Below are 144,179 nucleotides of genomic sequence, written 5' to 3' on the forward strand. Positions count from 1 at the left end.
TTTGTTGAGTGGAGTGTTGGAGGCTATTTTGTAAATGACATCGCCGAAGTCAAGAATCGGTTGGATGGTCGGTTTTACGAGGGTATGTTTCGCAGCATGAGTGAAGGATGCTTTGTTGTGAAACAGGAAGCCAATTCTAGATTTAATTTTGGATTGGAGATGCTTGATGTGAGTCTGGAGGGAGAGTTTACAGTCTAATCAGACACCTAGATACTTGTAGTTGTCCACATATTCTAAGTCAGAACCGTCCAGAGTAGTGATGCTGGACGGGCGGGCAGGCGCGGGCAGCGATCGGTTGGTGAGCATGCATTTAGTTTTACTTGCATTTAAGAGCAGTTGGAGGCCACGGAAGGAGAGTTGTATGGCATTGAAGCTCGTCTGGAGGTTAGTTAACACAGTGTCCAAAGGAGGGCCAGAGGCATACAGAATGGTGTCGTCTGCATCGAGGTGGATCAGAGAATCACCAGCAGCAAGAGCGACTGTCACGACTTCCACTGAAGTCGTTTCCTCTCCTTGTCCTGAAGTCGTTTCCTCTCCTCGTCAAGAAACCAGACAAGCTATGGATATGCATTGATCCTAAACACCTCAATCGGGCTCTGCGACGTTCACATTACATTATGCCCACGTTGGAGGATGTTTTTTACAAGCTCCTGAAGGCCAGAGTCTTCACGCTCGTGGACGCCAGAGATGCCTTCCTGCAGTGCAAGCTCGACGAGCCCAGCAGCTACATGACCACCTTTTGGACAGCCTGGGGCAGGAAGAGGTGGTTGAAGCTCCCGTTTGGTGTCGCCGTGGCTCCAGAGGTGTATCAGCGGAAACAGCACGAGCTGTTGGTGGGACTCAGTGGTGTGGAACCCATAGCAGATGACATCCTCGTAGTGGGCTGTGGGGACAGTGATGAGGAGGCAAAATGTGACCATGACGCCAAGCTGCTGGCCCTGATGGAACAGACAGGTCAAGCTAAGGCTAAGCATAAAAAAGCTTCCGTTTAAAGTGCCAGAGGTCCGCTTTCATGGGCACATCTTGTCCTCCACCGGATTGAAGGCGGATCCTGAAAAAGTGAAGGCTGTCTTGGAACTGCAGAGTGAAATCAAAGACTATGTCAGTAAATGCACAACCTGCAATGAATATGCCATTGAGCAACAGAGAGAGACAATGATGTCCCACGAGCTACCGATGCGCCCCTGGCAGATAGTAAGTCTGGATCTCTTATAGCACAGTGGCAAAGACTTTCTGCTGGTAGTCAATCATTACTCAGACTTCTGGGAGTATGACCTCCTCCCCGACCTCTCAGCAGAGACAACGATCAAACGCTGCAAGGCTCAGTTTGCCCGCTGTGGCCAGCCAGATAGGGTAATTTCAGATAATGGACCCCAATTCTCTGGATTTGAGTTCCAAAAATTTGCTGCAGAATGGGAATTAGAGCACGTCACCGCATCACCATGACACCCAAAAAGCTAATGGGAAGACGGAGTCGGCAGTCAAAATTGCAAAGAAAAAGCTCTGCGAGAGGGCAAAGATGCCTGGAAAGCAATCCTGCAGTGGCGCAATACCCCGACAGAAGGCATGGATAGCAGCACGGCCCAGCGCCTCATGGCACGGCGCTTAAAATCAGCTCTGCCAGTAGCAAGCACTCTCCTGGAGCCATGTGTGGTGACAGACGTGCTGGTGAAGCTATGTCACAGAAGACAGGTCTCCAAGTTCATCTACGACAAATCAGCAAAAGACTTACCCGAGCTCAGGGTGGGTGAAACGGTGCGAATGAAACCACTACCAGTGGACCGGACAGGCCTCTGGAGACTCGGATCCTGTCTACAGAAAGTGGCACCACGCTCCTACTTGGTCGAAGTGAATGGATCACTGTACCGTCGTAACAGGTTTGACCTTCGGATTGCTGAGCCAGCACCTACTCAGAACCCTGATGGTCATAGGGGTCGCATGACAAAAGACGGAACCCCAGAAATTCACATGGGGCCTGGAGCACTGGGCGAAGAGCCAGGCGATCATAGGTCGGCCGCTCCCTCGCCCATCAATACTCCCCTTAGACAGTCAGGTGACACGCCTGTGCGGGAACCCACAGTCCTCACAGACAAGCCCCCTGTCTTTTCACGCTCCAGCCACCAAAAATACTTAATCTGTAGGTTTCCCATTAGGGATTGTTGAGAGAGATAAAAGTGAAGAGAGTATCAAAATGTGTTAAGTTGTCACCTTAAATGTTCATGTTGGAAATTATTACTAGGTTTGATTTGTTAGTGAATTGACAGCTCCTGTTCTATTTTATAAAAGGGAAGATGTTATGGGTGTAAGAGGGCACAGTGGTGCCATCTGTTGGTAATTGTTAATTAGTGCAACTCCAGTGTTTTTACCGGTGTGCTTGAGATACCCGGATGTTTTGCAATGTACTGAACAAGACTGGTTACTCGCATCAATGCCTCTGTCTCGTCATTTAACATTCAAACAACCACGACCAGTGAAAGTTTCTCATCAACGCAGGGATAGTAAAACGCTACATGTTGAAAAGGTGGACTTCGTATTATTTATTGCATTGGCCATAAACTGTACCACACAAGCGGAGAAGTCTAAGAAAATTGGAATCATTGTGTACGCCGCTGAATGTTTTGTGGGTCTTCGTGAGTAATTCTTTTAAGTTGACATTTTATTTTGTATGATGTCGTTTTCCCCCTTTCCTGGAACAGTTTTTTAAAGTTTCTTATTGAATACCCCGACCAGCTGGTGGCGGTAATGGACCATTAACATTGGATGCCAACCCCGTTAAACCTCATCGAAGAAGTGTTCTGGGCTTGAACTTGAGCGGAGAAAGTCTCTGTGGGGATCGGGCCCCTATGCAAGTGGCCATGTGTTGTGTGATCGCACTAAACCAGTGTCTGGGGGGGAGAAGTCTTACTGGTGTAACAGTGTTGCTTCCGTCCCTCTCCTCGCCCCTACCTGGGCTCGAACCAGGGATCCTCTGCACATCATCGTTGATACAAAACACATCTAGGAACTGTGTCTCCGCCAAGTAATGGATGTGATTTTTCCTGTATTCTTTCAGTTTGATGGCGTTTGCTGTCTCAACTAAATACTGTAAAGTAACTTCAGTTTGATGACTTGATGGTGTGTTTGCAGGTGAGGCTGACAGGGTCATCTTCCTCTCAGTAATGGCAGGACTGCTCCTGCTGGCTCTGCTCGGCTTTCTGCTGTGGATGGTAACACAATGTGGAATACATCATCAAATCAAATGTATTTATAAAGCTCTTCTGACATCAGCTGATATCTCAAAGTGCTGTACAGAAACCCAGCCTAAAACCCCAAACAGCAAGCAATGCAGGTGTAGAAGCACGGTGGCTAGGAAAAACTCCCTAGAAAGGCCAGAACCTAGGAAGAAACCTAGAGAGGAACCAGGCTATGAGGGGTGGCCAGTCCTCTTCTGGCTGTGCCGGGTGGAGATTATAACAGAACATGGCCAAGATGTTCAAATGTTCATAGATGACCAACAGGGTCAAATAATAATAATCTCAGTGGTTGTCGAGGGTACAACAGGTCAGCACCCCAGGAGTAAATGTCAGTTGGCTTTTCATAGCTGATCATTCAGTATGTCTACCGCTCCTGCTGTCTCTAGAGTTGAAAACAGCAGGTCTGGGACAGGTACATGTCCGGTCAACAGGTCAGGGTTCCATAGCCGCAGGCAGAACAGTTGAAACTGGAGCAGCAGCACGGCCAGGTGGACTGGGGACAGCAAGGAGTCATCAGGCCAGGTAGTCCTGAGGCATGGTCCTAGGGCTCAGGTCCTCCAGAGAGAGAGAGAGAGAGAGAGCGAGAGAGAGAGAGAGAGAGAGAGACAGAGAGAGAGAGAGAGAGAAAGAAAGAAAGAATTTGAGAGAGCATACTTAAATTCACACAGGACACCGGATAAGACAGGAGAAATACTCCATATATAACAGACTGACCCCCCGACACAACCTACTGCAGCATAAATACTGGAGGCTGAGACAGGAGGGGTCAGGAGACACTGTGGCCCCATCCGACGATACCCCCGGACAGGGCCAAACAGGCAGGATATAACCCCACCCACTTTGCCAAAGCACAGCCCCACATCACTAGAGGGATATCTTCAACCACCACCAAGGCCGAGTATAGCCCACAAAGATCTCCGCCACGGCACAACCCAAGGAGGGGCGCCAACCCAGACAGGAAGACCACATCAGTGACTCAACCCACTCAAGTGACACACTCCTCGTAGGGATGGCATGGAAGAGCACCAGTAAGCCAGTGACTCAGCCCCTGTAATAGGGTTCGAGGCAGAGAATCCTAGTGGAGAGAGGGGAACCGGCCAGGCAGAGACAGCAAGGGCGGTTCGTTGCTCCAGTGCCTTTTCGTTCACCTTCACACTCCTGGGCCAGACTACACTCAATCATAAGACCAACTGAAGAGATGAGTCTTCAATAAAGACTTAAAGGTTGAGACCGAATCTTCGTCTCTCACATGGATAGGCAGACCATTCCATAAAAATGGAGCTCTGTAGGAGAAAGCCCTGCCTCCAGCTGTTTGCTTAGAAATTCTAGGGACAGTAAGGAAGCCTGCGTCTTGTGACCGTAGCGTACGTGTAGGTATGTACGGCAGGACCAAATCGGAAAGATAGGTAGGAGTAAGCCCATGTAATGCTTTGTAGGTTAGCAGTAAAACCTTGAAATCAGCCCTTGCCTTAACAGGAAGCTAGCACACTAATAGAAAGGCTAGCACTGGAGTAATATGATCACATTTTTTGGTTCTAGTCAAGATTCCAGCAGCCGTGTTTAGCACTAACTGAAGTTTATTTGGTGCTTTATCCGGGTAGCCGGAAAGTAGAGCATTGCAGTAGTCTAACCTAGAAGTGACAAAAGCATGGATACATTTTTCTGCATCATTTTTGTAGAGAAAGTTTCTGATTTATGCAATGTTATGTGATGGAAAAAAGCTGTCCTTGAAACAGTCTTGATATGTTCTTCAAAAGAGAGATCAGGGTCCAGAGTAACGCCGAGGTCCTTCACAGTTTTATTTGAGACGACTGTACAACCATCAAGATTAATTGTCAGATTTAACAGAAGATCTCTTTGTTTCTTGGGACCTAGGACAAGCATCTCTGTTTTGTTCGAGTTTAAAAGTAGAATATTTGCAGCCATCCACTTCCTTATGTCTGAAACACAGGCTTCCAGTGAGGGCAATTTTGGGGCTTCACCATGTTTCATCGAAATGTACAGCTGTGTGTCATCCGCATAGCAGTGAAAGTTAACATTATGTTTCCGAATGACATCACCAAGAGGTAAAATATATAGTGAAAACAATAGTGGTCCTAAAACGGAACCTTGAGGAACACCAAACTTTACAGTTGATTTGTCAGAGGACAAACCATCCACAGAGACAAACTGATATCTTTCCGACAGATAAGATCTAAACCAGGCCAGAACTTGTCCGTGTAGACCAAATTGGGTTTCCAATCTCTTCAAAAGAATGTGGTAATCGATGGTATCAAAAGCATAACTAAAGTCTAGGAGCACGAGGACAGATGCCGAGCCTCGGTCTGACGCCATTAAAAGTTAATTTACCACCTTCACAAGTGCAGTCTCAGTGCTATGATGGGGTCTAAAACCAGACTGAAGAGTTTCGTATACATTGTTTGTCTTCAGGAAGGCAGAGAGTTGCTGCGCAACAGCTTTTTCAAAAAATTTTGAGAGGAATCGGAGATTCGATATAGGCCGATAGTTTTTTATATTTTCTGGGTCAAGGTTTGGCTTTTTCAAGAGAGGCTTTTTTACTGCCACTTTTTGTGAGCTTGGTATACATCCGGTGGATAGAGAACCGTTTGTTATGTTCAACATAGGAGGGCCAAGCACAGGAAGCAGCTCTTTCAGTAGTTTAGTTGGAATAGGGTCCAGTATGCAGCTTGAAGGTTTAGAGGCCATGATTATTTTCATCATTGTGTCAAGAGATATAGTACTAAAACACTTGAGTGTCTCCCTTGATCCTAGGTCCTGGCAGAGTTGTGCAGACTCAGGACAACTGTGGAAGCCAGAGGAGGTTGGTGGGAGGAGCTATAGGACTGGCTCCTTGAATGTATTAATGGAACACAAACGCTTCAAACATGGAAAACACGTTTGACTCCGTTCAATTGAGTCCAAGCCATTATTCCATTACAATGAGCCCATCCTGCTGTAGCTCCTCCCACCAGCCTCTGGTGGAAGCTGAATATTGAAATGTCTTATCTTTTGTTTTGTGTTTACCCCAGCTACAAATAAAGTTGTCTATTTTATCCTGTTGTAGTGCAGATGCATCAAGTACCCTGTGGCTAAGACATACCACATCATGCATAAGAGCACAAAGGAACATCACCCCATTAGAGAAGACATATCTTTGGGTCCAACTGCATAGGCACAGGGACTTTAATACACTTCAATAAAATTAATTTAACAAAATAGTGAAAAAGCTAATTTTAAGATTTGTGTACGTACACAATGTTTACAAGCTTAACAACTCTTTTGAAGAGCACCCCACCCCCCAAAAATACATAATTCCATGGTTTTCAGTGGTTTTCCCTTTTTAGTTTTTTAAATGGTTGCATTGATATCATACTGTACCTCTGAATCTGTCTGACTGCCATGTTGATATTAATACAAATATGAACACTAACATTAGCCCCACTAGCAGCAAGAATAAAGTTACCAGAAGAGACTTGAATTCAGAAAACGTTAAAAATGGATTTACAGACACAATATTTTCTTGACAGTTTAATGAAACGGACTAATCTATTTCCCAAAATTGTTACATATTAAAGTTGTACTATCCTTTTACAGTAATGGAATGTGGTATCTTATATGGGAGTGTTGATATGAGGTCATAGTGATTCCACTAACAGACTAGAAACCAAAAGTTTGAATAAAACAATCGCCATCCAGTGACCACTCATTCATTTGAATTGTGCACTTTGATAGTCAAAAGCATCTATCATCGTTGAATTTAATAATGATGCTTCATTAAATAAACAGACAAAATCCATATTTAGACCTGGCATACATCACCACTCCCACACAGACTTACTATCCTAACGTACAAGGTTAAGAACCTTAGGAAACATACAATCCCCTCAAACAAGGGATCCTGCAATTGGTCATTAAAAAAAAGAAAAAAAGTAGTGTGCTTGAATGTTCTCAATACATTATTGTATTAACCATCTTTCCATTTCTATTACACTTCTCTCTTTTTACAAACTTTCATTACCTTTTCAACCTCTTGTCTTGAATCAAGTTGATCTGTCTCTACTTTGTAGAGCTTTTTCTATTAAGTTATGATTTAATACTTGCTGTAAGTGTTTGCTCTATGCTTGGTGGAGACTTGAATGTCGTTGGCTACTTTTTCTCATCTTTAACCAGTCTTGTGTCATATCAGTTTTATTGAAGTTCCCAGTCAAACATTCACCCTCGCTGTTGTGTTAGTAAATGAGACATTTAGGAAAGAATTGTCTGAGGTACATTTATGGTGGCTTTTCTTTAGGGTTGACACTCACCACACCTCCATTATACACATTTATCAATCACACATTTCTTTAACAGTCAGAGCTCATTCAACCAAGCGGCCATTGGGATTTTTGTTGGTTTTTAGAAAAGTTCATACAAAAGTTTAGACTAAGAGCACCATTTTGTAACATCTATCAACACCCCATTCCTTCTTTTTTTACTAAGCCTTACTCAAACGATACAAAACCACACACACACATGCTGCTCCCAACCTATCATGAGTCTCAGGTACAATCTCTCCACGGAAGATCTCATGGGAAAATTTGGACGAAGGCTAGTCCAGTGGCTCTCAAATATCCCTGGTTAATATCTCGCCTTCAAACAAAGACACATGAAATGCATGTCCAGCTGTGTGGTGAGGAGAAATTCAGTAAAAATGCTATTCTACTTTTTCAATTGTTTCAAGGACACGTTATTGTAAGCTTTCTAACAGACAGTGCAACACAATCCTCTCCTTAATGCACTGCTCCCATAAAAAAAAACATTGACTTGCTTTTAGTGTTATTTACGCATCAGTTTGTCTGGTTTGAAGGAGACCTAAGCTTGTGATAAGCAACTGATCCCACAATGAAGTGGCGATTGATGAACAATGAAATGGACATTAACTTCACAACATGCCAATGTTACAAGGAAGCTGTCATCTGAGATGCACATTCCATAGAAACCAGCACATATAGGGGACCTCCAGGACCAGGATTTGGGGGAAATACTGCCCCTAACACTTCCAATCAATTCCTGCATCGAAATAAAACAACACTTATATCAATAAATAAAAAAATTACAAATAAACAGAATAAATTAGCAATCACTTCAGGGCAGGCTCCACAAAATGGTGGCATGCTCTAAGCACATTCCTAATAAGACCCTGACCTTACCGTTTATCTTTTCATTCACTATAAGTTCTGTTATACCTTCCACATCTGACTAAAGTATGTGGAGGCTTTAACATTAAGTTATAATTTTATTGCTGAGTGGACAGTGCTCTTGTCTATTTCTATGGGCACAAGCACTGTCCATGACACAAACTGTTCACACCCCTCTAGTTGGCAAAGAACATTTTTGCTATTTTAAAGCTAATTTCCTGTTATTCTACACATTTTGCCACGGGGTGGAGAAAATGTTGCAGTTTTAAAGCTAATTACCTGCAATTCTACACATTTTGTTCATGTAATACCTGAGGGACTCAAACATTACAACAAATTCAATGGGCTAAAAAACGTTAGCTGACAAGGGTTAGTTCAGGGCTGCCCAACCCTCTTCCTTGAGATCTACCCTCCTGTGGGTTTTCAGTCCAACCCTAATTTAACACACATTATTCAACTAATTAGCTGCTCAACAAGACCTTAACTAGCTTAATCAGATATGAAAAATTAGGGTTGGACTGAAAACCTACAGGACAATAGATCTCCAGGAAGAGGGTTGGGCAGCCCTGGGTTAGTTGATCTGCAACTTGCACCACACAGTTTGGGATCCATTGGGATAGCCAATCACAGGAAATGTAACTTCCCTTGTGCTTGAATACATTTTCCACAAGGAGATTATTTTGTGCTGGATTCATGCACATTTTAGATTCAACTCCTCTCTTTCTTCTCTAGAATAAGCAAACGTATCTGTCTGATGATTAAATAGGCACACTACACCCCTCCTCAACCCAACCTCAGCTGGGTCATATTCAATAGGCACCAAACAGAAGAAACTGCCTGAAACAAGATGGGATTGACTGGATTTATCCAATAAGAAATGCTTATTTTCATTTTGTGTTGTTTCAAAAGGTTTTTTTCATTATTTGCCATAATGAACACAACCCTGAGCTTCAGGCTGTAGTAACTGGCTATCTCCACATGGGGGCGACAGTGACCATAACTGATAACCAAAACAAAACCGCCAGCGAGAAGAAGGCTGGCCGGCTGACAGCTGAGATGGACCGTCCCTTGCTCCTGTTCCACTTTGATCCGGTTCGGTCTCTGACCCGAGGGGGCTTGATGGGTGTCTGGGGGTTAAGTGGGGGCTTACTGTAGGGAGGGGAGTAGGGCCTGTAGCCAGGCCAATCATCACTGTACCTCTCCCCTCCGCCGCCTGATCCACTGCCCTCTTCGACCTCACCTTCAGGGAGAGACATGATAACAGACAGACAGAGCGACAGACAGAGCGACAGACAGAGCGACAGACAGAGCGACAGACAGAGCGACAGACAGAGCGACAGACAGAGCGACAGACAGAGCGACAGACAGAGCGACAGACAGAGCGACAGACAGAGCGACAGACAAAGGGCAGTTAAAGAGTGCAAATGTTGGGGGGACAGTAGTAATAGGATTAGAACAGGATGACGAACCAGTCATAATATTTCTGTTTGGTGGGTGGTTGGGGGGGACTTACTGTCCATGAAGTCAGTGTCCTGTCCAGCCTGTGCATGTTTCAGTCTGTTGGTGGCTACTCTGAGCTCCATGATGAGCTGTCTGGTCCTCACGTCTGGCCTGGCCATGTCCACCTCTACCTCTGGGTTATTGATCTGACCCATTAGCCCATCGCCTGTCACGTCAGGGAGGTACCTGATACACACACATCAAAATGACATAGCTACACCACTGAAACTAATATCAATATGATAACAAAAACACTAAATATCAGTTTGATACATTCTTAGTTACCTGCTCGCACGCACAAATCTCCATCTTCTCTGTCCCTTGGACTAACATCCTCCTCCAGATCTGTCTCTTATCGAACACCCACCACCCCCTGGTCCACACCCACCTCCCCCTGGTCTGTCCATTCCAGCCTCACACCCACCTCCCCCTGGTCTGTCCATTCCAGCCTCACACCCACCTCCCCCGGTCTGTGCATTCCAGCCTCACACCCACCTCCCCCTGGTCTGTCCATTCCAGCCTCACACCCACCTCCCCCTGGTCTGTCCATTCCAGCCTCACACCCACCTCCCCCTGGTCTGTCCATTCCAGCAGCGGTCCTCGTTGGTGACGTCGGCAGCCATGTTCTTGTCGTTACAGATGGTGTGTGGGAGAGACACCCAGAAGCCCCGCATGGGCCGCAGTCGCTCCTTCAGCTCTGACACCTGGAGGCGGGCGGACGGAAACTGGTTGATGCAGGCTGTAAAGTAAACCCTTATATAGCTGTTGAACATATGGAGGTGGGAAGCTCATTTTAGCCACGTCGTCGTCATCAAACAAACTAGAATTTACTGTATATAAATGGCTGTTGTTGAACATATGGACAGAGAGAGCTAACATGGGCATAAACTACAAAAAATAATTGGCTTGAATATTAATTGCAGGTAAGAATTAATCTTTGCCTCTCCATCTCCTCCCCCCTTCTCTTCCCCCTCCCCTCTCTTTCCTCTCACACCTCACTCTCCTTTTTCCTCCTCTCCTTTCCTGATCTTCCCTCTCCCCTCCTACCAGTCGGTCCAGGTTGGTGCCTGCAGCAGTGGTGGGCTTCTCCTCAGGGCTGAACGTACGAAAGGGTCTCCTGTTGCCCCCTGACTCCTTGGGGGAGCGCCGAGAACGGCCCGGGGCCAGTCTGGGACTCCCACAGCCCTGGAACACCTAGTGCCAAACCACAGAGATAAAGCTATGTATCTATATGGATGTATCTCTGCAGCAATAAGGGTGAAACATGGATCTAAGAAAAAAATTGCATCCCAATATTATCACGTACGTTAATAATGGTAGACAGTGGATACTTAAATTAAGAACAATATATGAAGAATAATATGATAACTAGTAAAATTGCACTATGCAGTTTTTACAGGTACTTCCACAATTCGATCAAGCAAAACAAAGGGGTTTTGGACCCAAAATGGTCTTCCATGGGCAGTAATACAACTGTTAAACGTTAAGTCTTGTTTCAACCTAGGATGACAGCCGATGTGCATCTTATCAGCCATTCTATTATCTATATTCTATGATGTACATTCTATGATCTAGATTCTATTGCACTGTGGATGTATAGCACATTCTTATAATATCCCTCAATCCCCTCCTCCTCCCTCCATCCCCTCCTCCTCCCTCCATCCCTGCCTTAGTGGAGGTGGCGATGCTGTTCTCCTGCATGTGCATGATGGCCTCGGACACTTTAACAGAGATGGAGTCTGCAGCCAGCTCCATGTTAAAGGGCCCCTCCAGCTTCTCAGATACTTGATACAGAGCATCTGACAGAGTAGAGAGTGAGAGATGAAAGATGGAGCATTGAATAAAAGTGTGAAAACAGAAGGATGAAGGTAGGAAAGGGAAGAGATCTAATAAGAAAGATATACATTTTGTTTTTTATGATGGGTGCAATGTTCAAAACTTTAGATAGAAATGCAACGTATAGAATAGGCATGACTCATTTATTCTGTAGAATAGAAATGCGAGTAGGTTCTATACAGTACATTTCTACATGCATCAGGTTTAACATCCCACTCTACCGAATCAGCCCAACAAAAGCCACCCACCCCCCCTAATGCCCACCTCCAATCTCCACTCACCAATGAAATTGTTCCACTCAGTGTCCAGATCGGCTGTATTGGCCAGGCAGCCCTTCAACACGTTAAGGCAGAGGGCATGGCAGGGGCGCAGGGAGGGCATGCCTCGACACAATGGGCAGTACCACTGACGCATCAGGGCACGCACACACCCCGCACCAGCACTCAACTGGAGGAGGAGACGAAGAGCAGAAGATGTAGGATGTTAGGGAGATCAACGGAACCACTAAAAGCAGACCAATAGAAGAGAGTATTCTTCTTAATATAAGTGCACGGCCACATACACACAGTGTACCTTTGCTGCCTTGTTGACAATGTCACGGCCTGTGGCCAAGCCTTGAACCAGTGCTCTGGCTGCAATGAATGCCCTGGACACCTGAATGAAAGAGATCAGCTAATAACTTCTGATACAAATCTACTCTACTGTATATCAATGCACTCAGCTCATTGTTTTCAAATAGTTCTCTCTAATACGATCGCCTATGTGCTACTGTAACGTTATCGTTGAGTTTCAGTGGTAATTTGAATTACTTATCACACCGGCTTCTTTTGTTAATTATGGTGACAAACATTACAAATCGGACCAACTTAGAGGGATAATTCAATCAAATTACAAAATACATATTGGTTTTCTTACCCTGTAAGCAGTCTATGGACAACGTAATACCAGTCTATGCTTTGGTTTTGTTAACCCAAATTCCAAAATGACATATTGGTAAACTATGCCTTTAATATTATTAAATATGAATGATGTTAGTTTTCAGTTGATATACCAACCAAGTCTGCCTGACCTGTAAGCCTAGTTTCCGGGGCAGGTCCCCAAAGGGCTGCAGCTGCTCTGCATGTTTGTTGACACACTCCAGGTACTCGTCACTGAACTGGTACTGGGGGTTGACCAGAGAGAAGACCCGCTCCACCAGTCTGGACCAGAACTCTGATAGCACCTCTGTCAGGCTCACACTGCCCCCTGTAGACAAAAGAGGGAAAACACTTAGCAAAATAAATGGAAAATTTGCATTTCTTGTTGGATAAGTCCAAGTACTCATTCCCTGTTTCAGTCAGTTTGGTGCCTAATGAAAATGGCCCTAGGTTAGGTCAGTCTGTTACTACTTGTTCAGACAATTTGTTGTTGTCTTGTAGACAAAAGAGGGAAAACACTTAGCAAAATAAATGGAAAATTTGCATTTCTTGTTGGATAAGTCCAAGTACTCATTCCCTGTTTCAGTCAGTTTGGTGCCTAATGAAAATGGCCCTAGGTTAGGTCAGTCTGTTACTACTTGTTCAGACAATTTGTTGTTGTCTTGTCAAACAAGGCAAAGATGTAGCATTGTCGAACTGATGAGACGGTGAGGGAAATGTACCATAGTGACACAAGTACACAAATGCAAAGTCCAACACGAGAAAGAGAGAGAGACCCCATTAACCTGAGTAGTATCGACGGAGCTCCACAAACAGCTCCTGGAAGACATTGGCATTCTGGGTGAAGAGGCGCCCGTATGTCTTAGTAAACATCTGATTCATGGACTTTTCCGACAAGTCTATGAGCTCCCTGAAGAACTCTGAGAGAAGAGAGGAAGGAATGAGACGGTCAAAAGCACGATACGGGGTAGACAAGTTCGTAGTCCGACACCACTGGGATTCAATACCACATTCTCACCAGTTCTCCACACCCCAAAGAAGAATTCAGTACCACTAAACCACAAGTTGTTGTGATTCAGTGGTTGCACTGGCAGTTACTCAGGTCTCAAGAACCATTGTCAAGAATAAGCTAGCTATGACTAGCTGATCCCCACTATAGGATATTAGTCTAGCAATAAAGGTACTTTTAGCCCTCTCAATAGAACATTTTACATACCACTCCTCAATGTTGTTGTCATTTTACATCACACTATTTATAGTGTTCCCTTATGCATCCTTATTATGATTGGATTTGCATTCCAGCTCACCGTCAAACTTGTGGTGCCTCTGTGTGAAAGTGGTGAGAAGGAACTGGCTGGTGTCGTCGATGGCCGACAGGAAGTCCGTCTCACTTTGGTGGGCCAGCGTTTCCTCCATCTGACTGGAGCAGCAGGTGTAGTCCTGGGGACACAGACGCAGATGCTCGCCTGGACCAATAGAAAAACAGACAGGGTCAGATGCGAGCCAATGACAGACGTGGACAAGAGGTGTGTGGGCATATTGAGGTGTTAATCTGAACCAATGGTAAAACAAGACGGGATCAGATATGAGCCAATCAGAGACTGGGACAAGAGGCTTGTGTGGGCATATTGAGGTGTTCACCTGAACCAACGGTAAAACAAGACGGGATCAGATACGAGCCAATCAGAGACAAGAGGTGTGGGAAGATGCACTAATGGTGAAGGCCAAAGGATACAGCAGCGCTTGCTTTGACGTCATCAGCACTGTGAAGTCAACTTATGGTTATGGTTTAGGGGAGACATTTAGGCTACCTCAAATAAATCAGTATTTTTACCTCCTTTAGAGATGAAATGAGAGGGGGAGACGTAGAAAGAAGGGCTGATTCGCACCCACACTGACGGTGATGCATATGTGCTTGATGCGACCGCGTTACCTGCTAGACCAGCCTCAAACAGGTTTCTTCCCAAAATGACTTACCACCACTGCATATAAATGAGCAATGTATTAGGGCTTTGGTGATAACAGTATCACAATATTTTTTTACATGGATTTTTTTTCTTTACATGAAGAAGACCAAACTCTTTGGTCCTTTAAAAACCTGCTCCATGTAAATATTGCGTGCTATATCTTGGAAAGTAAATAAATGTGGATGACAACATAATGTTGGTTTCCAACATTAGTTTCCAACATTAGGGCTGTTTTCCTAAAGAAGTTAAGTCCACTTTGTGTTTTGTTTCCTTGCCAAGATACTAACAAGTATCCCCCAGCTCTACAATGTATCATATGAGAAACACCGCATAATCAAGAACTGATCATTCTACCCTGATTCTACCTTTATTGGAAAATGTCAATTACCCTTCGTTGTGTCATGCTACCATGATTTTTCAAATGCTTTCATTCAATATAATAGCTCACAAAGTAGGCCTACTGTGTTCATTCATTGAATGTGTATCAGTTTAGAACACACACCAACTCTACCAATGTGGCAGTGGTTCTTCTGATCAGGCAGATATCCTTCTTCGTAATCTGTCTGTCATTAATAGAGCCTTATTAAACATAAGGTAGTAATTGAAAATGGGCATTTATAAACATGAATTATTAAAACACAATCCATGGTTGCATCCCAAATGGCTCACTATCCCCTATATAGTGCACTACTTTCGACCAGGACACATAGGGAAATAGTTAAAAGTAGTGCACTAGATATGGAATAGGGAGCCATTTGGGACGTAACCCGTGTCTTTGTTCACCAATGGCCAGGTTGGACTTATAACATGACCGGCGGTAATGATATGCAAACATTAACAACCAGTAACAAGTCGGCAATCTCCAATGTCTCAACGTGGGTGGAAAAAACATCTTATTGAGGCAAACATAATATTACTCCATGATACCGACACCTGATTATTTTTCCTCCGAAAAACTTGGAGTGAGGATCCCAACTCCAACCTTTTATTTTTGGCTCTAGCTTTAATTTCTCCTCTGTCGCTCATTACCAGCCCTCTCTCATTCCTCCAATTCTACTCTCCCTCTGATCATCCCTCCTTCTCTCGGCCATCTGCTCCCCTGGCCCACGGGACAAGAAGAGCCAAGACCCAGACAGAGAAAACCAGACACACAGACACAATCAATATTGCAGTTCTCACATTCAGCAATCACATATAGCCTACAGTCAAACCACTCAAACAAACCCTCATACATACGAAGGCGTGCAAAGCAGTACAACAAAAATCAACATTTGACACTCAAATGTCACTTTAAAAAGGGGCAATCAGCAGTTGCTACATACATTTTTGGACTTACAAATGAATTATATATACCCATTGATTCTTGAAAAATATAACTTAAAAATGCCTCATGAGCTTTGTTCAACTGTCATACCCCATCAGAACCAAAAATACACTACATGAACAAAAGTATGTGGACACTGGCTTGTCGAACATCTCATTCCAAAATCATGGGCATTAATATGGAGTTGGTCCCCCTTTGCTGCTATAACAGCCCACTCTTCCGGGAAGGCTTTCCACTAGATGTTGGAACATTGCTGCGGGGACTTGCTTCCATTCAGCCACAAGAGCATTAGTGAGGTCGGGCACTGATGTTGGGCGATTAGGCCTGGCTCGCAGTCAGCGTTCCAATTCATCCCAAAGGTGTTCGATGGGGTTGAGGTCAGGGCTCTGTGCAGGCCTGTCAAGTTCTTCTACACTGATCTCGACAAACCATTTCTGTATGGACCTCGCTTTGTGCACGGGGGCATTGTCATGCTGAAACAGCAAAGGGCCTTACCCAAACTGTTGCCACAAAGTTGGAAGCACAGAATCGTCTAGAATGTCATTGTATGCTGTAGCGTTAAGATTTCTCTTCACTAGAACTAAGCGGCCTAGCCCAAACCATGAAAAACAGCCCCAGACCATTATTCATCCTCCACCAAACTTTACATTTGGCACTACGCATTCAGGCAGGTAATGTTCTCCTGGCATCCCGGATTTGTCAGTCGGACTGCCAGAAGGTGAAGCGTGACTCATCACTCCAGAGAACTGCTCCAGAGTCCAATGGCGGCGAGCTTTACACCACTCCAGGTGACGCTTGGCATTGCACATGGTGATCTTAAGCTTAGGTTGTTAGGCCATGGAAACCCATTTCATGAATCTCCTGGCAAACAGTTCTTGTGCTGACGTTGCTTCCAGAGGCAGTTTGGAACTCGGTGGCGAGTGTCGCAACCAAGGACTGATGATTTTTACGCGATCCAGCACTCGGCTGTCCCGTTCTGTGAGCTTGTGTGACCTACTACATCACAGCTGAGCCGTTGTTGCTCCTAGACGTTTCTACTTCACAATAACAGCACTTACAGTTGACCGGGACAGCTCTAGCAGGGCAGAAATTTGACAAACTTACTGGTTGGAATTATATCCACGTTGATAGTCACTGAGCTATTCAGGAAGGCCATTCTACTGCCAATGTCTGTTTATGGAGATTGCATGGCTGTGTGCTCAATTTCATACACCTGTCAGCAACGGGTGTGGCTGAAATAGCCAAATCTACTAATTAGAAGGGGTGTCCACATACTTTTGTGTGTGTGTAATTTTATATAAAAGCTTCTTTTACTCCAACTTTTGTAAACAAATAAAATGTAAACAAAGACTATACAGCCTCAAAACATGGATAAAACTATAATTTCGATATCATGGATGGTTAGTCCTTGCATCCATAGTTCTGTCTATGAATTTGGGAGTGATTACATTTCTCCAGCCCCTTCCCTCAGCTTTTTACGGAAACAGGGGCAGGGACCCTGTTTTGTTATTGTTTCCTAATGCACAATTGCCGCTTTAAATATCCACAGCTCACTATCTTTGTCTGTCTGCTCTGTCTCTTGAGCTCTCACACACACCCCTTGACAATGTCCCATGATAACGCAACAACTAACAACAGTTCTCAAGTGTCACATGCACAACACATTAATTATAATAAATGAAGTCTTCAAAAAAATAAAGGTTGATAATGATTATTTTCTTTCAGTCATTCCCAGATCAGTCTAAAACAGCCATACTAATTAGGGGCGAGGCTCTTTGTTACACACCGGTGTTAGCAATTTACTCATCCCATAAATAAGCCTTCCTGACAGACAAACCTGTTCATTCTCAATTTCGCTTTGTTCAGCAGTTTCTATCACATGGCATATTATCCAGTAAGGCTATACCAAGCGGTCTCTCAAACCCTTCATGTTGCGTAAAATAACATATAGCCTACGTTTGATTATTTTTTAACAATAAACACCAGTTTACTTTGAATAGCCCGTCTTACCGGAGATTTGAGTCAGCGGGGCAGTGTTCGTACTGTAGCCCTTCTCTGCGTACACATGCCGTGTCTCGGAGCAACTCCTACTCGCTGTTACCGGGCCCCAAGTCCATGACAGGGCAGCCAGCGTGCAGAGCAACACCGGGGGGTACTTCTGAGCGTATAGCCGGGAAACCATCTTCCACTGTGACAGTGTCACTCACGGTAAATAGGCGAATTAATGGTTGACAAAAGATTGGCGACCAGGCAGCTCAAAAATGACAAAAGTAACGAGAAACTAAGACTCTAAGGCAAATAAATCCCTCGAAAAATCTATGGAATTATCTCCAGTTCCCCATTTTGTCTGTGAAAAGAAACACCCCAACAACTTCCAAAGATCAACTAGTCTATATTTTTCCAGAAGAAAAATAAATAAATTGACAATTGGTCTGGGTGCCGTGAATAAATGAGCGCCTGGTTTGTCGGGTGCTCAGGTCCCACCTGGTGATTTCTCCATCCCTTGTCTAGCTATCTGTTTCAGAACAATGAGCGGTGCAGCACGAGGAGGGCCGAAAGGGGTGAGGTGCGGCCATAGGGGGGCTGTTATAGCAGAGCCACCGCAAGGTCCTAAATTCGCAACCGCCAGACTGAACTATTATTGCCACTACAACCCCATGCGAAAAATGAATCACCCTTTTCTACATAAAAAAAATCTATTTGCAGGCACACAATTTAAATAGACTCAAATCAAAATCTCGCTGTTCTAAGATTTTTATACGTTTATTGACTTGCATACCTGAAGAATAATTAATCCCATATTTGTGTTTCTGAAGGTCACATGCAAAATGTTGTCCAGCCACCAGACAGTTTTGCAAATTGGGTATGTCATACAAGATGCAACCGTTTCCATGGCCAGCAAGTAGGTCAAATTTACAGAAAAATTCATGAAATCCATTGGCTAATGCAAACAGGCTTTTCCATTGAATTATTTTTTTAAATTATTATTAATTGCTTGACTACAGTAACAAACCAATGCAAATGTGATCAGCAGTCCAGTACTAACACTGGCCCATTAAATGTAAATTGAGAGCTATATTACCTCTTTCATGATAATTTGAGCCCCTATGGGCCCCCAGAATCCAGATGTAGCCTATTGTGAGAAAGACATAATAGCCAAAGATGATTCCATCTTCAACATGAACATTCTGCAGTCATAGTGTTGTACATGAAATGTTATAATCAAAGTAGCTAACACATGATCATACAGTGGGGGAAAAAAGTATTTGATCCCCTGCTGATTTTGTACATTTGCCCACTTACAAAGAAATGATCAGTCTATAATTTTAATAGTAGGTTTATTTGAACCGTGAGAGACAGAATAGCAACAAAAAAATCCAGAAAAACACGTCAAAAATGTTATAAAATGATTTGCATTTTAATGAAGGAAATAAGTATTTGACCCCTCTGCAAAACATGACAGTACTTGGTGGCAAAACCCTTGTTGGCAATCACAGAGGTCAGACGTTTCTTGTAGTTGGTCACCAGGTTTGCACACATCTCAGGAGGGATTTTGTCCCACTCCTCGTTGCAGATCTTCTCCAAGTCATTAAGGTTTCGAGGCTGACATTTGGCAACTCGAACCTTCAGCTCCCTCCACAGATTTTCTATGGGATTAAGGTCTGGAGACTGGCTAGGCCACTCCAGGACCTTAATGTGCTTCTTCTTGAGCCACTCCTTTGTTGCCTTGGCCGTGTGTTTTGGGTCATTGTCATGCTGGAATCCCCGGCTGAGGGAAGGAGGTTCTCACCCAAGATTTGACGGTACATGGCCCCGTCCATCGTTTGATGCTGTGAAGTTGTCCTGTCCCCTTAGCAGAAAAACACCCCCAAAGCATAATGTTTCCACCTCCATGTTTGACGGTGGAGATGGTGTTCTTGGGGTTATAGGCAGCATTCCTCCTCCTCCAAACACGGCGAGTTGAGTTGATGTCAAAGAGCTCCATTTTGGTCTCATCTGACCACAACACTTTCACCAGTTGTCCTCTGAGTCATTCAGATGTTCATTGGCAGACTTCAGATGGGCCTGTATATGTATTCTTGAGCAGGGGGACCTTGCAGGCGCTGCAGGATTTCAGTCCTTCACAGCGTAGTGAGTTACCAATTGTTTTCTTGGTGACTATGGTCCCAGCTGCCTTGAGAGCATTGACAAGATCCTCCCGTGTAGTTCTGGGCTGATTCCTCACCGTTCTCATGATCATTGCAACTCCACAAGGTGAGATCTTGCATAGATCTTGAATAATTGCACCAAATGTTGTCACCTTCTCACCAAGCTGCTTGGCGATGGTCTTGTAGCTCATTCCAGGCTTGTGTAGGTCTACAATCTTGTCCCTGACATCCTTGGAGAGCTCTTTGGTCTTGGCCATGGTGGAGAGTTTGGAATCTGATTGATTGATTGCTTCTGTGGACAGGCGTCTTTTTTACAGGTAACAAGCTGCGGTTAGGAGCACTCCCTTTAAGAGTGTGCTCCTAATCTCAGCTCGTTACCTGTATAAAAGACACCTGGGAGCCAGAAATCTTTCTGATTGAGAGGGGGTCAAATACTTATTTCCCTCATTAAAATGCAAATCAATTTATAACATTTTTGACATGAGTTTTTCTGGATATTTTTGTTGTTATTCTGTCTCTCACTGTTAAAATAAACCTACCATTAAAATTATAGACTGATCCTTTCTTTGTCAGTGGGCAAATGTAGAAAATCAGCAGGGGATCAAATACTTTTTCCCCACCACTGTACGCCTACAATCCAGTCTACCACAGTGTTGAGTTGGCCTGGGCCTTAGTACACTTGCTTGAATGGAGGAAAACATATTTTTAGGTCTGGTGAAGACCTGCAAAAGGGGGTACACTTGTGTGTGTTTTCCTGCCAGCACTGCCTGTGAAACAGATGTTACTTTTCAACCACCCCCAGGCATTCTTTGCCTTATTCCGTTATTGATCAGTATTGGTGAATAGGCTATATGGATGTAGGCAGTGGATAATTTAAAGCAGTAATAATTTTAAGTCATTTAGCAGACACTCTTATTGAGAGCAACGTACAGTAGTGAGTTCATACATTGTTGTACTGGTCCCCCATTGGAATCAAACTCACAACCCTGTTGTTGCAAGCACCATGCTCTACCAACTGAGCTACACAGGGCATAATATATGAGACTGTAATATACAGTATCAAAAGATTATCCTATCAGAATTACAATCATTTCTTTATCCTATTAAAAGATATGCAGACTCTAAAAGTATGTTGAAAATAGCACAACACAACCAGTATATTTTTCCTTTTGTAGTTGGATGTGAGAGTTTGTGTTATAGACATAGCCTATGTTGAGAATTAATGGGGTCCTATGGTAACACAATCAATGCCTATATAATTCCAAATCGGCTTTTCAAAAGTGTTAGGTTGTACTTTTTTAACGGAACGTCCCTTTTATATATCATTAGCGCTGACATATGGTCAGTATTCCTTCTGTATCTTGCTATAAATACAATTATTAAGGGTGTAAAGCCTGATCTTAGGTCGGTTGTCTTTAGGGCCAATCCGTTCACAATTTTTCGTTACCGTGCGAAAATATGTGCTAACAACCAATCATATGAACCAGATCACAAATTGTCAGCCAATCGCTGAACTCCACTGAGAGTTGTGTGATTTTCGCGCCGGCGCGTAGTGTGTATTTTTTTCCAGTGATCGTCTGTCATCGGATCTGAGGGAAACTGTTCTATCCCAAATAGTTAGCTAGCTACCAAGTTATTACTTCAGATTAACACTACACTATTATCTAGGTAGGTAGCTAGAGACAATTTTGTATTATTTAACACATGTTTGTTGTAGTTAAAAATGTTAGCTTGCTAGTTTGAATTTCGCACTGTTGACTAACTTTTACGGCTAACGTTAAACAGCTAAGTTAACTGTAACAGTAGCTAGCTAGCCAGCTGTAATGTTAGCTAGCATGTTAGCTCTTGTCGGTTTTGCTTTTGCCAAGGCAGAATTGTAATATCCCGAACTCAATATGCTTGATCATATCCTTAAACTGTTGTTTCTTCTAATCGCCAACCTACTTAGCCAAGGTTTCTGAATCCAACCGTCATCTACATTTGTGAAGGGAACACTACAGTAACATTAACATTACCGCCTCACCAGAAAATGGAAGTGCAACACTCTGATGAATCAAGCCATGACAGGTAAATTAGGCTAGCTACCGGTAGCTAAACATGACAGTCATAGGTATCACAAATATAGAAAGAACCAGCTAGCTAGATAATTATGCAGACTTATTGCATTAACTAGATTAGCTAGATAGTGTGATTATTTATGACTTGTGTTGGCTTTGTTCATTAGTACTTTTCTTTGCAGTCTTGAGGAGATCGAGGACATCTCAGACTCTGGCAGTGACTTTGAAGTCCAGCTGAAGGCCATGAAGCGGAGAAAACAGACCACGGCACTACTAGGACCTCGGGTCTGTAATGTTTTTTTTCTCACACACACACACACACACACACACACACACACACACACACCACCACACCACAGGAGGTTGGTGGCACCTTAATTACAGGCTTGTGGTAATGGCTGTAGGGGAATGGTATCAAATTAGGGATGGGTGTGGCTAATCAAGTTCTGGAATTGACTTAAAAAATCGATCTTTAACCAGAGATCACATTTAGTTCAAATACTGTAAAACTATTTGGTCGAAATGTTGTCTTCAAGACAAAGTTAATGTGCTTTGACTATTGTTCAATTTGTACATGTGCATTTGCGGGACACAACACAAAAGAAACCAAGCCAAGCATCACAAAATTCTGCTCCCTAAAGGTCCTTTCCCCTTCATGTCTCACTCACTCAATTGCGTTTCCACCGCTCCCTCTACACGCGAGTGCTGAGTGCACCTACAGAAATAAATTACCATAAAAATGTATCTAACTGATGGGATACACAAGCTACATTCCTTGCCAAATGACTTCTGTTTTATCACATATTCAAAATGGACTGGTTAACTGAAGTGGGGAAATATGTGTTCCAACAAAGTTTTGGAATAATTGCGTAATTCTCGTTTAGGCTACTGTAAACGATGTGAAATGGCTAGCTAGTTTGCGGGGTGCTTGCTAATAGCGTTTCAATCGGTGACGTCACTCGCTCTGAGACCTTGAAGTAGTTGTTCCCCTTGCTCTGCAAGGGCCGCGGCTTTTGTGGCGCGATGGGTAACGATGCTTCGAGGATAGCTGTGGTTGATGTGTGCAGAGGGTCCCTGGTTCGAGCCCAGGTAGAGGCGAAGAGAGGGACGGAAGCTATACTGTTACACTACTTTCCGGATGTCACTAGCAACACAGCCACAAAGTCAACATTGGCTATTAGAGGTCGACCGATTATGATTTTTCAACACCGATACCGATTATTGGAGGGCCCAAAAAAAAGCCGATACCGATTTAATTGTCCGATCTATTTATTTATTTATTTGTAATAATGACAATTACAACAATACTGAATGAACACTTTTATTTTAACTTAATATAATACATCAATAAAATCAATTTAGCCTCAAATAAATAATGAAACATGTTCAATTTGGTTTAAATAATGCAAAAACAAAGTGTTGGAGAAGAAGGTCAAAGTGCAATATGTGCCATGTAAAAAAGCTAACGTTTAAGTTCCTTGCTCAGAACATGAGAACATATGAAAGCTGGTGGTTCCTTTTAACATGAGTCTTCATTATTCCCAGGTAAGAAGTTTTAGGTTGTAGTTATTGTAGGACTATTTCTCTCTATACCATTTGTATTTCATATACCTTTGACTATTGGATGTTCTTATAGGCACTTTAGTATTGCATGTGTAACAGAATAGCTTCCGTCCCTCTACTCGCCCCTACCTGGGCTCGAACCAGGAACACATCAACAAGGGAGAGCAGAGCAAGGGGAACAACTACTTCAAGGTCTCAGAGCGAGTGACGTCACCGATTGAAACGCTATTAGCGCGCACTTTAGTATTGCATGTGTAACAGTATAGCTTCCGTCCCTCTACTCGCCCCTACCTGGGCTCGAACCAGGAACACATCAACAAGGGAGAGCAGAGCAAGGGGAACAACTACTTCAAGGTCTCAGAGCGAGTGACGTCACCGATTGAAACGCTATTAGCGCGCACCACGCTAACTAGCTAGCCATTTCACATCGGTTACACCAGCCTAATCTCGAGAGTTGATAGGCTTGAAGTCATAAACAGCTTGAAGCACAGCGAAGAGCTGCTGGCTAATGCACGAAAGTGCTGTTTGAATGAATGCTTACGAGCCTGCTGCTGCCTACCACCACTCAGTCAGACTGCTCTATCAAATATCAAATCATAGACTTAATTATAACATAATAACGCACAGAAATACGAGCCTTAGGTCATTAATATGGTCAAATCCAGAAACTAACTCATTTAGAAAACAAAACGTTTATTCTTTCAGTGAAATACGGAACCGTTCCGTATTTTATCTAACGGGTGGTTTCCCTAAGTCTAAATATTGCTGTTACATTGCACAACCTTCAATGTTATGTCATAATTATGTACAATTCTGGCAAATTAATTACGGTCTTCGTTAGCAATAAATGGTCTTCACACAGTTCACAACGAGCCAGGTGGCCCAAACTGCTGCATATACCCTGACTGCTTGCACGGAACACAAGAGAAGTGACACAATTTCCCTAGTTAAAAGAAATTCATGTTAGCAGGCAATATTAACTAAATATGCAGGTTTAAAAATATACTTGTGTATTGATTTTAAAGAAAGCCATTGATGTTTATGGTTAGGTACACATTGGAGCAACGACAGTGCATTTTTCGCGAATGCGCTTGTTAAATCATCACCCATTTGGCGAAGTAGGCTGTTATTCGGAGCTATATTATTATATACTAATATTATTATTATTATTATTATTATTATTATATACTATATTATATTATTCCGGAGTTAGCCAGCTGAATAGTTTCATCAGCCACTCCTGGTCTATTCCGGAGCTAGCCAGCTGAAGAGTTCCATCAGCCTCTCCTGGGCTACAATCACCTATCCGGACCCGTTTTACTGCCGATGCGGAGCCCCATCGGGCCTTCACGACTGGACCACCGACGTTATCTGCCCGAGGGAATTATCCAACTGGCCCCTCCGTCGCGACGTAACCCGAATGCCCATCTGCGGCCCACTAATCGTTAGCTGTCTTATCGGCTGCTATCTGAATAGGTCTATCGGACAATTTTCTTGGGCCACTATAACAAACTATTTTGCCAATTGGACTGGTCCCCCCTACCACACGGAACCCCACTAATCTACAGACGGAATCGCACGAGGTGGCTAAAAACAGACCTCCATCTTCTACCAGCTTGCTACCTATGGCTCGGCTAGCTATCTAACTCTCACTGGACCCTTTGATCACTCGGCTAAGCATGCCTCTCCTTTATGTCAATATGCCTTGCCCATTGCTGTTCTGGTTAGTGTTTATTGGCTTATTTCACTGTAGAGCCTCTAGCCCTGCTCATTATACCTCATCCAACCTCTCAGTTCCTCCACCCACACATGCTATGACATCTTCTGGTTTCAATGATGTTTCTAGAGACAATATCGCTCTCATCATCACTAAATGCCTAGGTTTACCTCCACTGTACTCACATCCTACCATACCTTTGTCTGTACATTATTCCATGAAGATATTTTATCGCCCCCAGAAACCTGCTCCTTTTTCTCTCTATTTCGGACGTCACAGACGACCAATTCTTATAGCTTTTAGCCGTACCCTTATCCTCATACTTCTCTGTACCTCTGGTGATGTAGAGGTGAATCCAGGCCCTGCAGTGCCTAGCTCCACTCCTACTCCCCAGGCGCTCTCTTTTGATGACTTCTGTAACCGTAATAGCCTTGGTTTCATGCATGTTAACATTAGAAGCCTCCTCCCTAAGTTTGTTTTATTCACTGCTTTAGCACACTCTGCCTGAATCCTGGCTTAGGAAGTCCACCAAAAACTCTGAAATCTTCATCCCTAACTACAACGTTTTCAGACAAGATAGAACGGCCAAAGGGGGCGGTGTTGCAATCTACTGCAGAGATAGCCTGCAGAGTTCTGTCCTACTATCCAGGTCTGTACCCAAACAATTTGAACTTCTACTTTTAAAAATCCATCTCTCTAAAAACAAGTCTCTCACCGTTGCCGCCTGCTATAGACCACCCTCGGCCCCCAGCTGTGCTCTGGACACCATATGTGTTATACTGATTGCCCCCCATCTATCTTCAGAGCTCGTGCTACTAGGTGACCTAAACTGGGACATGCTTAACACCCCAGCCATCCTACAATCCAAGCTTGACGCCCTCAATCTCACACAAATTATTAATGAACCCACCAGGTACCACCCCAAAGCCATAAACACTGGCACCCTCATAGATATCATCCTAACCAATTTGCCCTCTAAATACACCTCTGCTGTTTTCAACCAAGATCTCAGCGATCACAGCCTTATTGCTTGCATCCGTAATGGGTCTACGGTCAAACGACCTCCACTCATCACTGTCAAACGCTCCCTGAAACATTTCAGCGAGCAAGCCTTTCTAATCGACCTGGCCCTGGTATCCTGGAAGGATATTGACCTCATCCCGTCAGTAGAGGATGCCTGGTTATTTTTTTTAAATGTCTTCCTCACCATCTTAAATAAGCATGCCCCATTCAAGAAATGTAGAACCAGGAACAGATATAGCCCTTGGTTCTCCCCAGACCTGACTGCCCTTAACCAACACAAAAACATCCTATGGCGTTCTGCATTAGCATCAAACAGCCCCCGTGATATGCAACTTTTCAGGGAAGTTAGAAACCAATACACACAGGCAGTTAGAAAAGATAAGGCTAGCTTTTTCAAGCAGAAATATGCATCCTGTAGCACAAATTCAAAAAAGTTCTGGGACATTGTAAAGTCCATGGAGAATAAGAATACCTCCTCCCAACTGCCCACTGCACTGAGGATAGGAAACTCTGTCACCACCAATAAACCCACTATAATTGAGAATTTCAATAACCATTTTTCTACGGCTGGCCATGCTTTCCACCTGGCTACCCCTACTGCAGTCAACAGCACTGCACCCCCCACAGCTACTCGCCCAAGCCTTCCCCATTTCTCCTTCTCCCAAATCCATTCAGCTGATGTTCTGAAAGAGCTGCAAAATCTGGACCCCTACAAATCAGCCGGGCTAGACAATCTGGACCCTTTCTTTCTAAAATGATCTGCCGAAATTATTGCAAACCCTATTACTAGCCTGTTCAACCTCTCTTTCGTGTCGTCTGAGATTCCCAAAGATTGGAAAGCAGCTGCTGTCATCCCCCTCTTCAAAGGAGGGGACACTCTTGACCCAAATTGCTATAGACCTATATCCATCCTACCCTGCCTTTCTAAAGTCTTCGAAAGCCAAGTCAACAAACAGATTACCGACCATTTCGAATCCCACCGCACCTTCTCCGCTATGCAATCTGGTTTCAGAGCTGGTCATGGGTGCACCTCAGCCTCCAGACAAGCTTCAATGCCATACAACTCTCCTTCCGTGGCCTCCAAGTGCTCCTAAATACAAGTAAAACTAAATGCATGCTCTTCAACCGATCGCTGCCTGCACCTGCCCGCCTGTCCTGCATCACTACTCTGGACGGTTCTGACTTAGAATATGTGGACAACTACAAATACCTAGGTGTCTGGTTAGACTGTAAACTCTCTTTCCAGACTCACATCAAACATCTCCAATCCAAAATGAAATCTAGAATCGGCTTCCTATTTCACAACATAGCATCCTTCACTCATGCTGCCAAACATACCCTCGTAAAACTGACCATCCTACCGATCCTCGACTTTGGCGATGTCATTTACAAAATAGCCTCCAATACCCTACTCAACAAACTGGATGCAGTCTATCACAGTGCCATCCGTTTTGTCACCAAAGCCCCATATACTACCCATCACTGCGACCTGTACGCTCTCGTTGGCTGGCCTTCGCTTCATAATCGTCGCCAAACCCACTGGCTCCAGGTCATCTACAAGACCCTGCTAGGTAAAGTCCCCCCTTATCTCCGCTCACTGGTCACCATAGCAGCACCCACCTGTAGCACGCGCTCCAGCAGGTATATCTCTCTGGTCACCCCCAAAGCCAATTCCTCCTTTGGCCGTCTCTCTTTCCAGTTCTCTGCTGCCAATGACTGGAACGAACTACAAAAATCTCTGAAACTGGAAACACTTATCTCCCTCACTAGCTTTAAGCACCAGCTGCCAGAGCAGCTCACAGATCACTGTACCTGTACATAGCCCATCTATAATTTAGCCCAAACAACTACCTCTTCCCCTACTGCATTTATTTATTTTATTTATTTTATTTTGGTCCTTTGCACCCCATTATCTCTATTTCTACTTTGCACTATCTTCTACTACAAATCTGTGCTTTTTGGTACATTTTTGTTTTCAAAAAGCAGCGTGGTTAATGTTAGGATTAGGTTTCAAATCAGATTTTAAGAAGTAAAATTGTAGAAACAGGCAGGATTTATGACTTTGTGGCTGTGCTAACTAACTTAAGTGACAACCCTACTTTGTGAACTGCTAGTGGAATTTAGAATTGGTTAGCCTAGGCCAGGTTTCGAGGCTGCATCACATCAGGCCGTGATTGGGAGTCCCATAGGGCGGCGCACAATTGGCCCAGAGTCGTCCGAATTTGGCCGGGGTAGGCCGTCATTGTAAATAAGAATTTGTTCTTAACTGACTTCAAGTCAAATTTTATTGGTCACATGTGCCGAATACAACAGGTGTAGACCTTACATTGAAATGCTTACTTACAAGCCCCTAACCCACAATGCAGTTTAAAAAAAATATGGATAAGAATAAGAGAATAAAGTAACAAGTAATTAAATAGCAGCAGTAAAATAGCAGTAGCGTGACTATTGGAAAGGCATAAAATTAGGGATGGGCATGATTAGGGATGGGCTTGCCTAGTTAAATAAAGGTGAAATGAAATTAAAAGAATAAAAAACATTCCCCAACTGGCAGGCCGAATTTGGCCCGCAGGTGGTTTTAGTTGGCCCAAGTTTTCTCTGCAAAAAGATTTAAATACACAATTTGGGGTGGAATTTTCATTGTTGGACATAATATCAAATCAAACTTTATTTGTCACGTGCGCGGAATACAACAGGTGTAGACCTTACAGTGAAATGCTTACTTACAGGCTCTAACCAATAGTGCAAAAAAAGGTGTTAGGTGAACAATAGGTAAGTAAAGAAATAAAACAACAGTAAAAATACAGGCTATATACAGTAGCGAGGCTACATACAGACACCGGTTAGTCAGGCTGATTGAGGTAGTATGTACATATGGTTAAAGTGACTATGCATATATGATGAACAGAGAGTAGCAGTAGCGTAAAAGAGGGGTTGGCGGGTGGTGGGTGGCGGGACACAATGCAGATAGCCCGGTTAGCCAATGTGCGGGAGCACCGGTTGGTCGGCCCAATTCAGGTAGTATGTACATGAATGTATAGTTAAAGTGACTATGCATATACCGTAATTTCCGGACTATAAGCCGCAACTTTTTTAGATTAAATCGAGCGCTCTCAAACTTCCCATCATTCAGATTACGGTAGTCATTTTGTCACCCTGATTCCTGGGGGTACAACAAAGTATTTGCAGCCACTCGACATCAGTGTAAATCGTGCATTTAAGGTGGCGCTCCGTGTTCAGCGGGAGGCTTGGATGACAAGTGGGGAGAAATCCTTCACTAAAACGGGCCGCATGCGAAGAGCAACTTATGGTCAAGTCTGCCAGTGGGTCCTGACAGCGTGGAGCATTGTCAAAAAATCCACTATCATCAACGGGTTTCGAAAGGCTGGACTGATGCATGTTGAAGAGGGCTCAGCGGGGGATTTGTCTCCGGATGAAAGTGACGAGAGCGACAATGAAAACGATCCAATATCGGATGAAGCAATTCTGAGGCTATTCAACTCTGACACCGAAGGAGATGGTTTCAGTGCACAGGAGGAGGAAGATGGTGACCACTGACTTTCTTGGTAGGCTACTGTTTACTGCAAATTTTTTGTTACAAGCCGTGTTTCGTTAAAGCCTATTTATTTTTGTTACAAGCCGTGTTTCGTTAAAGCCTATTTATTTTTGTTACAAGCCGTGTTTCGTTAAAGCCTGTGTAAAGTTAATTTGTTTCAATGTACCGGTAGGCACCTGCGGCTTATAGACATGTGCGGCTTATTTATGTTCAAAATAATACTTTTTAAAAAATTCAGTGGATGCGGATTATATTCAGGTGCGCTTAATAGTCTGGAAATTACGGTATGATAAACACAGAGTAGCAGCAGCGTAAAAAGAGGGTTGGGGGGACACACCAATGCAAGTAGTCCGGGTAGCCATTTGATTACCTGTTCAGGAGTCTTATGGCTTGGGGGTAAAAACTGTTGAGAAGCCTTTTTGTCCTAGACTTGGCACTCCGGTACCGCTTGCCATGCGGTAGTAGAGAGAACAGTCTATGACTGGGGTGGCTGGGGTCTTTGACAATTTTTAGGGCCTTCCTCTGACACCGCCTGGTGTAGAGGTCCTGGATGGCAGGCAGCTTAGCCCCAGTGATGCAACCAGTCAGGATGCTCTCGATGTTGCAGCTGTAGAACCTATTGAGGATCTCAGGACCCATGCAAAATCTTTTAAGTTTCCTGAGGGGGAATAGGCTTTGTCGTGCCCTCTTCACGACTGTCTTGGTGTGTTTGGACCATTCTAGTTTGTTGTTAATGTGGACACCAAGGAACTTCAAGCTCTCAACCTGCTCCACTACAGCCCCGTCGATGAGAATGGGGGCGTGCTCGGTCCTTCTTTTTCTGTATTCCACAATAATCTCCTTAGTCTTGGTTACGTTGAGGGATAGGTTGTTATTCTGGCACCACCCGGCCACGTCTCTGACTTCCTCCCAATAGGCTGTCTCGTCGTTGTCGGTGATCAGGCCTACCACTGTTGTGTCGTCTGAAAACTTAATGATGGTGTTGGAGTCGTGCCTGGCCATGCGGTCGTGGGTGAACAGGGAGTACAGGAGGGGACTGAGCATGCACCCCTGGGGAGCTCCAGTGTTGAGGATCAGGTTGGCAGATGTGTTGCTACCTACCCTCACCACCTGGAGCGGCCCATCAGGATGTCCAGGATCCAGTTGCAGAGGGAGGTGTTTAGTCCCAGGATCCTAAGCTTAGTGATGAGCTTTGAGGGTACTATGTTGTTGAACGCTGACATGTAGTCAATGAATGTCAATGATGACACATGCCAGTTGGTCAGCACATGCCCGGAGCATACGTCCTGGTAATCCGTCTGGCCCCGCAGCCTTGTGAATGTTGACCTGTTTAAAGGTCTTACTCACGTCGGCTACGGAGAGCGTGATCACACAGTGGTCCGGAACAGCTGATGCTCTCATGCATGCCTCAGTGTTGCTTGCCTTGAAGCGAGCATAGAAGTGATTTAGCTCCTCTGGTAGGCTCGTGTCACTGGGCAGCTCGCGGCTTTGCTTCCCTTTGTAGTCTGTAGTAGTTTGCAAGCCCTGCCACATAAGACGAGCGTCGGAGCCGGTGTAGTATGATTCAATCTTAGCCCTGTATTGACGCTTTGCCTGTTTGATGGTTCGTCGCAGGGCATAGCAGGATTTCTTGTAAGCTTCCGCGTTAGAGTCCCGCACCTTGAAAGCGGCAGCTCTACCCTTTAGCTTAGTGCGAATGTTGCCTGTAATCCATAGCTTTTGGTTGTGGTATGTACGTGCAGTCACTGTGGGGACGACGTCCTCGATGCACTTATTGATAAAGCCAGTGACTGATGTGGTGTACTCCTCAATGCCATCGGAAGAATCCCGGAACATGTTCCAGTCTGTGCTAGCAAAACAGTCCTGTAGTTTAGCATCTGCTTCATCTGACCACTTTTTTATAGACCGAGTCACTGGTGCTTCCTGCTTTAATTTATGCTTGTAACCAGGAATCAGGAGGATAGAGTTGTGGTCGGCTTTACCAAATGGAGGGCGAGAGAGAGCTTTGTACGCCTCTCTGTGTGTGGAGTACACAGTATAATTTTTTTCCCTCTGGTTGCACATTTAACATGTTGATCGAAATTTGGTAGACCTGATTTAAGTTTCCTTGCATTAAAGTCTCCGGCCACAAGGAGCGCTGCCTCTGGGTGAGTGGTTTCCTGTTTGCTTATTGCCTTATACAGCTGACTGAGTGCGGTCTTACTGCAAGCATCTGTCTGTGGTGGTAAATAAACAGCCACGAAAAGTATAGCTGAAAACTCTCTAGGCAAGTAGTTTGGCCTGCAATTTATCACAATATACAGTCGAGGCCAAAAGTTTTAGGTATGACAAATATTAATTTTCGGAAAGTCTGCTGCCTAGTGTCTTTAGATATTTTGGTCAAATGTTACTATGGAATATTGAAGTATAATTACAAGCATTTCATAAGTGTCAAAGGCTTTTATTGACAATTACATGAAGTTGATGCAAAGAGTCAATATTTGCAGTGTTGACCATTCTTTTTCAAGACCTCTGCAATCCGCCCTGGCATACTGTCAATTAACTTCTGGGCCACATCCTGACTGATGGCAGCCCATTCTTGCATAATCAATGCTTGGAGTTTGTCATAATTTGTTCCCCGAGCCATTTAGTTATCACTTTTGCCTTATGGCAAGGTGCTCCATCATGCTGGAAAAGGCATTGTTCGTCACCAAACTGTTCCTGGATGGTTGGGAGAAGTTGCTCTCGGAGGATGTGTTGGTACCATTCTTTATTCATGGCTGTGTTCTTAGGCAAAATTGTGAGTGAGCCCACTCCCTTGGCTGAGAAGCAACCCCACACATGAATTGTCTCAGGATGCTTTACTGTTGGCATGACACAGGACTGATGGTAGCGCTCACCTTCTCCGGACAGGATTTTTTACGAATGCCCCAAACAATCGGAAAGTGGATTCATTCACTTTACCCCAGTCCTCAGCAGTCCAATCCCTGTACCTTTTGCAGAATATAGCCTGTCCCTGATGTTTTTCCTGGAGAGAAGTGGCTTCTTTGCTGCCCTTCTTGACACCAGGCCATCCTCCAAAAGTCTTTGCCTCACTGTGCGTGCAGATGCACTCATACCTGCCTGCTGCCATTCCTGAGCAAGCGCTGTACTGGTGGTGCCCCGATCCCGCAGCTGAATCAACTTTAGGAGACGGTCCTGGCGCTTGCTGGACTTTCTTGGGCGCTCTGAAGCCTTCTTCACAACAATTGAACCACTCTCCTTGAAGTTCTTGAAGATCTGATAAAGTGTTGATTTAGTTGCAATCTTACTATATCATAAGGTGAATGCACCAATTTGTAAGTCGCTCTGGATAAGAGCGTCTGCTAAATGACTTAAATGTAAATGTACTAGCAGCAATATCCTTGCCTTTGAAGCCCTTTTTGTGCAAAGCAATGATGACGGCACGTGTTTCTTTGCAGGTAACCATGATTGACAGAGGAAGAACAATGATTCCAAGCACCATCCTCCTTTTGAAGCTTCCAGTCTGTTATTCGAACTCAATCAGCATGACAGAGTGATCTCGAGCATTTTCCTCGTCAACACTCACACTTGTGTTAACGAGAGAATCACTGACATGATGTCAGCTGGTCCTTTTGTGGCAGGGCTGAAATGCAGTGGAAATGTTTTTGGGGGATTCAGTTCATTTGCATGGCAAAGAGGGACTTTGCAATTAATTGCAATTCATCTGATCACTCTTCATAACATTCTGGGGTATATGCAAATTGCCATCATACAAACTGAGGCAGCAGACTTTGTGAAAATTAATATTAGTGTCATTCTCAAAACTTTTGGCCATGACTGTACTCTACTTCAGGCGAGCAAAATCTAGAGACTTCCTTAGAATTTGTGCACCAGCTGTTGTTTACAAATATGCAGAGACCCCCCCCCCCCCCTCGTCTTACCGGAGTGTGCTGTTCTATCTTTCCGGTGCAGTGTATATCCCGCTAGCTGAATATCTATGTCGTCATATTGACTATAAATACACCAGGAAATCAGCTCCAAGTGATTTTAATTTATGAAATCTGTTACCAAGTATTCCCACATTTAATAGAGAGACGTGTTTGTATAGAAATGTAAGCAAGGTTTGAAATGATTATGTTTTAGTCAAACATTATATCTGTTTGGGCTCCTTGCGTCAATTTGCAGTCTACACATTTTCCGTTGTCATGTTATCCCCCCGACCAAAAAATCGTCCCGTGGTTGAATCTAGTTGATGATCCCTGGCCTAGGCTATTACCCCTAAACATAGACATTTTCCACACTGAAAATATGCAAAAACATTAGTTTGATAAAGACAAAGAGCTTATTTTCATCAGAATCATTAAGCCTAGGCCTACTCACCAAATAGATTGTCTTGGCCATAATTCATCCCCATGCAGTGTTCAATTTAGAATTGTTAATCCATTTACAAAATTCCAAGGAACAGGCATAATAAACTCAATCAAAACGTCTGTCTGTCGAAAATAAGGGGGGGGGGCTTTGGATCACTTCTGGGTGTAAGCGAACGAGTGATGTGCGTTGGGAACAATTCTGGCTGTATCCAAGGCACAGCCAATCGTTCACATAACAACAGAATGCAGCACACGACTGAGGAGAGAAGAGACAACCAATTTGTTAGTTACAGAATCAGTGTGCGCTCTGGAAAGACAGCAGAGAGTGCAAAGGCAGTTTGCCAGTTACAGCATTGCGTCCCCTGAACGATAATGAAGAGGTAGGTGAGAAGCCTGACCACGGAGACGGGGGGTGAGAAGGTGATGAAGTGTACTTCATGAGCTGTAACCGAAAAACAACTGGCATTTGTAAAGTTTGAGGTGAGGGAGAAAGTGTGGTGGAACAAGTATTATTAGCATTGCTAAGTATCTTGCTAGCTGGATCGAATTCTCCTTTAGCTAGCCAGAGAAATGTAGATAAATGTACAAATATTTTTTTTCGGGCCCTTTTTCTCCCCAATTGGTAGTTACGGTCTTGTCCCATTGCTGCAACTCCCATACGGACTCGGGATAGGCGAAGGTCGAGAATCCTCAGAAACACGACCCTGCCAAGCCGCACTGTTTCTTGACACACTGCTCGCTTAACCCGGAAGCCAGCCGCACCAATGTGTCGAAGGAAACACTGTACAACTGCCGACCGTGTCAGCGTCCATGCGCCGGCTCACCACAAGAGTCGCTAGAGTACGATGTGACAAGGACATCCCGGCCGGCCAAACCCTCCCTTAACACGAACAATGCTGGGCCAATTGTGCACCGCCTCATGGATCTCCCGGTCGTGGCCGTCTGCAACACAGCCCGGGATCGAACCCAGGTCTGTAGTGACGCCTCAAGCACTGCAATGCAGTGCCTTAGACCGCTGCACCACTCGGGAGGCCCTTAAAAGTAGCTTTTTATAGCTTCCTTTTTTTTTCTTTGAGTAGAGTACTCTGGGGAAACAAATCAAAAATCATGTGAGTACTCGAACAGTCAAAAAAGGTAAAATGCCCATCCCTATATAAAATACATCAAACACATGGGTTCCATTCCATTCGCTCCTTTTCCAGCCATTATTATGAGCCGTCCTCCCCTCAGCAGCCTACACTGACACACACAGATTCAGACATAGCCACCACTATGAAAGTTAAGCAGGTGCCATCATTTTTTCCCAACGAAGACATAGCTAACCCACTCACTGTAACATCTGTTTGTTTAGATATTATAGAGCTACATAAACTGTTTTGGGGGGAGCACCAACACTAACTACACTATTCATAGAATTACATTAATTCACTCACAATAGCCTTTTGAACCCTTTGTTTTTTCTCTTTTATCCCCAGCCACCCAAGAGACCTAGGCGTAAAGCTGCATCCCAGGCCAGCCCAAATCCCAGCACCACCTCCACCCCACCAGCCCGTTCCCCTCAGCCACCGCAGCCTTCCCTGGGGAGAACCAGGCAGCTCGGCTCCCCCAGGCGAGAGCGAGAGAGGAGGGGGAACCAGGGCATGAGCGCTGGGGATATGTATGAGGCTGTGAGGTCTGGAAAGAGTGCTATGGTGGTGAGAGAGGGAGTGAGGTATTGGTGTGGGGGGAGAAAAAAAGACAATAGGTAGTGGGAGGGATGACGGGGAAATGAAGCCTTTACAGCCCAGAATGGGGGTGATTATCATGCACTGTCGGTAGCTGACAGATCTGACCCTACTAAGGCCCTTTGATGTAGAGAGGTAGGAGAGCCTTTGGGTCACATAGTCAATGATTGACAGCTCATGGTCAATGAAGGCTTCTCATGGAGTCACTTAGAAATGTCCTTGTTTTTTAAAGGAAAGCACATTTTTTTGTCCATTTAAAATAACATCAAATTGGTCAGAAATACAGTGTAGACATTAATGTTGTAAATGACTATTGTAGCTGGAAACGGCAGATATGTTATGGAATATCTACATAGGCGTACAGAGGCCCATTATCAGCAACCGTCACTCCTGTGTTCCAATGGCTCGTTGTGTTAGCTAATTAAGCCAAGTTTATCATTTTAAAAGGCTAATTGATCATTAGCAATTATGTCAGCACAGGCGAAAACTGTTGTCCTGATTAAAGAAGCAATACATCTGGCCTTTAGACTAGTTGAGTATGTGGAGCATCAGCATTTGTGGGTTTGATTACAGGCTCAAAATGGCCAGAAACAAAGAACTTTCTTCTGAAACTCGTCAGTCTATCCTTGTTCTGAGAAATGAAGGCTATTCCAGACGAGAAATAGCCAAGAAACGGAAAATCTCATACAACGTGGTGTACTACTCCCTTCACAGAACAACGCAAACTGACTAACTAGAATAGAAAGAGGTGTGGGAGGCCCCGATGCACAACTGAGCAAAAGGAGAAGTACATTAGTGTCAGCAACGTTTTTATTTGTTGGCTTTATGTAGGCAATTTTTACATAGTTGACAATGGCAATAGAAGTTACTTTTTAGGTTTGTATCATTTAGATTTGGATAGAATTTTTATTAACCACATGACAATGATTTTGAGATATGAAGACGTTATAATAAGTTAAATGAAACTGTCACGAAAATGTGCATATGAAAAACATAACTGGCACACAGATCGGTAGAACTGGTAAGATAAATTGTCATTCAACATGAAAAAGGTTGCCGACTCCTCGTGTAGCCTATTACCGGCAACTTCAGGAGAGTAATGGCAGAATCTGCAAAAGCCAGCAGGAGAGAGAGGAGAATAGTTGGGTCAGGTTAAACTTTTTTTCTTCTGGTTATCAAGATCTCTTGCGCCCTCTTGAGGCATTTGTCTTATTTCATCAAACCATAAGCTTAATGCATACAGTTGATCTTATTCAAACACATAGGCTGTATGTGGAAAAATACACTTTTAAAAGAACAGACGACTTTCGGTCGACTAAGATTTTTTTTTAGTCAGGTACAGCCCTTCTCTGCTTATACTCTGCTGTCCTAGGGAGTTGGAGAGACTGCGCGGGAGAAGATGACAGACAGAAAATATGGTTAGAGGTTAAAGGGGAAAGGGATGACAGTGTATATACCCATTTCGGTTTAGGGAATGATAATTAAAAAGGAAGGGAGGAGGGCGTTAACTGGTAAGAAAGGAGTAACTGTAATCGCCACATAATGATGACAGTTTGGACTTTGTACGCTGCTCTCCCCTCATTGGCTGTGGCCTCCCTGTCAATCTCCAGGCGGTGGTGGACGAGTGGCTAGACGGCTACAAGCAGGACCGGGAGGCAGGCCTACTGGAGCTCATCAACTTCATCGTTCAGTGCTGTGGCTGCAAAGGTCAGGGGTTGCAAGGGTGTCTGAGAGACGGAGAGGGCAGGGGGTGATTGGGGTCTGGGGTCACTGGATTTTCTTTTAACCTGATCCCCAGAAAAGCCATTGATTAGCACTCTGTCTATTGATTTCTGGGCCGGCTAACAATGCAAGGACCAGCGTCAAGCGGCCTGTCATTTCAGTGTATACTTACACTGGTCTATGGATGGATGAAAGACTGATGAAGAAAGTTATGGGGGAATGGAGGTTTAAAACACATCATGTATTTAGCACTGGGTTTCACATCCAATTTTTTGTTCATTAACAAATATTAGTTTGTGTTAGCGTTTCATGTTTAGAGAAAATGAACTGCTTGTATGCTAGGGCCAGGTGATGTCAGCTTTGATTCTCCTCACCAGGGTTGTGTTATTAGGATGCAATGGAAAACGTTTAAAAATGTTTTGCAACACAAAATGAAAATGAGCTTTTCTTAACGGATAAGTCCAGGTAGTCGCTTTCGTCCGTTTCTTGTCTAATGAACACAACCCTCCTCCTTAGGTGTGGTGAGCAGAGAGATGTTTGACGGCATGCAGAACGCTGAGATCATCAGCACACTGACCAAAGAGTTCAATGAGGTGAGAGAGCAGGAACACCTTTTGGGACCAAGTCAGAGTTGAACTTTAGAGTTTTTTTTATTGTGTTTTACACTTATCTCTTTGCGGCTCAAGTAAAGTGCCCTGGGTTTGAGAAAAGCTTTATATGAATGATATCATTATTATTTCTTTGGAACAATGTTATTCAATTATATTTCCCACAGCTAATTTACACAACATTGAGCCCAAAACTAAGGAGATATTTTTATCCCTCATATCTCCTACTCTCCTCCCCAACACAGGACTCTGTGAACTACCCCCTGTGCTCCCCTGGCCCCCAGTGGCGTAAGTTCCGGGCTGGCGTGTGTGAGTTTGTGCAGGTGCTGGTGCGCTCCTGCCAGAACAGCCTTCTCTACGACGAGTACCTCTTCTCCGCCCTGCTGGCCCTGCTCACCGGCCTGTCTGACTCCCAGGTCAGGGCCTTCAGACACACCAGCACCCTCATCGGTGAGACACGGGACAGCCACCGCATATTGACCACAGTAGTGTTTTTGTTGAGTCCCAGCACACACTCATTGGTTCAATGTATTTACCAGCTCGGTGGGTCGGTCGGTGGGTCGGTCGGTCGGTCGGTCGGTGGGTCTGTCTGTCTGTCTGTCTGTCTGTGTGCATGACCATATTTTGGGGCATATGTCTGGCCCTGTGTGTCCATTCCTGTATGTAACTGTGTCCCCTCCCCCTAGCGATGAAGCTGATGACTGGTATAGTGGAGGTAGCAGTGACGGTGTTTGCCCAGATTAAGACCACCCAGAGACGGTACGACGTGGAGAGGAGCAAGAGTGCCGAACACAGAGCCTCAGAGAGGCTGGAGGAACTACAGGCCACCATCAGCGAGGTAGCACAGCACACACACACACACACCCTGATTCGGCTCATCTTCAGCACATCCCTACACATTCTGTTCATTCTCTCTTGTGTGTGTGTGTGTGTGTGTGTGTGTGTGTGTGTGTGTGTGTGTGTGTGTGTGTGTGTGTGTGTGTGTGTGTGTGTGTGTGTGTGTGTGTGTGTGTGTGTGTGTGTGTGTGTGTGTGTGTGTGTGTGTGTGTAGCTGCGGGAGCACCAGGAGGAGCTGTCCTCCATGATGAATGCTACGTTTCGGGGTGTGTTTGTGCACCGCTACCGGGACCGTGTAGCTGAGATCAGGGCCGTATGTATCGAGGAGATGGGCGTGTGGCTCCGCGAAAACCCCGGAGACTTCCTCAACGACGGATATCTCAAGTACCTGGGCTGGACCCTGCACGACAAGGTGGGCAGGCAGACAGACGCCCAACTAGTGTTGTCACGATAGCAACATTTTACTAATGATACAATAACAGGCCAAGTATCACGATACCGAGGAGTAAAAAAAAAAACAGTGGCCTAGCGTGCTGTTCACCCTGTCCCCCAGACGCTTGTTCCCATTTTCAAAACGTTAAGCGCATGTGCTACACAAAAAACCTGCCACTGATATTCACACTAATACCCAATACAACACGTTGAAAATAACTTCAAACTTTTCACTTTATAATAGAATACTGCATAGAATCGCTAATTTGCTGATATTTGCAAAGGCCTAGCTGTAATTTGGCTGGAGGAATGGGAGGAAGGAATATACATGCATAATGATCTGCATGTCATTGTGTCAGTAAGGGGAAAACATTGCATGAAACCTCTACTCTCTCATTAAACACACTACCTCCCTCACACACTCTTTCTGTCTCCCTTTCTCTCATAAACACACACAACTTTCTCCCAACAAACATACACACTGCAAATAGAATGTAAGTAGCACCAGAAAGAGATATATTTTTGATATAGTTAGCCTTATACGACTATAGTTAGCCTTGTTTTTATGGGTCAATTGTGCGCCGCCCTATGGGACTCCCAATCACGGCCGCTTGTGATACAGCCTGGAATCGAACCAGGGATGTCTGTAGTGACGCCTCAAGCACCGAGGTACAGTGCCTTAGACCGTTGCGCCACTCGGGAGCCCTTATCTGACTATAGTGAGTTCTATATGAATATAGTTAATCCCTAAATGACTATAGTTAGCCCCTATATGACTATAGTTAGCCCCTATATGACTATAGTTAGCCCCTATATGACTAGAGTTAGCCCCTATATGACTAGAGTTAGCCCCTATATGACTAGAGTTAGCCCCTATATGACTAGAGTTAGCCCCTATATGACTAGAGTTAGCCCCTATATGACTAGAGTTAGCCCCTATATGACTAGAGTTAGCCCCTATATGACTAGAGTTAGCCCTATATGACTAGAGTTAGCCCTATATGAATCCTACCTTTCAACAACATCTCATGAGTAGCAGACCCTTCTTCTTTCTTGCTGTGCCAAGCTGCAAGCATGCCTGTCGCAAATCTGTTTTTCCTTTCTGGCACTGCTGCGTGACAGTGAACTTGCAACGCCTATCAGACTGGCCTGTGCTCTTGGTTATGCCAGGGAATAAATTATATACAATGTATCAACTGCTAGCTCTGCTTGCTGCTCCAATGTATCAAATGTTACAACAGAAGACTGACCAGGGTCTACATCCCCCATCGCCACCACGGCTAAAATTATATTTTAAAAACTGATGGAAGAATAGATGCACAACAAGTGGACAGAGAAAAGCAGGTGAGTGATGGCTGGAAGGGGAAGCAGGTGAGTGATGGCTGGAAGGGAGAAGCAGGTGAGTGGTGGCTGGAAGGGGAAGCAGGTGAGTGATGGCTGGAAGGGGAGGCAGGTGAGTGATGGCTGGAAGGGGAAGCAGGTGGTGATGGCTGGAAGGGTAAACAGGTGGTGATGGCTGGAAGGGGAGGCAGGTGAGTGATGGCTGGAAGATGAAGCAGGTGAGTGATGGCTGGAAGGGGAGGCAGGTAAGTGATGGCTGGAAGGGGAAGCAGGTGTGTGATGGCTGGAAGGGGAAATAGGTGGTGATGGCTGGAAGGGGAGGCAGGTGAGTGATGGCTGGAAGGGGAAGCAGGTGGTGATGGCTGGAAGGGGAGGCAGGTGAGTGATGTCTGGAAGATGAAGCAGGTAGCAGGTGCCTGGAAGGGGAGGTAGGTGAGTGATGGCTGGAAGGGGAAGCAGGTGGTGATGGCTGGAAGGGGAGGCATGTGAGTGATGGCTGGAAGATGAAGCAGGTGAGTGATGGCTGGAAGGGGATGCGGCTGGCTGATAACAGCTGCCGCACGTGAGATGTGCATGAAAGTAAAGTGGATATTATTAGACAGGTGCATACAAGAGACTAGTTGCTCGTTGCTTAAAATAATTTAAGTTGAACGTATAAACAATTGACTTTATAAGCATTTTATAACAGGCGCCAGCGGGTTCTATAGATCGGTAGGGCCGAAAAAGTTGGTAGTATATGAAACGATACTACGGTATTCTAAAATGTTGGTATCATGAAGTTTTGGTAAGCGATAATACCGCGGCACACTACACGCAACACAGGCACACTCGGGGTGATATTTTCCCTGTCTAAATGGTCTATTAGCCACAAACATTCTATCTAGTGGAATATCTTACAAATTTGCTTTGAAAGATGACAATGATATGGTGTCTATTTATCCAGATTGAAAGTAAACAGTGCAAGAATGTGTTGCATGTGGTGTGAGAGTGTGCTCTTCCCCCACAGCAAGGCTCAGTGCGTCTGCAGTGTGTGCGGGCCCTGCAGGGCCTCTACAAAGAGAAGGACTTAATTGGACGCCTAGAGCTTTTCACCAGCAGGTTTAAGGTAGGTCTCCCTCTGCATCTCTTTATCTGGTCTCTCCATCTTGCTCTATCTCTTTCTGTTTCTTTATCTGTTTCTCTCTCGCTCTTTGTTTCTCTCTCGTTCTTTCTCTCTCTCTCTCTCCCCCTTTGTTTTTGTCAGTCTCCCACAGTTTTTTCTGTCCTTCACTGTCATCTTTCAATGTGTCCGTCCTTAGGTGGGCACTCCACCATCACTAAGCGTGTGTGTGTGTGTGTGTGTGTGTGTGTGTGTGTGTGTGTGTGTGTGTGTGTGTGTGTGTGTGTGTGTGTGTGTGTGTGTGTGTGTGCCCTCGCATTTTGGACACTCACAATACAGGATGCAGGTTACGTCACCATATCAACTATACCTCTAAACAATAGCCATTTGCAGTGGTATTTTCACCCTCTCTGTCCCAGTTTGTGGTAACCATTTGTGGTAGGGTTGTCATGATTCCAGTATCACGATGCTACGATACCAGATATCCCATGGCAAAAAAACAGTAAAAGATGGCGCCGGAGAACAAGGCTGACGTTTTACGTATTCCTAACCAATTGTGTTTTGTTTTTTGTTTCTTTTTAGTTTCTTTGCATTGTTTGTAACTTATTTTTTTACTTATTTTGTACATAATGTTGCTGCTACCGTCTCTTATGACCGAAAATAACTTCTGGGCATCAGAACTGGGACTACTCACTACGGACTGGCAGAATCCTTTTTTTCCTTTAACGAGCCCGACGTGAATGAAATACTGCTTCCCCGGGAACAGACCCAGATCCCCGTCATTTGCGTGAAGAGAAGGCGAAGAAAAAGGGGCCAGAGGGCGGCGGGCTGCCTTCTGAGAATCCGTAGGTGATCTAATAAACCCCCACTTCCTTCCATTCTGCTAGCAAACGTGCAATCTTTGGAAAATGAAATCTATGACCTACGTGGAAGATTAAACTACCAACGGGACATTCAAAACTGTAATATCTTATGCTTCACGGAGTTGTGGCTGAACGACGACATTATCAACATACAGCTGGCTGGTTCTACGCTGTATCGGCAGGACAGAACAGCGGCGTCTGGTAAGACAAGGGGCGGCGGACTATGTATTTTTGTAAATAACAGCTGGTGCACGATATCTAAGGAAGTCTCAAGGTTTTGCTCGCCTGAGGTAAAGTATCTCATGATATGCTGTAGACCACACTATCGAGTTTTCATCTGTATTTTTCGTAGCTTTCTACATACCACCACAGACTGATGCTGGCACTAAGACCGCACTGAATGAGCTGTATTCCACCATAAGCAAACAGGAAAACGCTCACCCAGAGGCGGCGCTCCTAGTGACCGAGGACTTTAATGCAGAGAACCTTAAATCCTTCTTACCAAATTTCTATCAGCATGTTAAATATGCAACCAGAGGAAAAAAAACTATGGACCGCCTTTATTCCACACAGAGACGCATTCATTAGAATCCAAGAAGGCGTAGCAGTAGGACGTGTGCGTTTCTCTTTGTCTTAAACCGTGTTTTATCCCGTGTAAATAGCCAGTCTTTTTTGTATATATCTTAATCTCACATTCTATCTACGAACTAAATATACTTTCCTGCAACCCGCCTCACCCAATGTGGTACGGATCTGCTATTTTTATTCCTTATAACTGGAACTTCCATCAGGAGCTAGCCAGCTAACTAGCTACTAGTCTTTGTTAGCCACAGCTAGCGGGCTTCACCTTTTTCTCGGTCACCAGCCAGCCTTAGCTCGGACAATACCTGCCAGTCTGCACAGCGCGATATCAACCCAGAGCATATCGGACTGCTTCTCTCTACCTGCCGCTCTGGATCATTACACCAGATCATTGCAGCTAGCTAGCTGCAAACGAGTGGCTACTGTTAGCTAACGCCTCTGTCCCGAAGCAAGCACCATTTAGCCTTGAGCTAGCATCGAGCTAGGCCCATATACCAGCTAATTCTAGGGCTACAATACCTCCTTTGCCAATTGGCCTGGACCCTTCATTGTCGACACGGAGCCCCGCCGATCCATCACGACTGGACTGCTGACGTGATCGCCCGATGTGGTCTCAACAGGCTATTCTGTTACGATGTCGCCGAAGAATCATCTACTAGCTCCGGCCCACTAGCTTTTCTGAACGCTCTGTCCCCTGCTTGCCTAGCGTAGTTGTGACTACCGAACGGCACCCTGACTCACCTATTGCTGCTCTTTTGACCCTATGATCACTCTGCTACAAAGCTGATGCCCCCTGGACTGTTTCAATAACACAGTACCTCATTTTGTCACTGTCGGCCCCAGCCTCGAACTCAGATCCTGCTCCGCTCTGCCCATTCATCGCCATTTACCTGTTGTTGTCTTAGCTCTCCTGATCAACACCTGTGATTGCTTTATGCCTCGCTCTAATGTCAATATGCCTTGTCTACTGCTGTCTTGGCTAGTTCTTATTGTTTTTTTTCCACTGTAGAGCCCTCAGTCCCGCTCAGCATTCCTTTGATAGCTCTTTTGTCCCACCCCACACACATGCGGAGACCTCACCTGGCTTAACTGGTGCCTGCAGAGACGAAACCTCTCTCATCGTCAATCAACGCCTTGGTTTACCTCCACTGTACTCACATCCTACCATACCATTGTCTGTACATTATGCCCTGAATCTATTCTACTACTCCCAGAAATCTGCTCCTTTTATTCTCTGTCTCCAACGCACTAGATGACCAGTTCTTATAGCCTTTAGCTGTACCCTTATCCTACTCCTCCTCTGGTGATGTAGAGGTTGACCCAGGCCCTGTAGCCCCCAGTTCCACTCCTATTCCCCAGGCGCTATCATTTGTTGACTTCTGGAACTGTAAAAGCCTTGGTTTCATGCATGTTAACATCAGAAGCCTCCTCCCTAAGTTTGTTTTGTTCACTGCTTTAGCACACTCCGCCAACCCTGATGTGCTAGCCGTGTCTGAATCCTGGCTTAGGAAGGCCACCAAAAATTCTGAAATGTCCATCCCCAACTACAGCATTTTCGGCCAAGATAGAACTATCAAAGGGGGTGGAGTTAGCCTGCAGAGTTCTGTCATGATATCCAGGTCTGTGCCCATACAGTTTGAGCTTCTACTTTTAAAAATCCAATAAGTCTCTCACTGTTGCCGCTTGTTATAGACCCCCCTCAGCCCCCAGCTGTGCCCTGGACACCATATGTGAATTAATTTCCCCCCATTTATCTTCAGAATTTGTACTGTTAGGTGACCTAAACTGGGATATGCTTAACACCCCGGCCGTCCTACAATCTAAGCTAGATGCCCTCAATCTCACACAAATGATCAGGGAACGTACCAGGTACAACCCTAAATCCATAAACACGGGCACCCTCATAGATATCATCCTGACCAACCTGCCCTCTAAATACACCTCTGCTGCCTTTAACCAGGATCTCAGCGATCACTGCCTCATTGCCTGCGTCCGTAATGGGTCCGCGGTCAAACGACCACCCCTCATCACTGTCAAACGCTCCCTAAAACACTTCAGCGAGCAGGACTTTCTAGTCGACCTGGCCTGGGTATCCTGGAAGGATATTGACCTCATCCCGTCAGTAGAGGATGCCTGGCTGTTCTTTTAAAAGTGCTTTCTTCACCATCTTAAATAAGCATACCCCATTCAAAAAATGTAGAATTAATAACAGATATAGCCCTTGGTTCACTCCAGACTTAACTGCCCTTGACCAGCACAAAAACATCCTGTGGCGTTCTGCATTAGCTTCGAATTGCCCCTGCGATATGCAACTTTTCAGGGAAGTTAGGAACCAATATACACAGGCAGTTAGGAAAGCAAAGGCTAGCTTTTTCAAACAGAAATTTGCATCCTGTAGCACAAACTCCCAAAAGTTCTGGGACACTGTAAAGTCCATGGAGAATAAGAGCACCTCCTCCCAGCTGCCCACTGCACTGAGACTAGGAAACACTGTCACCACCGATAAACCTACGATAATCGACAATTTTAAGAAGCATTTTTCTACGGCTGGGCTAGAAATCAGCTGGGCAAGACAATCTGGACCCTCTCTTTCTAAACTTTTCCGCCGCAATTGTTGCAACCCCTATTACTAGCCTGTTCAACCTCTCTTTCATATCGTCTGAGATCCCTAAAGATTGGAAAGCTGTGGCGGTCATCCCCCTCTTAAAAGGGGGAGACACTCTAGACCCAAACTATTACAGACCTATATTTATCCTACCCTGCCTTTCTAAAGTCTTCAAAAGCCAAACAGATCACCGACCATTTTTAATCCCACCGTACCTTCTCCTCTTTGCAATCTGGTTTCCGAGCTGGTCATGGGTGCACCTCAGCCACGCTCAAGGTGTACGATATCATCACCGCAATCGATAAAAGACAATACTGTGCAGCCGTCTTCATCGACCTGGACAAGGCTTTCAACTCTGTCAATCACCGCATTCTTATCGGCAGACTCAACAGCCTTGGTTTCTCAAATGACTGCCTCACCTGGTTCACCAACTACTTCTCAGATAAAGTTCAGTGTGTCAAATCGGAGGGCCTGTTGTCCGGAGCTCTGGCAGTCTCTATGGGGGAGCCACAGGGTTCAATTCTCGGGCTGACTCTTTTCTCTGTATACATCAATGATGTCGCTCTTGCTGCTGGTGATTCCCTGATCCCACCTCTACGCAGACGACACCATTCTGTATACTTCTGGCCCTTCTTTGGACACTGTGCTTACAAACCTCCAGACGAACTTCAATGCCATACAATACTCCTTCCGTGGCCTCCAACTGCTCTTAAATGCAAGTAAAACTAATTGCATGCTCTTCAACCGATCGCTGCCCGCACCCGCCTGCCCGTCCAGCATCACTACTCTGGACGGTTCTGACTTAGAATATGTGGACAACTACAAGTACCTAGGTGTCTGGTTACTGTAAACTCTCCTTCCAGACTCACATTAAGCATCTCCAATCCCAAATTAAATCTAGAGTTGGCTTCCTATTTTGCAACAAAGCATCCTTCACTCATGCTGCCAAACATATCCTCGTAAAACTGACTATCCTACCGATCCTCGACTTCGGCGATGTCATTTATAAAATAGCCTCCAACACTCTACTCAGCAAATTGGATGTAGGCTATCACAGTGCCATCCGTTTTGTCACCAAAGCCCCATATACTACCCATCACTGTGACCTGTATGCTCTCGTTGGCTGGCCCTCGCTTCATATTCGTCGCCAAACCCACTAGCTCCAGGTCATCTATAAGTCTTTGCTAGGTAAAGCCCTGCCTTATCTCAGCTCACTGGTCACCATAGCAGCACACACCCGCAGCATGTGTGCCTTACCTCCCTAATCTTCCTACATTTGCACACACTGTATATTCATTTTTCTATTGTGTTATTGACTGTACGTTTGTTAATCACATGTGTAACTGTGTGTTTTGTGTTGCACTACTTTGCTTTATCTTGGCCAGGTCGCTGTTGTAAATGAGAACTTGTTCTCAACTGGCCTACCTGGTTAACTTCTTGCGGATTAGTGGGAGAATACCGTCCCATTTCGACAATTTCCGGTGAAATACTATAAATATTAAACTTTCATGAAATCACAAGTGCAATACATCAAAATAAAGCTTAATTTGTTGTTAACCTGTTAGGGCTAGGGGGCAGTATTGACACGGCCGGATAAAAAACATACCCGATTTAATCTGGTTACTACTCCTGCCCAGTAACTAGAATATGCATATAATTATTGGCTTTGGATAGAAAACACCCTAAAGTTTCTAAAACTGTTTGAATGGTGTCTGTGAGTATAACAGAACTCATATGGCAGGCAAAAACCTGAGAGGATTCTATATGGGAAGTGGCCTGTCTGACAAGTTGTTGTTCATCTGGGCTCTTTTTATTGAAGACTGAGGATCTTTGCTCTAACGTGACACTTCCTACGGCTCCCATAGGCTCTCAGAGCCCGGGAAAAAGCTGAACGATATCGAGGCAGCCTCTGGCTGAAACACATTATCGCTTTTGGCAAGTGGCCGATCAGAGTACTATGGGCTTAGGCGCGTGCACGAGTCGACCCCGTGCTTTATTTTCTTTCGTCTGTTTACATTTACATTTTACATTTAAGTCATTTAGCAGACGCTCTTATCCAGAGCGACTTACAAATTGAACCTAAATGCAGATTCCCGGTCGGTATATTATCGCTTTTTTAAGAGAAAAATGGCATAAAAATGGATTTTAAACAGCGGTTGACATGCTTCGAAGTACGGTAATGGAATATTTAGACCTTTTTTGTCACGAAATGCGCCATGTTCGTAACCCTTATTTACACTTTAGGATAGTGTCTTGAACGCACAAACAAAACTATGGATTATTTTGAACCAAACCAACATTTGTTATTGAAGTAGAAGTCCTGGGAGTGCATTCTGACGAAGAACACCAAAGGTAATAACATTTTTCTTATAGTAAATCTGACTTTGGTGAGTGCTAAACTTGCTGGGTGTCTAAATAGCTAGCCCTGTGATGCCGGGCTATCTACTGAGAATATTGCAAAATGTGCTTTCTCCCGAAAAGCTATTTTAAAATCGGACATATCGAGTGCATAGAGGAGTTCTGTATCTATAATTCTTAAAATAATTGTTATGCTTTTTGTGAACGTTTATCGTGAGTAATTTAGTAAATTCACCGGATGTTTGCGGGGGGTATGCTAGTTCTGAACGTCACATGCTAATGTAAAAAGCTGGTTTTTGATATAAATATGAACTTGATTGAACAAAACATGCATGTATTGTATAACATAATGTCCTAGGTGTGTCATCTGATGAAGATCATCAAAGGTTAGTGCTGCATTTAGCTGTCTTCTGGGTTTTTGTGACATTATATGCTAGCTTGAAAAATGGGTGTCTGATTATTTCTGGCTGGGTACTCTGCTGACATAATCTAATGTTTTGCTTTCGTTGTAAAGCCTTTTTGAAATCGGACAGTGTGGTTAGATTAACGAGAGTCTTGTCTTTAAAATGCTGTAAAATAGTCATATGTTTGAGAAATTGAAGTAATCGCATTTCTAAGGTATTTGAATAACTCGCCACAGGATTCCACTGGCTGTTACGTAGGTGGGACGATTTCGTCCCGCCGGCCCTAGAGGTTAATCCAGCCGCCGTGTCAGATTTCAAAAAGGCTTTACAGCGAAAGCAAACCATGCGATTATCTGAGGACAGCGCCCAGTACACAAATGCATAACAAATCATTTTCAACCAGGGAATTGCGACACGAAAGTCAGAAATAGCGATATAATATTTGCCTTACCTTTGAAGATCTTCTTCTGTTGGCACTCCAAAAGGTCCCAGTTAATTTACAAATGGTCCTTTTGTTCTATAATGTCCTTTATATCCATAAAAACTCAGTCTAGCTGGCGCGCTTCAGTCAATAATCCACTCGGTTTCCCTCCTTCAAAATGCATACAAAATGAATCCTAAACGTTACCAGTAAACTTATCCTAACAAGTCAATCAATGTTTATAATCAGACAATAGGTACCCTAATACGCAAATAAATGATACAATTTAAGACAGAGAATCGTTATTGTCTTTACCGGAGAAAAATACCAAAGAACGCACTCGCATTCACGTGCTTGGAAACGCTACAGCCAGAATGGGAGCCACCTAGGAAAAACTACAATTTCTGGCTAATTTTTCCAAAAACCAGCCTGAAACTCTTTCTAAAGACTGTTGTCATCTAGTGGAAGCCCTAGGAAATGCAATCGGGCACGATTTTGCCTTATTATAAAAGTGCCGGCCATTGAAATCAGTGGTAGGATGACATTTTTTGGGGGAGGATGGTGTGTCCTAGGGGTTTCGCCTGCCATTTCAGTTCTGTTATACTCACAGACATTATTTTAACAGTTTTAGACACTTTAGAGTGTTTTCTATCCAAATCTACCAATTATATGCATATCCTAGCTTCTGGGCCTGAGTAGCAGGCAGTTTACTTTGGGCACGCTTTTCATCCGGACGTCAAAATACCGCCCCCTATCCCAAAGAAGTTAAATAAAGGTAAAATTAAATTAAAGAAAGAAATGTAAATAAAAAAATACAAAGCTCTCCCTCGCCCTCCATTTTGCAAATCTGACCATAATTCTATTCTCCTGATTCCTGCTTACAAACAAAAATTAAAGCATGAAGCACCAGTGACTCAAATCAGTAAAAAAGTGGTCAGATGAAGCAGATGCTAAGCTACAGGACTGTTTTGCAAGCACTGACTGGAATATGTTCCGCTGTTCCTCCAATGACATTGAGGAGTACACCACATCAGTCATTTGCTTCATCAATAAGTACATCAATGATGTCCCCCCCACAGTGACTGTACGTACGTACTTACCCCAACCAGAAGCCATGGATCCGCACTGAGCTAAAGGCTAGAGCTGCCGCTTTCAAGGAGCGGTACTCTAACCCGGAAGCTTATAAGAAATCCTGCTATGCCCTCCAACGAACCATCAAATAGTCAATGCAGGACTAATATCGAATCGTACTACACCGGCTCTGACGCTCGTCGGATGTGGCAGGGCTTGCAAACCCTTACAGACTACAAAGGAAAGCACAGCTGAGAGCTGCCCAGTGACAGAAGCCCACCGGACGAGCTAAACTACTTCTATGTTCGCTTCGAGGCAAGTAACACTGAAACATGCATAAGAGCACCAGCTGAACCGGATGACTGTGTGATCACGCCTCCGCAGCCGATGTGAGTAAGACCTTTAAACCATTCAACATTCACAAGGCCTCTGGGCTAGATGGATTACCAGGACGTGTACTGCGAGCATGCGCTGACCAACTGGCAAGTGTCTTCACTGACATTTTCAACCTCTCCCTGTCCGAGTCTGTAATACCAACATGTTTTAAGCAGACCATCATTGTCCGTGTGCCCAAGAACACTAAGGTAACCTGCCTAAATGACAACCGACCTGTAGCACTCACGTCTGTAGCCATGAAGTGCTTTGAAAGGCTGGTCATGGCTCACATCAACACCATTATCCCAGAAATCCTAGACCCACTCCAATTTGTGCCCTAACAGACACAGATGATGTAATCTCTATTGCACTCCCAACTGCCCTTTCCCACCTGGACACAAGGAACACCTATGTGGGAATGCTATTCATTGACTACAGCCCAGCGTTCAACACCATAGTGCCCTCAAAGCTCATCACTCAACTAAGGACCCTGGCACTAAACACCTCCCTCTGCAACTGGATCCTGGACTTCCTGACGGGCCGCCCATAGGTGGTGTGGGTAGGTAACAACACATCCGCCACGCTGATCCTCAACACAGGGGCCCCTCAGGGGTGCGTGCTGGGTCCCCTCCTGTACTCACTTTTCGCTCATGACTGGACGGCTATGCATGACTCCAACACCATCATGAAGTTTGCTGATGACACAACAGTGGTAGGCCTGATCACCGACAACAACGAGACAGCCTTTAGGGAGGTCAGAGACATGACCGTGTGGTGCCAGAACAACAATCTCTCCCTCAACATGATCAACACGAAGGAGATGATTGTGGACTACAGCAAAAAGAGGACAGAGCACGCCCCCATTCTCATCGATGGGGCTGTAGTGGAGCAGGTTGAGAGCTTCAAGTTCCTTGGTGTCCACATCACCAACAAATTAACATGGTCCAAGCACACCAAGACAGTCGTGAAGAGGGCACAACAAAACCTATTCCTCAGGAGACTGAAAAGATTTGGCATGGGTCCTCAGATCCTCAAAAGGTTCTACAGCTGCACCATCGAGAGCATCCTGACTGGTTGCATCACTGTCTGGTATGGCAACTGCTCAGCCTCCGACCGCAAGGCATTACAGAGAGTAGTTTATACGGCCCAGTACATCACTGGGGCCAAGCTTCCTGCCATCCAGGACCTATATACTAGGCAGAGGAGGGCCCTAAAAATTGTCAAAGACTCCAGTCATCCTAGTCATATATTTCTCTCTGCTCCTGCACGTAATGCGGTACCGGAGCACCAAGTCTAGGTCCAAGAGGCTTCTAAACAGCTTCTACCCCCAAGCCATAAGACTCCTGAACTGCTAATCAAATGGCTACCCAGACTATTTGCATTGCCCCCCCCCCTTTATTTTACACCGGTGTTACTCTCTGTTATTATCATCTATGCATAGTCACTTTAATAACTACCTACATGTGCTTATTGTGTCAACTAACCGGTGCCCCCGCACATTGAGCCTGTACCAGTACCCCCCCCCGTGTATAGTCTCGCTATTGCTATTTTATTGCTGCTCTTTAATTACTTGTTACTTTTATTTCTTATTCTTACTCATATTTTTTTTAATCTGCATTGTTGGTTAGGGGCTTGTAAGTAAGCATTTCACTGTATGGTCTAGTACACCTGTTGTATTTGATCACATGTGACTAATACAATTTGATTTGAAAACAGGAATTAGACTAAACTCGATGGTCCTATTAAAACCTACTGTATGTAAATTGTGGGTGCTATTGCTTGCCAATTGAACTAATGTTACTCTAGGTGACAACATAATGCTGCTTGTTTCTAACATTAGGACTGTTTTCTTCAAGAAAATAAATCTGCTTCATGTTTTGTTTCCTTATCGCGATACTGGTATCGTTTAGAACAGATGGTTAATAGTCAATTCTCAAACATGTCAGTTCAAATGGCTTCATAAACCCCTTCAAGCCCCATGTGTTGCATGAGATAGTGGCTGTTTATTCCTTGGCTTAGTGAAATTGGACAGCTCCATCCTTTCTGTTGTCTTTGTGTGTGTGTGTGTGTGTGTGTGTGTGTGTGTGTGTGTGTGTGTGTGTGTTTCTGTTTAGGAGAGGATGCTCTGCATGGTGCTAGACAAGGACCCAGACGTGGCGGTGGAAGCTGTCCAGCTACTGCTGCTCCTCCAACAGTGAGTGTGTGTGTGTGTGTGTGTGTGTGTGTGTGTGTGTGAGAACGTCTGCCAGCAAGTGTTTGCCGTTATGGAATTCTGTAGTGTGTAACTGTGTTGTGGCTATGTGAATTTCTTGTATGTGTTTATTTTTTGGTTCACACAGTAGTAGATTGATGTGTATGCTCATGCGGGAGTGTGTGGCATTTACTCTGTAAATAATGTGTGTGTGTGCGCAGAAGGACAGAGGAGGGCTTGTCCGAGGAGGAGTGTAGCCATGTGTATCCTTTGGTGTTTGCCTCCCGCAGAGGCCTGGCATCTGCTGCTGGTGCCTTCCTCTACCACAAGTCAGTCATCTCTCCATCCTTAAACCATCTCTAACTCTCTCCATCCTCTCTCCGTCCCACATGATATCCCTTTATCCTCTAGCCATCCCTACCACTTTCACTTAAAAATATCAATCTATCTTGTGTGTGTCAGGCTGTGTAGTGCAATGAGCAGCGAGCCACAGGAGGCAGACATGGGCAGTCGCCGGGCCTCCTTCTTCAACCTGCTGGTCACCTTTTACATCCAGAGTGAGGTAAAGCGTACTACTACATTGCTGCCTGCCATAAGATGAGGGACAGAGTCTGACAGACCAACCAAGCTGTACACCTCAATGCTTATTGTTATTGTTCAATGTATGGTTATTTTGACCCTTAATTATTGTTGTTACTGTTGTCCAGTTGACAATATTGATTATTGTTATTTTAATTATGTTAATATTGTAAATCTCCAAAATAAGCTTTGGCAATATGTACACCACTGTTCAAAGGTTTGGGGTCACTTAGAAATGTCCTTGTTTTTGAAAGAAAAGCACATTTCTTTGTCCATTGAAATAACATCAAATTGATCAGAAATACAGTGTAGACATTGTTAATGTTGTAAATGACTATTGTAGCTGTAAACGGCAGATTTTCTATGGAATATCTACACAGGCGTACAGAGGCCCATTATCAGCAACCATCACTCCTGTGTTCGAAGTTTATCATTTTAAAAGGCTAATTGATCTTTAGAAAACCCTTTTGCAATTATGTTAGCACAGCTGAAAACTGTTGTTCTGATTAAAGAAGCAGTAAAACTGGCCTTCTTTAGACTAGTTGAGTATCTGGAGCATCGGCCTTTGTGGGTTCGATTACAGGCTCAAAATGGCCAGAAACAAAGAACTTTCTTCTGAAACTCATCAGTCTATTCTTGTTCTGAGAAATTAACCTGTTATGGCTAGGGGGCAGTATTTTCACAGCCGGATAAAAAACGTACCGGATTTAATCTGATTATTACTCCTGCCCAGAAACTAGAATATGCATATAAGTATTAGCTTTGGATAGAAAACACTCCAAAGTTTCTAAAACTGTTTGAATGGTGTCTGTGAGTATAACAGAACTCATTTGGCAGGCCAAAACCTGAGAAGATTCCATGCAGGAAGTGCCCTGTCTGACAATTTCTTGCCCTTCTTGATTATCTCTATCCATTACAGAGGATCTCTGCTGTTACGTGACACTTCCTACGGCTCCCATGGGCTCTCAGAAGGCGGCAAAAAGCTGAATCGTGGCTTTGCAGGCTCTGGCTGAAAAAAAGTAGCGCGTTTGGATAGTGGCTGGTTACAGTACTGTGAGACTCAGGCGCGTGCCCGCGTCGACCCCATGCTCTTTCTTTCGTCTGTTTACCTAAACGCAGATTCCCGGTCGGAATATTATCGCTTTTTTACGAGAAAAATTGCATAAAAATTTATTTTAAACAGCGGTTGACATGCTTCGAAGTACGGTAATGGAATATTTAGAAATCTTTTGTCACGAATTGCGCCATGCTCGTGACCCTTATTTACACTTCGGATAGTGTCTTGAACGCACAAACAAAACGCCGCTGTTTGAACATAACTATGGATTATTTTGAACCAAACCAACATTTGTTATTGAAGTAGCAGTCCTGGGAGTGCATTCTGACGAAGAACACCAAAGGTAATCAAACTTTTGTAATAGTAAATCGGAGTTTGGTCAGGGCTAAACTTGGTCGGTGTCTAAATGGCTAGCCGTGATGGCTGGGCTATCTACTGAGAATATTGCAAAATGTGCTTTCACCGAAAAGCTATTTTAAAATCGGACATATCGAGTGCATAGAGGAGTTCTGTATCTATAATTCTTAAAATAATTGTTATGTTTTTTGTGAACGTTTATCGTGAGTAATTTAGTAAATTCACCGGATGTTTGCGGGGGGTATGCTAGTTCTGAACGTCACATGCTAATGTAAAAAAGCTGGTTTTTGATATAGGAACTTGATTGAACAAAACATGCATGCATTGTATAACATAATGTCCTAGGGTTGTCATCTGATGAAGATCATCAAAGGTTAGTGCTGCATTTAGCTGTGGTTTTGTTTTTTGTGACATTATATGCTAGCTTGAAAAATGGGTGTCTGATTATTTCTGGCTGGGTACTCTGCTGACATAATCTAATGTTTTGCTTTCGCTGTAAAGCCTTTTTGAAATCGGACAGTGTGGTTAGATTAACGAGAGTCTTGTCTTTAAAATGCTGTAAAATAGTCATATGTTTGAAAAATTGAAGTTTTCGGATTTTAGAAGAGTTTGTATTTGCGCCACGCCCATCGTTGGATATTGGAGCAGGTGTTCCGCTAGCGGAACGTCTAGATGTAAGAGGTTAAGGCTATTCCATGCGAGAAATTGCCAAGAAACTGACGATCTCGTACAGCGCTGTGTACTACTCCCTTCACAGAACAGCGCAAACTGGCTCTAACCAGAATAGAAAGAAGAGTGGGAGGCCCCGGTGCACAACTGAACAAGTGGACAAGTACATTATAGTGTTTAGTTTGAGAAACAGACGCCTCACAAGTCCTCAACTGGCAGCTTCATTAAATAGTACCCGCAAAACACCAGTCTCAACGTCAACAGTGAAGCGGTGACTCCAGGATGCTGGCCTTCTAGGCAGAGTTGCAAAGAAAAAGTCATATCTCAGACTGGCCAATAAAAATGTAATATTAAGATGGGCAAAAGAACACGGACACTGGACAGAGGAAGATTGGAAAAAAGTGTTTGAGGTGTTCGGATCACAAGGAAGAACATTCGTGAGACATAGAAAAATGAAAAGATGGTGGAGGCAATGTGATGGTCTGGTGGTGCTTTGGTGGTAAAGTGGGAGATTTGTACAGGGTAAAAGGGATCTTGAAGAAGGAAGGCATTTTGCAACGCCATGCAATACCCTGTGGACAGCGCTTAATTGGAACCAATTTCCTCCTAAAACAGGACAAAGACCAGCTCCAAACTATGCAAGAACTATTTAGGGAAGAAGCAGTCAGGTGGTATTCTGTCTGTAATGGAGTAGCCAGCACAGTCAACACAATTATTATTTCAATTAAAAATCATAATTTATAACCTTGTCAACATCTTGACTATATTTCCTATTAATTTTGCAACTCATTTCATGTATGTTTTCATGGAAAACAAGGACATTTTTAAGTGACTTCAAACTTTTGAACCGTAGTGTACATTGTTCCGTCATGCCAGTAAAGCGAATTGAATTGAAGAAATATGCTGCGCTCTCTCTCCTGTCTCTCTCTCAATTCAATTGAAGGGCTTTATTGGCATGCGAAACATATGTTAACATTGCCAAAGCAAGTGAACTAGATAATTAACAAAAGTTAAGTAAACAATAAAATTGAGAAGTAAACATTACACTCACAAGAATTACAAAAGAATAAAGACATTTCAAAGGTCATATTATGTGCAGATAGTTAAAGTACAAGGGAAAATAAATAAACATAAATATGGGTTATATTAGCAATGGTTTTTGTTCTTCACTGGTTGCCCTTTCCTTGTGGCAACAGGTCACAAATCTTGCTGCTGTGATTGCACACTGTGGTATTTCACCCAAAAGACATGGGAATTTATCAAAACTGGGTATGTTTTCTAATTCTTTGTGGATGTGTGTAATCTGAGTGAAATGTGTCTCTAATATGGTCATACATTTGTCAAGAGGTTAGGAAGTGCAGCTCAGTTTCCACCTCATTTCCACCCCCTTCTGATGACCAGGTGGCGAATCGCATCTCTGCATGTCTGGCAGACATATCAGTGTGGATGACGGATCACCACCTCAAGCTGAACCTTGGCAAGACGGAGCTGCTTTTCCTCCCGGGGAAGAACTGCCCGTTCCATGATCTCGCCATCACGGTTGACAACTCCATTGTGTCCTCCTCCCAGAGTGCTAAGAACCTTGGCGTGACCCTGGACAACACCCTGTCGTTCTCCACTAACATCAAGGCGGTGACCCGATCCTGTAGGTTCATGCTCTACAACATTCGCAGAGTACGACCCTGCCTCACACAGGAAGCGGCGCAGGTCCTAATCCAGGCACTTGTCATCTCCCGTCTGGATTACTGCAACTCACTGTTGGCTGGGCTCCCTGCCTGTGCCATTAAACCCCTACAACTCATCCAGAACGCCGCAGCCAGTTCTCTCACGTTACCCCGCTCCTCCGCTCTCTCCACTGGCTTCCAGTTGAAGCTCGCATCCGCTACAAGACCATGGTGCTTGCCTACGGAGCCGTGAGGGGAACGGCACCTCCGTACCTTCAGGCTCTGATCAGTCCCTACACCCAAACGAGGGCACTGCGCTCATCCACCTCTGGCCTGCTGGCCCCCCTACCTCTGAGGAAGCACAGTTCCCGCTCAGCTCAGTCAAAACTGTAAGCTGCTCTGGCACCCCTATGGTGGAACAAGCTCCCTCACGACGCCAGGACAGCGGAGTCAATCACCACCTTCCGGAGACACCTGAAACCCCACCTCTTTAAGAAATACCTGGGATAGGATAAAGTAATCCTTCTAACCCCCCGCACCCCCTAAAATATTTAGATGCACTATTGTAAAGTGGTTGTTCCACTGGATATCATAAGGTGAATGCACCAATTTGTAAGTCGCTCTGGATAAGAGCGTCTGCTAAATGACTTAAATGTAAATGGGTAGTGTGCACATATCCTGTCTTCTCTTGAGAGCCAGGTTGGCCTACAGCGACCTTTCTCAATATTAAGGCTATGCTCACTGAGTCTGTACATAGTCAAGGCTTTTCTTAAGTTTGGGTCAGTCACTGTTACGGGCAAATAGCATTATAGTATGCTCGGTTTTTTTGTTAATTCTTTCCAATGTGTCAAATAATTGACTTTTTGCTTTCTTGTGATTTGGTTGGGTCTAATTGTGTTGCTGTCCTGGGGCTCTGTGGGGTCTGTTTGTGAGCAGATCCCCAGGACCAGCTTGCTTAGGGGACTCTTCTCCAGGTTCATCTCTCTGTAGGTGATGGCTTTGTTATGTAATGTTTGGGAGTCTCTTTTCTGGATTTTGATAATTAGTGGGTATCGGCCATATTCTCCTCTGCATGCATTATTTGGTGTTTTATGTTGTACACAGAGGACATTTTTGCAGAATTCTGCATGCAGAGTCTCAATTTGGTGTTTGTTCCATTTTGTGAATTCTTGGTTGATGAGTGGACTCCAGACCTCACAACTATACAGGGCAATGGGTTCTATAACTGATTCATGTATTTTTTGCTAGATCCTAATTGGTCTGTCAAGTTTTATGTTCCCTTTGATGGCATAGAAGGCCCCTTTTGCCTTGTCTCTCAGCTCGTTCACAGCTTTGTGGAAGATGCCTGTGGTGCTGATGTTTAGAATCTGTGCTGAATATCTAGGTGCTGCTGTAGGCCCTCTCTCTCTCTCCCCCCTGTCTCTCCTGTGTCTCTCTCTCCTGTCTCTCTCTCCTGTCGCGCTCTCTCTCCTGTGTGTGTCTCTCTCTCTCCTGTCTCTCTCTCTCCTGTGTCTCTCTCTCCTGTGTCTCTCTCTCCTGTGTCTCTCTCTCCTGTGTCTCTCTCACCTGTGTCTCTCTCTCCTGTGTCTCATATTCAATACAGTTTCTGGGTCAAACACTTTTGCCTGGCTTAATTAATACAAATATTATAAAAACGTTTGAAATAAATAGCTTTTCCTTTTCAGTTTATTAGGTCATTGAAAATGTCAGTTTAGTTCCGGAATTTACTGATAACATACTCTCCCTTTCATTCCTCCCCCTCTTTTCTCCCTTTCAATGTCTCTGAATCTCCCTCCCTCCCCCTGTCTCTGTGTCAGTTCCATGAGCATGGGGCCTACCTGGTGGACAGTCTATGGGGTGTAGCAGGCTCTGAGCTGAGGGACTGGGACACCATGACATCACTGCTGGTACAGGAGGCTGACCAGGGACAAGGTACAGAGTTGGTTTAATGTTTACCTGACAACGACCATGCCGGTCGAAACGTTGCATTTCAATCACTCATAGCTCCTAAATGATCAGTTATTCTGAGCAAATTGTGAGCGGACATGTTGTTGTAAACCACTGGTAATGGACGTTGTTGCTGTAAACCACTGGTAATGGACGTTGTTGCTGTAAACCACTGGTAATGGACGTTGTTGCTGTAAACCACTGGTAATGGACATTGTTTTTGTAAACCACTGGTAATGGACATTGTTGCTGTAAACCACTGGTAATGGACATTGTTTTTGTAAACCACTGGTAATGGACATTGTTTTTGTAAACCACTGGTAATGGACATTATTGTTGTAAACCACTGGTAATGGACATTGTTTTTGTAAACCACTGGTAATGGACATTGTTTTTGTAAACCACTGGTAATGGACATTATTGTTGTAAACCACTGGTAATGGACGTTGTTGCTGTAAACCACTGGTAATGGACATTATTGTTGTAAACCACTGGTAATGGACATTGTTTTTGTAAACCACTGGTAATGGACATTGTTTTTGTAAACCACTGGTAATGGACATTGTCTTTGTAAACCACTGGTAATGGACATTATTGTTGTAAACCACTGGTAATGGACGTTGTTGCTGTAAACCACTGGTAATGGACATTATTGTTGTAAACCACTGGTAATGGACGTTGTTGTTGTAAACCACTGGTAATGGACGTTGTTTTTGTAAACCACTGGTAATGGACATTGTCTTTGTAAACCACTGGTAATGGACATTGTTTTTGTAAACCACTGGTAATGGACATTGTTTTTGTAAACCACTGGTAATGGACATTGTTTTTGTAAACCACTGGTAATGGACATTGTTTTTGTAAACCACTGGTAATGGACATTGTTTTTGTAAACCACTGGTAATGGACATTATTGTTGTAAACCACTGGTAATGGACATTGTTTTTGTAAACCACTGGTAATGGACATTGTCTTTGTAAACCACTGGTAATGGACATTATTGTTGTAAACCACTGGTAATGGACATTGTCTTTGTAAACCACTGGTAATGGACATTGTCTTTGTAAACCACTGGTAAAAAATGTTCACTCTCTACCCTTGCCCCCTCTTCTTCTTTTCTGCTTTTCTTTCCTCGAATGCCCTCATCTTTTTCCCTCCCTCTTCTCTTTCTTCCCTCTCCCTCCTTCCCCGACTGTCCTCTTTCTATCCCTCACCTCGTTCTCCTTCCCTCATTCTCTCCCCCCTCCATCCCTCCTTCCATCTTCCTCCCCATCCCTCCCCCTCGCTCTCTCTGTGTGTCAGGTCTGGTGGATGAGGAGGAGGGGGCGTTGATAGAGTTGATGATGTGTGCTGTCAGACAGGCAGCTGAAGGACACCCGCCTGTAGGAAGAGCTCAGGCCAAGAAGGTGACCACCACCAACACTAAACCATCAGACAGGAAAAAGACTGCAGGGTCACTAAATTGCATTGACGAGAGTGCGTGTGCGTGTTTTTATTTTTAATTATTTTGATTTTAAATTAAAAAAAATATATATTTTTTTTTTAGATCCTGAGCATGAAGGATAAGAAGACCCAAGCCCAGGACAAGAGACGCATCACCACCCATTTTATCACCCTCCTGCCCCAGCTGCTGGCCAAGGTAGTGACAAAGAGTATCTTGATACCGCTGCATGATAAACCATTAGAAATGGATCCTAACACACCTGTCACTCAAACCCATCAACACATATACCAGGGAAGGTATTCAGACCCCTTGACTTTTTCCAAAAATGTTTAGGTTACAGCCTTATTCTAAAAAAAATATATATATTTTTTAATCCTCATAAATCTACACACAATAACCCAGAATGACAAAGCAAAAACAGGTTTTTATAAAGGTTTGCTTATTTATTAAAAATGTAAAATCACATTTACATAAGGTTTCAGACCCTTTACTCAGTACTTTGTTGAAGCACCTTTGGCAGCGATTACAGCCTTGAGTCTTATTGGGTATGACACTACAAGCTTGACACATCTGTATTTGGGGAGTTTCTCCCATTCTTCTCTGCAGATCCTCTCAAGCTCTGTCAGGTTCGATGGCAAGCCTTGCTTTTCAGGTCTCTCCAGAGATGTTCGATAGTGTTCAAGTCCCGAAGCCACCCCTGCGTTGTCTTGGCTGTGTATTTAGGGTCATTGTCCTGTTGGAAGGTGAACCTTCGCCCCAGTCTGTGGTTCTGAGCACTCTGGAGCAGGTTTTCATCAAGGATCTCTGTGCTTTGCTCTGTTCATCTTTGCCTCGATCCTAACTAGTCTCCCAGTCCCTGTGGCTGAAAAACATCCCCACAGTATAATACTGCCACCACCATGCTTCACCGTAGGGTGCCAGGTTTCCTCCAGACATGATGCTTGGCATTCAGGCCAAAGAGTTCAATCTTGGTTTCATCAGACCAGAGAATCTTGTTTCTCATGGTCTGAGAGTCTTTAGGTGCCTTTTGCCAAACTCCACGTGGGCTGTCATGTGCCTTTTACTGAGGAGTGGCTTCCGTCTGGTCACTTTACCATAAAGGCCTGATTGGTGGAGTGCTGCAGAAATGGTTGTCCTTCTCCCATCTCCACAGAGGAACTCTGGAGCTCTGTCAGAGTGACCATCGGGTTCTTGGTCACCTCCCTGACCAAGACCCTTCTCCCACGATTGCTCAGTTTGGCTGGGCGGACAGCTCTAGGAAGAGTCTTGGTGGTTCCAAACTTCTTCCATTTAAGAATGACGGAGGCCACTGTGTAACGTAACAAAATGTGGAAAAAGTCAAGGGGTCTAAATACTTTCTGAAGGCCCTGTATAGTTCATATATTATGTTTTAGGACTGGTTTTTTAATGATTGAGTTATTTCAGGGGTTTTTATGGATGTGTGACTTGATCACCATGGCTATTTGATGTTACTAACATATTTCTGATTCTAATCTTTTTTCAAATTGTTTTGTAATTTTGTCACACAGTACTCGGCGGACGTGGAGAAAGTGACTTGCCTTCTGAAGGCTCCGCTTCATTTTGACCTGGAGACCTACAGCAGCACTGGTAGACTGGAGAAGGTGAGAGAGAGAGAGTACGAGAGATATATTTTTTTACTCGGACACTACTCCTATTTTCTCCCACTCAATACCTCCCTCGACCCACCAGTTGAGAATCGCTGGCAGAGAGAGCACCCTTTACACAGCTGCTCCCCTTGTAGGCTAAAGTATAACATTACACAAGGGTTGTCAACTCAAGTCACATGACTTGGACTCAAGTGCAACTTCTCTGTTTATTCCCCCCCATCTCCCCCTTCAGTATCTGGATCTGCTGCTGGCCCAGGTGTGTGGCATCGTGGAGAAGCACACGGAGTCTGGTGTTTTGGAGGCGTGTGCTCGCGTGGCGTGTGCCCTCTGCCACGACAAGTACACCTTCTCCGGCCGTGCCGACCTGGTCGTCAGCCAGCTACTGGACAGTCTGACCGACCGCTTCAGCTCCCACCTCAACGAGCTGCTGCAGGTACACACACACACACACACACACACACACACACTCTTGAAGCATGTTGATGATGTTCTATCCCTCCATCTATCTCCGTGCTCAGGGCACTGCTGATGAAGATGAGGTGTACAGTGCTGCTACTGCCCTGACGAGGGTCGCAGCCTTCAGCAGGTACACTAGTGTGTGTGTGTGTGTGTGTGTGTGTGTGTGTGTGTGTGTGTGTGTGTGTGTGTGTGTGTGTGTGTGTGTGTGTGTGTGTGTGTGTGTGGCGCGCGTGCGCCATATTGGTGTTAGACTGATACTGAGGTGTGTGTTTTCAGTGCCAAGGACCTGACTTCATGGAAGCTGTTTGAACCCTGCTTTCAGCTGCTGAAGAGTGGAGTGGAGTCCAGAGACATCGACAAAGAGGTGTGTGTCCGTATACACACACACTCACTGACACACACACCTATTGAACATTGCAGGAAGAAGTGTCATGTAAAATAACCAAACTCCATCAGTGTTGTGCCATGTCGTTTCAGCTGATGGTTCCTGCTCTGAAGTGTGCAGCGTTCCACGTGCTCTGGGAGAAAGTCAGGGTGGCCAACTCTACACCAACCAAGGTGCTCATAGCATGGCACTGCCCGTCTGGCTTCTCCACCCACTAAGTTAGAGCATGGCACTGCCTGCCTGCCTGCCTTGTTAAGATGGCCCTACTTCCCTACCTTATGTACCCACTGAGGTGCCCCCCATAGAGCATGGCACTGCTAACCTGTCAGATTTACCAGCTCACCAGCTGTGTGGACAGCAGGCAATTAACACAGCAATCTGTTGGAGTGCACCACAGCGACACTCACAGGCTCAGTCTCACACACAGACACACACATGCAAACAGTTATGACTAGGCATTCACATTGGTTGTTTACCCAAGCTTGAGCCCCGGCATAAACACAGACAAATAATTTTCTTAGTACTGCTTAGTCAATGTCTGTCACCGTTGTTCTCAATCTGTTGCTCTGTCCCTCCCTCACTCTCCCTCTCTCTCTCTCTCTCTCCCTCACACACACACATGTACACACACATCTGCAAATTCATGTACCCATGCACCATTCTTTCACACACCCCTCCAAGGCAGAGGTAAAGCGTCTGAAGAAGGAGGTGCGTTCTTTCTGCATCGTCTGTCAGAGCTGCCTGTCTGTGGGCCAGCCAGAGATCAGAGACCAGGTTAGCGGGGGGGGTTGATATGTGTGTGTGTGTGTTCAACAGGGTTGAGGTCATTTCGAATTGAAGGTTGTCAATTCAAGAAGTTAACTCACATTTCTAATTCAATAACTGAAAAGGGTCATCTATTTTCAAATGACTTCTGAGTAAACTGAACAGGAGAAGCTATTTATGGCATGTTTTTAACACATGTATTTTTTTATTATTCATGACTTGACTGACATCAATTGGAATTAAGCACAAACCCTGGTGCTGGAGTGTGTTGATGTGTTGTGTCTCTCCCTCGGTAGGCGTTTGAGCTGCTGTGTGACATGCTGCTGTTGTTTGGGGTGAGCTCAGTGAGGTCTCAGCCCACCTTGCAGCCCCTGGCCCACCCCCCCTCCGACTCCCTCCGCTTCGACATGGCTGCCTTCCTCCTTGACTATGTCTTCACTGAGCCTGACGACGACCAACTGTCCGGTAGGGCAACCATCACAACTACACTACCTACACCAAAATGGCACCCTACTCCCTATTTAGTGTAGTACTTCTGACCTGGGCCATCTCATTCTCTCTTCTCACCCCCTGCTATCTCGCTCCCTCTCCCTCACTTCTTTCTCCAGGTGAGGCAGAGGGAGTTGAGGAGGTGAAGATGGCTACTCTCCAGCGGCGGCGCAACCAGCTGGCCGGCTACTGTAAACTGGTTATCTACGGCATCCTGGATCTCAGCACTGCCACTGATGTCTTCAAATACTACAGCAAGGTAGAGAAGACAGAGGGGAGGGGAGAGAAAGAGGGGGGAGAGAGATAAATAAGACTGGGAGAACAGGGAAAAGAAGGATGGGAGAGGAATGAGAAAGGGGTAGAAATGGGGAGGGAATGAGAGAAAAGATGGAAGACGAAAAGAGCGAAATTGAGGATTAGTGAGAGAAGGGCATGAGAGGGGGGAATGTGCAGTGAGTGAGAGGACAGGAGGATGATGGAAGGGAGGAGTGTGAGAAAAAGTGGAGGAAGGGTTAAAAGGTGGAGGAGGAGGGGTTAAAAGGTGGAGGAGGTGGGGTGAGAAAGTGGAGGAGGTGGGGTGCGAAGGTGGAGGAGGAGGAGGGGTGCGAAGGTGGAGGAGAAGGGGTGCGAAGGTGGAGGAGGAGGGGTGCGGAGGTGGAGGGGTGCGAAGGTGGAGGAGGAGGAGGGGTGAGAAGGTGGAGGAGGAGGGGTGAGAAGGTGGAGGGAGAAGGGTGAGAAGGTGGTGGAGGGGTGAGGAGGAGGAGGGGTGAGAAGGTGGAGGGAGAAGGGTGAGAAGGTGGTGGAGGGGTGAGAAGGTGGAGGAGGGTGTCATGACTTGGCCCTTTCTGGGTATAGATCGTAGCTTCCCCCTCCCTCTCATTCTCTCCTACACCCAGGTTCTGTTATCTCAGGTCATAAATTGCTGGCGGAGACTCTCCCCCTGGCCATGCAGTATGGAGAGAGAGACACAGAACAAAGGATTTCACGTGGCGAACTCCTAAATCCCCAAAATGGGAATATGAAACAAAATGTCCACTTGTGAGAAGGTGGGAATGGTCCGTGGACACTTAAGGGACGGGTATGAGGAATGTGTTTCATTTGGTGACCTCAGAGACGACAGGAAACACGCATAACTATATCTCTGAATGTGTACATTTCTTAATTATGGGGTTAGCATCTAATTCTTGTATAAAATGAATGAGTAAAGATGAAAGTATTTGTGAAATGATGTAATGTGATCTTAAACCTTTAATGTGAGAGAATTGTATTCCCTTTCAAGTGTAACTAAGTCATTGGCCTGCCCCCGTGAGTACAGACACGATCAGGATTCATAGAACCGCCTTTTCTACTGTTACAAATAAAGCCCCTCCTGAGGAAATCCTCTTCAGAGGATAGAGTACCTCGGTGTAAACTGAGGTGGTACAGGTTTGAGTACCAAGACTAAGCAAACCCACAGCGTGACCTGTGATTGCGAATAGTTATTGAATTCCTAACCATACCACGTGGAGCATTGGCTACACGGCTGGAAATGGTTCAACTCTGAGACTATCAATCCCTACAGAAGGTAGAGCAAATCTTATATATAAATTACTAGTCTGCAGCTAGAAATTATGTCAACCTGGGATGCGAATACCGGCAACCACCGAAACATCTATTCTATGAGAACGTTTCTGAATGGTACTCTGAAGTATCCATTCTAACCACTTTGATCTTCAGGGAAACAGAGAGAGAGAAAGAGACACGGATGAACTGACTCTCCAACAGAAAATATCACGACACATGGGCGTAAATATATATTGATTGCAATTATTCCCGAATGAGTGAGCGTTCATGTGCAAAGGATTAGCATTTCAATTAATATAATTATCAACTGTGTGTAGTGATCCGTTTTTCCTTTCCTGCTCTTTCTCAGTCCCCACACACTTCCCTTTGTCCACCAATCTGTCATATCGGCTTAGCCCACTAGGGAATCTTCCCTATCATTTGTTAGTAACATATCTACTGTTTGTTTGTTTATGCATTTCTGTGATTATTTAGTTAGTTAGTAAATAAATGATTAACCTGTCTGGGATATGTGGGACGCTAGCGTCCCACCGGCGGGACACACTGCCAACAGCCAGTGAAATAGCAGGGCGCCAAATTCAAAACAACAAAAATCTCATAATTCACATTTCTCAAACATACAACTATTTTACACCATTTTAAAGATGAACTTCTCGTTAATCCAACCACATTGTCCGATTTCAAAAAGGCTTTACGGCGAAAGCATAGCATTAGATTATGTTAGGACAGCACCTAGACAAGAAAAACCACACAGCCATTTTCCAAGCAAGGAGAAGTGTCACAAAAACCAGAAATACAGCTAAAATTAATCACTAACCTTTGATGATCTTCATCAGATGGCACTCATAGGACTTCATGTTACACAATACATGTATGTTTTGCTCGCTAAAGTTCATATTTATATCCAAAAACCGCATTTTACATTGGCGTGTAATGTTCAGAAATGTTTTGCCTCCCAAAACTTACGGTGAATGAGCACATCAATTTACAGAAATACTCATAATAAATGTTGATAAAATATTAAACTGTTATTCAAAGAATTATAGACACACTTCTCCTTAATGCAACCGCTGTGTTAGATTTCAAAAAAACTTTACAGCGAAAGCACACTTTGCAATAATCTGAGTACAGTATTCATACACAAAACCAAACCCGCCATTTTGTGGAGTCAACAAAACTCAGAAATAATATTCTAAATATTCACTTACCTTTGATGATCTTCGTCGGAATGCACTCCCAGGAATCCCAGTTCCCCAATAAATGTTCATTTGTTTCGATAAAGTCCATATATATGTCCAAATACCTCCTTTTTGTTCGCGCATTCGGTCGAGTACTCCAAATGCGCTGTACTCTCGCATTAAATTCAGATGAAAAGTCAAAATAGTTCCATTACAGTTTGTAGAAACATGTCAAACGATGTATAGAATCAATCTTTAGGATGTTTTTATCATAAATCTTCCATAATATTCCAACCGGACTAGACCTTTGTCTTCAAAAAAGAAAAGGAACACAGCTAACTTTCACATGAGCGCGTGCCTCTGAGCTCATGTCATTTTCTCACTCATCTACTTCCAGGAGCTCTTATTCTCTTCCCAGTCACAGTAGAAGCATGAAACAACGTTCTAGAGACTGTTGACATCTAGTGGAAGCCTTAGGAAGTGCAAAATGAACCCTAAGTCACTGTATACTGTATAGGCAATCACTTGAAAAACTACAAACCTCAGATTTCCACACTTCCTGGTTGGATTTTTCTCAGGTTTTTGCCTGCCATATGAGTTCTGTTATACTCACAGACATCATTCAAACAGTTTTAGAGACTTCAGTGTTTTCTATCCAAATCTACTAATAATATGCATATCCTACCTTCTGAGCCTGAGTAGCAGGCAGTTTACTACGGACACGCCTTTCATCCGGACGTCAAAATACTGCCCCCTACCCTAGAGAAGTTAAGCCAATTGGTGTATGGATGATTTATAGTAAAGCCTGGGTTTGTGCAGAACACCAACAATTTACGACGTTTGGAATGAGACTGACGTGAGGTAAAGAATAATTCATTAATAGAAGACTAATTGATCAGATATTAAAATATCTGAAGTTATATTCTGAAAATTATAACTTTGTAGTCTGAAGATTTTCCGTGGTGCCCCGACTTCCTTGTTAATTACATTTACATGATTAGTTTAATCACGTAATAATAATTACAGAGAATTGATTTGATAAAAATAACAGTCTTCACTTTTAATGATGCCAAAGACATGACAAGGGGTTAGAGAAGGATGGTAGGATATCTGAAGAGGAGGAGTGAGTCAGGGAAAAGAGTGGGTGAGAGACTAACTGGTGAAAGTGGTAGCTGTATTAGAGAAATAGTAACAGTGTCTTTTTGTAGGCACTAAAGGCATCAGCATGCTTGAGTTCGGCTGGCGGCTCACTGAAGTTGGCTAGGCAAACCCGAATGAGTGTGCTCGCATACTTCCTTAAAAGACCTTTTCTTGAAAAATGAGAAAAAAGCGTAAGTAGTACTTTGTCCATTTTGACACACTGTAGCCAGTATACACTTACTCAAAATTGTAAGCGAATTAATCCAAGGTAACTCAAGAAATCTGTCATAAATGTTGACGTTTTTGCCGAGGAGATCTTAGTCGCACAATTTTACATCTAAGATTTGGTGCAGTATTTCTAAATGAAAAAATGTGCATGAAACTGAGTCAATACTCGTTGAATGACATCAAATACTTTATTGAAGAATCCCTACTGTTGACCAATCACTGACGACGGCTTGCCTTAAGAAAAAATTGTGTGCCCGAAACAAACGAAAAAACCCTTACCGAAGTCCAAAACGAACAAAAATGTCACAAAATGTCGTCATAACATATGCAGGAACTCTTTCGAACTGATTCGGTTGGGAAGCATGCAGACGCCTTAACTCTTCCATGGTTCGTTGGATAAAGCCTTTCAGGAAAATAAAGGGCGTTTTGGTAGGGTTTTTTGGATAAATGCCAAAAATAGATCAGTGGTAAACACAGGCTTAGGAGATCTTATACATTTTGTTCTATGATATCATCTTCATCAGCTAATGTCACTTTGAGTGAATTTAAGAATTTATGTTATAAAAAAGCACAAAGGCTTCATAATTCATAAATGTCATGTTAACTGACTGAAATTATCTCAAAGAACAACGCGTTTAAGATCTCTTGAGCCTGTGTTAATCTCAGACCTTATTATCAGCATTTATCCCAAAACCCTATTCTTTCTCTATTCATTTTCCCCATAGGGATAGTTGAACCAACCAGAGGAAACTAATTTCCGGGTTTTAGGACTACTAGCTGGCGAACTCTATATGTAGCTATAGAAATGCAGAGATGGACAGGTAGAACTAAAGAGAGATGGAGAGGTAGAACCAGAGAGAAGGAGAGGTAGAACCAGGGAGATACAGAGAGATGGAGAGGTAGAACCAGAGAGATACAGAGAGATATGGGGAGGTAGAACCAGAGAGATATGGGGTGGTAGAACCAGAGAGATGGAGAGCTGGAACCAGAGAAATACAGAGAGAATGAATCATTGTAATTATAGAGGTAGAACCATAGAAATTGGATGAATCATTGTATTTATAGAGGTAGAACCATAGAGAGGGTGACAGTCTTGTCTACTTCCTCTAGTTCTACAAAGACTACGGTGACATAATCAAGGAGACTCTGAGCAAAACCAAGATGATCAGTCCAGTGCAGAGCGCCAAGACTGTCTGCCTGAGTCTGCAGCAGGTGTGTGCGTGCGTAAATTAAATAATATGTTTGTTACAGATGTATTATATATTCATATATTACTAATTGTGTGTGTGTCAGTTGTTCTCAGCACTGGCTCCAGAGTGCGTTGGTGGAGGCCAGGAGTTTGGGGAGATCAGAGAGCTAGCTAAAAGGCTGGCCATGAGCTTCGGCATAGACCTCCACCGCGTCCGCAAACCATTGGTGTCCCTGCACATGTCAGTCACACATACACACTAAATGTCAATATACACTACCGTTCAAAAGTTTGTGGTCACTTAGAAATGTCCTTGTTTTTGAAATAAAAGCTCATTTTTGGTCCATTAAAATAATGTCAAATTGATCCGAAATACAGTGTAGACATTGTTAATGTTGTACATGACTGTTGTAGCTGGAAACAACAGATTTTTTATGGAATATCTACATAGGCGTACAGAGGCCCATTATCAGCAACCATCACTCCTGTGTTCGAATAACATGTTGTGTTAGCTAATCCAAGTTTATATTTTGAAAAGGCTAATTGATCGTTAGAAAACCCTTTTGCAATTATGTTAGCACAGCTGAAAACTGTTGTCCTGATTAAAGAAGCAATACAACTGGCCTTCTTTAGACTAGTTCAGATGCCTCACAAGTCCTCAACTGGCAGCTTCATTAAAGTGTACCTGCAAAACACCAGTCTCAACGTCAACAGTGAAGATGCGACTCTAGGATACTGGCCTTCTAGGCAGAGTTCCTCTGTCCAGTGTCTGTTCTTTTGCCCATCTTAATCTTACATTTTTATTGGCCAGTCTGAGATATGGCTTTTTCTTTGCAACTCTGTCCAAAAGACCAGCATCCCGGACTCGCCTCTTCACGGTTGACGTTGAGACTGGTGTTTTGCGGGTACTATTTAATGAAGCTGCCAGTTGAGGACTTGTGAGGCATCTGTTTCTCAAACTAGACACTAATGTACTTGTCCTCTTGCTCAGTTGTGCAACGGGGCCTCCCACTCCTCTTTGTATTCTGGTTAGGGCCAGATTGCGCTGTTCTGTGAAGGGAGTAGTACACAGCGTTGTACGAGATCTTCAGTTTCTTGGCAATTTCTCACATGGAATAGCCTTCATTTCTCAGAACAAGAATAGACTGACCAGTTTCAGAAGACAGTTATTTGTTTCTGGCCATTTTGAGCCTGTAATCGAACCCACAAATGCTGATGCTCCAGATACTCAACTAGTCTAAAGAAGGCCAGTTGTATTGCTTCTTTAATCAAGACAACAGTTTTCAGCTGTGGTAACATAATTGCAAAATGGTTTTCTAACGATCAATTAGCCTTTTAAAATGGTAAACTTGGATTAGCTAACACAACATGCCATTGGAACACAGGAGTGATGGTTGCTGATAATGGGCCTCTGTACACCTATGTAGATATTCCATAAAAAATCTGCCATTTCCAGGTACAATAGTCATTTTCAACATTAACAATGTCTACACTGTATTTCTGATCAATTTTATGTTATGTAATGGACAAAAAATGTGCTTTTTAAAAACAAGGACATTTCTAAGTGACCCCAAACTTTTGAACGGTAGTGTATGTATTGTTCCAATTGAGAAATTAATTGTGCAGCCAGTAATTTACAATTTACAAAAGCATACGCACACTTGACAAAAAAATCTGTTTTAAGCTCAAACTTTTTGATAAATAAAGTTATGTCTAGCTGGTATGTAGAACAAAGTATTCTCTGTTGGTCAGGGATGGCATCCGGTTTGCGTTACGGGAGGCAGCAGAGGTGGAGCAACCCCCCAACCTGCCCTTCCTTGAGATACTCAGCGAGTTCAGTTTCAAACTCCTACGTCAAGACCGAGCCCAGCTGTGAGTCACACACACAGCAACTAGACACATAAGGATATGCATGTCCTTTTTCTCACATTTCACTCTTGCACACATGAAACACAAATAGAGCTGTCCGTTTGTTTCAGATCTACATGAAGTGCCTGAAGGATAGTCCTGACCTCAGCCTGTTTCTCCCCCCCTCCCTCCCTCCCTCCCTCCCTCCCAGGTCTGCTTTCCTGAGTGCTGAGTGTGGCTCTGCTGCCCCCTCCTGGCCATCTCTGAGGATGTACCAGCGCTCTCTGCAGTCTGGCTCCTCCAAGCCCCGAGAGGAGGGGGAGAGGAGTGCAACGCTGTCCCCCCACAGCACCCCTGCAGCCAAACGCAGGAGGACTACCCCCCAGGGTCAGCAACACACATACACACATATTACTATCAAAGAGATAAAGGTATAGAGAGGTGATTATTATTATGGATCCCCACTAGTTCCTGCCAAGGCAGCAGCTAGCGTCCTGGGGTCCAGCAAAATTAAGGCAGTTTGTAAAATGTAAAAAAAAAAGACCATACATTCACAGATTTCACAACACACTGTGTGCCCTGCGGGGCTTACTCCACCACTACCACATATCTACAGTACATTATTGCCCTGGTGAACCATAATTCCTGATTTTTGTGACCCACCTTTCTACAACCCATGGCCTAATGTAATTGATCAAATGTGTTAAGAGGGGAGTAATGGCTTGGAACATTTGAGAAGGTGAATGGTTTTCTTTAAAAAGAAAAGGGTTGGATAGGTGGAGTTTTGCAAGCTGAACAGAGATCTATGAGTTTTGACCCACAGAAATCCTATAAAAATCATGAGTTGTACTGTATATGTAATTCTATGGTTTGACCCCTGACCTCTCCTCCAGGGTCAGTGTCCAGCGCTAGCAGAGGGCCATGGCTGGACAGCAGCAGTATCCATAGCAATGTGGCCACCCCAGGCCTCACCTCCACCGTGCAGAGACAGCCATCCAAGCACCTGCCCGTCACACATAGGACACAGGCCTCTGCCACAGGCTCTGACAAGGGCAGCATCATCTCCGAACCCGAGTCTGATGATGACTTTTCAGAGGGGTAACTTTCTCACCTTTTAACCTAAAAGAGAAAACGAAATGTTTTACTTAGCTACACTCACCTACTTATTTATTTGCTTAGTAGAGCTAAAACATTTAATTTGACTCTCTACTCCAGCATTTTGGATTTAAGATCAAATGTTTTATATGAGGCGACAATACAGAATGTCACCTTTTATTTGAGGGTATTTTCATATATATTTTTTTCCGTTTAGAAATGAATGCACTTTATGTATCTAGTCCCCCCATTTGAAGGTGTCAGAAGTATTTGGACAAATTTATAGTTTATTAAATTTAGTCAAACGTTTAGTATTTGGTCCCATGTTCATAACACGCAATGATTAAATCAAGCTTGTGACTCTACAAATTTGTTGGCTGGATTTGCTGTTTTGGTTGTGTTTCAGATAATTTTGTGCCTAATAGAAATGAATGGTAAATAACCTATTGTGTCATATTGGAGTCACTTTTATTGTAAATAAGAATATAATATGTTTCTGAACACTTCTACATTAATGTGGATGCTACCATGATTACGGATAATCCTGAATGAATTGTGATTAATGATGTGTGAGAAATTTAGATACACAAATATCATAACCCCCAAGACATGCTAACCTCTCACCATTACAATAACAGAGGAGGTTAGCATTTTGGGGCGCGTATAATATATATGCCTCTAACTTTCTCACTCAACATCCACAGCAACCTGGCCACCCCAGGCCTCACCTCCACCGTGCAGAGACAGCCGTCCAAGCACCTGCCCGTCACACATAATACACAGGCCTCCACCACAGGCTATGACAAGGGCAGCATCATCTCCGAACCCGAGTCTGATGACGTCTTTTCAGAGGGGTAACTTTCTCACCTTTTAACCTAAAAGAGAAAACAAAATGTTTTACCTAGTTATATATGCACCTACATACACTACCGTTCAAAGGTTTGGGGTCACTTAGAAATGTCCTTGTTTTTTAAAGAAAAGCACTTTTTTTTTTGGTCCATTAAATAACATAAAATTGATCAGAAATACAGTGTAGACATTGTTAATGTTGAAAATGACTATTGTACCTGGAAATGGCAATTTTGTTATGGAATATATACATAGGTGTACAGAGGCCCATTATCAGCAACCATCACTCCTGTGTTCCAATAGCACGTTGTGTTAGCTAACCCAAGTTAATTATTTTAAAAGGCTAATTGATCATTAGAAATCCATTTTGCAATTATGTTAGCACAGCTGAAAACTGTTGTCCTGATTAAAGAAGCAATAAAACTGGCCTTTAGACTAGTTGAGTATCTGGAGCATCACCATTTGTGGGTTTGATTACAGGCTCAAAGTGGCCAAAAACAAAGAACTTTCTTCTGAAACTTGTCAGTCTATTCTTGGTCTGAGAAATGAAGGCTATTCCATGTGAGAAATTGCCAAGAAACTGAAGATCTTGTACAACACTGTGTACCACTCCCTTCACAGAACAGCGCAAACTGTCTCTAACCAGAATACAAAGAAGAGTGGGAGGCCCCGGTGCACAACTGAACAAGTGGACAAGTACATTAGTTTGAGAAACAGACGCCTCACAAGTCCTCAACTGGCAGCTTCATTAAATAGTACCCGCAAAACACCAGTCTCAACGTCAACAGTGAAGAGGTGACTCCGGGATGCTGGCCTTCTAGGCAGAGTTGCAAAGAAAAAGCCATATCTCTGACTGGCCAATAAAGAAAAGATTAAGAAAAGAACACGGACACTGGACAGAGGCACTCTGTTACATTGTATTTCCGATCAATTTGATGTTATTTTAATGGACCAAAAATGTGCTTTTCTTTAAAAAACAAGGACATTTCTATGTGACCCCAAACATTTGAACGGTAGTGTACATTCATTTACCTACTTTGTCCTTCATTTCTCTCTTTTCTGGCAATTCCTGCCCCCTTTCTCTGAAAACATTTACATTTGAGTCATTTAGAAAGACACTCTTATCCAGAGTGACTTACAATAAGTGCATTCAACTAAAGTAACTAAACAATCACATATCACAATCACTGTGAGTAAAACCTTCTCCAAAAATAGCAGCAATCTGCTAAGTTAGTGCTAGTAACAAAAGACAATTTTAAATGCAGGGAAACTCCATAACCCTTACCTTAGTTCCTACTGGTGTTTGCAGATGGGAAGAGACTGGATAGCTGTAGGCAATATGAAGGAAGCGCCCCATAAACCACTGGAAGTAAAGGTGGAGCCACCAATATCTTCCTATTTGCAAACACCAGTAGTATGTACCCGTATATAATCTCACTTTTTTAATTACTAGTTAATTATTTGCGGGGGAGAAAGATTTGTCCTGTTACACACAAATATGTAATGGAAATGTGTTACTTGCATACCCCAACTCCCCCTGAAACACCAGATTTTTCACCTTGTAGGCTCCGGTTTTCGAAAAAGCGACCTCTCGGTTACTGGCCTAACGCTATAATCTCGAGGCCACCTGTCTACCCTTTGAGTTAATTGATGTAATGAAAAGTGCATTAAAAATGTACTTTATTATTAAACCTGTCAAGTTTGTTCAGATCTACAATCACTGAAGAGGGAAGGGGCTAGGGGTTGTTCCTTTTTGAATATGTTTTGACTTTGTATCTTGTCCAGTTCACTGCAGCGCAAGGTGGAACCCAGGCGAAGGAGCAAGCTGCCTAATACACAAGCCAGCCCCTCCTCTGGGCACTGTGACCTCGAATCACATCTCACCATGTGAGTGTATGTCTGTGTGTTTTTGAGTGTGTGTGGGTTTAGGGAGAAAGCAAAAATTATTTTATCTGATCATGTAATGTTCATACGATCTTGTTTCCAATTTTACTTGACAAAGTTAAATGAAAATAAAAAGAGAATTGATGTGGCTGCATGGGGGGTTTTCTGTTACATTTAAAAGAGTTTGTGGTTTGAAATACCCATATACAATATGTGTTATTAGGCTGAGTCTGATTGAGGAAGATGAGGATGATGAAGTGGAGGAAGAAGAGCCTGAGATTGAGGACTTCGAGAGTGACGATTCTGACCACGACACCGGCTTTACACTGGTAAAACACAAGCCCACTCAGATCTGACTTGTTGGTGCACTGACCCTATAATGTCTACCATGGTTGCTATTCCTTTGTTCCCTCACCTCTCTTTCTTCCTTCTCCTTTTCTCTCCAGCCGTCCACCCGTCGCTCCACCAGTTACTTAGAGGAGTTGTTTCAGTGAGGGAAAGGACCTCAACACAGTAACAAGAAGAACAACACTTATAGGAGAAGATTTGATGAAGTCCTGATAGTCTTACGTTGGTATCCCTCAGACAGGCATTTCAGGGGTAAACAGTACAGTACATAACGTTGTTACACTTGTTGTAAGCTCTTATTAGAATTTTTTTTTATGTTGAATGAATAAAATACAAGTGCCTTAACATTATGAATGTTTCAAAGATGCAATGTGAAAAATATCTTCATGGCTCATATAGGAATTGTTTGACACATGGTATTTTTTTGTTTTTCTTGTTTATGACTTTGTGGTTGTGTTTCCAACTGTTAAATGAGCACTGATTTAATGTGTATCAATAAAGAACCAATTTCTGAGGATATTGTTCTGTGGTTTATTTAAACAGATGAAAGTTGAGCTTTTAATGCAAGATGGGGATATTGTATGTTAGTATACTTCCGTTCTATCATACCCATCGCAAGACCCACTGATTGATGCTTATTTATAAAACCCTTGTATCTCTCACTCCACCCTATCTGAGATACCTACTGCAGCCCTCATCCTCCACATACAACACCCGTTCTGCCAGCCACATTCTGTTAAAGGTCCCCAAAGCACAAATCCCTGGGTTGTTCGTTCCTCTTTTCAGTTCGCTGCAGCTAGCGACTGGAACAAGCTGCAAAAAAACACTCGAACTGGACCGTTTTATCTCCATCTCTTCATTCAAACTCAGTCATGGACACTAACTGACAGTTGTGGCTGCTTCATGTCATGTCTCTATCTTTTTGCCCTTTGGGCTGTTGTCTGTGCCCAATAATGTTTGTACCATGTTGTGCTGCTGCCATGTTGGGTTGCTACCATGTTGTCATGTTGCTACCATGCTGTGTTTTCATGTGTTGCTGCATTGATATGTTGTTGTCTTAGGTCTCTTTATGTAGTGTTGGTGGGGTCTCTCTTGTCATGTGTGTTTTGTTCTAAATTATTATTTTTTTAATCCCAGCCCCTGTCCTCGCAGGAGGCCTTTTGCCTCCTGGTAGGCCGTCATTGTAAATAAGAATTTGTTCTTAACTGACTTGCCAAGTTAAATAAAGGTTCAATTAAAAATTTTAAAAAATCTCAAATGATCCAGTCATTGATTAACCGTATATGGCTAGTTAGAATTATTGAAATACTGAAGAAATGCAATAATGCATCTTTCCTTCCTTTTAACTTTCACTGATCTGAGTTTCCAAGACTAATTCAAAGATGCTTATTGACTTCAGCTATTTACTTTCCTACATTTACATTTACGTCATTTAGCAGACGCTCTTATCCAGAGCGACTTACAAATTCCTGTCATAAAATTTTCAAATGTGTCATGAAATGAAGGATAATATGTTGGTTGTGTCATTGACATTTTTTATTAAATTAATTTATACTGAATAAAAATATAAATGCAACATGTAAAGTGTTGGTCCCATGTTTCTTGAGCTGAAATAAAAGATCACAGAAATGTTCCATATGGACAAAAAGCTGATTTACATCCCTGTCAGTGAGCATTTCTCCTTTGTCAAGATAATCCATCCACCTGACAGGTGTGACATGTCAAGAAGCTGATTACACAGCATGATCATTACACAGGTGCACCCAGTGAAAGGCCATTCTAAAGTGTGCAGTTTTGTCACACAACACAATGCCACAGATGTCTCAAGTTTTTAGGGAGCATGCAATTGGCATGCTGACTGCAGAAATGTCCAACAGAGCTTCGGCCAGAGAATTTAATGTTAATTTCTCTACCGTAAACTGCCTCCAACTTCGTTTGAATGAATTTGGCAGTACATCCAACCGGCCTCACAACCGCAGACCACTGTAACCAAGCCACCCCAGGATCTCCACATCCGGCTTCTTCATCTGTTGGATTGTGGATTGTCAGAGGAGAGGGAGGGGATGTATTGAGGAGTATTTCTGTCTATAATAAAAACCCTTTTGTGGGGAAAAGTAATTCTGATTGGCTGGGCACCAAGGGCTGCACAGTCATGTGAAATCCATAGATTAGGGCCATTGAATTGATTTTAATTGACTGATTTCCTTCTGTGAACTGTAACTCAGTAAAATATTAGAAATTGTTGCATGTTGCGTTTATATTTTTGTTCAGTATAGTATTTTATGCACAGAATTTTCGAGGTCACTGCTAGAAAGCATGAAACACAATCTAAATTTTTCGCGCCACCGATGACGTAGTACGCTAGTTTGTTGAATCATGTGACCAACGCATCGCCGCTATTTTCGCGCCACAGTGAAGCCACGCCTTTGGTAATAGAAATACGCGTTTTGATTGGAGAATGCAGACGACAGACTCGCGCCACTTTTTGCAGTTGGACCTCCAATTTCTTGTCTCCCGGTGTAGAAAGAAAAGACATTGTTAAAAAAAGATATATAATAACTGATAAGTTACTTAATACATTTGTGTGTAAGTCAAACCACATTACTCAACAATCATGGCTCCTAAGGATTACTTGGCTGAGAAAGGTATGTTTTATTTTAAACAAGCTTGCTGAAGTTAGCTAGCGTGCTAACGTCAGGCACTTTCATTTTGATAATGGAGGCTAGTAACATGCTCACTCATAACTACGTCTGAGCAACAATTAATGTAAGAAACCATGCACTTTGACTTTAGAATTACTTGATAAATAGCTTGCCAACCAACATTCTTGGTAAGTTGGTTGAGTAGCTAACTAATCCGTTAACGTTACTTTATGGTCTTTGTCTGCTCAGCCAAGAAGCCAACAATGAGTTAATAGCTAACAATTTACTAACATGTAAACTGTTCAGGCTTGGTCGCCCCTAGCCCAATAAAGGAGCCTAACGTTACGTCTAAGGACCATCGCTACATGTTCTGTTTAAAGACTGGCTCTTGAAGCAAAAATAGACACGTACTCATTCTAAACGGGAATCGATTCTCAATTGCGATAACGTTGCTGTTATAGAAACAAATCCACCTACTTTATTTTACCTTTATTTAACTAGGCAAGTCAGTTAAACACATTCTTATTTTCAATGACGGCGTAGGAACAGTGGGTTACCTACCTTGTTCAGGGGCAGAACGACAGATTTGTACCTTGTCAGCTCGGGGATTCGAACTTGCAACCTTTCGGTTACTAGTCCAACGCTCTAACTACTAGGCTACGCTGCCGCCCCAAGTTGTTATCACAATTTCACAAATGCAATATACACACGTAATGGACAATGTTGACAGTATTTTAGTGACAAGGTTTGTGACGTCCGGCTTCCGTTTAAACCGGTGTGTTCGGAGACGCAGATGGCAAACGTTAGCTAATTAGTACAGGCAGTCGACGTTTATATGCTTCCAAAACCTTACGGCAAAAGCTGCGCGTTAACTTTAAAGCCGATCGTCGGGACTCTTAACCAAACTCCCCCGTACAGAACTAGTCGTGATCACGGGCTGTCTCCCCGTGCACAACACTATCTGGCTACTTGTGAAGTTGTTTTGGTAGTTACAATTTTGGGCAATGATACCGGTTAGGGATTGCTACAGGGTGGCTTGCATGTTACTAAGCTGTGTGTGTGTGTGTGTGTGTGTGTGTGTGTTTTAAATAGCTTCAATTCTCAGTAACCCGGATGGAACTCAAGAGGACAAAGAATTACGCGCGAGGAGCACATGGTCTAGGGGCGGAGAAAGATAATGCTAGGGGTTGCACTGATAGTGGCGGATAACTCACCAATACTACAAAAGTGATTCGGTCAAAGAAGTGTTAACAAATTTGCACAATTTGATAGTGGAGTGGAATAAATGGCTTGCCAGTGGCTAGTTAGCAATCCACACGCATTTTCGCCATCGATACCCTTCTCATCCGCGGGAGTAGGCTGTTCTTTGTCACAGGCAGCTGCAAGTATGGGCGTTATGTTTGTCGGTTGCTAGCTACTGCTGGTCTAAAGTCCAGGCTACCGTAAGGGTAAATTCGACCATGGCACGTCAATACACTGGTATTGAAACGAAGTTATGTTTTGAAGCAATAACCAACTCAATCCATCAGTTAAGTTGGGACTATTTTGTGAGCGATGGTATAGCGGAGGATTCCTCTGAGTGACCAGGCTCAAAGCCATGTGCTGCTTTGTTTACAAAAATATTCCAAATGCAGAATGTTTAATTTTGTGCTCTGCTAAGAAAGTGAAATATGCATTTGTTTTGAGGTGTCTAAAATACATAATGTTTCACATTTTTAGGTGGGGGTTATTTTCCCCAAAACGGACACTACGTTTTTGTTGTTGGCGTGCACTGCTAACCAAACCTGTAATGTTAATTATTGGTTACATTGTTGTAAAGGTTTGAATGCATCCACTAACTTGGAAAACGTTTGACGTCCGAGTTAAAGGGACAGTACTTCAATGACTCATCGCGATTCTGTGGGATGCGATGTTAAAGGGGGTCGTCAGAGGACAACACAGCTTGCAGTATGTAGGCCCTGGACTCCAATGATGGCATTTTTCAAACGTTAAACCCCACACAAATGTATACATCTCATTACCTGAATTGTATTGACACTGAAAACAATGAATTGTGGCCGGTGAGCTAAATTAGATTGTTCACTCAGTTTGACACAAGTTCCCCAGTTCAGACCCAGGCTATACTCTACCTGTAATATTCATAGCATTCAATGTACCCTGTTAAATACAGTGTTCTCTCTTTCCCGCAGAGAAATGCAAGAAGTTCCTTCAAGAGTTTTACAGTGAGGATGACAATGGAAAGAAGGTCTTCAAATATGGAGCTCAGCTTGTGAGTATGGCACTGACTTTCATGATCCTGTTCTTTCTGTAATGCGTCACGCCAGTCCTTCTTCGTCATTTGTAACTTAAAGTCCATGATCTAATATGATAAATGGTTTTAAACCATGTGGTGGGTAAAGTATCAAAGTGAAAAAACAAATTGTCAAAGTATGTGTCGGGGCGAGCCTGAAGGCCAACATCTTCCTCCCCTGCCAACCCACTGACTGGTTGAGTCAAAAGGCACAGTAATACTTAGCTTTTTTTTTTTAACCTCTTACATCTAGACGTTCCGCTAGCGGAACACCACTCCAATATCCAATGATAGGGCGTGGCGCGAAATACAAACTCCTCAAAAATCCGAAAACTTCAATTTTTCAAACATATGACTATTTTACACCATTTTAAAGACGAGACTCTCCTTTATCTAACCACACTGTCCGATTTCAAAAAGGCTTTACAACGAAAGCAAAATATTAGATTGTCAGCAGAGTACCCAGCCAGAAATAATCAGACACCCATTTTTCAAGCTAGCATATGTCACAAAAACCAAAACCACAGGTAAATGCAGCACTAACCTTTGATCTTCAACAGATGACACTCCTAGGACATTGTTATACAATACATGCATGTTTTGTTCAATCAAGTACATATTTATATCAAAAACCAGCTTTTTACATTAGCATGTCACGTTCAGAACTAGCATTCCCACCAAACACTTCCGGTGAATTTACTAAATTACTCAGGATAAGCGTTCACAAAAAACATAACAATTATTTAAAGAATTATAGATACAGAACTCCTTTATGCAATCGCGGTGTCCGATTTTAATTTTTTAATTTTTTCTGTAATTTTTTATTTTTAAATAGCTTTTCGGTGAAAGCACATTTTGCAATATTCTGAGTAGATAGCCCGCTATCACGGGCTAGCTAATTTGACACCCACCAAGTTTGGCACTCACCAAACTCAGATTTACTATAAGAAAAATTGGAATACCTTTGCTGTTCTTCGTCAGAATACACTCCCAGGACTTCTACTTCAACAACAAATGTTGGTTTGGTTCCAAATAATCCATAGTTATATCCAAATAGCGGCGTTTTGTTCGTGCGTTCAAGACACTATCCGAAGGGTGACGCGCGGACGCGTATCGTGACAAAAAAATTCAAAATATTCCATTACCGTACTTCGAAGCATGTCAAACGCTGTTTAAAATCAATTTTTATGCGATTTCTCGTAAAATATCGGTAATATTCCGACTGGGAGTCGTTGTTTTCGTTCAAAGACTGAAAAAGTAAAATGGACTCTTCACGTGCACGCGTGTGCCCGTCTCGTTGTTCTCAGAGCGACCACTTACCAAATGCGCTACTGTTTTTCAGCCAGTAACTGCAGAGTCATCATTCAACGTTCTGGCGCCTTCTGAGAGCCTATGGGAGCCTTAGAAAGTGTCACGTTACAGCAGAGATCCTCTGTTTTGGATAGAGATGACAAAGAAGGCCAAGAAATGGTCAGACAGGGTACTTCCTGTACAGAATCTTCTCAGGTTTTGGCCTGCCATTTGAGTTCTGTTATACTCACAGACACCATTCAAACCGTTTTAGAAACTTTGGAGTGTTTTCTATCCAAAGCTACTAATTATATGCATATTCTAGTTTCTGGGCAGGAGTAATAACCAGATTAAATCGGGTACGTTTTTTATCTGGCCGTGAAAATACTGCCCCCTATCCATAACAAGTTAAAGAGAAGCTGAAACTTGTTGGTTCTACTCTGCAATAAATAAGCGGTGGTGGCAGTGACCCTTTGACCAATGACTGATGGGCAGGAACGGTTGTCGTTGTTTGCAGAAAAAGGCTGTGCAACATCTGTGCTAGGCCACAAATAAAAATATTCTGTCTCTGATAGAAGCCCTGTTTTCTGTAGGTTGCCCTGTCCCACAGGGAGCAGGTGGCTTTGCAAGTGGACCTAGACGATGTGGCCGAGGAGGACCCAGAGTTGGTGGAGAGCATCTGTGAGAACGCCAAACGCTACATGGGCCTGTTCGCTGATGCCGTCCACGAGCTGCTGCCAGAGTACCGTGAGAGAGAGGTATTTTTTTAGCTGCATTAATACAAACGTGCTCATTTAAGACATCTGTCCTGCTTTACTTGGATATTGATTCTGATAAGGCAGTTGCTAATTGTTAGTTTTAAGGATGAAATAACCTGTAAAACATTTAGTCTGAGACTTAACTCCCTCGATACCTATCTCTTCGTTCACCCAGGTGGTGGCCAAGGATTCCCTGGATGTGTACATTGAGCATAGGCTGATGATGGAGCAGAGAGGTCACGACACCGCAGACACCAGGGATCCTCGCAACCAGTACCCAGCAGAGCTCATGAGGAGATTGTGAGTTCACTTAGCTAGCATGTTTGCCATTGTCTCTGAGTTGGAACTGGACATGAACCTGGATGAATTACTTAGGAAAGTGAGAACTGGTATATAGTACCAGTCAAGTTTGGACACACCTACTCATTCAGGGGTTTTTCTTTATTTGTGCCCTTTTTATGCATTTTAGAATAATAGTGAAGACTTCCACTATGAAATAACACATGGAATCATGTATTATCCAAAAAAGTGTTAAACAAATGAAAATATTTGTCATTCTTTAAAGTAGCCACCCTTTGCCTTGATGACAGCTTTGCACACGCTTGGCATTCTCTCAACCAGCTTCATGAGGTAGTCACCTGGAACGCATTTCAATTAACAGGTGTGCCTTGTTAAAAGTTAATTTTTGGAATTTCCTTCTTAATTTGTTTGAACAAATCAGTTGTGTTGTGACATGGTAGGGGTGGTATACAGAAGATAGCCCTATTTGGTAAAGGAACAAGTCCATATTATGGCAAGAACAGCTCAAATAAGCAAAGAGAAACAACAGTCCATTACTTTAAGACATGATGGTCAGTCAGTCCGGAAAATGTGAAGAACTTTGAAAGTTTCTTAAATTGCTGTCGCAAAATCCATCAAGTGCAATAATGAAATTTGTTCTCATGGGGACCGTCATAGGAAAGGAAGACCCACTGTTACCTTTGCTGCAGAGGATACGTTCATTAGTTACCAGCCTCAGAAATTGCACCCCAAATAAATGCTTCAGAGGTCAAGTAACTGATAAATCTCAACATCAACTTTTCAGAGGAGACTGCATGAATCAGGTCTTCATGGTCGAATTGCTGCAAAGAAACCATTACTAAAGGACACCAATAAGAAGACTTGCTTGGGCCAAGAAACACAAGCAATGGACAGTAGACCTGTGGAAATTTGTCCATGTGAGATTTTTGGTTCCAACCGCCTTGTCTTTGTGAGACTCCGAGTATGTGAACAGATGATCTCCACATGTGTGGTTCCCACAGTTAAGTGTGGTGGTGCATTGCTGGTGACACTGTCTGTAACTTATTTAGAATTCAAGGCATGCTTAACCAGCATGGCTACCACCGCATTCTGCAGCGACATGCCATCCGGTTTGCGCTTAGTGGGACAGTCATTTTGTTTTTCAACAGGAAAATGACCCAATACACCTCCAGGCTGTGTAAGGACTATTTGACCCATGAAGGAGAGTGGAGTGCTGCATCAGATGACCTGGCCTCCAGAATCACTTGACCTCAACCCAATTGCGACGGTTTGGCATGAGTTGGACTGCAAAATGAAGGAAAAGCAGCCAACAAGTGCTCAGCATATTTGGGAGCTCCTTCCAGACTGTTGGAAAAGCATTCCAAGTGAAGCTGGTTGAGAGCATGCTAAGAGTGTGCAAAGCTGTCAACAAGGCAACGGGTGGCTACTTTGAAGAATCTCAAATATAAAATATATACTTTTTTGGTTACTACATGATTCTATATATGTTATTTCATAGTTTTGATGTCTTCTGTTCTACAATGTAGAAAATAGTAAAAATGAAGAAACCCTTGCATGAGTAGGTGTCAACTTTTGACTGGTTGTGTATATCAAAAAGTATCCTTATTTTGACTGGATGCATGTTCTACTAGATGCATGCCATGCCCATTCATCTCATGGCGGCTGATTTGCGTATTTAGGCAACAAGGAATAACAATTATTGCATCCCCTCTGATCTCTCTCTCTCTCAGTGAGCTCTACTTCAAACCACCTAGCACTGCCAAACCCAAAGTGGTCCGTGATGTCCGTGCAGACAGCATTGGCCAGTTGGTGACAGTTAGGGGCATCGTGACCCGTGCCACTGAGGTCAAGCCCATGATGGCAGTTGCCACTTACACCTGTGACCAGTGTGGCGCAGAGACATACCAGCCGGTAAGCGATTGGCATCTTATTGCACAAACTTGTCAAGGAAAGTTGATAAATTATATAATTAATTGACTTGATCTCATGGCTGGGTAAATGCATTAAACACTGTCTGGTACAGAAACATTTCAGTTCTCTCGGTTCCTTTCCTTGTGCTAACCCAGACGCCTCTGTCTTATCAGATTCAATCCCCCACATTCATGCCCCTCATCATGTGTCCCAGTCAAGAGTGTGTCACCAACAAGTCAGGTGGCCGCCTCTACCTGCAGACCCGAGGCTCAAAGTTCGTCAAGTTCCAGGAACTGCGCATACAGGAACACGTAAGGACCTTTGACTAAGGAATCTGAAATGCAGCAACCCATTCAAATCATGTAGCTCTCCGGAGTGAGAAGTTGAAGGCAAATAAACAAACACAAGTCAGACTAAGTCTTACTTTGCGCTGGTTTGAATCCCTAACTAACCCGTGCCTCCATCCATCTCCAGAGTGACCAGGTTCCTGTGGGAAACATCCCCAGGAGCATGACCATCTACACCCGCGGGGAGAACACGCGCGTGGCCCAGCCCGGAGACCACGTGGCTATCTCCGGCGTCTTCCTCCCTCTGCTGCGCACTGGCTTCAGGCAGGCTGTCCAAGTGAGCACTCAAATGCATTACAAAGTTTCTTTAAACCTTTTTTGAGAATTATCCTCAAGTTTAACATTACAAACTGTAAGTTGGAGGAAAACTAGAACTTTACTCTACCTGTGACTTGGCTGAGATGTAAAGTAAAACTTGTTGAAGTGAGAACGGCCCATAGGGCAGGAGGTTGTTTCTGTAACCTGAGGCTACAGATGTACACCTACATCCCCTGGACAGCAGGCTACTTGGCTAGCTTAGAGGTGCTGCCGTAGTTTTATTTTTTTAACCTTTTATTTAACTAGGTAAGTCAGTTAAGAAATTCTCACTTACAATGATGGCCAAACCCGGCAACGCTGGGCCAATTGTGCGCCGCCCTATGGGTCTCCCAATCATGGCTAGATGTGATACAGCCTGGATTCGAACCAAGGACTGTAGTGAAGCCTCTTGCACTGAGTTGCAGTGCATTAGACTGCTGCGCCACTCTGGAGTTGTAATGTGTCTGACTGTTTCTCTCCCTCTCAGGGTCTGCTTTCAGAGACGTACCTGGAGTCCCACAGCATCACTCTGATGAACAAGACCGAGGATGATGAGCTGGGCACAGCAGAGCTGAGTGAGGAAGAGCTGCGCCAGATCACAGGTGTGCCTTACCCCCCCCAGGTTCTTAACCTCTGGGCTAGGTGGGACGAAATCGTCCCACCTACGCAACAGCCAGTGTAATCCCGTGGCGCGATATTCAATTACCTTAGAAATGCTATTACTTCAATTTCTCAAACATATGACTATTTTACACCATTTTAAAGACTCTCGTTAATCTAACCACACTGTCCGATTTCAAAAAGGCTTTACAACGAAAGCAAAACATTAGATTGTCAGCAGAGTACCCAGCCAGAAATAGACACCCATTTTTCAAGCTAGCATATGTCACATAAACCACAGCTAAATGCAGCACTAACCTTTGATCTTCATCAGATGACAATCCTAGGACATTATGTTATACAATACATGCATGTTTTGTTCAATCAAGTTCATATTTATATCAAAAAACAGCTTTTTACATTAGCATGTGACGTTCAGAACTAGCATACCCCCCCGCAAACTTCCGGGGAATTTACTAAATTACTCACGATAAACGTTCGCAAAAAACATAACAATTATTTTAAGAATTATAGATACAGAACTCCTTTGCACTCGCCATGTCCGATTTTTAAAATGGCTTTTCGGTGAAAGCACATTTTGCAATATTCTGAGTAGATAGCCCGGCATCACAGGGCTAGCTATTTAGACACCCACCAAGTTTAGCCCTCAAAGTCAGATTTACTATAAGAAAAATGTTATTACCTTTGCTGTTCTTCGTCAGAATGCACTCCCAGGACTTCTACTTCAATAACAAATGTTGGTTTGGTTCAAAATAATCCATAGTTATGTTCAAATATCCTCTGTTTTGTTCGTGCCTTCAAGACACTATCCGAAGGGTAAATAAGGGTGACGCGCCCGACGCGTTTCGTGACAAAAAAATCTAAATATTCCATTACCGTACTTCGAAGCATGTCAACCGTTGTTTAAAATCAATTTTTCTCGTAAAAAAGCGATAATATTCAGACCGGGAAACCGTGTTTTAGTTCAAAGACAGAGAAAATAAAAACATGGGGTCGCCTCGTGCACGCGCCTCAGTCTCATTGTCCTCTGATAGACCACTTACCAAAGGCGCTAATGTTTTTCAGCCAGGGGCTGCAAAGACACCATTCAGCTTTTTCCCGGGTTCTGAGAGCCTATGGGAGCCGTAGGAAGTGTCACGTTACAGCAAAGATCCTAAGTTTTCAATAAAGAGAGTCAAGAAGCCCAAGGAATGGTCAGAGGGCACTTCCTGTACAGAATCTTCTCAGGTTTTTGCCTGCCATATGAGTTCTGTTATACTCACAGACACCATTCAAACAGTTTTAGAAACTTTAGGGTGTTTTCTACCCAAAGCCAATAATTATATGCATATTCTAGTTTCTGGGCAGTAGTAATAACCAGATTAAATCGGGTATGTTTTTTATCCGGCCGTGTAAATACTGCCCCCTAGCCCTAACAGGTTAATCCTTTCGGTGATCGCAGATCAATGTTGGCAGTATTATGAAGCTTCTCAGTGTTGCTTAAATGTTTCCTGTCTTTTTGAATCTGCCAACAGTGTTTTGGGACTGTGGGTTGTTTTCAGACCTTTCTCGTGCTGTTTATCCAAGAGGATGTTCTGATGTGAATGGACTGAGTGTAACTGAATAGTTTGGTTCATGTGCTCCTCACTTACAGAGGAAGATTTCTATGAGAAGCTTGCTGGCTCCATTGCTCCTGAGATTTTTGGCCATGAAGATGTGAAGAAGGCTCTGCTGCTGCTCCTGGTTGGAGGAGTGCAGCAGGCCCCCAAGGGTATGAAGATCAGAGGTGAGTGCAATAAAACCCTTCCACTGCCCTGTAACATTGTCCATTTTAAAATGGCTGATTTGGCTTTCATTTGAGTTAACTGGAGTTTTGGGATGTTTTACTAATGACCCTGTTTGGCTCCTTCCAGGCAACATAAACATCTGTCTGATGGGAGACCCAGGAGTAGCCAAGTCCCAACTGCTGTCTTACATTGACCGCCTGGCTCCTCGCAGTGAGTACAATCTTCTGGAACTATCTGAAATATTTCTTCTCCATGTCTCCTTCATTTTTCACTGGTCCCAGGTCACACAACTGGTGAAAGCAACATGCTAAATGGCCTACCGGAAATTGACTGAAAGGTTTACACCCTTTTGCACAGTTGTTGGATTAATATGTAAGGAAAGGGAGAGGTATTCAAGTAAATCAAGGCTTTAAAGATGATTGTATTTGTGCTCCTGATATCATGGGCCTAGCCATGACCATTCCCCCTGACCCCCTCCAGGCCAATATACAACAGGCCGAGGTTCCTCTGGCGTGGGGCTGACGGCAGCGGTGATGCGTGACCCCCTCACCGGGGAGATGACCCTGGAGGGCGGCGCACTGGTGCTGGCCGACCAGGGTGTATGCTGCATCGACGAGTTTGACAAGATGGCAGATGCTGATCGCACAGCCATCCACGAGGTGATGGAGCAGCAGACCATCTCCATTGCCAAGGTGAGCTTTCTCTTTACCAAAGCCATATCTGTTTGGCAACTAACACTTTAGTTGTGTAAGGCTATTCATGTGTGGTTTTAAAGAAGGAGAACTGACAAGATTTTCTACCTGTACCCCTATAGCAGGTTGGCGTTTGTCTTCCATCTTGTCCTGGAGACAGTGCTGAGTGATTTTTTTTTTTTCCCCTTAGATGGGCCAGGTGCGAAGTTGAATGTGGCTATATTGTAAAATTTCATGAAGGTTACGCGTTAGGGTTATGTTTTACTTTGACTTTGTGGCTTTACCAGCTAGTGAACATTGCAGAGTTGCCTCCGGAACAAGATTCATGACGAATAACACAAACCTACCCCGAGAAGACAACATAGAAAATGTCGGTCTCAACACTGAGCTTTTCCCCTACTGAATGAGAATTGGGATTGACTATCCCGGTATTTTACAAATGTTCCATCTCGGGTAAGCCAGTCTTTACCACCAAAACCGGAAGTGTCATTCAAAAGCATATAAATGTCTGGATTTGATTAGAACTTAGATCAGCATGAAAATTCTAACCTGATGCTACCGAGACTGAGTCATATATTAAATACATTTTTGAGCCCTTCATTAAATATATTTTATGAGCCTAAGCAAGCCCAAATTATTATGCAATTATCCAATGCAAACAGTTGAAGTCGAAGTTTACATACACCCTAGCCAAATACATTTAAACTCAGTTTTTCACAATGCCTGACATTTAATCCTAGTAAAAAGTCCCTGTCTTAGGTCAGTTAGGATCACCACTTTATTTTAAGAATGTGAAATGTCAGAATAGTAGTAGAGTGATTTATTTAAGCTTTTATTTCTTTCTTCACATTCCCAGAGTCAGAAGTTTACATACACTCATTTCGAATTTGGTAGCATTGCCTTTGTTGTTTAACTTGGGTCAAATGTTTCAGGCAGCCTTCCACAAGCTTCTCACAATCAGTTGTGTGAATTTTGGCCCATTCCTCCTGACAGAGCTGGTGTAACTGAGTATGGTTTTTAGGCCTCCTTGCTTGCACACGCTTTTTCAGTTCTGCCCACAAGTTTTCTATAGGATTGAGGTCAGGGCTTTGTGATGGCCACTCCAATACCTTGACTTGGTTGTCCTTAAGCCATTTTGCCACAACTTTGAAAGTATGCTTGGGGTCAATGTCCATTTGGAAGACCCATTTGCTACCAAGCTTTAACTTCCTGACTGATGTTGCTTCAATAGATCTACACAATTTTCCTCATGGTTCCATCTAGTTTGTGAAGTGCACAAGATCCTCCTGCAGCAAAGCACCCCCACAACATGATGCTGCCACCCCCGTGCTTCACAATTGGGATGGTGTTCTTTGGCTTGCAAGCCTCCCACTTTTTCCTCCAAACATAATGATGGTCATTATGGCTAAACAGTTCTATTTTTGTTTCATCAGACCAGAGGACATTTCTCCAAAAAGTGCGTTCTGTCCCCATGTGCTGTTGCAAACCGTAGTCTGGTCTTTTTATGGTGGCTTTGGGTCAGTGGCTTCTTCCTTGCCGAGCGGCCTTTCAGGTTATGCCAATATAGGACTCGTTTTACTGTGGATATAGATACTTTTGTACCCGTTTCCTCCAGCATCTTCACAAGGTCCTTTGCTGTTGTTCTGGGACTGATTTGCACTTTTCGCATCAAAGTACGTTCATATGTAGGAGACAGAACGCGTCTCCTTCCTGAGCGGTATGACGGCTGCGTGGTCCCATGGTGTTTATACTTGCGTACTATTGTTTGTACAAATGAAAGTGGTACCTTCAGGTGTTTGGAAATTTCTCCCAAGGATGAACCAGACTTGTGGAGGTTTACAATGTTTTTGTCTGAGGTCTTGGCTGATTTCTTTTGCTTTCCCCATGATGTCAAGCAAAGAGGCACTGAGTTTGAAGGTAGGCCTTGAAATACATCCACAGGTACGCCTCCAATTGACTCAAATGAGGTCAATTAGCCTATCAGATGCTTCTAAAGCCATGACACAATTTTCTGGAATTTTACAAATTGTTTAAAGGCACAGTCAACTTAGTGTATGTAAACTTCTGACCCACTGGAATTGAGATGCAGTGAAATAATCTCTGTAAACAATTGTTGGAGAATTTACTTGTCATGCGCAAAGTAGATGTCCTAACCAACTTGCCAAAACTATAGTTTGTTAACAAGAAATTTGTATGTAAACCTGCGACTTCAGCTGTGTTCTATATGATATAGGCTACTGCACATTACGCACGACAAACAAAAGCTCATAGCTGTAGCTAGCTACAGTACATTCTGAAAGTATTCAGACCCCTTTACGTTACAGCAATTATAAAATGTATTAAATGTGATTTATTTTTTCCCCCCATCAATCAACACACAATAACCCATAATGACAAAGTGAAAACAGGTTTGTAGCAATGTTTCCAAATTTTTTTTTTTTTGAAAAAGAAATCACATTTACAAAAGTATTAATCCTTTACAATGTGCTTTGTTGAAGCACCTTTGGTCTTCTTGGGTATGACGCTCCAAGCTTGGCACACCTCTATTTGTGGAGTTTTCACTTTGTCATGAGGTATTGTGTGTAGATTGGTGAGGCATATTTTAGAATAGGGCTATAACAATGTGGTAAGTCAAGGGGTCTGAATACTTAAGGCACTGTATACGGATGACTTATAAAGCCAGGCACATTGAAGTTGGTCTACTTATTATAGACCTAATTAAGATGGTTTCCTCTCCTCACTTTTCTTTAACAATTAAGGCAATGACTGTTTTCTTGTCTGCTGCCTCTGCCGTATTGTTCTCAACACCAATATGCTGGTTGACTTTGCTATTATGCTTATAACAACATGGTCTAGGAAAAGCACCAATTCAACAGTGCACTGATGTGTTTCAGCACTGCGGACAGCGACCACTATCCCAACATGGGCGAAAGTGCATTTGGTGAAAACATGAGCCTTTGTTGAAAACATGAGCCTATCACAATGAAAACAAAATGGGAGAAGAACTGTAGGCTGTTACACTATTACTTATGTCAGAGGCATGAAAAATGAGTGAATGGACTTAAACGGATGGAAGGCCTACAGCCCACCAAGATGCACCTCCACACACAACACCACATTCTGGCAAAAAAAATAATAACTTCACTCACCCAGTGGCATGGGGGCTATTTAGGTGCGTGCTGATGCTGCCTCAGGTAGGGGCGCAAAATATTTAGCTTGTCCATGCCCAGCGTGCCTCTCCAGGGTGCTGTTGGAGAGATGTGGCGCTCCATCAAATTAATTTAACATAAATTATGTAGCCTACAGTAGAGTGAGTAGCGCACAGACTGGAGACCAAATGTATTATGTCATGAGACACACTTTTTCAATCAATGTATTAATAAGGAGCGAGTGTGGGAGAAAGTCTACTAAAAAGGCAAGCAGGCAGGCAAATGGTACTCAAAGTAATTAATTTCAACAATTGTCTTCGTTTTAATGACTTCACAACGAGGGCTTTGTTGGAGCCTTTCTTCATATATGTGTGTATATATATGGTAGGCCTTCCTGTTTGACAAATGCAATTATCCATAGATTAGGGCGTAATGAATATTTCAATTGACTAGTTTCCTTATGTAACTCAGTAAAATCTTTGCCATTTTCATGTTGCGTTTTATTTTTCCCTGTGTGCCATCTAGAACAAGATTGTCTTTTTTTGGATGCAATTTGAAGAGATTGCGAGTGCTTGCGCGTGTACTTAAAATATTATTTTAAATAAGCAACGATATTTGGGTGATGGGTTGTTCTAAACTTTTGCAGCTGCAATTAAAATATATAGTCTTTAGGAAAAATACGGTGACCCCCCCCGCCCCAAAAGCCAAGTGGAGATGGGTAATAACGTTATTACCTGTCTTTATTTTACTATAGCATAGGCTATGCTGCAGCAAGTGTAGGCCTACCTGTTTACTATGGTGAGATGTGCTCCATACGAAGCATTGATTTGTCATGCAGAGGCTGTAGAGAAGCCAGATTTAGACATTGCATATAATTTAACAGTTCCATTTCACATCATGCTGTTCAGATAAATAATTTATAATTGGCCGGTTTCTGTTATTCTGGTAAAAGGGAGTAGTTTTGTGCTGTAAATCTCTGTAACCGGGTTCCCGCCATTCAACCCTAAAGAGAATATGGGTGACTGATTCACTCGTTCCCTTCCCTGGTCAGGCGGGCATCATGACCTCCCTCAACGCCCGCTGCTCCATCCTGGCGGCCGCCAACCCTGCCTATGGCCGCTACAACCCGCGAAAGACCATAGAGCAGAACATCCAGCTGCCAGCCGCCCTGCTCTCACGTTTCGACCTGCTGTGGCTCATCCAGGACAAGCCTGACGCGGAGGCCGATCTCCGCCTGGCCCAGCACATCACCTATGTTCACCAGCACTGCCGCCAGCCACCCACTCACTTCACCCCCATTGATATGAAGCTCATGAGGTCAGTGGTAACAGCCTGGTTGACATATTGCTCTTTGTGGGGCTGGAGGTAAAATAACCAACTATTTAGAAATCATTGACTAGAAATTCCTCTCACGTGCATGTTTTAGCTTGTGAATAATTGTATGCTCCCTCCAGACGTTACATCTCCCTGTGTAAGAGGCGACAGCCCGTCATACCCGAGTCGCTGGCTGATTACATCACGGCGGCCTACGTGGAGATGAGGAAGGAGGCGCGTGTCAGCAAGGACTGCACCTTCACCTCCGCCCGTACACTCCTGTCCATCCTCCGCCTCTCCACCGCCCTGGTGAGTCTCACCCCATCCTGAGTACAGGCTCCTTCTACCCTGACTGGGAGCATATTTAGGTTGTGGAGTAAGACCGTCTACTGCAGCCCAGTTTGTGCAAAAGTGCTTACAGTGCAGGTAGTGGCGATGCCCAGCCTACCTGCAGTATGAGCACTTCTTTCACACGCTGGGCACTAGGCCTCGTGTCTACGCTCATGCTTGCACTGACTGCTCTTTTGAATGACTGCTTCCTGTCCGTTAAGACTGGAGGAATGTGATGCTTCTCACTCTGTGGTCTCGTAGCTCCTGGGTGTCAAAAGTGCTGTTTGTGCAGGTAGCTGACTCACCCGCCCTACTGCAAAACCAGCACTTCCCGACACCCCGACTGCACTGTGCTACATCTGGGTGGCCACGAGGGCAAGCCTGCCACTCCACTGGGTGACCCTGTACTTGTTGAAAAGTTGCAACCCTTGGTCACCATTAGAAATGCATTGTTTTATTTAAGCATGGTTAACCTCTGGGACATGTGGGATGCTAGCGTCCCACCCGCGGGACACACTGCCAACAGCCAGTGAAATAGCAGGGCAGCAAATTCAAAACAACAAAAATCGCATAATTCAAATTTCTCAAACATACAACTATTATATCCCATTTTAAAGAGAATCTTCTCGTTAATCCAACCACATTGTCCGATTTCAAAAAGGCTTTACGGCGAAAGCATAGTATTAGATTATGTTAGGACAGCGCCTAAACAAGAAAAACCACACAGCCATTTTCCAAGCAAGGAGAGGTGTCACAAAAAACAGAAATACAGCTAAAATGAATCACTAACCTTGGATGATCTTCATCAGATGACACTCCCAGGACTCAATGTTAAACAATACATGTATGTTTTGTTCGATAAAGTTGATATTTATATCCATAAACCCCATTTTACATTGGCGCGTGCTGTTCAGAAATGTTTTGCCTCCCAAAACTTCTGGTGAATGAGCACATTAATTTACAAAAATACTCATCATAAACGTTGATAAAATTTACAACAGCTATTGAAAGAATTATAGATACACTTCTCCTTAATGCAACCGCAGTGTCAGATTTCAAAATAGCTTTACGGCGAAAGCACATTGTTCAATATTCTGAGTACAGAGCTCAGCCATCAAAGCAAGCTATACAGTTACCCGCCAAGTTCTGGAGTCAACTAAACTCAGAAATAGTATTATAAATCTTCACTTACCTTTGCTGATCTTTGTCGGAATGCACTCCCAGGACTCCCACTTCAACAAGAAATGTTTGTTTTTTGTTCGATAATTTACATATTTATGTCCAAATACCTCCGTTTTGTTCGCGCGTTCAGATCACTAATCCAAAGGCATAATGCGCAAGCGCAAAACCCGAGACAAAGTCAAATAGTTCCATTACCGTTCGTAGAAACATGTCAAACGATGTTTACAATCAATCCTTAGGGTCTTTTTAACATAAAGCTTAGATAATATTCTAACCGGACAACAGCGTATTCATTACAGAGGAAAAAGGAGCGGCGCGCCTGTGTGAGCACACAGTAAACAACTCACTGGTCCCAGGCTTGAGACGGCTCTTATTCTCTCCCCAGTAACAGTAGAAGCATGAAACAAGGTTCTAAAGACTGACATCTAGTGGAAGCCTTAGGAAGTGCAAAATGATCCCACAGACACTGTAGTTTTGAAAGGCAATCTGTTGAAAAAAAAACTACAAACCACTTCCTGGTTGGATTTTTGTCTCAGGTTTTTGCCTGCCATATGAGTTCTGTTATACTCAGACATCATTCAAACAGTTTTAGAAACAGTTTTCTATCCAAATCTACTAATAATATGCATATCCTACCTTCTCGGCCCAAGTAGCAGGCAGTTTAATTTGGGCACGTCATTCATCTGAATTTCCGAATACTGCCCCCTGTCACTAAAAAGTTAAAAGATTTGGTTTTGGCCTTCATCTGAATAATCGCACAAAAGGGATGGACAAGTTCATATAGAGCATGGGGAAGACTTGGGGAGAACTCTTTCCAACTGGTGGTGCTAATGAGAGGTGTGGTAGACTACAGGTTGGTCTTCAGGGGTACGGTGGTCTGTCTCCACCTAGTGATAAAATTCAGAAAAGGGTAAAATGATTGGGAAGACTGGGCAAGCATTTTTCCACTGCAGTCGATATTGATGTATAACCATTACTGTAAAATACGTCAACAGCATAGGCAAAAAGGACTAACACAACTGATTTTAAACAGTTGGTGAACTCCAATAGTCAATGGGGGGGTTGACCCTCTACTTACCCAAATTCTGTCAAATATTACTTCCATGCCCTTTATGGAGTTTGTGCTGAATTAATATTGTACTCAAGCCTGGGTATAGTTAATGTGTTAATCTGTCTGTTTTCCTGTCTGGTCCTGGTCAGCTTTGCGGGGTGGGCAGTCAGCCTTTTTGTAGGAGCAGCTGTGCAAACCCAAGCAAAACTGACTGTGAACGGAACCAGTCGTCGCTTGTTACCTGAGAGCCTTCTACAATACAACCATGGCCTGTACAGCCACCACTGTTTTAACGAATCATATTGTGTTGATTGACTGTTAAGCCTCATCCATCGGAAGAGACTAGCTGGTGTTGAGAGGCGGAGACTTGGGCAATTGCCAGCCATTCCAGACGGCATTGCACTTGTCTCGGTCTGACAGTACCGGCACAGCGCGACCTACGATGTCTGAAAGACACTAACAGTTGATTTTTGCATTTATTTTTGGGTGTGTGTGTTCTGTGCTGTAGCCGATATAGCTACCTGACCTGTGGTCTCGCGCCCCCACCCCCCCTCTCACAGGCCCGTTTGCGGCTGGTGGATGTGGTGGAGAAAGAGGATGTGAACGAGGCGATGAGGCTCATGGAAATGTCCAAGGACTCCCTGCAGGCCGACAAGTCCAGCACCACCAGGTCAGCTCCTTTCCTCCTGCTCTGTGCGACACTGCCAACAAGACAGTCCCCGATGACACTGTTATGCATTAATAAGATCTCTGAGTGGATGCCTTTTGGGTGAGGATTGGGTTATAGCAGAGAAGGGGGATGACTTCAAATGTAATGGGTATTCAAGAGCTATACCAGAAGGTGGTTAAATTCCAGGGTTTTTACTGCCTTTGGTTCACATGAGTGTTTACTCGAGAAGACCTTAAACCCTATAGAAATAAGTGCTTCACCATACGTCCCTGTTGACTTCAAATGTTTTGTCACATACTACTGCGCTAGTCTACCTCGGGATTCAGATGAGTTGATGTAAGTATGTTGCACTGTATGTTTCAGAAGCAGCGGAGCTATATGGCCAAGTGCAATTGACGCACAGGTTGGGTCAATGCAATTTTCTGTCCCGTTTATTTGGACATTGATTTGTTCCTGTCAAATAGGCATTCCGTTTCTGAACAGACCAGTCGGTAGGCCCTAATTTGTGGGTTTGACCCCAACCCTGATGACGTTCCACAACTTTGGACCCTCAACCTTTTTTTGATACCGTTGTTTTCCAGAGCCCATCGGCCAGCAGACGTGATCTTCTCCCTGCTGCGTGAGCTGGCCACGGAGGGTGTGAAGGGCCGGGGTGGGGCCGGGGGCCTGGTTCGCATGGCAGAGGCCGAACAGCGGTGTGTTTCCCGTGGCTTCACCCCTGCCCAGTTCCAGGAGGCCCTGGAGGAGTACGAAGAGCTCAACGTGTGGCAAGTCAACCAGGCCCGTACCCGCATCACCTTCGTCTAAAGCAGGGCGGTTTGATTCCGGTCCTAGAGGGCCTGAACACTTTCTGGTATTTAATTTTACTCAACTGGTGTCCCTGGTCTGAATTAGTCCCTGGTTAGGAGGAGAGGATGAAAACCAGAAGTGTTTCGGCACTCCAGGACTGACGTTGCGCTCCCTTCACCAGCCACAGGCCTTTTTTGCCCAAACCCGGTCAAGGGCTCTGCCTGTGACGAGATGCTTAGTGTGCCGCTGACTGCGATGGGACCCCTTAGTGTGTCCCTATCTACACCGTCACAACAAATAATGAAATGCAAACATGCATGGTGGTTCTTGGCTTTGTTTTGCAATGGTTAAATGTTGCCAACTGGGATTTTGCTTAGTTGGCTATTAAGTGCTTTTTTTTTTTAAATGTTAGATGGCTGCTCTCAAATAAAACTCTGTAAATACAATTATTTCATATGCAATCTGTTTGACTCTCAACCTCTCTTGTATTACATATACAATGGTCATTGGAGTAGGCCTTTAGCTCTTTAGTTAAATCAATGCCTGGAGCTGACATTTTGTGCTTCTGTGTTACAACTTTAATATACTTCGGCTATAGGGGAATTAATGGACAATGCTCTTAAATGCTTGTACATTATGAATGTCAGTGTTAATAAATTCATGGCTTAACTTGATTTCGTGGCTTGTTACTCAATGTTACACATTTTGTCTTAACTATTCCTATAGTTTTGAATCTATCAAAAGCTTAATTTCCTAATACATCATGACTTACATCATGACTTGTGCCACAGGGTTATTTGATACAGCAGGCTACTTACTGTATGTAGGTCACTGTCCCTCTGACTAAAATCATTTTGTTTCTGTACATGTGGAAAGAAGAGCTGTAAAGGCCCCTGACACCTGGTTTGTTTTAGGATCAATCTTGCTGTGTAGACAGTAAATTATGCTTTCGGTAGCGCCTGTCCATGGTTGACTCGCCTGTAACTACATTGAATACAATTATGCATGTTTTTGTCAAACTTCTGTGGACGTGTGAACACGCAATATAGGCCTATTAAAATCCGCTATGCAGGGAAATGTAAAACTATTCGCTAAACCTGAGTTGATTGATAGCCCAGGTGAGACTTGACTTGGGTCCATAACACGAGGGGAATTTATGTATGGTCCACTGTTTGTTTTAACACAATAGGACAGCGTCGTCTCACTAAGTTCTCCACCCAGCCGGGTGTTCGTTCAAATCCATCAAATCGAAATTATACACCTGTCGTAGAAAGGCGCTTATTTTCTCAATAAATTAAAATACAACATTCGGCTGCATGGTCGTGCACATACATTTTTGGGGGGCATGTGTTCAAACAAAAGGCACAAACAATTATTTTTCTTCCCCACAAGCACAGTCAGACTCGAGCAGTTGCAGGAGGGGAAAGCCGCACAATCTGACTGAACTATTTTGAACTGGAATAAATGCTGCACTGAGCATTGACCAACACGATTCCAATCAAAATATAAAATTGTAAGAAATACTGTAGCCTACTATTACCATAGCCTTACCAACCCAACTCAATTGGTTGCCAGTGATGTATCCTGTGGTTTAAACTTTTGGGCTCGCAACCCCATAAAAGCAGTGATAGAAAACGTGTGACCTTGTGCACACGCAAACATGCGTGCGCAATGTAGCTTGTCATGACAGCCATAAACGGTGATGCATTTTCAAAACGCAAGATGGGCTACAGAAATAAAGTGCGTTTTACACCTGCATTTGGAGCTGAAAGTGTAATTCATGTTAGCAGCCAATTTCAACTAGCTCAATGTCACTCATCTGGAGTCCAGAGCAAGCAAAATCATATGGCCTAAGTGTGTGGCAGTTGTAGGATCGGATGGAAAGCATGTTTTGTCTGCACCGCACCATCACTTTGAAGGGAAATATCGTAATAAATTTGCCAGAATGTTAAATCTTCATCCCATACTATTGAAGGCAGTACGATGTTAAAGCTGCTTACCTTTAGACATCGCCAGTAGACAGGCCTAGTTTGGGTATCTGGAATAGGGCAATTCTCAATCGCCAGGTAACCTATTCTGGCAAAGATGCGGCCGTAGTAGATTGCTAAACTGTATTGTATATGGGTGATAAACGTAGACCTACTTTGTTTTTGCTAGGCAAAACTGGAGGAACTGAAACAAGTTCTTTCTGGTCACTAATCTGGATATGAGCACCCATTTTCCGCGCCAATTGATGACTGGTCGGGTCAACAACCAACTTTTTGGTTCTGAAGTATAGATGAGAATTTAAGGACGACTTGCGTGCAGTGGGTTCAGAACAACTACAAAAATATATAATTTTGGGGGAAATTATACCACCACCAAAAAGGGCACTTTTGAGACTGGAAAGGGCATGTGAAAATATTGTCCCCATTGGTGTGAACTTTAGATTTAAAAATGAAATATATCAACAAAAAATTGATATCAAGTTTTATTGTGGCATGTTGAGAGAAAAACAGGTGTCCCACGAAACTAACGGTTTAATTTGCCCTTTTTATTAACGGCTTGGTCGGGGAGAGTTCCTCTGATTTCAACACACTGCACACAGGCTTGTATGTAATGCTCAGTTGTATACCACACATTTTGTTCTATATTAGTGTTATTTTCTACACATTCTTGGCTTCATGCTATTGTAGGCCTAGATTGCTTGGGTCCACTTTTGGAAATTCTAGTTTAGCTCTGAAAAGGCTGTAAGGTTTTTTCCTAACATGGCAATATTTTCCCCAGGGGATACCCTGCTATTTCTACTCAGCAGGTAATGTTTCCTCCCAGACTTACTGTGAGTTTCCATTTGAAGTCAGGACATTTTTATGACTTTGCTGCTCAGGTCCAGGAGTTTTTATTCTTAATTGGCGCCAGAGGCTCTGTATTAAAATAGCGTTTTAAAGGAAGGAGGAGACAATATTATTGTTTCAATGGTTTTGTGATTCTATTGGACAGGCACTCACACGTCAGACTGATTGACATGGAGACCTATATTTATCACACCTACCCTCACCGGTACAGGAAAGACAGCAGCCCATGCACAGGTCAGTACGGAGTTTCTTCTTTAGCACATATGATCTGATAATTTAAGTAATATTATTCACAATAATCAGTATATTTTCTAAACTGCAGGAAGAAGCATAATTTTACACAGAAATTGTCTCATCTCTCCTTTTATATTTTTCCATGCTGTTTAATACCGAGGATAACAAAATATATGCTGATCGTTCACAGGACATGTTATAGCCTACTGCTGTTTGAATGTATTTGTTTGCGTTGTCATCTGGTATTTGGTATGCGTGGTTTAATTACATTTGGGGATTGGCTATTCTTAGAACATACATAGATGAAAGTATTTATATGTGAAGATCAGATCTTGAACAGTTCCCAAGTTAAACTAAAAATATAAAATGTCTTAATGTTACTTTCCCACTCGGGAATTAAAACAACGTGATATTTAGATTTTTAGTTTTAGCTTGAAACTGTTACAGGTCACATGTAAATGCATGCATCTCAGTATGTACATTTCATTAAATCATGTATGTCAATGCTCACTGAAAAACAAAACAATTGATGCAAGATGTACAATGCAAGTGATAAAATGCAGTGGCTGGTTTGCAGGTGGTCAAGATGATTTCTCCATTGTGGCTGGTGGGGGCAATATGCTGTCTGACGTTGCTACCAGGTGGGATAATGTTATTTTAGGCTACACGAGTTTGGCAAAATTAAAGTTATTGAAATGATTGTCCTAAGTAAATAGATATTCAATGTGGAGTTGGATGATAACTGACTGAGTCTATGGCATGTGTATCCTCTGCAGTTTGGCTGGAAGCAAAGTCTCTGCTGAATACTATCAAGCAGGAAGGTAACTGAATGTTTAGGGGGGATTACATTTAAAGTTTTTGCTTTCGAGCTTCTTGATAAAATTATGTGTAGTACCAATGCTTTACTTTTGTTTTATACTGAAAGCAACATATCTATGGTAGTTATACATGGTAGTAGGCCTCATGTCTTTCTCCCTCTGTGGCTTTGCTCTCCCTCTCCACTGATCCACCTGTCCCCACAGAGATGAGGCCTGTTAGTGATGTGAGTATTGATTCGGACAAGGCTCATGGCTTCCTGACTCACTCACGACCAAAGCGCAATGTGGAACCCAGGTGGTACAGAGGCAACCCCGACTTCCAGGCTTACTACCGCTACTACAATAGCATTGGACACACAGAGGGGGTGAGGGAGGAAAGAAAAACAATCAATAACACGCTATGCATTAACTAATGGAGCACTGACTACTAACTAATGAAGCACTGACTACTAACTAATGAAGCACTAACCACCACTAACAATAAATGAGGCATTATTTGTTTTCTCAAATGATTCCATCTCTCTGTATGATTAAAATAAATCTGTATCTTGTCTTTATTTCAATCTGTCTTGTACCTCTCAGCTGTATGAGATTGACCGGATCAGGCTGCTGTACCAGCAGATGAGGCAGCTGGAGCATGTATACGGCCCCAACGCCTCACACTTCCAGAACAAACTGGGAGTGCCCACCGTCAAGAAGTGCGACCCGGCCATGGACAAAAAATGCAAAGCCCTACCCCCTCCCCCTCCTGCCCCAATAAAAAGCACCTCTCAACCCCCTCCTGCTCCTGCCATCTCCCAGGCTGACGTCATGTACCTGTGCAATGCCAAGGACCCCCTCTGCAAGCCCCATATTGTCTACCTCCCCACCGGGGCATTGCCCGTACTGTGCGACCCCCGCTACCACCCCTCCTGCAACCTCCACAAGCTCCCTCCTCCACCACCACCCCCAATGCTTAAAAAATCTGCCCCACAACTACCACCCCCCGCCCCAAAAAAGTCATCTCCCCCTCCGGCCCCCATCCACACCTACAAGGGCATGGAGTATGACTGCAATCCCTACTGGGACCCAGACTGCCTGATAGACCACCCACCCAGACCCTTCCATGGCAAAGCTGGCCCACTCCCTCCTCCCACTGAGGAGGAACCAGTTGAGGACCCACCACCCCCTGCAGCCAGCAACAAGAAAGTGGCCCATCCCTATCCCTACTATGGCTACCCCTATAACTATAACTATGGGCATGAACTCTATGATCCAGTCCGCTTCCAGTACCCCTCACCACCTTCTGATTCCCCTGATGATAGTGGTAGTGACTAGCTCATCAAAGCTCTAAAGGCAGTAGCTTTACTTACGCCTCAAGTGTTTTGGCAATAATGAAAGGGGAGTTGTTTTCCCCTGCAGATGTAGATTTAGAAGGATGAAGCAGCAGAGACCATAATTATAGGTCTTTCAGCTATTAAGCATGTAACCGTCTTATCAATGTTCTGGTGACGCTGTTATGGGCAGGAGAGCAAACCTATTTGTACAGCAATGACCTGCAGGAGAGTGATGCTATATTACAATGATTGGAAATATTACAACGATAAGACTGATTTATTACTGTCCAATGTGCCATTGTCTATTCAGCATCCAAAATCATTATTCAGTTATACAATTTTCATAGCAAAAAAAAGATAAAATAAATATTGACTGAAATGATGAAAAATAAACTTTAAAAAAACTCTGGCTTGTCTCTCTACTGAACTCTGTTTGCATGTTATGCCAGTATTGCTTGTTCTGCTTGTTACTGTAGGTTTTGTGTAGTTAAAAGGCAAAAATGAAGATACGTGGCAACAGTGAGAGCTTGAAAGAGAGGAGGATGATAAAATCCAATAGAGGAGGAAAGCTGACTCCTGTCTTTGCCACAGGGCTGGTAAACTCGGGCTACTAAAGAAAAAGTGCAGGTTGGCGGTCATTATGTTGACATCTGCTGCCTTTTAATATCCAAATAAATGCTGACCTGAAACTGTCCTAACTCTGTTTCCTCCACCCCTTTCCTGTCTAATGCACCTCACACAGTACCTCCCCAAGGCCATGCACAGCAGGAACAGACTACATAAAAATAAAAAAAATGGTAACTGCAAACACATTGTCACCTCTGGCCAATAATCCTAAAAACCATGCTGACTCCACAGACCTGACTTTATACACTTGTTTTAACCTGTGGGTCTCTGTATTGTGTTGCGTTTGTGTACCTACCTGAGTACAGGCTACCTTTAAGCCAGGAACGTGGGTTTGATTCCAGCTGGGGTCACCAACACGAACACGTATGCAAGTATAACTAAATTCTTAGTCCTGTTTATACCTGGTTCTAACATGTCTTTTTCCCTGATTGTGCCCACATTTTTGGTCATGTAGGGCCAGGATATCTGGTCACAATGCAGACACATTTTACTGATGCAATGGCTACAATGTGGGCACAATCATAATGTGAATAAGACCAGGACAAACGATGCATGTTAGCACCAGGTATAAACAAGGCTCTGTTACAGGTGTCTGTTCACTAGAGATGGACGGAAGCACTACTGTGTTACTATAAACCAGGTGGTTTGAGCCCTGAATGCTGAGAGCAGTGGTACATCAGACCGTATACCATGGGTATGACAAAACATTACTATTTACATTGTTAACCAGTTTTATAATAGCAATTAGGCATCTCAGGGGTTTGCGGTATATGGCCAATATACCACGGCAACTGGCTGTATCCAGGCACTCCGCGTTGCGCACAACTGCCTAATTATATATTTGTTAATGAATCAGCTATAATTTAAATTATTAAATGGCCTTATTTTACTTTTTATTGGACAAACAGAAATCAAAGTCCCAAGAAAAATCAGCAGATTATTTATTACTTACAGAAACATGGAACAACAAAACAAAGAAAAAGGGGAAATTGTATTTTCTGTTCACGTACATGAATTCATTAATGTGCATACTCACAAATGTCAAAGTGCGAGTGAAAATGTGAGTGATTTTGTACACGGTTTCCTTCTTCCTGTTTGTGTGTGTGTGATTTTATGGTATAGACAGGAGGCCTTTGAGACACTTCTAGCATTTGCTACCTTTGAAAACAAACTGGTTTGATGAGAACAACATTCACTGGTATCTGAGTGTGTGTGTGTCACAAGTGTTACTTAACATAAAATACAGACAAACAAATGGAAAAGCAGTGCTTGTGACCTCTCCATCTCTTCCTCCATTCACTCTTTCTGTGTCACTCAAAAGAACAGTCCTCTCATCCTCCGGCCGATGCCCTGTCTATCGTACAAGACGTTGAACTTGTTGATGAACTGGTTCATGCTGTTGCAGGTCTTAGTGATGGTACCTAGGTAAGCCATGAGGCCCACGTCATTGCATTGCTGAAAAAAGTGAGAAGCAAGGAGATGAATATGCTTTTACAGTACTGTGCCAATCCAACCTGTCTAAGCATTCTCAAATCATTACCCTTATTGAGTGATTTAAAGAAGGAATTTTGTCAAGGTTTTATTCATTCAAAACAAAGTACGTTAATTATCCTGCCAATTTGGCAGATTATCACATTACCAAGACTATAATCTAAAAACAATGGTGCACACATGTTCAGACCAAGAGCTGAGTTTTGCCAAGTGCCTAGGTGGGGATGACTTACATCATAGAAGTCAGTCTTGAATTTGATGGTGCTGAGAACAGGCAGTCTATGGCACAGGGCATTGGCTTCTCTGAGGATCTCGTGGTTAAATGGCACCTCTCCTGGGTCGTACCAAATCATAAGGGGAGAGTTAAAAAAGAGCATGAGGGAAAAATATACACACAACAACAACAACGTGAGATAAGATACAGTTGGGATATACCAAGGAGAAGAGACAGGGTTGAAATACTTTTTTTTTTAAAGCAAGGGCTGTAAATTATATCTATGTTAGTAACAGCATCTTCTTTCCAGACTCACTTGAACATGCATTATTTCGGTCTTTCATCCCTCCCTTTCATCCCTCATCAGAGTAAGCAGTTCTCTCACCTGCTTCCACTGCTTTGACATATTCCAAGATGACTTTCACCCTGCTGTGGAGCATCTTAATTGCACTGTGTTGTGCTATGAGATGTTCGGCCACTGAACAGAAGAGACACACAATGGAGAGAGGGTGTTTAAAAAATGCCTGTCAGACAGTGGGGGGTAAATAGGCCACCATAACTACAGTTACCTGTTGAATTCTCCCCCGTGCCTGTGGCTGTCATGCGAGCCACGTGATCCACTCCAATTCGCTCCGCCTCTTCTGTGGCCAGAGTGTACCCCAGCTCAGCAAACAACATGGTCGCCTGGGATTGGTCAAGTCAGAAGGACAGACAAGTTTACAAATCAGCCACTAGTACTAATCACAGTGGCGTGTTTCTACTAGCCAGTAATTGCCTTAAAAAAAATAAGAGAAAGAGAAACTAAGCCTATAAATAAAATTGTTGCTGGCCAAACTGACCAGTAGAAAAAAAACAATGGTCGGCAGGCTATCAGCATCACCCATCAGTCACCCATCACCCACTTATGGGAGAGCAGCAGCCTCTGGCATATGGACACATTGATACACCGTGATCATTGGTGGTTAAATGAGCGCATGGAACTCAGATGGCCAATAACTTCCATTGTCAACTAATTCAAAATACATAAAACAATTTGGGTTCATTGAATCACATTGATCTCTCTACTAAACCGGTCTGCCTCCCTTTCTATCTGTCTTGAGCTATCGCTAGTGAAGTGCAACATTGTATCAAATCAATCAACTGGATGGAACTGAAGCATCTCTAGCGAACTTGCAACATTCTACTAACTAGCCTATTCAGGACCCTCAGAGTTTCCTGCACACCAGTGAGCTCGGGTCAGACTGCTGTTCTTGCACAATGGACTTACTGTGTGAGGTAAAGAAAAAAATGACTGAGAAGCTCAGCTTATTAGTGGTGGCTGTGGTGAGTTAAGACAATCAGAAATCAAATGGGCACATTCCTACATTTGAGCCAGGTAGGCTACTTCAAAGCGTGCGCTCTCCCTCAACAAGACAGAGAAACCAGACCCATGTTCATTGCTTACATTGAGCACTTCAAATAAAAGACATTGACAAAATGTACAAAACTCCTAAATGATGGTTATGAAATAAACCATAACTTCTTTCTCACAAGTGTAGCACGTTGTGAACTCTGGAAACAATGTTTCCACTCTGAGAATGAGAACATAAATGACTGTAGGCCTAATTAGTAACAAAATGCATTAACAGAAATGAATGTAACCAAATGACAGGGATTAACGGTACATTTACTACTGGTGACATGTAATGGGGAATGTATCAAAATAAACAAATCAAAGAGCAAACAATTCACACAATGGAACAACGAATGCACAATAATTGGCGAGAGATAGATGAGTGCATTCTGGAGAGCAGAGCGCAGGTCTTCTGGGGGGCAGAGCGCAGGCCTTCTGGGGGGCAGAGCGCAGGCCTTCTGGAGAGACGCAGATATAGGCCATCTTTGCCACACACCCCTTCCCCTTTTTCTTGTCTCAGCATTTAAAATTAAGACGAATTATCTTCAGACATATTTTAGATGCTTTTCACTGACAGCCGCCACTCAATCAGCTAGACCTTTTGCCACGGCTGCCGTCTACAAAATACTTCCTCATATGCCATTTCTCTCCTGTTCTATTGGTTTTCATATCAACTTTCTTTCCTTGTCCAGAAGCAAAAGGCACAATCCTAGTCATATTAGCAACCCATCCTAGTTGTTGCATCATTAGATTCACTATCTTTCTAAGTTTCTAACGGAGATTTTAATCTCTGTCATATACCGCTGGCATCAGGTGAGGTGTTTAGAATGGCGTTTTTTAACCGCAAATTGCATTTTGGCAAATGTTTGAAAATGACGTTTTATTGGCTGCTTCATCACAGGAGTTGCATATTTTGTTAAGATTAATTACCATAATCTAAGTGTGAATTCTGTCATTCTGAGCACCATGGTTGGACGCCCTAATGGTTTACGCACCCAATGCATATGGGTCCGGGAAATTTCTCAAATGGGCGGTAAATTTAAATCTTCCCAGTTACGTTGTCCGGCGCCACATTTTCCTAACAGAGACCCTGGTGTATGTGTGTGGTAGGAGAGCTTGAGTTACCTCTCCACTGATGATGTCGATGACAGACTCATACACACTGACAGGGAGCTGAGGGAGACGGGACATAAGCTTCAATTACCACATGTAGAAAAGCTTTCTCTTCCGCATCATAGCAATGTAACTGTCCGACATAAAAGTAACTAAAAATGTAATTTGAGAATAATGTTTGACAATATATACAGTACCAGTCAAAAGTTTGTACACACCTACTCATTCAAGGGTTATTTATTTATTTTTACTATTTGCTACATTGTAGAATAATAGTGAAGAAAACAAAACTATGAAATAACATATGGAATCAATTTGTAAGTCGCTCTGGATAAGAGCGTCTGCTAAATGACGTAAATGTAAATGAATCATGTAGTAACCAAAAATGTGTTAAACAAATCCAAATATATTTTAGATTCTTCAAAGTAACAACCCTTTGCCTTGATGACAGCTTTGCACTCTCTTAGCATTCTCTCAGCCTGCTTCACCTGGAATAATTTACCAACAGCCTTGAAGGAGTTCCCACATATGCTGAGCACTTGTTGGCTGCTTTTCCTTCACTCTGCCTTCCAAATCATCCCAAACCATCTCAATTTGGTTGAGGTTGGGTGACTGTGGAGGCCAGGTCATCTAATGCAGCACTCCACCACTCTCCTTCTTGGTCAAATAGCCCTTACACAATGTGTTGGGCCATTGTCCTGTTGAAAAACAAATGATAGTCCCACTAAGCGCATACCAGATGGGATGGCGTATCGCTGCAGAATGATGTGGCAGCCATGCTGGTTAAGTGTGCCTTGAATTTAAAAAATAAAAAATAAATAAAATACAATCGCAGACAGTGTCACCAGCAAAGCACCCCCACACATCACACCTCCTCCATGCTTCACGGTTGGAACCACGCATGGGGAGATCATCCATTCACTTACTCTGCATCTCACAATGACACGGCGGTTGGAACCAGAAATCTCAAATTTGGACTCATCAGACCAAAGGACTGATTTCCACTAGTCTAACGTCCATTGTTCGTGTTTCTTGGCCCAAGCAAGTCTCTTCTCATTATTGGTGTCCTTTAGTAGTGGTTTCTTTGCAGCAATTCAACCATGAAGGCCTGATTCACACAGTCTACTCTGAACAGTTGATGTTGAGATGTGTCTGTTACTTGAACTCTTTGAAGCATTTATTTGGGCTGCAATTTCTGTGGTTGGTAACTCTAATGAACTTATCCTCTGCAGCAGATTTTTATTTATTTATTTTATTTTTATTTCACCTTTATTTAACCAGGTAGGCTAGTTGAAAACAAGTTCTCATTTGCAACTGCGACCTGGCCAAGATAAAGCGTAGCAATTCGACACATACAACAACACAGAGAATAAACAAAACATACAGTCAATAATACAGTAGAACAAAAGAAAACAAAAAGTCTATATACAGTGAATGCGAATGAGGTAAGTTAAGACAATAAATAGGCAATGGTGGCAAAGTAATTACAATTTAGCAATTAAACACTGGAATGGTAGACGTGCAGAAGATGAATGTGCAAGTAGAGATACTGGGGTGCAAAGGAGCAAGATAAATAAATACAGTATGGGGATGAGGTAAGTAGATAGATGGGCTGTTTACAGATGGGCTATGTACAGGTGCAGTGATCTGTGAGCTGCTCTGACAGCTGGTGCTTAAAGCTAGTGAGGGGAGATATGAGTCTCCAGCTTCAGAGATTTTTGCAGTTCGTTCCAGTCATTGGCAGCAGAGTGCTGGAAGGAAAGACGACCAAAGGAGGAATTGGCTTTGGGGGTGACCGGTGAGATATACCTGCAGGAGCGCGTGCTACGGGTGGGTGCTGCTATGGTGACCAGTGAGCTGAGATAAGGCGGGGCTTTACCTAGCAGAGACTTGTAGATAACCTATAGCCAGTGTGTTTGGCGACGAGTATGAAGCGAGGGCCAACCAACGAGAGCGTACAGGCTGCAATGGTGGGTAGTGTATGGGGCTTTGGTGACAAAACGGATGGCACTGTGATAGACTGCATCCAGTTTGTTGAGTAGAGTGTTGGAGGCTATTTTATAGATGACATCACCGAAGTCGAGGATCGGTAGGATGGTCAGTTTTACGAGGGTATGTTTGGCAGCATGAGTTAAGGATGCTTTGTTGCGATATAGGAAGCCGATTCTAGATTTAATTTTGGATTGGAGATGCTTGATGTGAGTCTGGATAGAGAGTTTACAGTCTAACCAGACACCCAGGTATTTGTAGTTGTCCACGTATTCTAAGTCAGAGCCGTCCAGAGTAGTGATGCTAGACGGGCAAGCAGGTGCGGGCAGTGATCGATTGAATAGCATGCATTTAGTTTTACCTGCGTTTAAGAGCAGTTGGAGGCCACGGAAGGAGAGTTGTATGGTATTGAAGCTCGTCTGGAGGTTAGTTAACACAGTGTCCAAAGAGGGGCCAGAAGTATACAGAATGGTGTCGTCTGCGTAGAGGTAGATCAGAGAATCACCAGCAGCAAGAGCAACATCATTGATGTATACAGAGAAGAGAGTCGTCCCAAGAATTGAACCCTGTGGCACCCCCATAGAGACTGCCAGAGGTCCGGACAACAGGCCCTCCGATTTGACACACTGAACTCTATCAGAGAGGTAGTTGGTAAACCAGGCGAGGCAATCATTTGAGAAACCAAGGCTGTCGAGTCTGCCGATAAGAATGTGGTGATTGACAGAATCGAAAGCCTTGGCCAGGCCGATGGAGACGGCTGCACAGTTATGATGTCGTTTAGGACCTTGAGCGTGGCTAAGGTGCATCCATGACCAGCTCTGAAACCAGATTGCATAGCTGAGAAGGTAAAGTGGGATTCGAAATGGTCGGTAATCTGTTTGTTAACTTGGCTTTCGAAGACCTTAGAAAGACAGGGTAGGATAGATATAGGTCTGTGGCAGTTTGGGTCTAGATGTAACTCTGGGTCTTCCATTCCTGTGGCGGTCCGCATGAGAGCCAGTTTCATCATAGCGCTTGATGGTTATTGCGACTGCACTTGAAGAAACTTTCAAGGATCTTGACATTTTCCAGGTTTGACTGACCTTCATGTCTAAAAGTAATGATTGACTGTTGTTTCTCTTTGCTTATTTGAGCGGTTATTGCCATAATATGGACTTGGTCTATCTTCTGTATACCACCCCTACCTCATCACAACAACTGATTGGCTCAAACAATTACATTTACATTTTAGTCATTTAGCAGACGCTCTTATCCAGAGCGACTTACAGTAGTGAATACATACATTTCATTTTCATTTCATGCATGTTTTTTTTTTTGTACTGGCCCCCCGTGGGAATCAAACCCACAACCCTGGCGTTGCACACACCATGCTGGCGTTGCAAACACCATGCTCTACCAACTGAGCCACAGGGAAGGCGTTAAGCATTAAGGAAAGAAATTCCACAAATTAACTTTTAACAAGTCACACCTGTTAATTGAAATGCATTCCAGGTGACTACCAGATGAAGCTGATTGAGAGAATGCCACGAGTGTGCAAAGCTGTTATCAAGGCAAAGGCTGGCGACTTTGAAGAATCTCAAATATAAAATATATTTAGATTTGTTTAACACTTTTTTGGTTACTACATGATTCCATATGTGTTAATTGATCCTTTTGATGTCCTCACTATTATTCTAAAATGTAGAAAATAGTAAAAAGATAGAAAAACCCTGGAATGAGTAGGTGTGTCGAAACTTTTGACTGGTACTGTACAGTTGAAGTCAGAAGTTTACATACACTTAGGTTGGAGTCATTAAAACTCGTTTTTCAACCACTCCACAAATTTCTTGTTAACAAACTATAGTTTTGGCAAGTCGGTTAGGACATCTACTTTGTGCATGACAAGTAATTTTCCCAACAATTATTTCACTGTATCACAATTCCAGTGGGTCAGAAGTTTACATACACTAAGTTGACTGTGCCTTTAAACAGCTTGGAACATTCCAGAAAATGATGTCATGGCTTTAGAAGCTTCTGATTTGCTAATTGACATCATGAGTCAATTGGAGGTGTACGTGTGGATGTATTTCAAGGCCTACCTTCAAACTATGTGCCTCTTTGCTTGACATCATGGGGAAATCAAAAGAAATCAGCCAAGACCTCCGGAAAAAAAGTGTAGTGTTTCCAAACGCCTGAAGATATCACATTCACTTGTACAAACAATAGTACGCAAGTATAAACACCATGGGACCACGCAGCTGTCATACCGCTCAGGAAAGAGACGCGTTCTGTCTCCTAGAGATGAACGTACTTTGGTGCGAAAAGTGCAAATCAATCCCTGAACAACAGCAAAGGACCTTGTGAAGATTCTGGAGGAAACAGGTCAAAAGTATCTATATGCACAGTAAAACGAGTCCTATATTGACATAACCTGAAAGGCCGCTCAGCAAGGAAGAAGCCACTGCTCAAAAACCGCCATTAAAAAAGCCAGACTACGGTTTGCAACTGCACATGGGGACAAAGATCATACTTTTTGGAGAAATGTCCTCTGGTCTGATGAAACAAAAATAGAACTGTTTAGCCATAATGACCATCATTATGTTTGGAGGAAAAAGGGGGACGCTTGCAAGCCGAAGAACACCACCCAACCGTGAAGCACGAGGGTGGCAGCATCATGTTGTGGGGGTGCTTTGCTGCAGGAGGGACTGGTGCACTTTACAAAATAGATGGCATCATGAGAAAGGAAAATGATGTTGATATATTGAAGCAACATCTCAAGACATCAGTCAGGAAGTTGAAGCTTGGTCGCAAATGTGTCTTCCAAATGGACAATGACCCCAGGCAAACTGGCTTAAGGACAAGAAAGTCAAGGCATTGAAGTGGCCATCACAAAGAACTGACCTCAATCCTATAGAAAATTTGTGGGCAGAACTGAAAAATCGTGTACAAGCAAGGAGGCCTACAAACCTGACTCAGTTACACCAGCTCTGTCAGGAGGAATGGGCCAAAATTCACCCAACTTATTGTGGGAAGCTTGTGGAAGGCTACCCGAAACGTTTGAACCAAGTTAAACAATTTTAAAGGCAATGTTCCGAAATACTAATTGAGTGTATGTAAACTTTGACCCACTGGGAATGTGATGAAATAAATAAATCAATCATTCTCGCTACTATTATTCTGACATTTCACATTCTTAAAATAAAGTGGTGATCCTAACTGACCTAAAACAGGGAATTTTTACTAGGATTAAATGTCAGTAATTGTGAAAAACTGAGCTTAAATGTATTTGGCTAACGTGTATGTAAACTTCCAACTTCAACTGTATATCGTCCATTATATTAAAAAAATCTAAATGAGAAACTCACATCTGTGTGTTTGGTCATCGGGTTGAGCTTGAGGAAGAGAGGACTCTCAATTATCTCACACACCTGAAGTGAAAAGAGAGGAAAAGCCAATAAGGAAACAGCACACAGTTGGTCAAATAACCTCAAATGACTAACATTTACATCTTTCAAATCACAACAATTCACTGACCAATTACAGTAACAGTTACTTTTATCATGCCTCTAATTTCTCTCTCATGGAAAATGCCCAACCCCATGGAAAATAAGTGTATTGTCCTTTGCTCCACCTACCTGCTTGTGAATGTGGATGTCTGATTGGTCACAAGGACCACCTGTGGTATACCAGCCCAGGAATTCCATGTCCTTGAAGACCTGTTTGACTGAAAGGAAGCAGAGGTAGGGAGGTCAGGTACAGTATGAATTCCATGTCCTTGAAGACCTGTTTGACTGAAAGGAAGCAGAGGTCAAGAGGTCAGGTACAGTATGAATTCCATGTCCTTGAAGACCTGTTTGACTGAAAGAAAGCAGAGGTCAGGTACAGTATGAATTCCATGTCTTTGAAGACCTGTTTGACTGAATGAAAGCAGAGGTCAAGAAGTCAAGTAGGTCCCCCCCACTAATGTAATCTTATTCACTGTGACCGAAAAGGCAAAACTGATCCTAGACCAGCACTTATACAGAGATTCAGTTCCATTTATAACACCAAGGGCTTCAGGTACAAGCCTACTATGACATTTTTCAACTTCAGATGGTGGGAAACCATGACACGGCACATCAATCAATCACAACTTTTTATCTAGCACTTTCACCAATATCAGTAATCAATGGGGAGTGACATTGACATTTTCTTTGTATGGAAGGTTAGTGAAATTAGACTCACACTGCTCCTCCTTGGTGTAGTAATACTCCTTGTCAATGTGTGCTCGGTCATCTACCAATTGATGAAGCAGCTCAAAGGAGTTCATCACCTCAATGTTTCTACCCTCCTGCTTCCCGATTAACGCGCCGATCACTTGGTGAGAAGGAAAGGATGCAATGCAACATTAGGCAGCTGGTTGGAATGGATACACATGTAGGCTATAGCAAAGCCCATTGAAATTCTGTCATTAACTGTAACCTCTCCCATGTATGATTCCCTTCCCACTGTTGAGGTATTGGTTCTCTTATAGAGTCTTAACTATTTTAATTAATGTCTTAAAGTTAAAATACTTTTAAAGAAGTTTAGACATTTACAGAGCAATTTACTGAAAACATGTCAATATCTCTCATCCCTAGTCCATGCCGAATGTAAGACTGTATACAACTATCGGTATTCTTGAAAACTGATCAGCTCACATACCCTGCATGGGCCGCCCCTCCTGGGAGCGGATGCGAATCCAGTGGTCTGAGATGTTGAGGATGACGAGAGGATGCAAGGCAACAGAGACACTGCCGGTGACCCCAGAGACCATAACACTGGGGCTGGCTGTGGGACAGAGAGAACGGGTGGGTTTCCTTTATTGTTGGTCATCTCTAAAGCCAAACGTAGCTAATATGGCCTTAACACGACCACCTGCCTCAGAGCAAACAAAGCATTTGTGTTCTTGTCTTTAATAATATTATTTTCTTTAGACGATTGTTACAATATCCGTGTGCAGTTGAATTGGGTGGATTTGAGTAATCTAACTTTACAGGAAGAGTAACGTTACAATGATGACTAGTTAAATAAAGGTTAAATAAAAAAATGACTGATTCTACTCATCAAAGCTATGATTTTTCAACAATGCTATCCCAATCAACATTTTAAAAGATGTCATCATTAAACTTACTAACAGCTTAGAGAAATATAGGTCACTACTCGCTAGGTATAGAGGACCTGTTACTGCGCTGTTATTAAACTAGCTAAGAAGGCAACATAGTTAACGTTTTAACATGTTAACTGTTACCTAGCTAGCAACCGATAAACTAACGCTAGTTGTTTACATTGCCGATGTTTAGTTAGGTAATACGGACGGACCAATCAATATGTGACGGCGGTTGAATTAGTTTGTTAACTAGCAAATATTAACTCCACTTGTTTGGAAATTGCATATACCAGTAACGTTAATATACACACAAGTACTGGACAGCCACCTTATCTAAATTAACTAACGTTAGGTAGCCTCGCTGTAGTAACGTTAGAGAACGCATAAGCGAAATAATGGCAAGCTAAATGCGCTAACACCATCGACAAAGGAGTATAGTTGGAACCTACACAATATGTATACAACCTTAGCATAATCAGATAAATCAATTGTGCTTTACGGGAAATTATTACCTGCCCCATCCACTTCCATTCCACCACCATTGCTCGTCGCCATCTTGTCCGACTTACAGCTGCGCAAGCCCAGTAGAACAGGGAGTTTTTTCTCAAACGCTAAGGGGCAGTGTTTGCTGCATTTACACCGGTGTTTTGGTGATACATGCTTTGGAAATTATGCCGTTGTTATGCTTATTTATTATTTCAAATGTTTACGGCATTGTATATACCTGGTACGGTCACATAAAATGTGCTAATTTCGAGCATGTAGTATTTCAGAACGTTTAGGAACGTTGTGGCTTTAGCACCCGTTTCTGCGGGGTTTATTACTTGAATGCAACTTTGGTACGTCGGTGTATTTTGTCCGTGTACTCGACGGTACTTTTTGTTTACAAAATGGCAGACTTCAGAACTTCTACCCTCGATTACTTTCCAGAGAACATTTTAATTGATATTTTATCATATTTAGGTGTGCGAGAGCTCATCCGAACTGGAAGGTAAAACAAGTTAGCTGAAGTCGATGTGCTCAATATTAATTTTCATGATAATAACGTCAATGTTAGCTTGAAGAACACTTCTCTTTGTCATGTCATTCATGTGGTGTATTTGCAGGGTGTGTAAGAGATGGAGACGCCTTGTAAAAGACCAAAGACTATGGCGAGTTGTTGATCTAACTGCATGGAAAGGGGTAAGAATGGTGTCCATTATTTCACGTTGATCTTACCATTTCAAGACTCGTCATGAAAAGATTTCTGAGGCTACCATGTCTGTCTAAAGACGTCAGCCATTTTGTGATATAGCCATGTTTATCCGGTTCTACATTCAATGATATTTCAGCAGACTTGATTTTATTATTGATAGCTACTTGTTTGAGACCTCTCACATTCTGCAACATAATGCAATGTTGATACTTGCATTGCAGGCTTATTTCCAGTGTTGGGGGAAGTTACTCTGAAAATGTGTATAATTTACAAAACTACCAATTACTTAACACTGGAAGAAGTTAACCTCCACTAAAGCTACCCTTAAGACAAATATGGTTTACTTAACTAAAGTTACTTTGAAAAAGTAGTTCACTACATCCAAACTATTTTGTGAAATTGTGTCATTTTAAGTGTCAGGCTACAAATTGCAAGACTGAAGACTTTGGGGTCATATGTTAACATAATTTGTAATGTAGCCTATTAAACACAAACTGTTTCAAGTGAGAATTAGGTAGGTTGAATCCCGAAAATGAAAGGAAATTATTGCCTACTTAACACACACTTAATGTTTTGCAAAAAACAGTGTGTAGTTCTAGTAGTTAGCGATATGGTAATGAACACACTACCTAGATTTGAATTTAGTTCAACTACCACCAAGCTACTGCAAAATTTAGTTAAATTACTGGTTGAACTACATGTAGTTCACTACTCCCCAGCACTGCCTATTTCCTACCTGTTGACTAGCTAACTCTACAGAACTTTCAAGTCATCGCTCAAACACTGATGCATTGTTTCTTCCCCATCTCTCCCTCATTGGATGTTTTCATTCTTCAACTGCTCTTCCTGCCCTTGGTGTCCATTTTGGGTCAGGTGACATCGCGCATGCTGTGGGTTCTTCTACGCCAGTATCTGGGCACTGGGCTCCGATGCCTGCGGCTGCGTGGCTTGCTGCTCTCTGCTAGAGGTGGGGCCTTTCTCTCAGAGTCCTGGCTCAAGGCTTTGTCCTCCAGGTGCCCCCGTCTGCGTAGTCTTTCCCTGCTCCACGCAGACTTGAGAGGCTTGCACAGTTGCCAGCTCCTGCCCACAACACTGCAGGTCCTAGAGTTGCGTGGCTGCGAGCTACCACAGGGCTTTTTCACCCAGACCCCACTCAGTCCTGAGAAACAAGCTGGAATGGCATCAACTGCTGCTACTCAGCAACAGGGACGTGTTCAAACTGGGAAAGTGCCTGCCTCCACATCAGGGATTGCCATTGAGACGATGGTCCTTGACAACGTGCCATCCTTCACAGACCAGCACCTGCAGAGTCTGGCGTCTTGGTTAAGGCTTAGCCGCCTAGAGCTCCGCAACGTCCTTCGTGTCACAGCGGAAGGCCTTAGGCGCAGTGCTGCCCAAGAAACCGACTCGGGCTTAAACGGGCTCTCCAGGCTCAAGTACCTGGAGATAGGGCACTTTGGGCGGCCGGGCGCCCAGCTGCAAATGGCCTCCCTGGGGCTCGGAGTGGGCTGGCTGGGCCTAGAGGAACTAAGCCTTGGCGGTAAGGAGGTGGGACCAGGCCTGCTGTCCGCCAGCCGTCTGAGGGACCTGAAGCGCCTGCGCCTGAGATGCTGCAAGCTGAGAGAGATGCAGGTGCTACGTAGCTGCAGGACACTGCGGGACCTGCGCAGGTTGGAGTTCTGTGAGGTGTTCTTCCAGGTTTGCCCAAAGACACCAGAGAGAGAGGGGGAGGTGGAGAGGCAGGGAGAGGGTGAGGAGGGGAGGGAGGGTGGCACAGATAGTGGTGATGATAAACTGGAAGAGAATGACCCCGTGCCAAGTCTGCGCCGCTCACTTGCTGCTCTGCTGCCACAATGCGCACTAGTGTTCACCAACTGCACCGTTACAATAACCTCAGACTAGATTACATACGGGATCTGGTGCACATCTGGTCCCCTTATTCTACTGTTGTAAAACATTCCTCTCAATTCAGCCTGTTGCAAACTCATGCTTTACCTTCATTCACATATGTAATAAAATAAAAAATGTAAACTCGCTTACAGCTATGCTATTGAACAAAGGGACAGTTAACGGTTTAATGGGCGTCACAGAAAATGTTATGAGAGGAAGCACCTGTTTGCTGTATTCCCATCCGCAGTAGGCCTGCAGGTAACATTTAACGTATGATCTGGAGCGTTTTCCTAAGGTTAGTTTGATTATTTACACTCTGCTTATCCATTGAAGAAGGTATTGTAACAGTTTTGGCTTTTTATTAGCCACCCAGATGATGGTTCCTCTTTTAGTCTAAATGTGTATAAGGATGTGGTTAAACTTAAAAGCTTATTTTTATGTACACCAGAGAAGCATCGCAGCGACCAATAAACGATGACTTCAATCATGTACTGTAACGGACCTGCTACAGCCATCGGACGTCCAGCACTGCCATCAGCCATTGAGGGAATTCTTCCTTTGAAATCAATGAAAGCTGCTCTACTGCTTGTGTTGCGTCTAATGGCAAGCTCAATAATTGCAGAGGTTCCGTTCTCGGCGGCTGATGTGTGCATTCATTCTATCTTGTGAATGGAAATATTGAGGGAAGAAGATTTTGGTTGGTTTCTGTGTAGCAGGGAGAACGTCACATTGACGGCAAAATATATTGCAACTCTGGGGGGGGAGTGTTTAAATAACAGCTTGGACAGTTATCAGTATGTTGCTGGTATTATGCAATTTCAAAACCATTGCAGTTAAAATTTGCTGTAGCCCACTATATGTTTTGCTAGCTGGAAAAATACACTTATCCCCACTTGAGTTGTGTGATTCTCCAAAGCAGTATGTTATCTGTATTAATTATGAGAAAGTAGAATTGAAAACTGTTATAACCTTTTTCCATCAAGAAACTGTGGTAAATAAAAATGGCACAATGTATTTTATGTATATGGGAAATGATAATCTATGAATAATGTTTCAGGGTTGAACTCCTTTATATGCTTTGTAAATAATTCAGAACAAAAGAAAGGACATTGGGATACCATGATATGTCAGGGAGGGGGGGGGGGGAGTCAATGTTCTTTCGTGATAAAATAATCAACTGTGCAAGTAGTTCAACGTGCACAAGAGATGAAGACCATTTAAACAGTTTTAATCCTCAAATGTGACACACAGCCATAAGACAATAGCCTAACCTAATAATGCAACACAAAACCATGCTTCTACACCTGCATTGCTTGCTGTTTGTGGTTTTAGGCTGGGTTTCTGTACAGCACTTTGATATATCAGCTGATGTAAGAAGGGCTATATAAATAAATCTGATTTGAAAACATTCTAGAGTATTTCAGCCAATAACAGATCAGTAGGCCTGCAGTCATAGTGAATGGTAGTGAAATACATTACTGAACGTGAGCGTAAGTGTCTAATGGACCGTTCTCATTGTAAGCGGTAATTTTGCAGTAGCACATTGACTTTGAGAAGGTGAAAGAGGAGACTTAAGTTCCAGAATTTGGTAAAAGTTTTAATACAGAGCTTTGGGGTACATGTGAAATGCAAAGGCTGATAGTGACAGGCTGAAAGAGCCATGAGCCGTGGCTAAAAGGCTCATTGTTATTCTCAGAATAATCAGAACGACTATATAATTTACAGTGGGTTCCAAAAGTATTGTGACAGTGACACATTTTTTGTTTTGGCGCGGTACTCTAGAACTTTGGATTCGAAATGATACAATGACTGAAGTTAAAGTGCAGACTGTCCATTTTAATATGAGAGTATTTTCATGCATATTGGGTGAACTGTTTATAAGTTACAGCACTTTACATAGTCCCCTCATTTCAGGGGACCAAAAGTATTGGGACACATTAACTTTGTGTATTAAAGTAGTAAAAGGTTAAGTATTTGGTCCCATATTCCTAGCACACAATGGCTGCGTCAAGCCAAGTGTTTGTTTTGGTAGTGTTTTAGATTATTTTGTGCCCAATAGAAAGGGTAAATAATATTGTATTTTGGAGTCTCTTTTATTGTAAATAAGAATAGGATATGTTTCTAAACACTTCTACATTAATGTGGATGCTACCATGATTACAGATATTCCTGAATAAATCATGATTAATGATCAGTATGAAAGTGAGATGCACAATATCATACCCCCTCAAATAAATGCTAAATTCTCCTGTTATTGTAAGTGAGAGGTTAGCACGTGTTGGGGGTATGGTATTTGTGGGTCTAACTTTCTCATCATTATTCAGGATATGGATGAAAATACCCTAAATATAAAGCTGATAGTCCTTACTTTAACCTCAGTCATTGTTTTATTTAAAATCCAAAGTGCTGGAGTACAGAGCCAAAACAAAACACTTTCACTCTCCCAATACTTTTGGAGCTGACTGTATATAGTCATTCTTAATGACATAAACAGGCTTCATTACAGACAGTGGTTGGTGGGAAATTGCTGCAACATTCAGTGAACAGAGAGACATTTGCTACTTTGTCATGGTTTCTGGTACAGAGTGTTTATTTCTTTTAATTTTATTTAACATTTATTTAACTAGGCAAGTCAGTTATTAAGAACAAATTCTTATTTACAATGACGGCCTACCCACGACGCTGGGCCAATTATGCGCCGCCCTATGGTACTCCCAATCACGGCCGCATGTGATTCATCCTGGATTCGAATTAGGGACTGTAGTGACACCTCTTGCACTAAGATAGTGCCTTAGACCGCTGTGACACTCGGGAGCAAAGCGTACATGATGTTCAGTAGTTTGAACTAGTTCAAGATTGGAAGACAGGATGTACTTTGGGTGGGAAAGAGCAGGTCTTCTTAAGACTGAAGTTAACTGTTTAGAGAAGACATTCTACTGTTGTGGCGGAACAAGTGAGCGTGATTTTCAGTTAACTTTGCTGCTATTTGTGGATCTAGGCCGCACCTCAGGGAATCACTTCTATCCTCACATAATATTCGTTCTCAGATACAGTATGTGTGCGCATTCTGCAACAGCCTTTATCACTGTGTAACATTGCCTGTTTCAGCGTGTGTAAATGTACAATAAGTCAGAATATCTTTCATGATAAGTAGAAGCTCAGTATTGACAAGTCATGATAAAACCTGAGCTTGACCAGTCTTGATTAGTGGGCTCTGGAAGATCATGGGTCTTTACACATTCTAATAGCCCCTAACACCTTGTCTATTATCTTCATATCACACCCCTTTTCAGCTCAGTTGGCAATCTACTCCAAACATTTATTTAGTAGGCCTACAACCTAGCTCATAAATGTTTAAAACGTCTTAAGAATGATAGACAAAAAAGTTAATGGAGTCTATTTTCATACAATCATCAAAGATAAATACACTACCGTTAAAGTTTGGGGTCACTTAGAAATGTCCATGTTTTTGAAAGAAAAGCAAAACATTGTAGCTTTTTTTTTAGCATTAAAATAACATCAAATTGATCAGAAATACAGTGTAGACATTGTTAATGTTGTAAATGACTACTGTAGCTGGAAACGGTAGATTTTTTAAATGGAATATCTACATAGGCGTACAGAGGCCCATTATCAGCAACCATCATTTCTGTGTTCCAATGGCACGTTGTGTTAGCTAATCCAAGTTCATCATTTTAAAAGGCTAATTGATCGTTAGAAAACCATTTTGCAATTATGTTAGCACAGCTGAAAACTGTTGTCCTGATTAAAGAAGCAATACAACTGGCCTTCTTTAGACTAGTTGAGTATCTGGAGCATCAGCATTTGTGGGTTCGATTACAGGCTCATAATGGCCAGAAAGAAAGAACTTTCTTCTGAAACTTGTCAGTCTATTCATGTTCTGAGAAATGAAGGCTATTGCATGTGAGAAATTGCCAAAACAAATCTCGAACAATGCTGTGTACTACTCCCTTCACAGAACAGTGCAAACTGGCTCTAACCAGAATAGAAAGAGGAGGGGGAGGCCCCGCTGCACAAATGAGCAAGAGGACAAGTACATTAGTGTCTAGATTCAGAAGCGGATGCCTCACAAGTCCACAACTGGCAGTTTCATTAAATAGTACCCGCAAAACACCAGTCAAAACAGTTTTCAGCTGTGCTAACATAATTGCAAAAGGGTTTTCTTTTAAAATGATAAACTTGGATTAGCTAACAACGTGCCATTGGAACACAGTAGTGATGGTTGCTGATGAAAAAAGCTGCTGTTTCCAGCTACAATAGTCATTTACAACATTAACAATGTCTACACTGTATTTCTGATCAAGTTTATGTTATTTTAACGGACAAAAAATGAAATGCATTTAAAATAGCAACCCACTTAAAACAATAAATTGAAAAAGAAGCAGTCAATAAAAGAGATCTAATGTTATCAAAGAACATAAACACAAAGGCGTCATTGATTTAAACAGGATTTTAACACCTCAATCAGTTTCACAGTACAATGCAAAGTTTTATTTATATTTATATATATATATATATATATATATATATATATATATATAAAACCTATAAAAAGCATGATACACAAACAACGATGAATAATCTGTTTTTTTACCACTACAATTTAAGAAATAATTAGTAGTTTTACTCTCAAATTCCCAATGCTAGGCTCCTTGATTTTTGTTTGGGGGCAGGCAAATGATGTTGAGCTCACTGCAAATTCAATCAAATCACATTATCAATATCAGTAGTACTATAAAAAAGGGGCAATTTTTTTCTGTGGAGTAGCGCTTGTTTAGATTATGACCTTTTACGTCAGTAAGTACAATATCTTTCCAAAATAATACCTGGTGAATAAATGAGACTTTGGAGAGTGGATGGAGTTTTCCTACGGTTAGTTTGATTATTTACACTCTGCTTATCCATTGAAGAAGGTATTGTAGCGGTTTCGGCTTATTATTAGCCACCCAGATGTATCAATTATCAAAATACGCATTAGCCTAATTTTACATGCAATTATAGAAATCAGTAAGCCTACGTCAGTGAATATAGCCTACATTAGACATGTTTCCATTGTTGCAAAATGGAGGGGGAAAAAATCATTACGACGTCTAATAGAAACTGCAGATATAGGAGAAACTTTCTAAAGATTGACCAATTTTTTTTTATTCTGAAGGTATTACAATTGTAATCGATCAAGAGCGTTGAAATCTGTCATGATATCAGTGCTGTATAGTGCACATCAGTCAATCAGCCACTGAAATAGCCGCCGAGCTAACATTTCAATTTATTTTCAATCACCATATTTGTCACTTTGGTCCTACATAGGCCTATATGTTCACCTGCAATTTAAGTGATGAATGAATTTTATTCCATAATAAAGGGCAGCTATTACCCGAAAAATAATACATTTTTGGCGTCACATAATTCTGTTTTTATCGACACAAGATATTTCAATGGCAACTGTCAAATGTATTTTTTATTATGCGACTTTCCTAAATGTCGACAAAAAAATCTGTTATTGAATGGAAAAATAGACAGTGACTTTCCTTTTCTGAGTATGTGGACTACACAGTCCTTCACTTTTTTGTACCACTTTGTCGAGATATGTTCCCCTCATCTGGTTTCCCATGTACTAAATAATATTTTAGCGTAATTTAAAGCACATTATTGTAAAATAACAATTATGGTGGCTTACTCTTCAATAAAGCAGTGTCATTTTCAGGCCATATGAATATTAGGTTAATGCATCATTATGTTTTCATTATTATTATTGTTATTATTATTTAATTCAGTAGGCCTATATGGATTATCAAGCATGGTTGTTTAGCCCATATACAAAAGAGGCTATAGGGACAGTTTTGAAGGTATTTTGTACATTTAGGATTTTGTTGATGAATAAGGCAAAACATCACTCTGAGACCTGGCCATGTGGTGCCAGGACAACAACTCCCTCAACTGATCAAGACAAAGGAGATTATTGTGGACTACAGAAAAAGGAGGACCGAGCGCTCCCCCATTCTCATCGAAGGGGCTGCAGTGGAGCAGGTTGAGAGCTCAATCAAGTTCAACAATAAAAATTCAGAAATTTCCATCCCCAACTACAACATTTTCCGCCAAGATAGAACTGCCAAAGGGGGTTGAGTTGCAATCTACTGCAGAGATAGCTTGCAGAGTTCTGTCATGCTATCCAGGTGTGTGCCCAAACAGTTCAAGCTTCTACTTTTAAAAATCCACCTTTCCAGAAATACGTTTTTCACTGTTCCCGCTTGTTATACACCCCCCTCAGCCCCCAGCTGTGCCCTGGACACCATATGTGAATTAATTGCCCCCCATTTATCTTCAGAATTTGTACTGTTAGGTGACCTAAACTGGGATATGCTTAACATCCCGGCCATCCTACAATCTAAGCTAGATGCCCTCAATCTCACAGAAATGATCAAGGATCCTACCAGGTACAACCCTAGAGAGAATACAGTAGACGGCACACGTCAAACGTGTGATTTATGACCCTACTTTATGGGTCAGGTGTGTATGCCCATATATGGGCATCCTGCAGGACATCCAGCCTTCCGACCTCACGCCTTAGAGTGAGTGTTTATTTAACCAAATAGTGCATCTGTTCCTTTGAAGCTGTCATGATGATTGATGTGCAGGGACCTCGTTGAACTGGGGGATGTGTTTGAACATTTCAAAGAGTATGGCCCCCACCCTGTTGTAGTGACTTTAGGGCTGTTGTCTATGAAACAGGAATTTCCTGGGTTATTGGGGGGCAGCCACATTATAAATAAACCCCAGAACACCAAACAAGAAATTTAAATAAACCCAGAACACTAAACAACAAATTAAACATGTCTCCTAGGCCAATTGTATGTGTACTTTGTGCCTCGTGTCAAGAACGCAATGGCAAAAACATTGAGGACATTCTGTGTGAGGCCCGTGAATGTTTTCATGGAGTGCTGGATATGAGTGATGGACATATGGGTTACATTTTCCAACCGGAGGATTCAACTGTGAAGATTTTCACAGACAGCGGCCACAGCCCCTTTTATCAAACAAAACCCGGGAGTTTTTCTCCTGCGTTGCGTATGAGAGAACGGCTCGGGCAATGCCAGATTGAACACGCCCTGAGTGGGACAACGCTGCCCGGGTATGCTCTGGAAGAGGAAGTGTGTGGGCGAGATGATTTGAAAGCCATAAGAATCTCTTCAGTGGCGTATAGTCCAGACTCCAAAGTGACAATTTTAGCATGTGCCCAATTCAAAAGTTCAAATGCTACAAAATCGATTAGTTCATATGTATTTTCCAAAGCCTGCATGGATGTGAACTATTTTGTTTTTGACTTTAGCTTTAAGTGGAGCGATTATCATATATTCCTGGCGATGATGAAACAGCTGGACAATCTTTTCCAACATCGTGAACAATTACGTCGCTGGGCGCTTCTATCCTTAAGACAGACCTGGGGTCTAAATGCAAGACGTTTGATCTATCCAGGTAAAGAAAACTTACGGAACGTGGAGTGTGCGGGATATCTTGCGAGAAAGAGACCCTGTCTGGAAGATGCGGAATTAGAAATGGATGGGTGTCTGGGTTAAGCATATAGCCGTCCCTTTATCTGTAAGAAAGGAATAGTAAAATTGTTTAACTAATTATAGCATGTTTAAAAGTTCTGTACTAAATATTTAGAATTAAATAAAGGGTTTTAAAATTGTATCTCATCTTTAACGAATGGAATATCCGTCTCTTTCTCTGTCTGTCTCGGAGAAAATGCTTCAGGAAAGACGTGCGTGTGCGTTTCAAAAACAATGGGCTTTTGGGGGGGGGGGGGTGTGTCTCTGCAGTTGTTTTAAAACAATGTTTTTTATTTTTATATGAATACAGTCTTTCCTACATCAGACAGTTATAAATATAAGCATTTAAAGGGTATTCAAGTTTAGTACAGTGTTGTAATAATATATACAGTGAGGGAAAAAAAGTATTTGATCCCCTGCTGATTTTGTACGTTTGCCCACTGACAAAGAAATGATCAGTCTATAATTTTAATGGTAGGTTTATTTGAACAGTGAGAGACAGAATAACAACAAAAAAATCCAGAAAAACACATGTCAAAAATATTATAAAATGATTTGCGTTTTAATGAGGGAAATAAGTATTTGACCCCTCTGCAAAACATGACTTAGTACTTGGTGGCAAAACCCTTGTTGGCAATCACAGAGGTCAGACGTTTCTTGTAGTTGGCCACCAGGTTTGCACACATCTCAGGAGGGATTTTGTCCCACTCCTCTTTGCAGATCTTCTCCAAGTCATTAAGGTTTCGAGGCTGACGTTTGGCAACTCGAACCTTCAGCTCCCTCCACAGATTTTCTATGGGATTAAGGTCTGGAGACTGGCTAGGCCACTCCAGGACCTTAATGTGCTTCTTCTTGAGCCACTCCTTTGTTGCCTTGGCCGTGTGCTTTGGGTCATTGTCATGCTGGAATACCCATCCACGACCCATTTTCAATGCCCTGGCTGAGGGAAGGAGATTCTCACCCAAGATTTGACGGTACATGGCCCGGTCCATCGTCCCTTTGATGCGGTGAAGTTGTCCTGTCCCCTTAGCAGAAAAACATCACCAAAGCATAATGTTTCCACCTCCATGTTTGATGGTGGGGATGGTGTTCTTGGGGTCATAGGCAGCATTCCTCCTCCTCCAAACACGGCGAGTTGAGTTGATGCCAAAGAGCTCCATTTTGGTCTCATCTGACCACAACACTTTCACCCAGTTGTCCTCTGAATCATTCAGATGTTCATTGGCAAACTTCAGACAGGCATGTATATGTGCTTTCTTGAGCAGGGGGACCTTGAGGGCGCTGCAGGATTTCAGTCCTTCACGGCGTAGTGTGTTACCAATTGTTTTCTTGGTGACTATGGTCCCAGCTGCCTTGAGATCATTGACAAGATCCTCCCGTGTAGTTCTGGGCTGATTCCTCACCGTTCTCATGATCATTGCAACTCCACGAGGTGAGATCTTGCATGGAGCCACAGGCCGAGGGAGATTGACAGTGCTTTTGTGTTTCTTCCATTTGCGAATAATCGCACCAACTGTTGTCACCTTCTCACCAAGCTGCTTGGCGATGGTCTTGTAGCCCATTCCAGCCTTGTGTAGGTCTACAATCTTGTCCCTGACATCCTTGGAGAGCTCTTTGGTCTTGGCCATGGTGGAGAGTTTGGAATCTGATTGATTAATTGCTTCTGTGGACAGGTGTCTTTTATACAGGTAACAAACTGAGATTAGGAGCACTCCCTTTAAGAGTGTGCTCCTAATCTCAGCTCGTTACTTGTATAAAAGACACCTGGGAGACAGAAATCTTTCTGATTGAGAGGGGGTCAAATACTTATCTCCCTCATTAAAATGCAAATCAATTTATAACATTTTTGACATGCGTTTTTCTGGATTTTTTTGTTGTTATTCTGTCTCACTGTTCAAATAAACCTACCATTAAAATTGTAGACTGATCATTTCTTTGTCAGTGGGCAAACGTACAAAATCAGCAGGGGATCAAATACTTTTTTTCCCTCACTGTATATGTTGTATAACATTTTTTGTATATAAAAACATTCTGGCATGGTTAAATATTGCACTGTAAAATTGTTTTAACTAATTATAACATGTTTTAAAAGGTCTGTGCTAAATATTTAGAATTAAATAAAGGGTTTTAAAATTGTATCTCACCTTTTAACGAAAGGAATCTGTCTTCTCTCTCCCAGTGTGTCTCAGAGAAAGGCTTTCAGGAAAGACGTGTGTGTGTGCGGGCGTGTGTGTTTCAAAACTATGTTTTTTTCGGGGGTGTGTGTCTGTGTGTGCGTATGTCTCTTCAATTGTGATTGAAACAATTCAAAATTAGGGGTCATCTGCACATAAGCCTCTCAAAACAGACGTTTTACCCCGAGGATGGGGGTTACGTGTGTGTGGGATGTGTGTCTATGTGTGTGTGTGTCTCTTCAATTGTGGTTGAAACAATATTGACACTATCGGATCATTTACACACAGGCTGTCTCCAAAAACAGCAGGTGTTATTTCCTGGGCTGTAGGGAGAAACAGTCAATCCCAACAACCAGCATAGAATATGTCTAGACACCCCTAAGGTTTAAAAACAATGCTTTTTTTCTAAACAATATCGACACTATAGGTTCATTTGCACACAGGCTGTCTCCAAAAAAAACAGTCAAACAACAAAACAAACCCCCAGGTCTGTAAATTCATTCCATACATCTTTGCCGTTAGGACACAGCTGCTCATCTGAAAAGTATTTTCCAGCTTTTCTGCAAGCCTATACACATGGAGAATTTTGAAGGTGTGGATTTGGAATTAATATATTAGATTTTGTGTGCGTTAGGTAGTTTGGGGGAAATGTATGATATTACATAATTACTGCACGGTATGGAACTCTCTCTCTCTCTAATATTAAACCGGTGTTATATATGTTTTTACAGATATTCTGCCCCGTGTGTCTTAAACCTTAAGATATAATGGCTGCTGTAGAAGGTTTTGATCCCAGGTTGCAATCCGTGCAAGGGCAGCCTTCCAGAGAGACATCAGAGACTGTAACGGTCTCTGTTTCACGGAAACATGGCTCACTGGAGACACGATATCGGGAGTCGGTACAGCCAGCTGGTTTCTTTACGCATCGCGCCAACAGAAACAAGCATCTTTCTGGTAAGAAGAAGGGCGGGGGTGTATGCCTTATGATTAACGAGACGTGGTGTGATCATAACAACATACAGGAACTCAAGTCCTTTTGTTCACCTGACTTAGAATTCCTCACAATCAAATGCCGACCGCATTATCTACCTAGAGAATTCTCTTCGATTATAATCACAGCCGCATATATCCCCCCCCAAGCAGACACATCGATGGCCCTGAACGAACTTCATTTGACTCTATGTAAACTGGAAACCACATATCCTGAGGCTGCATTTATTGTAGCTGGGGAGTTTAACAAGGCTAACCTGAAAACAAGGCTCCCTAAATTCTATCAGCATATCGATTGCGCTACCAGGGCTGGCAAAACCCTAGATCATTGCTATTCTAACTTCCGCGATGCATATAAGGCCCTCCCCCGCCCTCCTTTCGGAAAAGCTGACCACGACTCCATTTTGTTGCTTCCAGCCTATAGACAGAAACTAAAACAGGAAGCTCCCGTGCGCAGGTCTGTTCAACGCTGGTCCGACCAATCGGATTCCACGCTTCAAGATTTCTTCGATCACGTGGACTGGGATATGTTCCGCATTGCGGCGAACAACAACATTGACGAATACGCTGAGTCGGTGAGCGGGTTTATTAGCAAGTGTATCGGCGATGTTGTACCCACAGCGTCTATTAAAACATTCCTAAACCAGAAACCGTGGATTGATGGCAGCATTCGCGCAAAACTGAAAGCGTGAACCAATGCTTTTAATCAGGGCAAGGTGACCGGAAACATGACCGAATACGAACAGTGTAGCTATTCCCTCCGCAAGGCAATCAAACAAGCTAAGCGTCAGTATAGAGACAAAGTAGAGTCGCAATTCAATGGCTCAGACACGAGAGGTATGTGGCAGGGTCTACAGTCAATCACGGACTATAAAAGGAAAACCAGCCCCGTCGCGGACCAGGACGTCTTGCTCCCAGACAGACTAAACAACTTCTTTGCTCGCTTTAAGGACAATACAGTGCCACTGACACGGCCCGCTACCAAAACCTGCGGGTTCTCCTTCACTGCAGCCGACGTGAGCAAAACATTTAAACGTGTCAACCCTCGCAAGGCTGCAGGCCCAGACAGCATCCCCAGCCGCGTCCTCAGAGCATGCGCAGACCAGCTGGCTGGTGTGTTTACGGACATATTCAATCAATCCTTATCCCAGTCTGCTGTCCCCACATGCTTCAAGAGGGCAACCATTGTTCCTGTTCCCAAGAAAGCTAAGGTAACTGAGCTAACAACTATCCCCCGTAGCACTCACTTCTGTCATCGTGAAGTGCTTGAGAGACTAGTCAAGGACCATATCACCTCCACCCTACCTGACACCCTAGACCCACTCCAAATTTGCTTACCGCCCCAATAGGTCCACAGACGACGCAATCACACTGCACACTGTCCTAACCCATCTGGACAAGAGGAATACCTATGTGAGAATGCTGTTCATCGACTACAGCTCAGCATTTAACACCATAGTACCCTGCAAACTCGTCATCAAGCTCGAGACCCTGGGCCTCGATCCCGCCCTGTGCAACTGGGTCCTGGACTTCCTGACGGGCCGCCCCCAGGTGGTGAGGGTAGGTAACAACATCTCCACCCCGCTGATCTTCAACACTGGGGCCCCACAAGGGTGCGTTCTCAGTCCTCTCCTGTACTCCCTGTTCACCCACGACTGCGTGGCCATGCACGCCTCCAACTCAATCATCAAGTTTGCAGACGACACTACAGTGGTAGGCTTGATTACCAACAACGACGAGAAGGTCTACAGGGAGGAGGCGAGGGCCCTCGGAGTGTGGTGTCAGGAAAATAACCTCACACTCAACGTCAACAAAACAAAGGAGATGATCGTGGACTTCAGGAAACAGCAGAGGGTGCACCCCCTATCCACATCGATGGGACAGTAGTGGAGAGGGTAGGAAGTTTTAAGTTCCTCGGCGTACACATCACGGACAAACTGAAATGGGCCAACCACACAGACAGCGTGGTGAAGAAGGCGCAGCAGCGCCTCTTCAACCTCAGGAGGCTGAAGAAATTCGTCTTGTCACCAAAAACACTCACAAACTTTTACAGATACACAATCGAGAGCATCCTGTCGGGCTGTATCACCGCCTGGTACGGCAACTGCTCCGCCCATAACCGTAAGGCTCTCCAGAGGGTAGTGAGGTCTGCACAACGCATCACCGGGGGCAAACTACCTGCCCTCCAGGACACCTACACCACCCGATGTCACAGGAAGGCCAAAAAGATCATCAAGGACAACAACCACCCGAGCCACTGCCTGTTCACCCCGCTATCATCCAGAAGGCGAGGTCAGTACAGGTGCATCAAAGCTGGAACCGAGAGACTGAAAAACAGCTACTATCTCAAGGCCATCAGACTGTTAAACGGCCGTCACTAACATTGAGTGGCTGCTGCCAACATACTGACTCCACTCCAGTCACTTTAATAATGGAAAAATTGATGTAATAAATGTATCACTAGCCACTTTAAACAATGCTACTTCATATAATGTTTACATACCCTACATTACTCATCTCATATGTATATACTGTACTCTATACCATCTACCGCATCTTGCCATCTTGATGTAATGTATCACTAGCCACTTTAAACAATGCCACTTTTATATGTTTACATACCCTACATTACTCATCTCATATGTATATACTGTACACAATACCATCTACTGCATCTTGCCATCTTGATGGAATGTATCACTAGCCACTTTAAACAATGCCACTTTTATATGTTTACATACCCTACATTACTCATCTCATATGTATATACTGTACTCTTATACCATCCACTGCATCTTGCCTATGCCGTTCTATACCATCACCCATTCATATATTTTTTTATGTACATATTCATATTCATTCCTTTACACTTGTGTGTATGAGGTAATTGTTGTGAAATTGTTAGGTTAGATTACTCGTTGGATATTACTGCATTGTTGGAACTAGAAGCACAAGCATTTCGTTACACTCGCATTAACATCTGCTTACCATGTGTATGTGACAAATAACATTTGATTTGATATTCATGTTATCAACCTTTGTATGATGAGCTGTTGAAGAAAATAAAAATCAAGTTTGTTGAAGGAATACCCACATCCCTGTCTGATGATGAACTTTTACCTCCTCATAAAAACAATCTGCTGGTTTTGGACGATATGCTATTTGCCAGTAGCGAACATCCTGAAATTGCCAGAGTTTTTACACAATATAGTCATCATCGAAACCTGTCTGTGCTTTACTTGGTACAAAATGTGTTTCACCAAGGTAAAAATAGTTGTACCATTAGTTTGAACGCCAATTACATGGTTTTGTTAAAAAACCCTAGAGACAAACTACAAATAAACAATGTAGCTCAGCAGATGTACCCTGGAAGGAAATCCTACTTTATGGAGAGCTATGAGGACGCTACCAAAGCGCCATTTTCTTATTATTCTATACTCCAGAATACCTGAGGCTTCAAACAGGCTTGTTTTCGTGGGAGTGGCCGGCGGTTTACATTCCTAAAAAGTAACCAATATGTCTCTGCGTTTAAAAAGAAACCTACCACTCTTGAGAACCCTAGTTGGGGCTAGCCCTAAAGAACGGAAGGCCATCTTGGGTCACTGTTCTTCAGATCTCATATTATCCCTATGTGAGATTTCTTTGAATCTTCTCAAAGGACGCATTCCACTCACCCTGACCCAATTAAAAAAATTTAAGAGACAAAAGACCGCGATCAAACTCTTTGCCAATAAAAGGGCCAGTCTTCAAAAGAAAAGACATACCATACAACAGTCTGGGGGTTTTCTTCTACCTTTACTAAGTATAGCCGTGCCCTTCATCACCAGCCTTATTGCTGCCAGACGTGGGGGTTGAACACAGAGTGTGATGGCAAATAAAATGTACTTGGTGCCTCAACAAGAGTTGGATAGACTTAAACAGCAATTACAGGGTCCTGAAAATATCAGACAAACAGCGGAAAATGATTTGGATATGGCCATGAAGGATATTTTGAACCGAAAAGGATTGAACCCCTGTGATAAGTTCCAAAAATACACAAACCTCTTGCTAAGGTATTTGGCCTTGGTAAAACAAGGTGAGAGAGAGACCAACCATTTATCGCTGTCCCTACCGGACCCTTTAAAAGATGACACGCCTAGAGAGAGCCAAGCCCCTGTAATGCCTGGACTGGTGATCTTACCGGTTGAAGATCAAATGCATGTTAAAGATAATGTTATTCATGACATGTTGACACATGTTCCGACACGTAACAGGAAAAATGTTAGATACATTATGTACAAGATAAAAGACTCAAAGGGGGCCGCTACTTGGAATGACAAAGGAGAGTTTATCTTTCAGGGCGATGTTGTCAAGGGTTCTCATATGATGGACTTGCTTAAAAGTACCACAGCAGCCCACAAGGTTGCTGATGACAGAAGACCTCCCGGGTGACTTCAGTTTCTTAAGGCCCTGGCAATCCTCAACATTCCACTCTCGGGTGTACCAAACTATAAGCTTCGTCAACAGATTCAAACTTTAAAACAAAAACCTTCAACGGGCTACAGCACCCCTAAAGATGTTCTAACAACCCCTCCCCCCTTTCAAAGGGCTGATGATAACTCATTTACACCCCTGAACGTCTCCGGACCTTTTCCTAATCCTGATCTCTCAGGGTGGTTAGACTTTTGAATGACTGATTAAATTCAATACATTTTATTTGGAAAAATGATACAATTTAACATTTGTGACATTCTTGAAACATTTGACGTGAGCATATGCCTTGATTAAGGGTCTTAAAGGACACATACTTGAACACTTTTGATATTTTCTAACAAAACAATCTACGACGCTATCATTAAATCATCATTATAAAGAGACATAACATCTTCAAAAGAAACTCCGCAGGCTCTTTGGCATAGGTAGAATACACAGTGTTGACCACATGTAGTGGAAAGGTTATCTTGTACTTGTTTGATGCTGTAGTAGATCTTTGATCCATTTTTGGCTAAAGGTGTACTGAAACGCATTTCCAGCCTGAGGTTACCTTGGGACACCACAGACAGATTTCCTGAGGTGTCATCATCAGGTGATAAATTGAAAGCATACAATGTGTAACCCTCTGCAAAATCATTTCTATCAATGGGTAAAGAGAGATCTTTTAGATGCCTCCCGGTACCCAGGAATAGATTGTAAAATTCTCGCACAGATATGTTGTTATTAAATTGTGGTTGGAAAGCCTTAGCAGGGACCTGACGTCTGTCCTGACAGAGAGCTACATACTCTGCATTGAAATGTTGAAAATTAAAGTTTTTTTATGTAAGCTGCCCATATTAGAGGCGTGATCAACCAAGCCTATAACCATGTAGCGGGGTAAAGGGCCTAGAAAAAGGTTTTCTTGACTACAGATTCTACTGCCCACTGGTATGCTAAAGGTTTTCATGGTAATTCTTAGGAGAGGGTAAAGGGCATTTCCTTTCATCAAAGCCTGTGTGTGACCCAGACGAACTGCCGGAGATACAGACACTTTTTTAATAAAAAGCGTAGCCCCCAACACTTTTAAACAAAAGTCACCGTCTTGGGCAGACATCAGACAAAACTCATCCTTGGCCCTGGTTAATTTGAGCCTTAAATTAACCGAATTTAAGAGTAAACATTCTTGAAAGAAAATGTCAGAGTGTATAGGCCCTAGCAGATGAAACTCTCGAGATTCAGCACAGTAGCGAGCACGTGCCTCCAGGCCTTTGTTTGCACCGGTGGTCGGGTCTGTGGATTCCATAGAGGCTCCTGCAGTATCCTTGCTAAACAGCCCGGCGCTGAATTGTGTCTTGAGAGTGTCTTTGGAGTAGTTTAGTAAACATTCCAGGATGGCCCTATAAGGATAGGTGGCACTGCTTTGACTGATTAGGCGTTCACCCAAAGTCACATCCACTTGGGAGAAGATGATCGCCAAGGGATAATTAATGAAACTCACTTTGGCATCGTTTGCAATATTAGTACCATCTCTTTTGGTCACTTTGAGACGTAAATGCAATAAGGTGTTGTTGAGGTCCAGGTAGTTGTCACCATGGCCTGCTATGAAAAATTCTATAGGACCGTTGTCTGTAATGGCAGAGAGTGGGGCTATCTCCACATAACAGGACCTATCTAGTGAAAATTGGGTTAAGGGGGCCGTGAAAAGATCGAGCTCTGTCTTTATTGCTTCAGAGGACATGCGGTGTAAAAGAGCCATGTTGCTTGTTCTTTTAGAAAATACTTCCGAGTATTCTTTTTGCCGTTTTTGGTCCAGACCTCCTCACTTTACCTCGTCTTTGACTTACTGAGTTTCTTTTAACGGTTAACCTCCGCTTTTTAGGGGCTGGCCTGCGCCTTATACCCAGAGGTCTCTTTTTTGGTCTTCGAGACAACAGCATAAGCCCCGAGCCTTCTTGATGCTCTGGATCTGATGAAGCCCGTCTGGTCATAGCATTGGCTACAACCTCACAATATTTTTAGCCACTGATTTGAAATGTGGTTTGGCTATGCTGAGGCCTCTCTTCATAAATGGTAAAACCATCCTAAAGAGGTTACAAAATATGCCTCCTATCCCCGAACCGTACATGGTCGGGGATCCGTGATAGCCGGGTAATCCATTACCCACTTGATCAACATAGTACGAGACATATCGGTTAGGGTCGAGATGGTGGTTGTGTACCATAACCATTTTAATTTATATTATGTTTATAAAAAAATATATATAATACTAATAATATATTAGATATGTAGAGAGGTTTTGGTGGGTCTAAAGTGGAGTTTTACAATCGTTTTACCATAAGTAAATTCGATATTTTCGTTCTGATCCGTTTAAAGCTCAACCAGAATGTTTTCAATATATTTCTTGCTTACAGGTACATAGTGTGGCTTGTCATAGTTAACAGTGACTACATCACCATCCTTTCCCTCTATATGAACTGTTCTCAGGAGGGGCACATAACTGTCTCCTACCCTTTGATAGGATATGATGTCGGTATACACAAATACAGTGGGGAGAACAAGTATTTCATACACTGCCGATTTTGCAGGTTTTCCTACTTACAAAGCATGTAGAGGTCTGTAATTGTTATCATAGGTACACTTCAACTGTGAAAGACGGAATCTAAAACAAAAATCCAGAAAATCACATTGGATGATTTTTAAGTAATTCATTTGCATTTTATTGCATGACATAAGTATTTGATACATCAGAAAAGCAGAACTTAATATTTGGTACAGAAACCTTTGTTTGCAATTACAGAGATCATACGTTTCCTGTAGTTCTTGACCAGGTTTGCACACACTGCAGCAGGGATTTTGGCCCACTCCTCCATACAGACCTTCTCCAGATCCTTCAGGTTTCGGGGCTGTCGCTGGGCAATACGGACTTTCAGCTCCCTCCAAAGATTTTCTATTGGGTTCAGGTCTGGAGACTGGCTAGGCCACTCCAGGACCTTGAGATACTTCTTACGGAGCCACTCCTTAGCTGCCCTGGCTGTGTGTTTCGGGTCATTGTCATGCTGGAAGACCCAGCCACGACCCATCTTCAGTGCTTTTACTGAGAGAAGGAGGTTGTTGGCCAAGATCTCACGATACATGGCCCCATCCATCCTGCCCTCAATACGGTGCAGTCGTCCTGTCCCCTTTGCAGAAAAGCATCCCCAAAGAATGATGTTTCCACCTCCATGCTTCACGGTTGGGATGGTGTTCCTGGGATTGTACTCATCCTTCTTCTTCCTCCAAACATGGCAAGTGGAGTTTAGACCAAAAAGCTCTATTTTTGTCTCATCAGACCACATGACCTTCTCCCATTCCTCCTCTGGATCATCCAGATGGTCATTGGCAAACTTCAGACGGGCCTGGACATGCGCTGGCTTGAGCAGGGGGTCCTTGCGTGCGCTGCAGGATTTTAATCCATGACGGCGTAGTGTGTTACTAATGGTTTTCGTTGAGACTGTGGTCCCAGCTCTTTTCAGGTCATTGACCAGGTCCTGCCATGTAGTTCTGGGCTGATCCCTCACCTTCCTCATGATCATTGATACCCCACGAGGTGAGATCTTGCATGGAGTTCCAGACCGAGGGTGATTGACCGTCATCTTGAACTTCTTCCATTTTCTAATAATTGCGCCAACAATTGTTGCCTTCTCACCAAGCTGCTTGCCTATTGTCCTGTAGCCCATCCCAGCCTTGTGCAGGTCAACAATTTTATCCCTGATTTCCTTACACAGCTTTCTGGTCTTGGCCATTGTGGAGAGGTTGGAGTCTGTTTGATTGAGTGTGTGGACAGGTGTCTTTTATACAGGTAACGAGTTCAAACAGGTGCAGTTAATACAGGTAATGAGTGGAGAACAGGAGGGCTTCTTAAAGAAAACTAACAGGTCTGTGAGAGCCGGAATTCTTACTGGTTGGTAGGTGATCAAATACTTATGTCATGCAATAAAATGCAAATGAATTACTTAAAAATCATACAATGTGATTTTCTGGATTTTTGTTTTAGATTCCGTCTCTCACAGTTGAAGTGTACCTATGATAGAAATTACAGACCTCTACATGCTTTGTAAGTAGGAAAATCGGCAGTGTATCAAATTCTCCCCACTGTATGTTGTAAAACCCTGCATGTATATCCGCAGGGAATGAGTATAATTTATCGCTCACATACGTCCATTTATTGGAACTCATCCCCAACATGTAGGCTAAATTACCACTGGTCTTTATACCCCCATCAGCATCCCCTGAGATTTGTACACGTTTATGAATAGGGTTGTAGTTCAAGAGTATTTCCATATTGTTTAGGGTTAGGAGTACGTTCAACTCTGAGATGATCCTCTCTACAGTTCAATAGAACCCTTTTTTAATCTATATACGTTTTGGGGGTTCCGATATCCTTTTGCAATAAAAATCACAGTCCTTATCCTTGATATTATACCAACTATGGGGGTATGTAATCTTGCTGAGACCTACTTCCCAACCCTCTGATAACTTTATAGGCTTTGGAAAATTGGTTGTATAATTTGAACTTTGGTTATTCATATATATATATATATGTGCAGACGCATTACTGGGGAGAGTCAGGTAGAATCCATTGTGCTCCATGATGCACTCCTGTGTACACTCGAATGATGGTGTTTTTATCATGCATGAGGGTTTAAGTTAACCCCACTGCCTCCACCACATCGTGCTCTAATACCAAACTGTTGATCTTTTGGCGCCAGTTTTTCCAACGGACCAACACCCATGCTTTTACCCTTTTCTCTCTTTTGATCCAGAATCTCTTCCACATGAAAGACTTTGTCTTTGTCCAACTGTACCTTCTGTAGTTCCTTCTCATAAAAGGAACCCTCTATAAGCTCCCCGTCAAAATCTTTTAACTTGTAAACAGGGGGTATACATGGTAGACATTCGGTAACTGTGAACAACTCATCGCTGTAACCTTGCTCATATTTTTGGTCGAAAACACCACTCAACTTGGATATACGTACCAAGTCCCCCACTATGAATTAAAAAAAAAAAAAATCTTACAGCAAAAGGGGGAACAAACCCTACAGATGTTTAAAGACTTGCAAAGAGTTTGCAGAAGAGACCTCGGAGGGCTTCATCCGTATACCCTTATGGTAGTTGTAGTTGTAACCCTTTACTAAATCTTGAACTATATCGACATATCTATGTGTGTTGTGAGCTGTAAAGTATTTCCACATCCTCTCCTTCAAAGTTCTGTTAAAGCGTTCCACAACTGAAGCTTTCAAATCCGAACCTGTACAAAATGTACAATGTTGTGCTTCTTCATGAGTTTTTGAAAAGTATTATTAAAAAATAATTTTCCGCCGTCATTCTGCACTTTCCTGGGTGCTCCTCCTTCCTTCAAGATAGAGTCAAAGGCCCGGGTCACCTCTGCCCCACTCTTATTTTTTAAGACCCTTACAAATGCTATTTTAGAGAAAATGTCTATAACCGTTTGCATGTAGAGATTTCCATCATTTTTATCTGCAAGGGCCTGCATGTCACATAGATCCGCCTGAAACTGGGACAACTGAGTAGAAAAAGCTCTATTTCGTTGAAATTGTTTTCTCACAGGTTTATGCAGAGTGTAAGCATCCTGCTCTGCTAGCCATTCATTTACTTGAGTAGCGCCTAACCTGCTACCTGTTTCTTCGGCTATAGCTCTCTGGAACCGCTCCTTTCCCCCATAAGCCCCTGGGTTAGAGGGGGTATAATAAATGTTTTTCAAAATCTGCTCCGCCATCCTTCTTGCCTCTCTGATGTACAATAACATTAATGAGCCCCTTTCAAATAACGAGAACATTTCATTTCCATTTTGCATTTTTATTTTTGCAAACATTAAGTATTACGTATACAGACAATTCAGGATACGTAGCAGGATATTAGTGCCCGTTTTCTCAACGACCCATGCATGCAACACCTTGTATACTTGGTTTACATTTACAGGCTTGTATCGCTGAATTTTTAAACACACACATCCATTATATAAGTATATAAACAACAAATATGATACATGTTACAATTAAACAGTGTTTCAAACAAATAAAGTAAAATCTTAGACAAGGATGTTTCTAGTTCTTCAGAATCATCCACAAGACGGGATACCAGTTGTGTCCATTGTAGACTCTCGCCCGTATGTCTTACATGATTCATGATTTGCTCCATTTTTAGCACACGCTCTGCATTAGCCCATGTATTGTGGGTTGTGTAGAACGATACATTGTTCACTTTATTTTCAATAATTTGCTGCATAACATTTGTAAGTTCTCTCAAAAGAAAAAAAAATGTATTTATTCTCTCTAACATCGTATGCATATAGTTACCCATTGCTTTACATCTAAATAAAAAGTATGTATTGTTACTCGTTCTCCTGGGGTTTATTGAGCCAGAAAGTCACCACATCAGCCACCAAAGCTTCATTGTATTTGTTGTCGTTCACCAGTGTGTGCCGGATTTCTTATAGTTTCTCGTGGATGTAGATCACCTCCTTCAGTTCATGTAGGAAAGAATCGGTTACCCCATAAACTCTGGGAATAGATGGCACAAGACCCATAGACTCCAGGGCTCTGACCATCGAAGGTATAAAGCGGCTGGACCAGTCTTTTCGCCAGCTCCTCAAAATGGTTGAAGAAGTAGTACCGGGGTGGGTCATATAAACACGGATGTCATCGTTGCCTGGGGTGATTGATCTCACAACCGATGCATTTTTCTCTTATATACTCTCCAATCACCACGTCTAAAAGTGAGGCCTTGATGGTGCCCACAAAAATAATACTGACCACCCCATCAAACACATCCTCAGGCGGTGTACTTGTAGGGGGTGTCGGCGGGCTTGCCTGGGGGGAGTATAATGGAGGACTGTGAGGCATAGAGTCCTTAGGGTCTGGTACCCATGACGTATCGGAGTCCTGGTATGGTATATGAATATCCATGGTATATGCTGAAATGATGAACCGGAGGCTTTATGGTCACCCCTTTTATTGTTGAACCATTCCTTTGGTATCGGGGCGTGGTTAACGTAGCAGCCGCATACTTCGTTTTCTTCGGGGGCTGACCCTTCTGAGGATGAACCTTCTTGGGGTTCCTTTGTATCATAATCCGTAGGATTCGTATATATCATGCACTTCCTTAGCTGAACAATACTCTGCCATTGTTGGCTCTGTACAAAAAGAGCATTCACTAACTCTTAAGATTTTCGATTCCATTATATCCCAACTTTTAAAAAGAATAAGCATACGCAACCTAAAATCACCAGTCAGGCCACCATCACGAATGTTTTCGTTGCGGGTTTCCTCGTTGCTGATATAGAACTCCACGCACCCACATGGAAGTCCATTCTTTCTTTGTATTTTCACCCTATGAAATATTCTTCCTGAGGAGTCAGGGCACCTTCCCAATGGGTCTCGTAGCCCGTGAACAAGCTATACCCCTTTGTGATAACTCTCAGTTCGGGACACACCACCTTACGAAACACCTGCCAGTCTTCAAGCCTGTAGTCCACTCCTAAAGTCTGGTTTGTATATTCTTCTCCTTCGGCTACGGTATAGAGTTTCACTCTACAGGCTGGGTAATCAAACAGATAACCCCATAGCTGTCCATTAGACATCATCACTTGATCTTTCAGCGCAGTTGCGGGCGGTATTTGGGTTCTATACATATTTAGCAACCGCTTTTTTGGCGCATCGTATATTGATGCTTTATACTCTGCCCTTTTTCTATGTTTCAACCGAGGTCCTGCTTCCGTTGTTACGGTCATCACGTTTGTGTCACTGATCACGAAATCCATGTTTAATTTCTTTAGTGGTTTATCGTGGTCGCTTGTGGTGTTCTGGGGTTTATTTATAATGCGGCTGCCCCCCAATAACCCAGGACATTCCTGTTTCATAGACAACAGCCCTAAAAAGCTTCAAAGGAACAGATGCACTATCTGGTTAAATAAACACTCACTTTAAGGCGTGAGAACGGAAGGCAGGATGTCCTGCAGGATGACCATATATGGGCATACACACCTGACCCATAAAGTAGGGTCATAAATCACATATTTAACGTGTGCCGTCTACTGTATTCTCTCGAACCCTAAATCCGTAAACACTGGCACCCTCATAGATATCATCCTGACCAACCTGCCTTCTAAATACACCTCTGCTGTCTTCAACCAGGATCTCAGCAATCACTGCCTCATTGCCTGTGTCCGTAATGGGCCCGTGGTCAAACGACCACCCCTCATCACTGTCAAACGCTCCCTAAAACACTTCAGCGAGCAGGCCTTTCTAATCGACCTGGCCCGGGTATCCTGGAGGGATATTGACCTCATTCCGTCAGTAGAGGATGCCTGGTTATTCTTTAAAAGTGCTTTCCTCACCATTTTATGCCCCATTAAAAAAATGGAACCAGAAACAGATATAGCCCTGGGTTCACTCCGGACCTGACTGCCCTTGACCAGCACAAAAATATCCTGTGGCGTACTGCATTAGCATTGAATAGCCCCAGGGAAGTTAGGAACCAATATACACAGTTAGGAAAGCAAAGGCTAGCTTTTTCAAACAGAAATTTGCATCCTGTAGCACAAACTCTAAAAAGTTTTGGGACACTGTAAAGTCCATGGAGAATAAGAGCATCTCCTCCCTGCTGCCCACTGCACTGAGGCTAGGAAACACTGTCACCACTGATAAATCTACGACAATAGAGCATTCAATAAGCATTTTTCTACGGCTGGCCATGCTTTCCACCTGGCCTCACCTTCACCGGTCATCAGCTCTGCACCCCCCACAGCAACTTGCCCAAGCCTCCCCATTTCTCCTTCACCCAAATCCAGATAGCTGATGTTCTGAAAGAGCTGCAAAATCTGGACCCCTGCAAATCAGCTGGGCTAGACAATCTGGAAACTCTCTAAAATTTTACGCCGAAATTGTTGCAATCCCTATTACTAGCCTGTTCAACCTCTCTTTCGTATCGTCTGAGTTCCCTAAAGATTGGAAAGCTGCCGCGGTCATCCCCCTCTTCAAAGGGGGAGACACTCTAGACCCAAACTGTTACAGACCTATATCTATCCTGCCCTGCCTTTCTAAAGTCTTCGAAAGCCAAGTTAACAAACAGATCACCGACCATTTCGAATCCCACCGTGCCTTCTCCGCTATGCAATCTGGTTTCTGAGCGGATCATGGGTGCATCTCAGCCACGCTCAAGGTCCTGAACGATATCATAACCGTCATCGATAAAAGACAATACAGTGCAGCTGTCTTCATCGACCTGGCCAAGGCTTTCAACTATGTCAATCACCGCATTCTTATTGGCAGACTCAACAGCCTTGGTTTCTCAAATGACTGCCTCGCCTGGTTCACCAACTACTTCTCAGATCGAGTTCAGTGTGTCAAATCGGAGGACCTGTTGTCCGGACCTCTGGCAGTCTCTATGGGGGTGCCACAGGGTTCAATTCTCGAGCCGACTCTTTTCTCTGTGTACATCAATGATGTCGCTCTTGCTGCTGGTGATTCTCCGATCCACCTCTTCGCAGACGACACCATTCTGTATACTTCTGGCCCTTCTTTGGACACTGTGTTATCAAACCTCCAGATGAGCTTCAATGCCATACAGCACTCCTTCCGTGGCCTCCAACTGCTCTTAAATGCAAGTAAAACTAAATGCATACTCTTCAACCGATTGCTGCCCGCACCCGCCCGCCCGTCTAGCATCACTACTCTGGACGGTTCTGACTTAGAATATGTGGACAACTACAAATACCTAGGTGTCTGGTTAGACTGTAAACTCTCCTTCCAGACTCACATTAAGCATCTCCAATCCAAAATTAAATCTAGAATCGGCTTCCTATTTCGCAACAAAGTATCCTTCACCCATGCTGCCAAACATACCCTCGTAAAACTGACTATCCTACCGATCCTTGACTCCGGCAATGTCATTTACAAAATAGCCTCCAACACTCTACTCAGCAAATTGGATGCAGTCTATCACAGTGCTATCTGTTTTGTCACCAAAACCTCATATACTACCCACCACTGCGACCTGTATGCTCTCGTTGGCTGGCCCTCATTTCATATTCGTCGCCAAACCCACTGGCTCCAGGTCATCTATAAGTCTTTTCTAGGTAAAGCCCCGCTATATCTTAGCTCCAGCAGGTATATTTCACTGGTTATCCCCAAAGCCAACTACCCCTTTGGCCGCCTTTCTTTCCAGTTCTCTGCTGCCAATGACAGGAACGAAATGCAAAAATCACTGAAGCTGGAGTCTAATATCTCCCTCACTAACTTTAAGTATCAGATGTCAGAGCAGCTTACCGATCATTACACCTGGACATAGCCCATCTGTAAATAGCCCACCCAACTACCACATCCCCATACTGTTATTTTTTTTTTGCACCTTTCACCCCAGTATCTCTACTTGCACATTCATCTTCTGCACTATATTTCACTACAGTGTTTAATTGCTAAATTGTAATTATTTCACCGCTATGGCCTATTTATTGCCTTACCTCCCTAATCTTACTACATTTGCACACACTGTATATAGATTTTACTATTGTGCTATTGACTGTACGTTTGTTTATCCCATGTGTAACTCTGTGTTGTTGTTTGTGTCGCTCTGCTTTGCTTTATCTTGGCCAGGTCGCAGTTGTAAATGAGAATTTGTTCTCAAGTGGCCAACCTGGTTAAATAAAGTTTTTTTTTAAAGAACTACACTTGTTGTATTCGGTGCATGTGACAAATAAGATTTGATTGAAAACTCATTTTAATAAGAACAAACTCTCGGATAGCCTATAAACACCTTGAATGAATTGTCTTTTATTGCACCGATAAAAGATCGCTATTGCGACACAAGATGGTTAAATGGAAATGTACCATAGCTGGCTGGCAATTGTCAAATTTATTTTCTATATGCGACTTTTCTAAATGTCGACAAAACAAAATCACTGGACAAGTTAATGGAAACATAGCAAATGACTTCCCTTTTCCGAGTATGTAGACTACTCAGTCCTTTACTTTTTTTGTACCAGATTGTCGAGATGTGTTCCCCACATCTTGTTTCCCATGAAAGAAACAGTATGTTTTGAGTAATTTAAGTACATTATTGTAAAATAACAGTAATGGTGGCTTAGTCTTCACTAAAGCAGTGTCATTATCAGACCTATATGAATATTAGGTTAATGTATCTAATGCATCATTATGTTTTCATTATTATTATTATTATAATGATTATTATTTACTTCAGTAGGCCTATATGGATTATCAATCATGGTTGTTCAGCCCATATACAAAAGAGCATAAGAGCCAGTGACAATTTTGAAGGTATTTCGTACACTTTGTATTTTGGTGATCAATAAGGCAAAATATCACTCTTCATGACACCTTTTCTTGAGGCAGTAACAAAACAACACATTACAAAATAACATTTAATTTTTTTGCTGCACCTGCTGCCTTTGCTTGATAGAATTTTGGGTGCTCTATATACTCCTAGGTGCTTGTTTAATCCGTTCTGCGTTGCGCCGGCTGTGACATCAATTTATTGACTGACGTTTGAAAAGAGTCCCAGTCGCCCTGATCCATTTCCTACTAAGTC

The 144,179-nt window shown here is 43.2% G+C and overlaps 6 protein-coding genes across 9 annotated transcripts; 4 read left to right on the plus strand and 2 right to left on the minus strand.

Moving 5' to 3' along the window:
- Nucleotides 1–6,748: 6,748 nt before the first annotated feature.
- Nucleotides 6,749–18,528, minus strand: gpc2 (glypican 2). The gene is made up of 11 exons (XM_014199157.2): nt 17,965–18,528; nt 13,971–14,129; nt 13,449–13,583; nt 12,816–12,991; nt 12,320–12,400; nt 12,028–12,193; nt 11,579–11,709; nt 10,958–11,104; nt 10,478–10,614; nt 9,924–10,096; nt 6,749–9,650 (listed from the first exon to the last, which is right to left on the minus strand). The coding sequence occupies exons 1-11, from the start codon at nt 18,134–18,136 to the stop codon at nt 9,379–9,381; spliced, it is 1,749 nt and encodes a 582-aa protein (XP_014054632.2). The 5' UTR covers nt 18,137–18,528; the 3' UTR covers nt 6,749–9,378.
- Nucleotides 18,529–21,660: 3,132 nt separating this feature from the next.
- stag3 (STAG3 cohesin complex component) lies at nt 21,661–76,283 on the plus strand. 2 transcript variants are annotated; one of them, XM_014199154.2, is made up of 33 exons: nt 21,661–21,770; nt 22,051–22,169; nt 22,342–22,444; nt 35,846–36,064; nt 37,705–37,801; nt 38,333–38,409; nt 38,670–38,874; nt 39,111–39,262; nt 39,476–39,673; nt 42,041–42,139; nt 52,927–53,006; nt 53,225–53,332; nt 53,466–53,565; nt 59,147–59,261; nt 60,579–60,682; nt 60,823–60,915; nt 62,250–62,342; nt 62,581–62,781; nt 62,867–62,934; nt 63,084–63,171; nt 63,285–63,365; nt 63,874–63,966; nt 64,254–64,422; nt 64,566–64,705; nt 69,666–69,767; nt 69,849–69,985; nt 71,497–71,616; nt 71,804–71,979; nt 72,486–72,690; nt 73,392–73,541; nt 75,322–75,423; nt 75,644–75,749; nt 75,867–76,283. In XM_014199154.2, the coding sequence occupies exons 2-33, from the start codon at nt 22,132–22,134 to the stop codon at nt 75,912–75,914; spliced, it is 3,867 nt and encodes a 1,288-aa protein (XP_014054629.2). In that variant the 5' UTR covers nt 21,661–21,770; nt 22,051–22,131; the 3' UTR covers nt 75,915–76,283. The 2 variants fall into 2 exon arrangements, with proteins under 2 accessions (XP_014054629.2, XP_014054630.2); XM_014199155.2 differs by lacking the exon at nt 73,392–73,541.
- A 1,923-nt stretch (nt 76,284–78,206) lies between these two features.
- On the plus strand, nt 78,207–97,841 carry mcm7 (minichromosome maintenance complex component 7). Of its 2 annotated transcripts, none has more exons than XM_014199150.2 (15): nt 78,207–78,413; nt 80,600–80,679; nt 82,584–82,748; nt 82,924–83,048; nt 84,779–84,959; nt 85,133–85,270; nt 85,434–85,583; nt 86,091–86,205; nt 87,858–87,989; nt 88,117–88,200; nt 88,471–88,682; nt 92,883–93,148; nt 93,286–93,454; nt 96,269–96,378; nt 96,960–97,841. In XM_014199150.2, exons 1-15 carry the CDS (start codon nt 78,383–78,385, stop codon nt 97,183–97,185), a joined length of 2,184 nt encoding a protein of 727 aa, XP_014054625.1. In that variant the 5' UTR covers nt 78,207–78,382; the 3' UTR covers nt 97,186–97,841. The 2 variants fall into 2 exon arrangements, with proteins under 2 accessions (XP_014054625.1, XP_014054626.1); XM_014199151.2 differs by lacking the exon at nt 78,207–78,413 and adding an exon at nt 80,337–80,357.
- Nucleotides 97,842–98,087: 246 nt separating this feature from the next.
- Nucleotides 98,088–102,778, plus strand: LOC106604492 (extensin). 2 transcript variants are annotated; one of them, XM_014199152.2, is made up of 5 exons: nt 98,088–100,235; nt 100,813–100,876; nt 101,012–101,056; nt 101,258–101,418; nt 101,636–102,778. In XM_014199152.2, exons 2-5 carry the CDS (start codon nt 100,822–100,824, stop codon nt 102,368–102,370), a joined length of 996 nt encoding a protein of 331 aa, XP_014054627.1. In that variant the 5' UTR covers nt 98,088–100,235; nt 100,813–100,821; the 3' UTR covers nt 102,371–102,778. The 2 variants fall into 2 exon arrangements, with proteins under 2 accessions (XP_014054627.1, XP_014054628.1); XM_014199153.2 differs by having other exon boundaries at nt 101,258–101,277.
- Nucleotides 102,779–103,920: 1,142 nt separating this feature from the next.
- On the minus strand, nt 103,921–114,961 carry LOC106604491 (COP9 signalosome complex subunit 6). The gene is made up of 10 exons (XM_014199147.2): nt 114,816–114,961; nt 113,859–113,984; nt 113,400–113,531; nt 112,811–112,899; nt 112,541–112,603; nt 107,220–107,267; nt 105,271–105,385; nt 105,087–105,179; nt 104,721–104,821; nt 103,921–104,451 (listed from the first exon to the last, which is right to left on the minus strand). Exons 1-10 carry the CDS (start codon nt 114,856–114,858, stop codon nt 104,311–104,313), a joined length of 951 nt encoding a protein of 316 aa, XP_014054622.1. The 5' UTR covers nt 114,859–114,961; the 3' UTR covers nt 103,921–104,310.
- On the plus strand, nt 114,960–118,407 carry LOC106604490 (F-box/LRR-repeat protein 12). Its single transcript, XM_014199146.2, has 3 exons — nt 114,960–115,294; nt 115,410–115,485; nt 116,372–118,407. The coding sequence occupies exons 1-3, from the start codon at nt 115,194–115,196 to the stop codon at nt 117,398–117,400; spliced, it is 1,206 nt and encodes a 401-aa protein (XP_014054621.1). The 5' UTR covers nt 114,960–115,193; the 3' UTR covers nt 117,401–118,407.
- The last annotated feature ends 25,772 nt before the right edge of the window (nt 118,408–144,179 follow it).

The sequence above is a fragment of the Salmo salar genome, chromosome ssa05 (assembly GCF_905237065.1).
Source record: "Salmo salar chromosome ssa05, Ssal_v3.1, whole genome shotgun sequence".
Lineage (NCBI taxonomy): Eukaryota > Metazoa > Chordata > Actinopteri > Salmoniformes > Salmonidae > Salmo > Salmo salar.

Coding starts and splice junctions, on each gene's coding strand:
- gpc2 (XM_014199157.2), bottom strand. CDS start 18,136: ATGGTTTCCCGGCTATACGCTCAGAAGTACCCCCCGGTGTTGCTCTGC. Junction 14,130..17,964: donor CCCGCTGACTCAAATCTCCG/GTAAGACGGGCT, acceptor CTATTGGTCCAG/GCGAGCATCTGCGTCTGTGT. Junction 10,097..10,477: donor AATGGACAGACCAGGGGGAG/GTGGGTGTGAGG, acceptor TGTGTGTATCAG/GTACCTCCCTGACGTGACAG.
- stag3 (XM_014199154.2), top strand. CDS start 22,132: ATGGAAGTGCAACACTCTGATGAATCAAGCCATGACAG. Junction 36,065..37,704: donor CTGGAAAGAGTGCTATGGTG/GTGAGAGAGGGA, acceptor GTCAATCTCCAG/GCGGTGGTGGACGAGTGGCT. Junction 39,674..42,040: donor GCTGGACCCTGCACGACAAG/GTGGGCAGGCAG, acceptor CTTCCCCCACAG/CAAGGCTCAGTGCGTCTGCA.
- mcm7 (XM_014199150.2), top strand. CDS start 78,383: ATGGCTCCTAAGGATTACTTGGCTGAGAAAG. Junction 85,271..85,433: donor AACTGCGCATACAGGAACAC/GTAAGGACCTTT, acceptor ATCCATCTCCAG/AGTGACCAGGTTCCTGTGGG. Junction 96,379..96,959: donor GACAAGTCCAGCACCACCAG/GTCAGCTCCTTT, acceptor GTTGTTTTCCAG/AGCCCATCGGCCAGCAGACG.
- LOC106604492 (XM_014199152.2), top strand. CDS start 100,822: ATGATTTCTCCATTGTGGCTGGTGGGGGCAATATGCTGTCTGACGTTG. Junction 101,057..101,257: donor GAATACTATCAAGCAGGAAG/GTAACTGAATGT, acceptor CTGTCCCCACAG/AGATGAGGCCTGTTAGTGAT. Junction 101,419..101,635: donor GCATTGGACACACAGAGGGG/GTGAGGGAGGAA, acceptor TGTACCTCTCAG/CTGTATGAGATTGACCGGAT.
- LOC106604491 (XM_014199147.2), bottom strand. CDS start 114,858: ATGGCGACGAGCAATGGTGGTGGAATGGAAGTGGATGGGGCAG. Junction 113,985..114,815: donor AATGGAAGTGGATGGGGCAG/GTAATAATTTCC, acceptor TCTGTCCCACAG/CCAGCCCCAGTGTTATGGTC. Junction 105,386..107,219: donor TCGACATCATCAGTGGAGAG/GTAACTCAAGCT, acceptor GACCAATCCCAG/GCGACCATGTTGTTTGCTGA.
- LOC106604490 (XM_014199146.2), top strand. CDS start 115,194: ATGGCAGACTTCAGAACTTCTACCCTCGATTACTTTCCAGAGAACATT. Junction 115,295..115,409: donor GAGCTCATCCGAACTGGAAG/GTAAAACAAGTT, acceptor GTGTATTTGCAG/GGTGTGTAAGAGATGGAGAC. Junction 115,486..116,371: donor ATCTAACTGCATGGAAAGGG/GTAAGAATGGTG, acceptor ATTTTGGGTCAG/GTGACATCGCGCATGCTGTG.